Source organism: Sinohyriopsis cumingii, chromosome 7 (genome assembly GCF_028554795.1).
Source record: "Sinohyriopsis cumingii isolate HCF-2022 chromosome 7, ASM2855479v2, whole genome shotgun sequence".
In the NCBI taxonomy this organism is placed as follows: Eukaryota; Metazoa; Mollusca; class Bivalvia; order Unionida; family Unionidae; genus Sinohyriopsis; species Sinohyriopsis cumingii.
In genome coordinates, this window is record NC_142967.1 from 111,971,010 (window position 1) to 112,115,188 (window position 144,179).

Consider the following 144,179-nt stretch of genomic DNA (forward strand, 5'->3'; position numbering starts at 1 on the left):
TCCCCATCGTGTAAAGATGGAAATTAATAACTTAAAAAAGGTAAAGGACAAGATTAGTGGTGTCATGAAAGAGATAAAGGAGGAGAAGGAGGATGAAGAGGAAAGAATAAGAATAAGCAAATGGAACGAAAAGATTGAAAAAGAAGAAGAAAATGAGAAGAGGAAGAAAGAAGAGGAGGAAGAGAAGAAGAAAGAAGAGCAGGAGAAAAAAAAGAAAGAAAAGAAGAGAAAGAGTGTTGGAGATAAAATAAGAACTTGGTGGAGAAAAAGAAGAAACTAGAAGCAGAAGAAAACCCAAAGGCCCTTTTCAGGGCCAGCCATATTTCTCGAAAAGAGATAGCCTTTCCATTGCCTAAATTTAAATTTAAATTTAAAATTTAAAAAAAAAAAGAAAAAAAAAATCCCATATTCAATTCCCCTTTTCCCTAGACAAGCCCAGACTCTATTCCCATGTTAATTTCCCCTTGTCCCTAGACAGACCCAAACTCTGTGTTAAATTCCCATTGTCCCTAGAGTTGCCCACGATTTTTCTCCATGTTAAATTTCCATTGTCCCTAGAGTTGCCCAGGGGTCTTTTTAATGCTAAGTCCCATTGTCCCTAGGGTGCCCCACTTAACTACTGATATCACGGACCGGTATTATTGTTTGAACAACACAAACCAAGTTAATAATTGGATGCAATCCAGCAACATGTGTCATAACATTCGTCTGAATTATAAATCGCGGAAAATTCCAGATGATTTGGATTCATAAATGTTGACATTACATAGCCCACATCAGACTGAAATATAAACTAATTTGTTTCTTAATATGTTCATTACTACATAGTTCTCTATAAATTTTGTTAGAACGATACCTCAACTTGTAAAGATTGTCTAACTGTCGATTCTAAGAGTAAAATGCTTACATTTTGTGTGCTTGTTTTCTTAAACTTTCTCTCCCAAGTTGTTTTGTATTATTGCTGTACATGTTAACTGCTGTTGCTGTTGTTGTTTCTTTTTGTTTTGTTTTCTGCTAGTGTTCTCCTTTCGACCGATCTTCGATTATTGTAAGTATTCGTTATGTCACCAATTGTACCTCTACTCTCTCTCTCTCTCTCTCTCTCTCTCTCTCTCACACACACACACACACACACACACACACATACACATAGTATATAAATTCATATCTTATCATTTCGCGGCTAAAAACAGTTGTCATCATTGTAGGGGTGAATTTCGAGAGATTTCAGTCATGAGCAGTTTCACTGAATGTCCTTTGATTGCGCTCACAGCTACAACTATTTCATAAGTGAAAGAAGATATATTTAAGTATCTTTTGTTCGACCCAAGTAGAATAATCACGATCAGTCTTACCAGATAGGTATTTACTCCACACCACCCCACCTCTCTCTCTCTCTCTCTCTCTCTCTCTCTCTCTCATTTATCTGTGGTTGTCTCGGGGACTTCTAGCTATGTAAAGCTAAGAGGCCCTTGAGCCAACCCACTTTGTTCTAAAATTAAAGGATTTTATATCTTTAACTTTTCCCCCATCGCCTGTTGTTGTGAGTATTGCATAAAAATTCAAAAAGAATTTGAAGAAAATTTATTTCTTTTGTTTTTTATTGCAGTTGATTTTTTCTTTCTTCATAATTGCATACTTAAAGTTTTTTTTATTTTTTGGCTAGTACTCCCCCTCCCCCCCCCCCCTTTAGGCATTACACCTTTCGGCTGGTTTGCTTGTCATGTTTGAAAGTAATATTTCTAGTAATCCTTGCAATGGATCTATTGTATAATGTGTGCTATAGGTGTGTGTTGGTATACTGTTCTGTATTTGCTATAAACCTTTTGTGTTTTTGTTTGGATTGGCTGCATGTTTCTAGTCGTTATAGTTATACTCTGCTCTTCCCCAAACTAGATTTATATTGGTGTTTAATTGTCTTGGTTAATAATTTATATATTGCATATACAAGCCCGTACTGTATGTTTGCTATAGTAGCCACTTTAAATTAAAATTTCTTTCCCGCATCTCATCATTGCATCAGTAATATAGTTTATAATTTCATCATAGAGTTTCTTATCAATAATATTATTAATATATAAAATATTTCTCCATTTCATCTACACTGTCAACCATTGTATCATTGGGTTTGTGATTTCTACCCAGAATTGAGTTTTCTTATGAAACTCCTGTATTACGATTGTGTATATGATCCCATCTTTCTTTTCCGTCCCTATTTTGTTATTATATCTGCATCCCAGAATGATATATTTTTATGGTTCAAATTTCTTGGTGGCTCTATGTGTTTGGTCAGTTTGTTGTTTTTGTAGATTTCTGGTAGAGTACTTAACATATATCGGTAAAAATAAATGTTTAACGCTGTCCATGCATATTTTTCTCTTTATTCACATTTCTTATCCTATTTAAGACAATATTAGTTTTCCTATATTGGAGTAGAGGGTAACCCAAACCTCCCACCATTTTTGATCTCTCCCTCTCTCGCTCTCTCTCTCTCTTTCTCTCTCTCTCTCTCTCTCTCTGCGTTGACTTATCAGACCCGAGTGCTTTTTAATACCTCTTCTTTTAATTACCTTGGGAATAAACTGAATGACAATGATACAACAATATAATCTTGAGTATAAAATTGTTATTCCGTAGAGAAAAAAAGAAAGCATCTGTTGCTATTATCCAACTATCCAAATTATACATAAAAGGGTGGAATGTATATTACAATGTGTATGCGAAGTGTTCTCCAGCTATTAAACAAATTAACGCTTCCTCTTGTGCAGTGCGACGACAGGAGATTAAAGGAACTGTTTCCACCTTTTTTTTTTACCTAATTTTGGGCGACGGAAAAAAAAATAAAATTACCTGTATATGTCCAGGAGAAACTTTTCAGGCATTTTGTAATCATTCTTTATTACGACAAATAGTAATATAAATAGTTTGTAGTACTCCTAGTACTAATAACAATAATAATTTTGCATGCCTAACAATTTCCTAGACATTGCTGAAGCATCTGCAGACTGTGAAAAAGAACTCAAGTGGTTTCTTTATCACATCGAAGAGACGAGGCTGTCAGTCAAAAAGACAATTATTTATTGCAGGTACATATATAATACCACCACTACAAATGCGACAGGAAATATCTTTTATTTTTATTATTATTATTATTATTATTATTAGTAGTAGTAGTAGTAGTAGTAGTATTGTTGTTGATGATGTTGTTGTTGCTGTCGTAGTAGTAGCACATTTCTTTCTTTTCATAAGTAATAATTGTTTTTTCATAGACATAGTAGTCGCAGTAGTATGCTTTAGGAGAACGTATTACCCCACGTTTGTCAGTAACTCAGTCTGGTATATTCAGCAAGTTTGTGTATGTTTTTCCTAAAAAGTGTCTGCTTTCTTTGTGTATTTCATGGATATCTCTGTCACCATGTGTGTGTGTGTGTGTGTATGTGTGTGTGTGTGTGCCTTAACGGCACTTTAAAAACATCAATAACTATTTCATGCTGAGGGAGCGAAATGTCTTTCACAATGACACATTGAGGCAACCGGCCCGAGCTGGTCTGCTATCTTGAATTAGCTACCCTTGAATTACGAGTCTGACCCTCTAACAACTGAGATACCACGGCTCTGGTCAAATACACAACAATGACAACGTGTGTGTGTGTGTGTGTGTGTGTGTGTGCTCGGTTTGTTTCGCGAGGGATTAAAATATGAAGGAGAAAGTTTATATTTGCAGTCAAAACAGGAGATGGGGAAGTGAGTCGGATGTACATGGTCTGATACCAGCAGTGCGGGGGAAATATCATATGAAATGGATCATTATTATTATTATTATTATTATTTCAGAACATACAGTGCTGTATTTAATGTTTGGTCCTGGTTGGTTGAGGAAATGGGAGACCAAGTATACAGAGAAGAAACATCAGCAAAGACACGTTTGATTGAAATGTATCATTCCCCCACGGATAAAGAGACACGGGACAGAATTATCAAGGAATTTTGAAGACCCGAAAGCATAATTCGCTGTCCCTTTGCTACGGTAGCATTCGGAATGTGGATCAAATCAACGATGTAGATATCGTTATTCTTTGGGGATGCCCAAAGAACATTCTGAGTTATTGGCAAGAGATTGGGAGATGTCCCAGAGATGGGGGAAAAGGTTATGCTTGTTTCCTACCTTACAGGACAAGCATGATGAAGACAACAAGAGTCGAAAACATGATAGAAGTTGTGAAAAATCGTCAAGTCTGTTTAAGAAGAAAACTTCTTGAGGCATTGTGGATCCCCGAAATGGATAAACTTCCCGCTGGCCTAAAAGAATGTTCCGCGGGAAGTTTGCTATATATGCTCTTGCGGCAAATGTAATTGTTGTGTAAATTGTTGTAAAACTTGTCAATGCAGTGGTCAGAAGGGAAGAAGAAAACATTGTTTTTGATTAAAATATAACATTATCCATATGTTATAAGTTATGGTGTAAAATTATAACAGACGTATATATGTATGCATGCATGTATGTTTGTATTCATAAACACCATTGTAAATGTTATTAATAAAGTTCATCATACTAATCATGTTATAAGTAATGTTAAGTATTAACATTTATGTATGGATGGATGGATGGATGCATGGATGGATGGATGGATGGATGTATGTATGTATGTATGTATTCATAAATACCATTGCAAATGTTATTAATAATGTTCATCATAATAATCATGTTATAAGTAATGTTAAGTAATGTATGTATGTATGTATGTATGTATGTATGTATTCATTAATACCATTGCAAATGTTATTAATAATGTTCATCATAATAATCATGTTCTTCTTATAAGTAATGTAAAGTATTACTATGTAGATATGTATGTATGTCATAAAATCAATTTATACCATTGTAAATATTATTAATTACGATTGAAGATACTACCACTAGTAATAATAATACATTATTATTATTATTATTATATTGTGTAACTTATTTTCACATCTGAATACAGTTTGTGGTCTTTTACAATTTATTTATCATTCACTCTATCTCACATTTCTGACATGACGTCTCTCTCTCTCTCTCTCTCTCTCTCTCTCTCTCTCTCTCCTACATTTCTGCCGTAACGACACAGCTCCCACCCAAGCATCAGTAAGTTCCCTGTGATAAATGCCTCGCAAGACGGTTTTCGCGCGTTACTCTTGCCTTGTGGTGATGCTGCTTTACACGCATGCTAGGGTAATTCAAATCTGAGGTCAACAGCCGATGAATACACTTGTGTTCTGTTCTGACAGGGATTTATACGAAAAAAGTGCGTGTTCTAAAGGATTTAACGTTGTGGATCATTAGAAGACGGATTATACTTACCGTCTGGATACAAAGGTTAGTCTAAATAAATTTATTAATTAATAGCGCGAAGTCCGATCATCCGCAGGTACATCTGCAGAAGGCTTCAGCACAAATAGTGCATAATAACGTTGGTCTCCGCCGCCAGTCAAACAAAAAAAAAAAAAAGGTGGAGAACAACTTGCTGGTCTAGAGTTTGGACCTACCTGTCTAACATATTTTGTTTTCTGTCTCTCTAAACATCATAAGGCAAAGCTAATTCTTGTCTATTATTTTAGATTCTATTTTAAGGTGATTAGTAGTAGGAAGCAAACATGTTTAGTTGGATCTGAATCGAAGACATTAGTATTCCCCTTTGGGCAAACCGGATCTGCATGATGGTGTACACGTTCTTTACTAATTTGTAGTAAAAGCCCTCACCAAAAATGTTCCGGAAATCAATTTGATGGGATAATGACTCTCAGCCTCATTTCTGTTATTGCATGTTTATATAAAGTTAATGAAAACACAATTACTCAATCCATATCTTAATATCAATCAAGTGGAATCAGTCTTTTCGTTATGTCCAGATATAATCTAAGAAGACTTATTTATATAAATTATTCACTGAAATTACAGTGGTCATTAAATTAAGTTTAAATCAGTAGTTTGCAGTTTTTGTGAAGTTTCTCTTAGTCTTGCAAAGACAACTATTTCTTGACTTTGATAAAACGTGTTTCCTTTCTCTCTTTTCTAACACATATTTTGAGACCGTAGAGTTGTAACAGAACATTAAAGGCACTCATCCAGGGATAGGAATTCTGAAAAATATTTTACAGAAATAAGAATCGGATTTTGATATTTGAATTCATTTTCTTTTCATGTTTTTTTAGTTCCTCTTTCTTCGATTTCACATATTTGAGAAATCAATAGCGAAATAACAAGCTTTCACAATGTCATATAAAATTGGGTTCTTTGTGTTCAATCCTACTCAGGAAGGGTTAATGTCCTAGAAAATGGACGAGTTGCTTGAGCAGGCCTGAGATTATGACCTTTTTTATGCGAGCGTTCTCTAACAATCAAGAATTACAAATATTTCGCTCCAAATATTACATTTGAAAATATTATTTTGATCAAATAGCCTCAGGTTTGATTAGCAATATATTGTATCTGGGTCAGATAGGAAAGTAAACGAATTGCAGTTAACAAATCAAATAGAATTTAGAAAGATTCGGCTTCAGAAAGTATGACTGACTACCAGAACCAGAGAGAGAGAGAGAGAGAGAGAGAGAGAAAGAGAGGGACCGAGAAGAAAGAGACAGCGAGATAGATCAAAAATCAGAGAGAGAGAGAGAGAGAGAGAGAGAGAGAGAGAGAGAGAGGCAAATGAAAATTTAGAGACGGAAGAGGGAAGGATGCGAATAAAAAATTAAGGGAGTGAAATACAATTTCTGAGAGAAAAAAGGGAGGGGTAGAGGGACAAAGAAGAGAGTGGACGTGAAACTGATAGATAGTAGTAGTGAAGTGGGGTAGATTAGCCTCAATGGAATTAGCATTACAGACCCCCTTGGGTCAGATTAGCCTCAATGGAAATTTAACATGGAGAAAAATCGTGGGTCAGATTAGCCTCAATGGAAATTTAACATGCACCAGCGGGGGAGACCGCCCAAGGAAACCCGGACTTACTTTCAGAAGAGGTGAATTGGCATTTTGTGGATTTTCTCTCCTCGCAAGAATTTGTTCCGGAACCTTCGTTACCTTCTTCATTACCGCAAGTGGAGAATTTTAGACAGAGACAGAAAGAAGAATTGGAGAAATTTATACAACGACAAAAGGAAGCGGAACAAGCTTTTCTCCTACAGCAGCAAGAAGAAGAAGAGGTAAGAAAAAAGCAACAGCAAGAAGAAGTAGCAGCAAAGAAACAAGAGGGTGAAAATCAAACGGTCACGGTACTGTTGGACATTTTAGCGGAGTTAAGAAGTCTGAAACAAATGTATCAGACTTCTTTATTACGACCGAAGAGAATACGACCTTCCCCAGCTAAACACGTCAACCCTGTGACTAAGCCTACCGTACTACCCTTAGTGATTTCAACCCAATCATCATCAACATTACGCAGTTCAGAAGTAGGCCTTGGCCGTGGCAAAGGCATAAGGCAGTTAAAGTTGATTGGTTAAACTCACCCCTACACCATAAAGAAAAAAGGCCCTTTTCAGGGCCAGCCATATTTCTCGAAAAGAGATAGCCTTTCAATTTGCCAATAACTCAAAGAAAATATTAAACAGCCCATTTTACCCTTACAGTACGTGTCTGTGTATGAGTGCGTGAGTGTACGTTCTTATTTTAAAATCAAAACTCAAAGACACTTACCTTATATCATTAATTTATTCTTTTCTCCATTTTTACAATCCAATTCATAACACAACACTTTAATTAAAAGTTCATTGATTTCTTCTTTTCTCCTTGTTTAGTCTCTCTGTTTTTTTAATTTCTTCACCGTCACACTCTTTTCCTCTTCTTCTTCTTCTTCTTCCTCCTCGCTTTCTTCCCTTCTTCTTTTTTTCTCCTGTTTCTTTTTCTTCACCTGTCTTCTTTCTTCCTCAGAAGAATCCCTCTCTTCCTCTGAAGAATCCCTCTCTTCTTCTGAAGAATTCCTCTTTTCTTCTGACTCCTCTTGTTTCTTTTTTGGGCAATCTGGAGACCAATGTCCTTTTTCTTTACAATAATAACAGGTATCTTGACTTTTGTCTTTTTTATCCCCTGTTTTTTTTTTCTTTTTTGACGGTCTGGACATTCTGAAGACCAATGCCCTTTCTTCTGACAGATATAGCAAGTATCCTGACTTTTATCTCTAAAGGAAGGAGAGTAGTCCGTAGGCTGGTCTGAAGAGAATTTTCTAATGACCCCTCGCAAAGCTCTGACGAAACGTTCCATCTGGTTAGTCTCTTCCATCGTTGTGCTCGGCTTGAGAGTGAAATGAATAGTGAAAGGACAAGACACACACCCTTTTATATACGCTGGTCTGCTATGACTATACATTAGTCTATGGTGTTTGAACTTGAGTCATTTGACGTTTTTCACTCAAGATGAAACGATCCTATTCATTCGAGAAGAAAGAAGAAGAAACTAAGAGGCAGAAACGTGATCTATCGCCTCGTACCAGGGCTGAAATCTTGGCACAAATTCATGCCAGTGATTTTGAAGAGGACATGAGTGAACCAGAATTTGAAACCTCTAAACCAAGTTCACCACCCTTAGTCAACCCTGAAAAATACTATTCCATTCGAGAGACGGAAAAGCGCTCCTCTAGAAAATTTAGAACCACGGCTTACAAATACACGGTGAAGTTTAAATATTTCAAGGCTGAAGTGCCGTTAGAGAAAGCAGAAGTGTTCATCACTGGGGTGTGGGATTCTTTGCTCACAGCACTCAAGCAACAATGTCAACCCAAAGAAGACGACCGCTTGGGACTTTCCATACAACACGACGGTTTGAAATCCCCTGTTTGGATCGAGTTTAGCACCCCTGCAGAATTGACCGCTTCCAAAGTCATGGACAAGATTCAACACGTACAACAATCTAATGATCAGTTTGACATCACTGATGGTAAAGCCACACTGGACATGACCCACGTCTCTCCTCCTCAAGGAACTGGATTCAAAAAGATGTTATTGGTGAACGACCTTCGCAGCACCAAAAAGAGTCTCGTCCAAATTAACAACCCTCAAGACCAGATGTGCTTAGCCCGAGCCATCGTGGTGGGACGAACCTATGCCAACAAGAACGACACGGCAGAATGGAAAAGAGCCTGGAAAACTATTCGACAATCGGACCGAGCCAAACAATGAAACGAAGCAGAACTCCTGTTACAACAAGCCGGACTGTCCAAAGACACACCCTGTGGCATTCCTGAAATGCAAAAATTGCAAGATGTCCTAGCTCCACGATACACCTTGAAAGTGCACCCTCAAGAAGTGCGCGGACCTCTGTTGTTTCGAGGGCAAGACTTTAAGGACGGAAAATACATTCATGTCTATTATCACGATGAACATATCGATACCATTACCAGTATCACCGGATTCCTGGGATACAGTTATTACTGTGAGAAATGTGACCATGGTTATAACAATCGAGAGCAACACAAGCATTGTGGATCGAAATGCACAGGATGTTTGGCCTCTTCACCCTGTCTGAGCGAAGAACCAGTGCCTTGTTCAACTTGTCTGCGCACGTTTGTCAGCCCTACCTGTTACCAACAACATTTGAAGACGCAAGGTTCACAGAAGAAATGCGCTTGTCAACTGCTGAGATTGTGCTCTACGTGTGAACAAGTCATACGTACCAATAATACCAAGGCACACGTATGTTCAGGAAAGAAAAAATGTCACATTTGTCACCACATTGTGGACTTGGAACACCAATGTTACGTGCAAAAATACCAACCCCCACCAGAGAAAGAGGACGGTCACAAGAAGAAAGGCAATTTCATCTTTTTCGATTTCGAATGCATGCAAGAGACTGGCATTCACATTCCTAATTTCTGCGTGGCTCATCGAGCGTGCGAGAAGTGCATTCAAGAACCTATCTTCAGTCATTGCCCTCACTGCAGCAAGATTCCCGGAGGGCGTGAAAAAATCTTTCGGGGGCCGAACACGTTAGCCGATTTTGCCCAATGGGTCTTAGACCCCGTGGACAAGACGTGGAGCCAAGAGGACATCGAACGTTACGGAGATTGTCATCGTCATGCCACGGTGATGGCTCACAATTTCTCCGGATACGATGGACAGTTTCTTTTGAGGTACTATACGGAACAAGGCACCGAGCGTCCTAAAGTGACTTTGAACGGAGCCAAAATCATTTTCATGCAAGTGGGACAAGTACAGTTTAAAGATTCGATGAGCTATTTGGCCATGCCTTTGAGCCGAATGCCTAAAACGTTTGGAATGACAGAAATGGCTAAAGGGTACTTTCCACACTTTTTCAATACGGAAGCCAATCAACACGCCGTTCTACCCCATTTACCTGAGGCTCACTATTACGACCCCGACAACATGCGTACCGAACAACGAGAAGCTTTCTACGCTTGGTACCAGGCTCACGCCTCGGACCCTTTCGACTTTCAGGAAGAAATGCTAAAGTATTGTCGTTCCGACGTGGACATTTTACGGCGTTGCTGTGGACAATTTCGAGAACTGTTCATGGAACACGGAGGGGTGGATCCTTTGAAAGAAGCTTGCACCATTGCCAAAGCGTGTTCCTTAGTGTATCGACAACGATTCATGCCTGAAAACACCGTGGCTGTCATCAGTCCTCAAACGACCCACTATGTCAAACGTCAATACTCGGTCAAAGCCCTACGTTGGTTACATTACTTGTGCGACAAGGAAGACAAGTGGATTCAGCATGCCCGCAACGGAGGGGGCGAGAAGACCATCGGAACGTATTCGGTCGAAGGCTGGGACTTAGAAAACCCCAAGATCGTGTACGAGTTTAACGGTTGCTTATTTCACGGATGTCCCGTCTGTTACCCTGACCGTGGCACCAAAAATCAGTTTTTGCAACGAACCATGGAAGACTTGTACCAGGACACTTGTCAGCGGCGCCTAAAGTTAGAACAGCAAGGATACCAAGTGGTGGAAATGTGGGAACACGAGTACGATCACCGTATGAAAACCGATCCCGAGTTTAAACGCCTCGTGGAAAGTTACCAGTTCATGGACCCGCTGAACCCGAGGGATAGTTTGTACGGAGGAAGGACCAATGCCACCTGTTTGCTGTACCAAGCCGACGAAGAGAAAGGAGAAGAAATCAAATACTTGGACGTGTGTTCGCTGTATCCCTACGTGTGCAAATATTGTCGCTTTCCTGTAGGGCACCCGCAATTGCTGACGGAACACATCGACCTGAAAAACATTCGACAATACGAAGGCTTGATCAAGTGCAAAGTTTTGCCTCCCACGAACCTATACCATCCCGTCTTACCTCACCATTGTCAAGGCAAACTGATGTTTCCCTTGTGCCGTACTTGTGTTGAAACGTGCAACCAAGACCAACCTTGTCAGCACAGCCAGGAAGAACGGGCCTTGACGGGAACCTGGGTCAGCGTAGAATTGTTCAAAGCTCTGGACATGGGATACCAACTGTTAGAAGTGTACGAAATTTGCCACTTTCCCAAGACACTACAATACCGCAAGGGTGACCCTACTCAGAAAGGCATTTTCGCAGACTACGTGGATGCCTTTTTGAAACTGAAGCAAGAAGCCAGCGGCTATCCTTCCTGGTGTCACACTCCCGAAGACCAAATAAAATTCAAAGAGAAATACTACGAACAAGAAGGCATCACTTTAGACCACATCGAGAAAAACGAAGGCAGGCGATCGTTTGCCAAAGTGATGTTAAATTGCTTGTGGGGTAAAATGGCACAACGACCGTGTTTACCCAAGACGGAATATTTGACAGAACCTTCCCGCTACTTCCAGATGATTCACGACAAAACCAAATACATGAAACACGTGGACGTCGTTCGAGAGAATTTAATCTTGGTCAATTACGAAGAAGATCTGGACTTTGTACAAGACGACCCTTTTGGAAATGTCATCATTGCGTCTTACGTGACAGCCCATGCTCGATTAAAATTGTACGAAGCTTTAGAACTGTTAGGGGAACGCGTCCTGTACTTTGACACGGACAGTTGCATTTACATCCATCACCCGATTCAACATCACCCTAACATCGAAGGAGACCGTTTAGGAGCCTGGACAGACGAGCATCCCGACGACAAGATTCTAAGTTTCGTCAGTGGCGGTCCCAAAAATTACGGCTACGAATACTGGGACAAACAAGGAGAAGTGCACACGACGTGCAAAGTGAAAGGACTGACTCTGAATTATCGTACCAGTCGAGTGGTCAACTTTGGGGTATTGAAAGAAGCCTTGCAATCGGGAGAGGATGGAAACTTTAAAGTGACCACCTATCAACCGAACAAGATTGTACGTTTACCCACTTACCACATCGTCAGTCGACCCTTGGAAAAAGTCTATCAAATTGTATACCAGAAGCGAGTGCGACTTCCCAATCACTTTACGTTGCCGTACGGTCACGTCGGTTTTGGTCTGTATATAAAAAAGGAACCCTAGGCAAGATCGATAGTTCATTGTGACTACCAAGACAGAGCGAACAAGATGAATACTTTCAGAGAAACACAAAACAAGTTGTTTAGAAAGGCACAATTCAAGTGTGAGGCTTCTGAAGTGGAATGCGATTGTGAGCCTTGCGATGGATACGATGCTGTACCTTGTGACCTGAGCAATGCCGTAAAGCATCATGGGAACTTTAGTGTCCCTACCCCTATCATGGAAAGTGATGCTGTGCGTGTCAAACCTGTGGGATGCGAAAGTGATGCCGCTCGTCCTCTTGGACATTTTACTGGGTTTCGTTTTAAAAGGGAATGTTCACCTTCACGTCTACCCCCCTACGGATGTCATCCAGCCCTGAGCAAACTCCTACCCATGTCACTCAACCCTCATCGAAACGAACCTGTGAAAGACGAATATTCGTTCCCTGTGCGTTTGTCGGAATACTGCGACTTTGAAAATCGTCTTCAATCGTTCAAAGGAAAATGGCCTAAGTTTCTATGAGGACCGACCCCCGAAGAATTAGCCAGAGCCGGATTTTTCTACTTGGGCGAAGGAGATAAAGTCAAGTGCTTCAGTTGCGGTGTGTCACTTCACCACTGGGAACCGCAAGATTCGGCCTACGTAGAACATGCTCGATGGTCACCGAATTGTCATTACTTACCCTTAGTGGGACCGAGACATTGAAATAACTTCTTTCCATAATAATCTGTTCATGGATACTTTACAAGAGAACATACGTGCTTTGCCTGTGGAGTTGAGAGAACGCATTTACCGAGAGCTGGTCAAAATACAAGTGAAACGTAAAGAACAATTGCATCCGTTACGTCACCGGTGTTTGAACCACTGGTACCTGAAGGCTATACAAGGATTGATTCAATTGAAAGTGTTCCATCGGACAGACATTGATCAACGATCCTCTAGTTTTGAAAAGGATTGGTTTGGTATGGACGATTCTACCTACATCATTGTAAACGTACTGCATCGAATTCCAGAGGAAGAGTTAACGAATTACCAACAGCTTGAACACAATGTCAACTTAGTGAAAGAGGAAACTTCTGAACGAATTGTAATGTGTAGATTAGTGACTCAACGATTTAAATTCAACAATGAAGTAAAACCATGTTTGTGCAAAGAGTACATTTCTTGTGTCAGACCAAAGAGGATTTAGTATGACCTATTCATGGATACTTTGCTAGAGAACATTCGTGCTTTGCCTGTGGAGTTGAGAGAACGCATTTACCGAGAACTGATCAAAATACAAGTGAAACGCAAACTCAAAGTGATTCGTCCGTTTTTAAATTATGTTATGTTCCAAAGTACAAGAAGACTGATTATGAGTGGATATTACATTAGGCACAAAGTTAAACGAGGCTATTGGCCACCACCCAACGATTCCAAAAACAGTGTATATACTTATGGATACTTTACAAGAGAACATTTTGGGCTTGCCTGAGGAGTTGAGAGAAAGGATTTACCGAGAGCTGGTGAAAATACAAGTGAAACGTAAAGAACAATTGCATCCGTTACGTCACCAGATCTTTAACCACTGGTACCTGAATGGTATAAGAGGACTGATTCGTCAGAAATTTTTTCACTGGTCAGACCTTGTTGAACACTTTCAGTATATGAATGATGATGATGATGGGCCAGACGTTCGTAATTTTGGTTACTTGGAGATTCACTTACTGCAACGTATTGAGGAAGACGAGTTAAAGGATTACCAACATTTGTTACATGGAATCTGCTTAGAAAAAGACGAAACATCTAGACAAACTCTGACGTTTCAGTTACAGTATGTAACATTTAAATTCCCTACTGGAGAACGAACGTGTTTGGTTAAAAATTACCTTTATTGCTTCCGAAACAAAGACACTATAAAATCAAGTTGCCATGCCACGGATTATGTCACATATCATTCAACAGATTCCGTGGAAGGAACTCAATGACCATATTCAAACCGTGGATCATTACCATCGATTATTACAAGAACTGTATCCATTCAATTTGGGACGACAAGTGGTGTGTGTCTTAGTGACTTGTTTTCTGGGATTTCGTTTACCAGCCGATTCTTTGTGGACTCTTTACGATCAGTACTTACCATACCTCCATGGCCTTAAATGGTCACGAAAAACTCCTTTTGCTCAAAGCCTTGCGTTTTCATCTGGATACTTCTCGACCTCAACAGGAAAAAAAGATTCGTCAACTTTTAGCTACCCAAGACGTGTATGACGATGTGTGTGTAGCTTGTGACTTACATCCCCATTGGACAGATGTCCGTGCCTGGAAAGAATGGGGTTTTGAGGCTTGGACCCAAGAAGTGGCCCAGTATGCACGAGAGTTAAACAAGGAAAAAAGTTACTTTTCAACCCGTGTTAGTGACGGTGCCAGAAGAACCCGTCACCCAGGACAGGACTGTCGTGGACAGGCCTGAAAGACCCTTTCGGGAGGACACTTGTGTGACCTTACCCCCTACTATAGAACTGGTTAGAACATTACCCAAAACATGTGGTTGTTGTACAGACACTTGTGTTTATTCCACGTTCATAGTTATCATGTGCCTTTTATCCTTGTACTTAAGCCTTTGGCTTTTATGTATTTTTGTCTTTCGTATTCATGTTTGAAAAAAACATTCAATAAACGTGTTCTGAAAAAGTATATAAACTCTTGTCTTGTTTGTTTTTCGTGTCACAAGTGACATTTCTCACACCATGGTTACCTCTGCTGTCTCTGCTCCCTCTTCCTCTACTGTCAAAGTCATCGACGAACACTTAGATCGTGCCAGTTGGGTGGCTTTGTATCTTCGCCATCCCTTTAACATGCTCATTGCTGGACCTAGCGGTTCAGGCAAAACCGAATTCGTCAAACGTTTGATCGAACATAAACATCATTTGATAGATCGGCCACCTCAACGAATCGTGTGGTGTTACAAAGAGTGGCAATCGGCGTACAGCCTCTTGCGAAAAAGTCAAGGCGACTCCATCGTGTTTGTGGAAGGCATTCCTAAAGAAGACGATGGCATCGTCTCTGACTCCCGTCTAACCCATTTGGTCATTTTCGACGACATGTTAGGAGAAGACGAAGAAGAAATTAAATTGTGGTTCACGCGCAAAGGGCATCACCGTAATGCCAGTGTCGTTTACATCACCCAAAATTTGTTTCAACAAAGTAAAGCCCATAGCACCATCAGTCTCAATGCGCATTACGTGGTCTTGTTTAAAAGCCCTCGAGATAAATCGCAAGTGCAAGTCTTAGCCAAACAGTTAGGAACGCCTTGGCTGACTCAGACGTATGACGATGCCACTCAAACGCCACACGCCTATTTACTCGTCGATTTGAAACCTACGACCCCCGAGGATTTGCGATTTCGTACCCACTTGTTTCACCACTGGTGCCAAGACGGAGGGCCTGTCCTGTACACGTCTCCGTCCTCGACTTCATTTCACTCCCCATAAAAAAATCTATAAAAACCTCAGACCCTTTTTCGTCTGTCTCACACAGTGTGAACATGACGTCCCTTCAGTCGCATCTTCCCGTCAAATTGATTCGTGCCTTGTATGGCATCAGTCGAGAAAATAATCCACAAACACGAGCCCGTGTCTTAGAAGCTAGTCTCAAAGAAGTCTTACGATAGTTCACGGTGACGGCACGTCAAATACTCCAAGGAATCATTCAGATTCCTCATCAAACCCAACGCTTCTTCGATCGAAACAAAGTCGCTTTGGTCCAACTGGCCGATCCCCGCATCGACACTCAAACCAAAAAACAAATCATTTTGAAACCTGGAGGGAGCGGTACTCTAGGAGGGGTCATCATTCGCTCTCTCTTAAGATGGGATCCTAATGCCCCCAAAGTTATCCCCAAGAAAAAAGTCCAACGAAGCCCCAACAAGAAAAAGAAAAAGACCAGGTCCCCAAGGAGAACTTCTCCAGTGGCAGGACCCTCCTCTTACCAGACACCACCCCGGAAAAAGAAAAGAAGCCCCCAGAAAAAGAAACAGAAAAAAAGTCCCCAGAAAAAGAAAAGTCCACAGAAGAAAACTAGTCGCAAGAAAGGTACTTCGGCCAGACGCAACCTTACACTCGCAAACCACGACCTGCCACAGCGGTGACTGCGTCTCCGGCAGCCTCACGTTTGTCCACTTTTCCGTTAATGACACCCAGAACTGAAGAGTACTTGGAGACGTTGATCACACCAAGAACTTCTCCGTTGATGACCCCCAAAATAATTTCCCCAGTGGCAGGACCCTCCAATTTAGCGTCAGTGGCTGCTGCTCACAAAGTACCTTCTCCCAAAATCAAAGTCCATGAAAGATCGGGTATGTTACAAAGTTTACTGGATTTGTCCAAGCAAGAACTGGCTCGATTTAGTCCGTTGCGTACCCCTGCACGACGTGTCATGCCTGTCCTCAAACTGATACGTCGTAAAGACAATCATTGGCGACGCGTTCCAGTATAAAAAAGGCCTGTGACCAAGTAGGGTATCAGTGTTTTTTTGGTGCTCCTGAAGACTCAAAGATGTCACCCTCCAGAAAACCCCAAGGAAAGAAAAGGAAAGGACTGCCACCACGTTTAGCTAAACATGGGGACATGTTATCTGTCCTGTCCAAAGCTTCTCCACCCCTACGAAAAAAACTCATTCAAACGGCCTCCAAAGAGGTCATCGATACTGTGTGCGAATGTTGTTTGAACGTTTTGAAAGGCACGATCCCTTTGTCCAAACACCAGAAACAATGCTTAAGCAAACATCGTCACGTTCTTCGCCAAATGGTTCGAAAGAAAATTCCCATTCGTCAAAAAAAGAAGATGTTGGTCCAACGTGGAGGCATTTTGCCTCTCTTGTTAGGCCCCATACTGAAAGGAGTCTTGGGAACCATGTTGGGAGGACTGGTGGGAGCAAGATAAAAAGACCCTCGGAAGTCCCAAGATCTCAGAATCGACCCCTGACAACCCCATGGAAGGACGAAAACTAGCTTTAGTGCCTTACAAACGATGGATGGAATACCATCGTTGGCAAGAACAACGCATCCCGCATTTACCTCCCAATTCCAATTTGAGCGAAATATCTCAGTTACAACACGAATTGCAGTCCTTGATGGATCGCCAAGATTTGTCCGAAACAGAAAAATCGCAAAAGTACGGTCAACTCTTGCAACGACTGCAACTCTTTCACCAGAAAGCTTTACACGAAACAGCTCTACCCACTTTGAAAGATTTTAAGACCTTGATGAAAAGTCCAACACCAGTACCAGTACCACCAATACCACTACCACCACTACCAGTGACCAAGACAGAAAAAGGAGAAGAAGAAGGGTTTCAAACTCCATCAGAAAAAGTACGCAAGTTAACAACACCACCTACCTCCAGAATTGGATGGATTAAAAAGATGATGGCCACCCCTTCTTCATCACAAGAGAAAAAGAAAGTGAAGACAGAAGTGAAGACAGAAGTGAAACAAGAACCGATATCCCCCGCTCAGATATCCTCCTCTTCAACACCTATTGCCGGTCGCACACGCAAAGCATTGCAATCCAAGAAAATACCCCAAGAGAAAAAGAGTAGCCTCCTCCAAGAGTGGGTGTCTTATTAACACACAAACACAAAAAAATGGAAAAAGTCTTAGCCAGCATTTACTACGATCCCTCGCATCCTGCAGGTTACGCAGGAGTTCAAAAATTGTATCGTGCTGCCAAAACGCGACTGAAAAGTGCAACGATGGTTACAAGAACAAGCTACCTACACTTTACACAAACCCATTCGAAGCAAGTTTGCCAGAAGTCGCACCCGAGTGGAAGGCATCGATCACCAATGGCAAGCCGATTTAGCCGATGTCTCTCATTTGGCCAGCTACAATCGTGGCTACAAATATTTGTTTTGTGTCATCGACGTCTTTTCCAAATTTGCCTGGGTCGTGCCCTTGACTTCCAAATCCAGCAGCGAGTTAGTGCGAGCCCTGCAACGGGTGTTGAAACAAAGCGGTCGTCACCCTCTTCGATGGCAAACGGACAAAGGCACCGAATTTCTGAACCAAGCTTTCCAAAAAGAATTAAAGAAACGTGACATTCATTTTTTTACCACCGAGAATCCCGAAACCAAAGCCAGCATCGTGGAACGTTTTCAACGCACTTTGAAAGAACGCATGTGGAAATATTTTACGCATCACCACACTCTGAAGTACATCGACATCTTACCGCACCTGGTGCAAGCGTACAACCAATCTTACCATCGAAGCATCGGACGTGCCCCGCAAGACGTGACTCCCGAGAACGAAGTGCTTGTGTTTGAGCGCCTGTTTGGTACGTCCCCGACGAGGGCTGTCCCCAAGAAAAGTGGAGAGTTGGTCGTAGGAGATTGGGTGCGCATTGGCAAAACCAAACGCACTTTCGACAAAGGTTACTTACCTAACTGGACCACCGAATTGTTTCGCGTCACTGGACGAGTGCATGGCCGTCATCCTGCCGTCTATAAATTGGAAGACATGAACGTCGACCACTCCTCCTTCACCTAGTTCTTCTGTGCAAGATTTACAAAAACAACCCTTGTGGGTGTGGTGTGGAGAACGTGTGCCTAAAACGCAAATCGTCTTTTTCTGCCAAATCTTCGTGGTGTATTGTGTCATCGGGGCAGCCATCGCCAATTTGAGTTTGCAACAAGGAGACAAACAATTGTGGACCATTTTATTGAGCAGTTGCATCGGTTACCTACTTCCTAATCCCTCCCTGAAATTCTCTTCCAACGGGAACCTTGTGTCCAGTGCCAGTGTCAGTCACCACTCCAACCACAATCAGAACCCCATTTTGGGCGGAGACACGCCTCTGACGTCCAGTAATATCCCCTCGGACAGCCACAGAACTCTAGAATTATGAGTCACCAAAACCAATTTTGCTTAACCTTACCCAGTGACAGTTCCATGGAGGTGTTTCCCCTCAACACGTTGTGCTGTTACACGGCTAAATTACCTCAAGCCATCCCCTTAGATCACGAAGCCCATTGGGAAGTGGCTTTGGTAGAAATGATTCACCCGACCCAAGTCCTCAATGTCCTTCCCAATCAAAATTTTTTTCATGTGGAAATTCATGACGAGCAATTGCAACAGGAATTGAATAAGAGAACCACCATGTCTGACATTAAAACCTATGATGAGAAAACTCAAACGTGGACCTACCACTTGTCCATTCTCCCAGGCTATTATTTTAGTGGTCATCATTTGGTCAGCGCCATAGCCTCCAGGTTTAATGGCGTGTTTGGGAAAGCTTTTGAGAATGTCAAGAACAAAAGTGTCACCATGGAGTACCACAAAGTAGCTCGTCGCTTCTTGATGAAATTTGAGCGGAGTAAAATCGTGTCCATTTTATTTTGTCGTGAATTGTTTGACATGTTGGGCGGTGACATGGAGATGAGGAAGAAATTAGAACAAAAAGCACAACCCGAATTACCAGTCATTTACGACAACGAGACTTTTGGCCAGTATTTTCGTACCCCGGTAGAACTGAACCAAGGACTGAATTTGATCTTTGTGTATTCCGATGTGGTGGAGTACAACGTGGTGGGACACACCTCTGTGCCGTTACTGCGTGTCATTCCTTTCAAAGTGGATTCTGCCACGAACGCTGACGAGGAAGGTGGAAACACTTACCACGTCCACCGCGAATTTGTCCATCCTCACTATTTGCCGGTCAGCAAGTCGTATTTGGACACGGTCAACATTGCTATAAAAGGAGATCTGGGACAAAATATTCCATTCACCAAAGGAAAAGTTACGGTGAAACTCCATTTTCGAAAACGGTTCTCTCACGATTCGTAAGTCATGTATCCAGTGTACCGAGGGGTTGCTCGACAGCGAGGACACGGTTTAGGAGACATGTTAAAATCGGCCTTTCGTTCGGTGGCCCCGGTATTGAAACCGATGGTGACACGCGGATTGCACGCCTTGAAAGATGCGGCACTGACACAAGGCAAAGAATTTCTCCAAAATGTCATCATCGACAAACAAAACCCTAAAGAAGCCTTCATGAGGGCAGGCAAAAATGTCTTGCTACAAACGGGCAAAGACATTTTAGGCCGACGAGACACACCTATAAATGCCCTGCACGCTACCGAGTCAGGCATTCAGCAAGGACAAGGCAGAAAGAGACGACGACGAAGAAAACACCCTTTCACCAGACTTCAAGCGAGAAAGGCCAAGAAAAGAAGAACCGTTCGAGACTTAGACGTTTTCGATTATTGAAACACAGAAAAAAAATGATGCACCGAGAGTCTTGCGCTTGTTCCAAGACGGAACTGGATCTGTTTGCCATGCCCCCCACCATGATGACCATGCAAGAATCCCAATGGGTGGAATTTCACCCCGTCTCCTCATTGACCGATTCCGCTCCCATCGAGTTTGAAATCAAAGGACAGCCCGAAGATTACATCGATCTGAATAGCAGTTACTTGTACTTGAAAGTCCAAGTTCTAGATAAGGATACTAAAACAGTAGAAGACACTGAGAATATAGCTCCCGTCAACAATTTCATGCATTCCTTGTTCAGCTCAGTGGACTTGTACTTGAATAACAAACTGGTCAGCAGTAGCATGGATACTTACCCTTACCGTGCCTACCTGGAAAATCTCTTGACGTACGGAATAGATGCCAAGGATACTCATCTCAATGCTTGTGTGCTATGGGAACCTGACGAAGCGAAGGAGTTTGACGAGCTAGATAAAGACAATAACGGCTTCGGGGAAAGACAAAATAAAATCGTAGGTGGAAAGAGTTTAGAACTGATGGATCGTTTGCATTTGGACATGTGGTTGCAAGAGAAATATTTGCTGAACGGGGTCAATGTTCGCTTGAGACTGAATCGTAGCAGTACCGCTTTCAATTTGTTGGCTGATAGTGATGCTACTACTGGTGGCAATCCCAAAAGCAAACTCGAGGAGGCCAAACTCTACGTACGACGCGTGGAAGTGTTACCCAAAGTAGGTAACGAAATCAGTCAAACGTTGAGCAGAACGACCGCCAAGTATCCCATACGACGTGTGGAAGTGAAAACGTTCACCATTCCCGCTCAACATCATTCCATGATCGAAGATCATCTGTTTCAAGGACAGTTACCCAAACGTTTAATCCTTGGTATGGTCGAGAATGAAGCCTTCAACGGAGCCTTCAAAAAAAATCCTTTCAACTTTCAACACTTCAACGTGAAGAAAATCGAAGTCAGTCGCGATGGCAAGACCTTGTGTACCCGACCTTTCGAACCTGACTTTAGTGACAAGAAGATGAATTACTTGAGATCGTACTTGTCCCTGTACGAAGCCACCGGCCAGTTAGGAACCAACACCAGTCACGGCATTACGTACGACGAGTATGCAGGAGGCTATGCTTTGTGGGCTTTCGATTTCACTCCAGACCAAGGCAGCGACGAGGGACATTTCCACCCTATAAAATCCGGCCAGATTCGTGTGGAACTTCAGTTTGCAAAGCCACTGGACGAGACAGTGAACGTCATCCTGTATGCAGAATTTGATAATACCATAGAAATCAACAGTTTGAGAGAAGTCATTCTAGATTATTAGAAGCCATGGAAGACTGTTATCCCTCTTTACCTAGTGGAGAAACTTTAAAGATAGAATGTGAGGAGACCGTGGAAAAAGAAGAAGTGATCATGATGAAATCGAGATGGCCAGAACAAGAAGCCCATTTAGTCTCCTGTTTTGCCAAACACTTGGTGGAAAAAATGACGGAATTGATCAAGAAAAATTGTTATGGATGTCAAAACGATCATCCCAGTCAAATTCAACACGATAAATGCCTAATGTTAAGTCAAGAAGAAAAATTGGACGAGTATCTGGACGAAGCTTGGAGTCTCATCTCGAACAAAGACGTGTTGCACCAGTGGTATAAAGACTTGCGTGAACATTCTTGTCCACCATTAACCACTCAAGAGATCCATCGTATCGAAGCTCTCCTGAATCAGAGTGAGGAAACAGAACGAATAACCGTTTATTCGTCAGACATTTTCAAGCAAAAAGTCAGGATCGAATTGACGACTTATTATTACCTGTGAAGAAGAAAAAAACACACACAAATCAATGGATACCTGGGAACTTTATTACCTTTTGAACCACAGTTCGTATACAGCTTGTTGGAATCCTGTCGTCTGTGCTAAAGATGAACTCCCTCATCGCAAACCTAAAGACCATCAAGCTTACGTGATCAACACGGACGACAGTCATCTCCCAGGAACCCACTGGGTAGCCGTCTACTTTCCTCAAGAAGGATGTGTGGAATATTTCGATTCGTACGGATTGCCCCCTTTGGAAGACGATATCATCGACTTTATGAGAAGAAATGCTCAAACCACCCGATTCAATAATGTGAAATTACAAGGCACAGATTCCTTGGTGTGTGGACAGTACTGTGTGTATTTTCTGCATCATCGCAGCCTGGGCTATTCCTTAGAACATTTAGTGACTCATTTTGATCCTCGTTCTTCTGCTAGAAACGATGTGAAAGTAGATCGATGGTTTTGTGACCATTATGCTTATCTTTTGTCTCAAGCTAGGAAACGTAGTGTCCATCAATGGCCTAATGATTTCCAACAGTGGAAATCACAATCAATGGCCTAATGATTTCCAACAGTGGAAATCACAATTTCATTCACAACGTTGTCAGCCCTGTTTAAAGTAGATTGTCAATTGAGAAAAAAATGTTCGCGATTTGAAAAAATTGTTTGATGTTATAGTGTTGGATTATTGTTAAAAATGTTAGAGTTCTTGTTTAGTGTTAAGTGATTTTTTGAATAAAAAATGTTGTGTTTTGAAAACAATGCTTTTGTCTTTTGTTTAGCTATAAGAATGTTGGATTGATGCTCTTTCATTTCTTACTATCCCTCTCATGACACTCACTGAACGTTGCAGCTCGAAAACCGTGTGGGGGATGTTTTCCTTCACGTCCGCGCTTTGACTTTAAGAACCGGGGTTGTTTCCAGTCTAACTATCCATTGTCGACTCATCCTCCTAAGAAGATGTGCTCCAAACTAGCTAAGCTCAACGAAGCCTACGTGAATTTGCATAGGGTCAGACACAGTCTGATACCGAAGCCAGAAGAAATAGAGAATGTGAGGATGTTAAAAATCACTGAAGACCTGATATAAGAGCTCTTCAGAGAAGAAATGAACAGGGAGAAAGAAGAATGGACAGAGAAGTACAGACTTCAGAGACAGCAGCAACAGCAGCAACAACAACAGCAGCAGCAACCTGAAGCTGACAGAGGCTTTGTCGATTGTCGTATCGACACCAAAGAGTTCTTCTTCTCTTTCCGAAGAAGCAGACCTATCGCCAGAAAGTCTATCCTCAGAGGACATCGCATTCTTAGAAACTTAAAAAGAATGCCATAGCAAACAAAAAAACAGCCCTTTTCAGGGCTACCCCAATACTCTAGAAAAGAAATAACGATCGATTTGCCAATGTGTGTAGGTAGAGTAGTGTGAAAATAAACACTAACTCTTTATTGATAGTGAGAGTGTATGTGTTTGTGTTAGTAACAGTTCACGTAAGTTTGGGTGAATAGTAGATTAAAATAATGTCTTTTTGGTGTTTGAGGTGTATATTTGGAGTTAGATTGGATTGCTTTGCGTATGTGGATAGTCTATTGAAGTGATTTATAAAAAAATTTTAGAATAGTGATGGGTAGCATAAAAAAGTGAGTGAGTGTTTCTTTTAGGTCCGCGCGTTGTTGTTGTTGTTTTTCTTTTTGGTCATGATCTAGGTAAGATCAATTTTATGTTTTTTAGGGGGATGTTTTCCATCACGTCCGCGCTTTCAGTATAAATTGAAACTCGTTCGGCAGTCTAGCTACCCTTGTTGATTGATCAACACAAGAATGAATAGTAGCAGAATAAGCAAACTTCTTGAACTCCAGAAACATCTGGAATATGTAAGGCGCCTGGTAAATGAACTGGCTGCGGAGGCTATAATAGAAGAAGAAAGAATAAAGAAGGAAGAGGAGGAGAGAAGACAGAGGGAAGAGGAGGAAAAGAAAAGAGAAGAGAGGATGTCGTTCAATATTCCCGAGACAGAGGATTGGGGTGATGAAGCGAATCATCCTCCCTCTTCGCTCCCCAGAAGAAAGGTGAAAGGAGACTGGGGAAGGAGATGCGTGTGTGGCGCCAGGCCAGGAAGGTGCAATCATTAGATAGTTGCATCTGGAGTTCAAAAAAAAAACAGCCCTTTTCAGGGCTATCCAATACTCTAGAAAAGAAATAACTATCGATTTGCCAATGTGTGTGTGTGTGTGTGTGTGTGTGTGTGTGTAGGTAGAGTAGTGTGATTATAAACACTAACTCTTTTTAAGATAGTGTGAGGGTATGTGTTTGTGTGTTTGTGCTTGTAAGAGCTAAGGTATGTTTGTGTGAATAGTAGATTATGAATTTTGTTTATTGTTTCTTAGCGTATGTGGAGAGTATAGTTTGGGTTTTTATTATATGAAATGAGAAAGTAGGGGATGTTTTCCTTCACGTCTGCGCGTTGTTGGGTCATGATCTAGGTAAGATCAATTTTATGTTTTAGGGGGATGTTTTCCTTCACGTACGCGCTTTAAGTATAAGAACCCACAGTATTCGTCGTTCAAACCATTCTACAGAGAAGATGGCTTCGAACCACCTGGATAAATTTCAATCATTGCAAGACGTCCTTGACAATTTGGGCATGATAGAACAAATGCTAGTACGACTCGTTGAAGACCACTATTCTTATAGTCCGCATAGAGTAAAAATGGAGATTAACAACTTACGAAAAGCAAAGGACATGATAAGTGGTGTGATGAAGGAAATAAAGGAGGAGAAGGAGGATGAAGAGGAAAAGATAAGAATAAGAACATGGAACGAAAAAATTGAAAAAGAAGAAGAAAAGGAGAAGAGGAAGAAAGAAGAGGAGGAAGAGAAGAAAGAAGAAGAGGAGGAGAAAAAAAGAAAGAAAAGAGGAGAAAGAGTGTTGGAGATAAAATAAGAAGTTGGTGGAGGAAAAGAAGAAATTAGAAGCAGAAGAAGAAGAAGAAAACCCAAAGGCCCTTTTCAGGGCCCCCATATTTCTCGAAAAGAGATAGCCTTTCAATTGCCTATCCTTTTTTTTTTTTAAATTTAAAAAAAAAAAAAATCCCATGTTCAATTTCCCTTGTACGTATATTAACCCACAATTTATTCCCATGTTAAATTTCCATTGAGGCTAATCTGACCCACGATTTTTTCTCCATGTTAAATTTCCATTGAGGCTAATCTGACCCACGATTTTTCTCCATGTTAAATTTCCATTGAGGCTAATCTGACCCAAGGGGGTCTGTAATGCTAATTCCCATTGAGGCTAATCTACCCCCTTCACTACTGATAGTTACATGCAAGCTCAAATTTTGCTGTCACCGGAAATGATAGGTTAGTATTCAGTTTCCAAAAAAGTGAAATAGAGCAACATTTTCCTCAGTTTGTTTTTGTTGTTTTTGTTGTCATATGGCTTAACGCCATTTTTTAGCACAATATAGGTTATACATGGCGGCCGGTATAAATGGTGGAGGAAGAATCCGGGAACCACTCGGAAAGAACCACCGACCCACGAGAAGCTCCTGGCAAGATTTCTCACATAACCACATTAGCCGAATCCGAGACTCGAACTCATACAGACAGAGGTGAGATGGCTGTGATCCGTAACGGTGAGCGCTTTAGACTACTCGGCCACTCGGGCCCCCCTCCTCATTTTGAAACACAAACGCTAAATAAGCAATCGCCATGACAGCACGTGACTTTTTATTACAAAGTGTACTTGCAGGCAAAGCTAGCGAAATCCACACTTTACCCTCGGTAGAACAGGGTGCTGATTTTGATGTGGTTAACGTATATATTCTGAAGGGCCATGAGTTGGTACCTGAGTCATAGCGAGACATCTTTAAGAATTGTAGACAAGCAACTGTTAATACCATTGCCAATTTACATGGGAAAAAGAGTGACTGTTTGAAAGGTGGCGGTCAATTAAAATATTCATAAGGACTATGATAATCTTAGACAACTCACATTAGCTGAACAGCGCCCGAATTACATCCATAGTAATATCTACACATTTCTGCCTGAACAAAAGGTGGAAACTTTGGAAAACGTTGCTCGAATCGCTGATGACTGTTTATTAACTCAGAATGTTTTATTTGTCAATAGGTCTTCCTGTTAGCAGTTTTATTAGAAAAAATATCCAAGTCTCATATTCCAAATCTCAATCGTGCAATACGTTTTGGAATCAATCTGCTGATACGTCCACTTATTGTAGGAAGAAAGGGGAGATATTTTCTATTGCTACACAGTGAAAAATAAGCAGCATAATAAAGGCAAAGCTATCACAAATTCTCAAGTTTCTAATATGTCATGGTCACAGTCATGGATTGAAAGTAATTCGTTGGTTGTGTCATAACAAATTCCAGTTTGACTTTATTATGGAGAATTATGGAAAATGTATGTCAAACGGTTCTATATCACTTAATGGTGATTATGCCAAGCCTATTCATATTACAATATTAATAGACCCTTGACTTATGTTAGTCTTTTATGACCAAGAGCATATAATTGATCTTTATCAAAGAAGTCTTCTTCTAGTATGTTTGTTCTTATTCAGGAAGTAGAATTCGGATACATTAAGGTTCCTCTCCATTGTGCAAGCTTGTCATCACATTTAGTCTCAGGATCTGTACATTTGAAACAGTGAATACGTTACGCAATGAATATTTTTTTATCTATATCTAGGCAATGGCTTAGGTGGAGATAAGGTTGTGGTGATGTGCTTGTAACTGGAAAGCCTTGTTGGTCCTACTGCAAAAGAAATCTTTAATTCATATAATGGTTACCCTGCTTGTGTTGCTATAAATACTATAGCAAAACCAGCTTTGAGAATAATGTTATTCAGGAAATTATTACTTAAACTGGCACATTTATTGGTCAGTTTTTATCAGGTCACATTTGTCCCTAGTATTGATCAATTAAGGGAAAAGAGATTCCATCGTCCTACTCATTCTTTCAATCATTATCACTGTGACATACGAAGGCCACTCTTTATCAAACATGAACAAAATTATGAGATCCCCTGTTTGTTTCAGGGGGCTACTAGCAAATCTGAAGCTACACAAGTTCAAGTTGGTTATTTTGTGTACATTGGAGGTCCATATGACGCGTGGTCAGTGAGCTTTTAAATGTCTGTTCCAAAGTCATATCAACAAGAAATGTTTAATCTATCCCATGAAACTTCCTAGGTTGGTCATTTAGGAGTTAATAAGACTTATCGCTATAAGTAGGATAACTTTTATTGGCCAAAAATTAAAAGTGATGTTTCTCAAAACTGTAGATTTTGTCATATTTGTTAAATGATAGGAAACCCCAATCAGAAAATATGTAAGGATCGTCTGCAACATGTTCGTACATTTGACAAACCATGTAGGAAATTAATAATAACATAATGTATCCTTCCATGAGATTTCCAGAGGAAATTCCTTTTGAGAAAAAGTAAAAGTCTGGATTAAGTTTTTAACACAGCTTGGCCTTCCGAAATCTATCCTATCTGATGAAAGGTCACATTCTTTTGTCTGGAATATTTTTCGTTCCTGACATTGCTATTCCCCTTGACGCAAACCTTGATAATAGGTTGCCTTTTCTACTTTTAAAATGTTATGGAAAGGAATTTGATATGCCCATTACCCTAGTTATCTTATTGTTTCTTAGTTCTTATATATATATATATATATATATATATATATATATATATATATATATATATATATATATATATATATATATATATATATATATATATATATATATATATACTCAATTCGTATATTAACACCAGTTTATTGGAATCAATCATTTCTTAATATTCAGTTATAATTTAAGACAATTTATGTATTTCATTAGAATCGCAAATTTTTCATTCTTTTCTGACTAAAACATTATTTTGAAATTATTGCGAATGAATTCCTTCAAGGACATTGTAGACTGTATCATTGTGTTACATCGAGACCATTAGCACATCAACACTTTTCCAGGATATTGGTACATCAGCAAATTGCAGATTGGAATTCATTCGGAACAACATTGTAATTATATTCGAATATTATACCTCTGGAATTATGGTACAATGTTACGATCATTTTGGAATTTATTTCACAATAATATGAGTTCCTTTCTTGGAAGTGTCCCTTTCGTATTCCTGGAAAACGCAATCTTCGTTGAACGTTTCAAAACTTGTTGTATTTCGCTTTACTATGTGACTTAGTTGAATGAAATATATTTGCCCATCATTGTCATAGCATTCTTCAAGTTCGTTTTAAAGCCATATTAAACTTTGCTTGTGAAAAAACGGAGACACAATACCAGTTTCCGTTCTTTTCATCAATGATAAATCGATATTTCAGCAAGATAACCTTACAATTCATATCGTATTCCAAGGAATTCAATATGTTCCTGCTAATGGCAAGTAAAATAATCTCTTTGCGTACAAATAGGCTACGATATCTTAAGGAATTGGAATTGATCTCTTTTCTGAAACGAGCAAAAGGAAATTCGCAATCTGAATTATAAACAATATTAGTTTCGAGGAGACTGACATGTGTTTTTCATCACGTGACATTAAAATGGACATGTTTGTTTATTAAGAACATTTTGTAGGCTTATAGTGAGAATTTTCGCTATATTTATAGCATCGTCTTTGCTATCAAAAGGCGGAAAAGCTGATTAATAAATCTTCCGAAACATGTCTTCAGATGTTTTCATTCAAACTCAAAAAGTGATGATGGGAGGAGCAAATAAAAATCCAGTGAGTCAGTTACCATTATTATATTGTTTTGTTATAATCGCATTAAATGTAATAGAAAACTAGGATAAAGACCTATTTATTAGCATCGCTTCACTATTCATCAACCTAATTTTCCTTATGAGAGGAATGTGAAAACAAAACTCAGCCCCTTACCTTGAATATATATATATAAGTATAAGCTGTTTGGTTTAGATGTCCATTGAGACCAGTGACAGAATTGTTCACAGTGCATGTATATAGTCCCAGATCTTGGATGCTGATGTTTGACAAGGTGACGGTGGAGGAATTTCCCGTAAGGGTCCCATTCAGTCTCCTAATCTCTGTCTCTCCTACCATATGGATCCATTCGTGAAATGTGTAATGTGATGGTTCTCCCTGTGGTGTACATTCCAATGTTGCAGATGTATTAAGTATGGCTGACCCATGTAATTTAGTCATTACATCTGGGGCGCCTGTAAATTAAAACAATCATGTTGTGAAAGCTTCTGTCATTGTTTATCTATAAGAATATATAAAACTGCTTAATTTCAAATCATGATTGAATCATATATTAAACATTAAATGCAAACTGATTTTATTGTTTGTGCTCTTAGACGTCAAAGAACAAGTTATTTCTGCAATGCTTTATCTCGTGTAGGCGTCGTCAGGATAAGTTAGTCTGCAGAAAAGCAATGTTTTCGTACACGCTCATTGTCTCAAGTTCCGTGTCCATATTCCATTGAGACATGTCAATGTCTAATGACTTCTTACAAATATAAATCAATCATGTGGTAAAGTAACACGTTCTTGACTAGTAAAGTTCAAGCAATGATATTGAATATAAATATAACTGATGCATATACGAACAGCAAACAAATATGAAATTGAAAGATATTACTGGGAATGCAGACATGCAAATATTGTTTCTGATTTATCATTATGAGTACAATACTAGCTCCTTAATGTAAATGTCGGCATCATTTAAAATGGTACCCATCAAAAGCAAAATACTATTTCATTGTCAGAATCATTAAAAAAATGTCCGTAACACATTGCAACCTATTTGGCGTTGTTGTTCATATCCATCTACTAATTCCCTAAATATTACTTATATATTGGCACAACATAAGATTATTTACAACATGATTTATCCTTTCGATGTCAAGAAAAAATAAATTAATACTAGATAGATGTTTCAACATGATCTTTTACAATATATTTCCCAACACTGAAATTAGTTTTCTTTGATGACAATTAAATTTCAAAAAGTGTTTGGAACTTAACAGTGAAATATTTACATCTTGTCTTATGTAGAAATTTCCTATTCTAGTATTTGCAGTTTATGTGAACCAGCGATAACTTTTCGATGACATTCATTTGGCGAGTTTTCAATCATGCATGGTTTTTACTGGCTTCAGAAAAAAATCTCAGTTAAGCAGTAACAAACTTTACAAAATAATTTTTTTATCAGAAACATACATAGTAAGGTTTAAACGACTGAAACTGAGTCGAATATGTTAGCGTTTGTGCAATAAGGTTCCAAAAATGTATACCGATGTCCTGCTACAAAATATGTTTCAACTGCAATCGCAGATGCTTCTCTTAAAATTATATTTTACTGTAAAGTGTAGAAGTTAACTTTATCCATTTAATTTAATTCACTGTTCATCTTTCTCAAACTTAAGACAGTATCAGTTGTCAATTACATCTTATGATTTATTTTCAAATAACCATTCATCATTTAAGGAACAACTTGTACTATTTCTTATACTATAAATAACGGTAAATTCATGGAGATTCACAAAAACACATTATAATAAGAGGATCTGAAGATTGTTTTGAAACGTACATGTTATAATCACGTTCACTGATACAGTGGATTTCCTCGTCTGCCCTAGAAATGTGTTGTAAGCTGTACAAGTATAGAGTCCAGAATTATTTCTCGCGACATCACCCAGTACAAGACTGCTTGTATTCGTTATCGTCTTGTTGTGTCGTTGCCAATAATAAGAACAATGTGGATTACACGTGGCCTTGCAGAATATATCCAGTGCTTTGGAGCCCTCTTCCACAATATATAACGATGACTGAGTGCTAAGACTGGTGCTGTTACCTGGACCGTCTGTAAATATATCAAAAGTAATTATATTTAAGAACGAAAAGGCTATATGTAAATAACGGACTTTGACCGTTGGCATGCACACGGACCAGGGTTCGGGAAAACAAGCCTTATTGTTCCATAAATGTAATGTTGTTTTATTTCAATTTCTGAAAGAACATATCCCTGCATGTATTATATAATAAAGTATGTATCTTAAAATATATTTCGCTTAGAAGGTATGTATTGCTACAATGTTGTAGTTAAAAGGGTAGACATCGGATAGGTAATGAGTGTCAGGCGCTATGAGGCATACTCAGTCGATATTACCTTTCTGGATAATTAGACTGGCATTTTCTTGTTACTTTTCGATTATTGATGTCTGACTTTGGATGCTATAATGATTTCCCAAAGGGTTAGTGGGGCTGTGATGTTAGTTGAACATGTTGAAATATGACACGTGCATATCAATGATATATGACGTAGACGAAACACATATAGAACAAAACTTAATAGTGAAAATGAACACATGAATGAATCGACGATTGTCTATTTATTTTGTTTTCCTATATAAGGCTCAATAATAAAGGAATACGCCATAAGAAACAAAGTAATTGAATGTATTTCAATTACTTTGTTTCTTGTGGCGTATTCCTTTAGTATCGAGCCTTAGATAGGAAAACAAAAAATATCATAAAAAGTTACTGTGTTTCTTTTGGAAAATATAAACTCGTTCTTTTTACAAATCCTGCACTCCAAATGTCGTGCAATATTATTCAGTAAAAAAAACGCTCGGTCATATTTTCCACTCAAACGCAGTAACATATACTTACTGGAGCAACTTAAGGTATATACTGACAGTTATATTACGCCATCTTGCAACACAGCGTCAAATTGCGATTTAATTTTCTGTCACAGAATAAACGTCAGTCTAACAGAAAAGACTTGCCTAAGTACATTTTCTGTCTTGGTTAGATTTCGGTTGCAGTATCTTGACCTACTTTATGCTGACAACTCATCTAGCTCTAAATTTAAACTAAAATGATGATATTGCCACAGCTGAGTAGGGCTCTGCAACTGTAATTCTGTCCATAGATGTAATATGCGATGAGATAGATTAACTTCTCTATTTTGCCAGTTCGGTTTGGAACATATATGTTCCTTTTTGCTGCGTGAGAGAATGTACTGGCTTCTATTTTATATTAACAGATTTTATACTTTTTATACCCACTGGAATCAGATTTGCTAGGGTGTCTTGTCTTATGGTTGGCGTTAACGTCTTTCGTGCAAGGATGTCTTTGAGGCTTTTGATCTGATGTAGGATATTATTGGTTTGTTCAGGAGGATTAACATTAGTGTGTGCAAGTTTCCCCGATTGTCGAGTTTTTCTGGGCGATTTTATATACATATTGGTTATCAGGGTGGCAGTCAGGATACATGTCATATGTCCTAGAAACTGAAAAGCTATAAATCTTCACATATCTATTTGAATTATAAATAAGACGGAATGAAGTGCAGAATGAAGTCCAGAATAATTCTTCACATATCTGATTGAATGAGGAAATAAATCAAGAATAATCTTTTTCTTCTGACCATACTTTCAGTAATGTAACACTAATCGCAACTGCTCACAACCCCAACTGGAGTTTGGAAACCAGGAATTAAAAGGAGTCACACTGAAACCAAGCGGCTTCAACCAAGAAGCCTATATAAAAGTAAATAAAATCATTATATAGTGATAGGAGGCACATTTTCATTTAAATAAGTTCTTCGACTATATTGTCTTAAACAACGTAACAGATCAAAACCATGTTTTGCAAAATTCAACAAAAAATACGTCTGTTTTCTAGAGCAAAAAAGTAAATTGTCAAAAGAGAATACAGCATTGTGAATACAAACTACCTTGTGAACAAATTCTATCACAAGTACAAATAAATAGAATTTCAATTCAATTCCACAGGTATACCAAATAAGTTCCAATACTGAATGTGCTTATACAGTCTGTAACATGCTAATCTGCTAGTTATCAGGAGTGTGGTGATGTGCCTACAATCTTTTGATTGCCACAGTATTCTAATCCAAGATGTATTTGACTGAATGCACTATATTTCGAAAGTAATATTCCAGTCCAGGAAAACTATTGAGCACTTTATAATTTAAATGAATAGAATAGGGAATAAACAATTCCACTAAAATTTAACAATGAACACAATAGGACCGATTCTGCTGAAGATATTAATGCAAGCATTGGTAATTCTTAAATTAATATTTTCATATATCAAAACACAAAACATAATAACAGAACCAGGAAGAGGGTCATGAGTTGAATTTCAGAATATTCAAAATTGTCAGCAAGATAAAGTCAATGACTAATATTATAATAAAGCAGATAAAAAACATCCCAGTTCTTTTTTTAAAACCTGCACTCTGATATAGATGAACATTTATATTTATCTCTACTGATACTGATCTTTTTATAGAATCTATAGTAACAGAGATAAATTAGCTATGTATTAAGTTGTTTCGAAAATCAATGTCCTAGTCAGGTACACTGAGAAACTCAATTAGGACAAGGCCAAATATACAATGCAAATATAAATATAACATATAATCATAGAGGGAAATGTAGCAAGTAATACAAATTGGATGCACACTTCACTTCCATTTTGTTCAATAGTCACTCACACACCTGTTGCTACTGATCAAAAGACGAAATATCCTGGATATAATTTACGGTCACACATATATAAAATTGAAATCAGATGGTAATATTGTTCGTCATTTGTAGTTCAATATAGACTAGTGTACATTATCATCAGCCAAGTTGAAGAAACCTAGGCAAAATATTAAAATTTTAGGTTTTAATTCTAAAGAAACATTTACGTAACCTTTTGTTATTTCAATACCATTTTGCGTTTATCATTTCTCTTCTCTTGTTCGTCTTGATGTTACCGATAAGCAAATAATGACAGTATTGTATCAATATTTTGTAAAATGTTTCACCGTTGAGTTTAACGAAATACGAACGATAGGAATTGCTTTAAATCTATCTTAAACCTGGCAAGGGAAAAGGAAGGCATATTGTTTCGTTAATGCAATTTACATATTATATATATCGCAATTTGATAAATAACCACTTTGATGTACTGGATAAAATCAATTAGGATACGAAGACGCAAAATATAAAAATAATGGTCACCATTTTCTAATGCGGACAAAAACTAACTAAAGCCTAGACTGATATATCTTAGTTTACACGCATGACAAGACGACATAGCACAGTAATTTTACAAGCATTATAATGTCAGTACTTGAATGAAGAGATATCAAGAGGGAATAAATTTAATTATTGATGTAGCAAAATAATGGTTAATCTTCCTAGTTGATGCAATCAATTATAACAAAGCTTTGTATCGATATATAGGATGTTATTTTTCTAGCATCCTCACCAGTCATGTAAAGTATTGCAAGCACAACTATGTTTTCTGTTTTATTTCTGTTTAAAAAAGACTCATTGAAAGTTGAAAGCGCTCAGGCAAATTGTATAGTAGTTCTGAACTGTTCGTAGTCAGTGAATTGTATACATATATAAATATACAAATCTTAAAAGACGTCAGGTTAGTAGCAATGTGGGGCGATCTAGGGACAAGGGGAATTTCATGTTGAAATAGAGTCGAGACATTCTGGAGACTATGCTTATTTAACATGGGAAACTTTTATTTGGCCGTTGGGGACAAAGGGAATTTAACATGGGAAAATTTTATATGGCCGTTGGGGACAAGGGGAATTTAACATGGGAGATGGAAATAACACAGACAATATAAAATAGACATTGTTTAAAAAAGAAATTAGGCAAGCAAGACAATTTCTTTTCGAGGCATATGCATGGCCCTGAAAAGGGCTTTTGGATTTATGTTAACTTTATTCCATGTTAACAAAGAGGGCAATACTTAGGTCTTCTTCTTTTCCTTAAACTTTGTCTCACTTCTGTGCGGTAAATTGAAGACCTTAAACAACCTTGCCTTTCAACGTATGTTCTTCTCTTCCACGTGCTTGTATCTGTCATCCTGACAATGGTCCACGATGATCGAACATACATTGGTAAGTGAGACCGAAACAGCATTGAGGAGACGAGAGTAGAGGATTCCACGTTGGTCCACATCTTGGTGACGAGAACAGGTGAATGAATGCAGCGAACTGCGGTTATTTATAGGGAAAGGGAGGATCAAAATGGATTCAGTTTGTTGACCCGATCCAAACACGATTTACGAAATTCAGTCATCCTTCGTCCAATCCGAAGAGATCAGTCTGTGACGTCACATTCCCTATATTAAAGCGCTAGAGTATGTGCGCAGTCAATCCATGAGACGGTTGTCAAACATGAGAACCTGGACTTACTTCCAGAAGAGGTTAATTGGGATTTTGTGAATTTTCTTACCTCCCAAGAATTTGTTCTGGAATCAGTACCTTCGCCACCTTCTCCTTCTTTACCACACGTGGAGAATTTTAGACAGAGACAGAAAGAAGAATTGGAGAAATTGATATAGCAGCAAAAGGAAGCAGAACAAGCTTTTCTTTTACAGCAACAGCAGCAAGAAGAAGAGGTAAGAAAATAAAAGAAAGAAGAAGCAGCAAAAGAAAAAAGGGCGTGAAAGTCAAACGCGCACGGTACTGTTAGACATTTTAGCGGAGTTAAGAAGTCTGAAACAAATGTATCAGACTTCGTTGTTACGACCGAAGAGAAAAAGACCTTCCCGAGCAAAACAACCCAACCCTGTGACTACGCCTGCCGTACCACCCTTAATGATTTCTACCAAATCATCATCGACAGTACGCAGTCCAGAAGTAGGCCTTGGCAGTGGCAAAGGCTTAAGACAGTTAAAGTTGATTGTTTGAATCAACAAATACCCAAAGACCCTTTTCAGGGACACCCATTTCTTTCGAAAAGAGATAGTATTTCAATTGCCAACGTCAATTAAAACTTTATAAAAACAATCTTCTTTTACCCTTATGGTAAGTGTTAATGGTTGAGTGTGTGATTGTAGATTCTTATTCTAAAAATCAAAACCAAGAGACACTTACGTTTTAGGACTGGTATATTTTTGAACAAATTGTACAATCCAGTTCACAACACAACATAGCACTTTAAAAAGTTCATAGGCTTCTTCTTTCTCTGTTTTCATTTTCTCGGTTTTTTAAATGTTATCACTTTTAAAACTTTTTCATCCTCTTCATCCTCACTTTCTTCCCTGCTTCTGTTTCTTGACCTTTCTAGGTTCTTCCTCTTCTTTCTCACCATATTTTCTCTCTTCTTCAAGCTCCTTTTGTTTCTTATGGCATTCTGAAGACCAATGTCGGTCGGCTTGTCTGAAGAAAGTTTTCTGATGACCCCTCGCAATGTTCTGATGAAAAGTTCGATCTGTGTAGTCTCTTCCATTGTTTTGTTCAGTTTGAGAGTGAAACGAATAGTGGAAGGACAAGAAACACACCCTTTATATATATGCTGGTCTGCAATAGATATAAAGTGACCCATGGTGTTTCGCATGTAGCTGTTTGACTTTTTGCAGTCACGATGAAACGATCCAATCCAATCGAGAAGAAAGACGAAAGTAAGAGGAATAAACGTGATCTATCGCCTCGTACCATCGCTGAAGTCCTGGCCCAAATTCATGCCAGTGATTTTGAAGATGACATGATTGAATCAGAATCCAGGCCCAGAGAGTCTTTACCTAACCAAACGTCACCACCCTTAGTCAACCATGAAAAGTACTATCATATTCGAGAGACAGAAAAGTGGTCTTCTAGAAAATTTATATCCACGGCTTACACTTACAGGGTGAAGTTTAAAGATTTCAAGTCCGACATACCGTTGGAGAAAGCAGAGGGGTTCATCACCGAGATGTGGGATTCTTTGCTCACCACACTGAAACAAATATGTCAAGCCAAAGAAGACAATCGCTTGAGACTTTCCATACAACACAACGGTATGAAATCCCCTGTTTGGATCGAGTTTAACAATCCCGCAGAATTAACCCCTTCTAAAGTTATGGACAAAATTCAATACATGCAACAATCCAGCGACCAGTTTGACATCACCGATAAAAAAGCCACACTGTTCATGACCAACCGGACAACGCAAAAGGGTGTTATTGGTGAACGACCTTCGCAGCACAAACAAGAGTCTCTTCCAAATTAACAATCCTCAAGACCAGATGTGTTTAGCCCCTGCCATCGTGGTGGGACGAAAGTATGCCAAGAAGAAAGAAACGGCAGAATGGAAAGAGCCTGGGAGAGCATTCGAGAATCGGACCGAACCAAACAACATAATGAAGCAGAACTCCAGCTACAACAATCTGGCCTTTCCAAAGACACACCCTGTCGCATTTCTGAGATGCAAAGATTGCAAGATGTCCTAACTACACGCTACACCTTGAAAGTGCACCCTCAAAAAATCGCGGACCTCCGTTGTTTCGAGGCCAAGACTTTAAGGACGGAAATACATTCATGTCTATTCGATACCATTACCAGTATCAATGGATTCCTAGGATACAAGTACTGTGGATCGAAATGCTCAGGATGTTTGGCCTCTCAACTCTGCACCATTGTCAAAGTGTATTCCTTAGTGTACGGAAAACGATTTCTGCCTGAAAATACATTGGCTGTCATCAGCTCTCAAACGACCAACTTTGTCAAACGTCAATACTCGTTCAAAGCCATACGATGGTTACATTACATGTGCGACAAGAAAGACAAATGGATTTAGCATGCTGCAACGGAGGGGATGAAAAGACCATTAGAATGCATTCCGTAGGTGGCTGGGGCTTAGAAAACCCCAAGATCGTGTATGAATTTAACGGATGCTTATTTCACGTTTGTCCCGTCTTGGTACCCTGATCGTGACACTAAAAATCAGTTTTTACAACGAACCATGGAAGGCTTGTGCCAGGACACTTATCAGCGACGCGTTAAGTTAGAACAGCAAGGATACCAAGTGGTGGAAATGTGGGAACACGAGTATGATCACCGTTTGAAAATCGATCCCGAGTTTAAACGCATCGTAGACGGTTACCAGTGGGTGGACCCCCTGACCCCAAGGGATAGATGATACGGAGGATAGACTAATGCCACCTTGTACCAAGCCGACGAACATAAAGGAGAAAAAATCAAATGCTTGGACGTGTGTTCACTGTATCCTTACGTGTGCAAATATTGTAGCTTTCCTGCAGGACACCCGCGATTTCTGACGGAACACATCGACCTGAACCACATTCGACAATACGAAGGCTTGATCAACTATAAAGTCTTGCCTCCCACGGACTTGCACCATCCCGTGTTACCTTACCATTGTCAAGGCAAACTGATGTTTCCCTTGTGTCGTACTTGTGCCGAAACGTGCCACTGAGATCAGCCTTGTCAGCATACTCAGGAAGAACATGCGTTGACGGGAACGTGGGTTAGCGTGGAATTGTTCAAAGCTCTGGACATGGGATATCAACTGTTAGAAGTGTACGCAATTTGCCACTTTACCAAGATACAACAATACCACAAGTGTGACCCCACTCAGAAAGGCATTTTCGCAGACTACGTAGATGCCTTTTTGAAACTGAAGCAAGAAGCCAGTGGCTATCCGTCCTGGTGTCACACTCCCGAAGACCAAACACAATTCAAAGAGAAATACTGGGCACAAGAAGTCATCACTTTAGATCACATCGAGAAAAACGACGGCAGGCGATCGTTTGCCAAAGTGATGTTAAATTGCTTGTGGGGCAAAATGGCACAACGACCGTGTTTACCCAAGACGGAATATTTGACAGAACCATTCCGCTAGTTTCAGATGATTCACGACAAAACCAAATACATAAAACACGTCGACGTCGTTCGCGAGGATTTGAGTTTGGTCAATTACGAAGAAGATCTGGACTTTGTACAAGCCGACGCATTTGGAAATGTCATCATTGCTGCTTACGTGACAGCCCATGCTCGCTTAAAATTATACGAAGCTTTAGAACTGTTAAGGGAATGCGTCTTGTACTTTGACACTAACAGTTGCATTTACATCGAGTGTCATTGTCAGCATCTCCCTGACGTCGAAGGAGACCGTTGAGGAGCCTGGACAGACGAGCACCCCGAAGATAAGATTCTATGTTTCGCGAGTGGCGGTCCTAAACATTACGGCTACGAATACCGGGACAAAGAGAAGTGCACACGGAGTGTAAAGTGAAAGGATTGACTCTGAATTATCGTACCAGTCGAGTGGTGAACTTTGGGGTATTGAAAGAAGTTTTGCACTCTGGAGAGGGTGAAAAGTTTCAAGTGACCAACCGTGAACCGCATAAGATTGTACGTTTACCCACTCACCAAATCGTCAGTTGACCCTTGGAAAAAGTCTATCAAATCGTGTACCAGAAGCGAATCCGTCTTTCCAATCACTTTACTTTGCCGTATGGACATGTTGGTATAAAAAATGGTTGTAAGAGGATAGCCACTCACCATGAGACATAACTAGGCATAAAAAAGGAACGATGTACAAGCTTGAGACTTCATTGTGACTAGTATAAAAAGGGACACTATGCAAGATCAATAGTTCATTGTGACTACCACGACCAAGCGAACAAGATGGATACTTTCAGAGAAACACAAAACAAGTTCAGATAGGCACAATTCAGGTGTGGGGCCTCTGAAGTGGAATGCGATGCTGAGACTTGCGATGTGAGCGATGCTGCACTCTGTGACCTCAGTGATGCATCATGGGAACTTTGTTCTGACTAATCCTATCATGGAAAGTGATGCTGTTCATGTCAAACATGATGGATGCGAAAGTGATGCCACTGGTTATCGTGGACACTTTACTGGGTTTCATGGTAAATGTGGATGTCAACTTTCACGTCTACCACCCTACGGATGTCATCCAGCCCTGAGCAAACTCCTGTCGATGTCACCCTGCCCTCATCGAAACTAGCCTGTGAAATACGAATATTCGTTCCCTGTGCGCTTGTCTGAATACAGAAACTTTGAAAATCGTTTTCAATCGTTCAAAGGAAAATGCCCTAAGTATCTAGGAGGACCGCCCCCAAAGAATTAGCCAGAGCCGGATTTTTATACTTGGTCGATTGTGATAAAGTCAAGTGCTTCAGTTGCGATGTGTCACTTCACCACTGGGAACTACGAGATTCGGCCTACCTAGAACATCCTTGACGGTCTCCCACTTGTCACTATTTACCTTAAGTGGGACGACATCAGTAATCATTGAATGACTATTTTACAAGAGAACATTCGTGGTTGCCTCTGGAGTTTAGAGAATGCATTTACCGAGAACTGGTCATAAATACAAGTCAAACGTAAAGAACAATTACATCCGTTAGGTCACCGGTGTTTGAAGCATTGATACCTGAATGCTATAAGAGGACTAATTCAGTTGAAAGTGTTTCATTGGACAGACCTTCATCAACTATCCCGTCGTTCAAAGGACTGTTTTGTTATGATTCTATTTGCTACCATGTAGACTTACTGCAACAAATTTTAGAGGAAAAAGAGTTAAAGGAATACTAACATCTTTTACACAATGTCACCTTAGTGAAAGAGGAAATTTCTAAACGAACTGTGATGTGCAAGTTAGTGACTGAACGTCTTAGAATTAGTACAGGAGTAAAACCATCTCTGACAGACAGTATACTTATTGTCTCCGACACACAAGAAAAAGTTTTTTAGTATGACCTGATCATGGATACTTTACAAGAGAACATTCGTGGCTTGCTATAAGAGGACTGATTCATGAGAAAGTGTTCCAGTTGTCAGACCTTGTTCAACACTTACAGGTCGCAAATAATCCACACGTCCATAATTTTGGTTACTTCCAGATTCACCTACTGCAACAAATTAAGGAAGAAGAGTTGAAGGATTACAAAACTCTTTTACGTGGAATCTGCTTAGTGGAAGAGGAAACCTTCTGAACGAACTCTGAACTGCAGGTTACATTATGCAACATTTAGATTTACAACTGGGGAACGAAGATATCTGGGTAGAGAGTACATTTATTGTTTCCGAAAAAAAGATAGCATAAAAACAGGCTGCCATGCCACGACTTTTATCACAAGTGACTGAACAGATTCAATGGAAAGAACTCATTGACACTATTCAAACCGTGGATGATTACCATCACTTAGTACAAGGACTGTTTCCGTTGAATTTGGGTAGACAAGTGGTGTGTATCTTAGTGACTTGTTTTCTGGGATTTCGTTTACCAGCCAATTCCTTGTGGATCCTTTACGAACAGTACGTTACTACCCAATCCAACATGAAAGTGGGGCCTGTAAATGGTCACGAAAGACACATTTTGCTCAAAGCCTTGCGTTTTCATTTGGACACTTCTAGACCTGTACGGGAAAAAAAGAATCGTCACCTTTTAGCTACCGAAGACGTGTATGACGATGTGCGTGTAGGCTGTGACTTACACCCCCATTGGACAGATGAACGTGCCTGGGAAAAATGGGATTTTCCGGCTTGGAACCAAGACGTGGCCCATTATACTCGAGAGTTGTGATCCTTCCTTTCAACGGCCAAAGAAAAATATCACTTTTCAACCTGTGTTGGTGACAGTACCACAAGAACCCGTCACCGAATACAGGACTGTCATGGACATTCCTGTAAGACCATTTCTGGAGGACACTTGTGTGACTTTACCCCCTGTTGAACTTCTCAGAACATTATCCAAAACATGTTGTACTGAAACTTGTTCTGTTCCACTTTGATCGTTGTCTTGTGCATGTTATCGTTGTACTGAAGCCTTTGGCTTTTATGTCACCGAAAAGCGAAACACTTTCCAGGTGGAAATCCTTAATGCACAAGTGCAAAAAGAAATCAATAAAATCGGGGTTTCAGGGGACACAAGGCCAGCCAGCAATCCAGCCTTCAGCATCTAAACCTTACAAATTCCTTCAGGTTATTATTTTAGTGGTGAACATTGGTGGACACTATTGCAGACAGATTTGATCTAGCCTTAGGCAAAGTCCTGACCATAGCCATGAAAAGTGTAAAGATTGAGTACCATGATGTGGCTTATCGCCTCAAGATCAATATCCAAGATACGGACACATTGTCCGTCAGGTTTAATGGTAGTTTGTTTGAAATTTTGGGTGGACATGCACAAATGGTAACAAACAATTTGAGTCCCAAGATCAACAGTAATATGTATTTTAACAGAGCTTTTGGAAACCCTGTAGAACTGGACGAAGGCAAGAATTTGATCTTTGTGTACTCCGATGTATTTGAATAAAACGTGGTGGGACACACCTCTGTACCGTTACTGTGTGTCATTCCTTTCAAAGTGGATAGTACCACAATCAATGACCAGGAAGGTGAAAACACCTATCACGTACACCGCGAATTTGTAAATCCTTTTATTTGCACGTCAGAAAGTCGTATTTGGACACTGTCAACATTGATATAAAAGGAGATCTGGGACAAAACATTCCAATCCATTCTCCAAAGGGAAAGTCACAGTGAAACTCCATTTTCGAAAACGGTTCTCTAACGAATTGTAAGTCATGTATCCAGTGTACCGAGGCGTTGCTCGACAGCGAGGACACGGTTTAGGAGATATGTTAAAATCAGCCTTTCGTTTCGTGGCCCCTGTGTTGAAACCGATGGTGACACGCGGATTGCACGCCTTGAAAGATGCGGCATTGACACACGCTAAAGAATTTCTCCAAAATGTCATCATCTACAAATAAAACCCTAATGAAGCTTTCTTGAGAGCAGATAACAATGTCTTGCTGCAAACGGGCAAGGACCTTTTGGGCCGACGAGAAACACTTATAAATGACCTGCACGCATCCGAGTCAGGCATTCCTACTTCCCTGACGCCACAGCAAGGGCAAGGCAGAAAGAAGAAAACACACCTTCACAAGACGTCACATTTCTAAAGCTAGAAAGACAAAGAAAAGAAGAAAATTTTTGACACTTAGTCTCTTTTTGATTATTAAATTATTGAGAAACAGAAAAATGATGCACCGAGAGTCTTGCACTTATTCCAAGTCGGAACTGGAGCTGTTTGCCATGCCACCCATTATGATGATCATGCAACAGTCTCAGTGGGTTTAATTTCACCCTGTCTCCTCTTTGACGGATTCAGCACCTATCGAGTTTGAAATCAAAGTACAGACGAAGATTACATCGATCTGAATAGCAGTTATTTGTACTTGAATGTGAAAGTGATCGAACCATCCAACATTGCCATAGACAATACTGATGTAATAGCTGCCGTCAATAATTTCATGTCTTCCTTCTTTAGCGAAGTGGATTTGTACTTGAATAACAAACTGATTAGTAGCAGCATGGATACTTACCTTTATTGTGCTTACCTGGAACATATCTTGCCGTACGGAAAAGAAGCCAAGAACACTCATCTGGATGCTTGAGTAGTATGGAAACCGACGAAGCGACAAAGTTCAACAGTATTTCAGTTGCTGCGGATGATCAAAATGTATCGGGATTTGTCGTACGATGTACGAAAATTGCTAGAAGCCTTAGTTTAGAACTGATGGATTATTTGCATTTAGACATGTGGTTGAAAGAAAAATATTTGCTGAACGGTGTGGATATCCGTCCGAGACTGAATCATAGCATTGTCGCTTTACATTTGATGCCTGCTGTTGATGCCACTTACAAAACCAAAATCGAAGAAGCCAGACTATACGTGCGTCGTGTGGAAGTGTTAGCTAAAGTCGGAAACGACATCAGTCACACGTTGAGCAGAACGCTCGTCAATTATCCAATACGGCGTGTGGAATTTAAACCCTTCACCCTTCCTGCTGAACAGGGATCCATGATCGAAGCTCATCTGTTCCAAGGTCAGTTACCCAAGCGTTTAATTATTGGCATCGTCAAGAATTCAGCCTTCAACGGAGCATACAATGACAATCCTTCCCAGTTTCAACATTACAATGTGTCCAAGATTGAAGTTGGTGGCGGTGGCAAGACTTTGTGTATCCGACCTTTCGAACCTAAGTTTGGTGACGAGAAGAATTACTTGAGGTCGTACTTGTCCCTGTACGAATCCACGGAACAGTAAGGAACCAGCACCAGTCACGGTATTACGTTCAAGGGTTATGCAGGAGGATATGTTTTGTGCTCTACTGATTTCACTCAAGACCAAGGCAGCGACGAGGGACATTTTCACCCGATAAAATCGGGCCAGATTCGTCTGGAAACTTAGTTTGCAGAAAATCTACGCGCAGATAATACGGTGAACGTCATCCTGTATGCTGAATTTGACAATACGATAGAAATCAGCAGTTTGAGTGAAGTCATTCTAGATTATTAGAAGTCATGGAAGACAGTTATCCCTCTTTACCTAGTGGAGAAACTTTGGACATGGAATATGAGGAGACCATGAAAGAAGAATTCCAAGACAAAGAGAAAGAAGCCGCCATTATGAAGTCCCGATGGCCAGAACAAGAAGCACATTTAGGCTCCTGGTTTGCTACAGTACTGGGAGATAAAATGTAAGAATTGATCATGAAAGATTGCTATGGATGTCAAAACGATCATCCCAGTCAAATTCAACACGATAAATGCCTGATGCTGAATCAAGAAGAAAAATTGGACGAGTATCTGGAAAAAGTCTGGAGTCTCATCGAGATAGAATTCGTGTTTGATCAGTGGTATAAAGGCTTAGGTACATATTATTGTCCTCTATTAACGCCTCTGGAGATCCGTCGCATCGAAACTCTCGTGAACCGGGGTCCGAAATCGGAGCTCGTACCCCTTTACTTGTCAGATATTTTCCAAGAGAAAATCAGGATCGAATTGATCACTTAGTATCACATGGGAACTTTATTATCTTTTGAACCACAGTTCATACACTGCTTCTTGGAATCCTGTCGTATGTGCTAAAGATGAACTCCCTCGTCGCAAACCTCAAGACCATCAAGCTTATGTGATCAACACGGACGACAGTCATCTCTCAGGAACCCAGTGGGTAGCCGTCTTCTTTCCTCAGGAAGGACGTGTGCAATCTCTCGATTCGTATGGATTGCCCCCTTTGGAAGACGATATCATTGACTTTATGAGAAAAAATGCTCAGACCACACGATTCAATAATATGAAATTACAAGGCACATGTTTATTGGTGTGTGGATACTATTGGTTGTATTTCCTGCATTATCGCAATCTGGGATATTCTTTAGAACATAAATGACTTATTTTGATCGTCATTCTTCAAAAAACGATGAGAAAGTAGACCAATGGTTCTGTGATCATTATGCTTATCTTTTGTCTCTAGCTAGGGAACGTAGTGTCCATCAATGGCCCAATGACTTCCAAAAGTGGAAATCACTATTTCATTCACAACGTCGTCAGCCCTGTCCAAAACGCTTTTAGCAAGTTGAAGGAAAAAATGTTTAATTTTATACTGAATGGTTATTGTTGAAAAAATGTGTTACTTGTTAGTGATGAGTTATTTGAATATAAATGATGTTTTGTGAAATAAATGCCTTTGTTTTGCTATAGGTATCATAATTCATGCTCTTTGACTTCACTCTATCCCTCACAGCACACTAATTTAGCGTTCCGACTCGAAAACCATGTATGTTCGCGCTTTGACCATAATTGCGGGGTAGTCTCCAGTTTAACGATCCATTGTCGACTCATCCTCCTACGAAGTTGTGCTCAAGATTAGCCAAGTTGAACGAAGCCTAAGTGAATTTGCATCGTGTCAGAAAAAGTCAGATATCGAAGCATGAAGAGATAGAGAATGTTAGAATGTTAAAAGTCACTGAAGACCTGATAGAAGAGTTCTTCAGAGAAGAAATTAACAGGGAGAAATAAGAATGGATGGAGAAGTACAGACTTCAGAAACAGCAGAGAGAACAGAGAGATCAGCAACAACAACAACAACAGCAGCAGCAACCTGACAGAGGCTTTGTCGACTTTCCGAAGAATCAGACCTTGTCCTGTGAGAAAGACAGTCGTCAAAGAAGATTGCAATCTTGAACCTAAAAGATTGCCATAGCTTCAAGTTCACACAAAAACAGCCCGTTTCAGAGCTAACCCATACTCTAGAAAAAAATAACATTCCATTGTCTGTATAAGGTTAGAAAAATAAGAACTGCGTCTATAAGCACATGAATTCTTTATCTTGGCTAAAAAGTTTGTGTAGAAGCATTTTTTTTAAATGATTAGTACACAAATTTAAATTGTAATGGTTAGTATAAAATAGTGAGTGAGTGATTCTTTTAGGTCCGCGCGGTTTTTGGGTAATGATCTAGTAATATGTTTTCAGTTTTAAAGCATGTTTTCCTTCAAGTCCGAGCTTTACATGTAAATACTACAGCAGTCGGCAGTCTGGCTACCCATTGTCAACGAGACAAGGTTGAAGAATGAGCAGCAGGCTTGAAAAACTCATGGAACTCCAGATGCACCTGGAATACGCCAGGCGCATACTGAATGAGCTGGCAGCGGTGGCCATTGTCGAAGAAGGCAGAATGAAAGAGGAGGAGGAACAGAGAAGGAAGAAAGAAGAGGAAGAAAAAAGAGTGGGATCAGGCCTCACATAATGATGAGACCTGTGTGCAATGTGACACCTGAGGCAAGGACGCCTCCACAAGCAATAGCAGCACCACAGCCTGTAGCTGCACCAGAGCCACAACCACAACAGGAGGCAAGGATGCCAATCCATCCTAGAGTTAGAAATAGGAGAAGAGAAACGGAAGTCTTCACTATTCCAGAGACAGAAGATTGGAATAAGTGAAGCCACTCAACCCGCCTATGCGCTCCCAGTGACAAGGGTGAACTGACAAGGAGACTGGAGTAGGAGATGCGTGTGCGGTGCCAAACCAGGAAGGTTGCAGCATTAGAATGGTGCATGTGGAGTTACATAAAAACAGCCCTTTTGAGGGCTAACCAAAACTCTAGAAAAGAGATATTATTAATTTTGTCATTATTAGAATGTGGAGTAGTGTGAATATAAACACTCATTTCTTTCCTGTATGATTGTGTGTGTTTGTGTTTGTGTGTTTGTGTTTGTGTTTGTAAGAGCTCAAGTAAGTTTGTGTGGATGCTAGATTATTGGGGTTTGTAAGTTGTAATGTATGTATGTGTGAATAGTAGAATGTGTGGTTATTAAACATTCCCTTCTGTGTGAATGGCATGTTTGGAATTTGTTTTTGTTTATTTGCTGCTTAGCATGTGTGAATAGTAGATTATGGTTATGTTTTTGCTGCTTTGCGTGTGTGGATGGTAGATTATGGCCTTGTTTTTGCTGCTTCGGGGTATTTGGACAGTATGTTTGGGTTAGATTTTGGTGCTTAGCGTGTGTGAATAGTAGATTATGGTTATGGTTTCGCAGTTTTGCGTGTGTGGATAGAAGATTATGTCTTTGTTTTTGCTGCTTCGGGGTATTTGGATAGCATATTTTGGGTTTGATTTTGCTTCTTTCCGTGTGTAGATAGTATGTTTTGGTTATGTTTAAGCGGCTTCCGTGTGGGGATGGTGTAATTGGTTTTGTTTGTAGCTGGTTCCAATGTGTGTATAGTATATAATGAAGTTAGGTTTTATGGCTCATCATCTCTGTGTTAATAGCATATAATATGAGATGACAAAAGTAGGGCATGTTTTCCTTTACGTCCGTGCTTTACATATAAAGTCCATAGCGCTCGCCATTCGCGCCATTCTACGAAATAACGACAAAGGAAAATGGTGGCTGTGACATAATTGTTTAACAACTTGAGACATAGCTATTTCTGGATCGTGTATGGAATATACGTAGTGGAGAGACTAGAGAAGTAATGGAATTATCCAGTTTTAAAGGATTTTGTGACCCGACAAGTGACATGTGTGAAATTAGCTATGGATCTGATTGAGGGTATGTTAGAAGAAGAAGTAAAATATAAGGGGATTCATTGACCTTCCCTATGTGAGAGTAGGTAGTTAAATTAAACTTTGGACAATGTAACGATAGTGATATGTATCCTACAAGATATCTTAATGTGGAGTGAGTGGTCATATGTGACCAACTTATAAAAGACTAAGAACAGATGAAACGATGCTAACCCAAGAGGTAAAGAACATAAAAGAAAAGTAGTCAAAGGAAAGGAAAGACGAAGAGAATAGAAAGGCAAAAGAAAGCTTTGACAAACTCTACAAGAACTGTTTCAAGATCCAAAGAAATTCAGAGCGATGGGCCTGACTGGATGCCACAGTCTGAAAAGAAGGAGAAGATGAAAGGAGTATTAGGAAAAGTCAAAAACAGGTGGAGAATTGGAGAAAGTAGAAGAAGAAGAAGCAGAAGAAGAAACCAAAGGCCCCTTTCAGGACCATTCATATGCCTCGAAAAGAAATTGACTTTCTTGTCTAATTTCTTTTTTTAATGTAAAATGTATGTTGCCTATTGTCTGCGTTATATCCATCTCCCATGCTAAATTCCCCTTGTCCCCAACGGCCTTATACATTTTTCGAATGTTAAATTCCCCTTGTCCCCAACGGCCATATAAAATTTTCCAATGTTAAATTCCCCTAGTACTAAACGGCCATAACAAAGTTCCCCATGTTAAATTTACATAGTCCCCAGAATGTCTCAACCCTATTTTAGCATGAAAGTCCTCTTTCCCCTAGATCGCCCCACATTACTACTCACGTTTCGAGCGAAGCAGTATAAACCACACACACAGAGCAAACCATAGTTCGCTGAACAGGAAAATTAACGACCAGGATGTTTAAAAATAAATATGGAATATATCTTTCGTTAATCATAATAGAGGCGCTACAAGGCTTTTTCAAGAAGAACTGTAATCTTGTTAGTACGACCTTGAAAGAATGCAGATAGTAACTAAAAATCTATCTTCTCTTAGTTTTTCGCTCCTATTCGTCTCTCTGTCTATCTTCAACTACGACTCAGTCTACGACTCTAACTACAATCAAGTTGAAGGTCCAGAACACTACTCAGTCCGCGATGCAGACTGCCACCTAGTAGGTGATCCAGAACCCCAAACCCGTCGACAGTAGATACAATTACTCTTAAGACGACGATGATTCTTCAGACTCGGGCGGTGATCCCAAAGATGTTCCAGTTGAAGGTCAAGATGGCGATCGTGAGGCGATTAAAAGTCAAGAATACGACTGTAACCCGCTGGGGCAGGAATCTGTCACATTCTGGATCGCCATTTCTACAGCGGGGTATCAGCCCGATATAAAGACCTATCCTAAGAAACACGAGAAAGGTATACTTGTGGCAGCGGTGGGAATGGTTGTGGAGTGCACAACAAATCAAAATGACTAACCGAGGGTTAAGATTCGGCGACTGGATGGTGACTCACGAAACGGAAGTTAAGACAACGCATGCTTTCGACGATGGTTTCACCGTTGTATAAATGAGTGTGACGGCTTGGAAAAAATACTGACTCCAGTGAAATGGGTGTAGGGGGCTATGGATATGAACACGGTAATGTCAAACAAGACAATGAGTTCCAGGACGAGAGCTTCACTTTAGTGGAGAGGCTATGTAGACATTATCCACATTGCCGAAGATCAAGAAGATAGCTGATACCACATCAACAAAAGGTGTAATACAGGCAGCATTCACAGACAGACCTTGGGCTGGGAGCAAGGGAGGAATTGCACAAGGAAGCTGTGCGGTGACTGATCTTCCGAGGAGAACCTTGAAAAGGCAGTTATTTACTTCGATATCGTACGACGGACTATATCCTTGGACGATTTTACCGTTTACTTGGAGATGTGAGCAGGCTATACTGAGGCCTGGCACTTTAGCTTAAAAATGGCGAGTTATATTTTCGTTCACACTCTCTCAAAAGCACCGCTCATTGATGCCCTGGAATTATTGTTACATGAGATTAAAAATTCAACAGGCGAGACTCTTAACGACGAGATATAGCTAGCTATCGAGATAAACCATTCTGTAGAGCCTAGCTACAATGACAAGGAGATAAATGGCATGTCCGCGGTCTGTCCACCCAGTAATAAAAACATGATTGGAACAGAAGTAGCACAAATGTTGGAGCTGACGAAATAGGTCACGGAACTTAGAAATTAAGTAAAAAGTACCAAGCAGCCGAAACTGGTTCCAAAGCGAAGCAGAAACAGAACCATGACAAGCTTGTTCGATACGGATGCAGCAGATTGGGACATTTAAAGAAACATTGCCCTGCTAAGAAGTCAGGTAATAATAGTTCGCAACAAAAAACACAGACTATGGGTCGAAAGAGATATGACGAAAGAAAGGCAAACACGCAAACTGAGCAAACTGAGCAAAGCAACGTATAGGCTTGGAATCCGATCGTCGGATGCGGACGTCAGTTTATATGTAGCAGGCAGTGGTTAAGACACTGGTGTCAATCTCCTGGTTGATATCGGTGCTACCGTGAAAATTGTAACTAGAGCAGTCTATCGAAGGACATTTCGACATAATCCGACATCAGTATTTTTTAGATAGAAAATGCTGTTTATTGACATTTCAGCAGAGAGAATGATTGGATTATCTTGTATCTAGATTTCCTCGAGTCGAATCGATGATAATAAGACTTGTCTTTCCGTAGCCAATATATTTACCTTGAAGGTTTAAATGACAAATATGATGCGCACCAATAATTTACACTGAAACAGTTAACGTTATAGAGGTGCACGAAATGATTATTTAAGGGTCACTTGAAAAGATGTCTTCAGTACATCCGGAAGTAGTGAAGGGGGGCACCCTACGTACAATGGGAATTAGCATTAAAATACACCTTGGGCAAATCTACGTACAATGGAAATTTAACATGGAGAAAAATCGTGGGCAAATCTACGTACAAGGGGAATTAACATGGGAATAAATTGTGGGTCACTTTACGTACAAGGGGAATTTAACATGGGGAATAGAGTTTGGGGTTGTTTAGAGACAAGGGGAATGGAACATGGGATTTTTTTTTTTTTTTTTAAAAAGGGGTAGGCAATGGAAAGGCTATCTCTTTTCGAGAAATATGGCTGGCCCTGAAAAGGGCCTTTGGGTTTATGTTAATGTATTCATTAACATAAAGGACACCGCATTGGTCTTCTTCTTGTCCTTAGGCTGCGTCTCACTGTTGGCCCGTAAATCAGGACTCTTTTGAGGCATCCTTGCCTCTCCACGTAAATCCTACGTATCCACAGGCTGCTGTTTGTCCTGTGGACAACGGTCCACTTGGATCGGATATACATGAGCAAGTCTGTCCGAAACATCATGGAAGACACAAGGGTGGATGACTCAACTGTAGTCCACATCTTGAAGCGACGAGAACAGGTGAATCAATGCATTGAACGGCGCTTATTTATAGGTACAGGAAGGATTGAAACGGATTGAGTTCATTCACCAATCCGAACACGCGTTACAGAATTCAGTCAGCCCGCATCCAATCCGAAGAGAGCAGTCTGTGACGTCACGTAGTCTATATAGATTCGCTAGCGCTTGTGTGCAGTCAATCTATGCGACAGTGATTCAACATGACGGAAACTCAGAAAACGATCCATTGGAGTGCACCAACAGGGGAGACTGCCCAAGGGAACTCGGACTTACTTTCAGAAGAGGTGAATTGGGATTTTGTGGATTTTCTCTCCTCGCAAGAATTTGTTCCGGAACCTTCGTTACCTTCTTCATTACCGCAAGTGGAGAATTTTAGACAGAGACAGAAAGAAGAATTGGAGAAATTTATACAACGACAAAAGGAAGCGGAACAGGCTTTTCTCCTACAGCAACAGCAGCAAGAAGAAGAGGTAAGAAAAAAACAACAGCAACAACAGCAAGAAGAAGTAGCAGCAAAGAAACAAGAGGGTGAAAATGAAACGGTCACGGTACTGTTGGACATTTTAGCGGAGTTAAGAAGTCTGAAACAAATGTATCAGACTTCTTTATTACGACCGAAGAGAATACGACCTTCCCGAGCCAAACACGTCAACCCTGTGACTAAGCCTACCGTACCACCCTTAGTGATTTCAACCCAATCATCAACATTACGCAGTCCAGAAGTAGGCCTTGGCCGTGGCAAAGGCTTAAGGCAGTTAAAATTGATTGCTTAAACTCACCCCTACACCATAAAGAAAAAAGGCCCTTTTCAGGACCACCCACATTTCTCGAAAAGAAATACAATTTCAATTTGCCAATAACTCAAAAAAAACCCCACCCATTTTACCCCTATAGTACGTGTCTTTGTATGAGTGCGTGAGTGTAGCTTCTTATTTTAAAATCATAACTCAAAGACACTTACCTTATATGATTCATTTATTCTTTTCTCCATTTTTTACAATCCAATTCACAATTCACAACATAACACTTTTATTAAAAGTTCATTGACTTCTTCTGTCTCCTTGTTTAGTCTCTCGGTTTTTTTAATTTTTTCACCGTCACACTCTTTTCCTCTTCTTCCTCCTCACTTTCTTCCCTTCTTCTTTTCTTCTCCTGTTTCTTTTTCTTCACCTGTCTGCTTTCTTCCTCAGAATAATCCCTCTCTTCTTCTGAAGAATCCCTCTCTTCTTCTGAAGAATCCCTCTTTTATTCTGACTCCTCTTGTTTCTTTTTTGGGCAATCTGGAGACCAATGTCCTTTTTCCTTTACAATAATAACAGGTATCTTGACTTTTGTCTTTTTTAGTCCCTGTTTTTGTTCTTTTTTGACGGTCTGGACACTCTGAAGACCAATGCCCTTTCTTCTGACAGATATAGCAAGTATCTTGACTTTTATCTCTAAAGGAAGGAGAGTAGTCCGTAGGCTGGTCTGAAGAGAATTTTCTAATGACCCCTCGCAAAGCTCTGACGAAACGTTCGATTTGGTTAGTCTCTTCCATCGTTGTGCTCGGCTTGAGAGTGAAATCAATAGTGAAAGGACGAGACACCCTTTTATATACGCTGGTCTGCTATGACTATAAATTAGTCTATGGTGTTTAAACTTGAGTCATTTGACGTTTTTCACTCAAGATGAAACGATCCCATTCATTCGAGAAGAAAGAAGAAAGTAAGAGGCAGAAACGTGATCTATCGCCTCGAACCAGGGCTGAAATCTTGGCACAAATTCATGCCAGTGATTTTGAAGAGGACATGAGCGAACCAGAATCCGAACCCTCTAAACCAAGTTCACCACCCTTAGTCAACCCTGAAAAGTACTATTCCATTCGAGAGACGGAAAAGCGCTCCTCTAGAAAATTTAGATCCACGCCTTACAAATACACGGTGAAGTTTAAAGATTTCAAGGCTGAAGTGCCGTTAGAGAAAGCAGAAGTGTTCATCACTGGGGTGTGGGATTCTCTGCTCACTTCACTCAAGCAACAATGTCAACCCAAAGAAGACGATCGCTTGAGACTTTCCATACAACACGACGGTTTGAAATCCCCTGTTTGGATCGAGTTTAGCACCCCTGCAGAATTGACTGCTTCCAAAGTCATGGACAAGATTCAGCACGTACAACAATCTAATGATCAGTTTGACATCACCGATGGTAAAGCCACACTGGACATGACCCACGTCTCTCCTCCTCAAGGGACTGGACGCAAAAAGATGTTATTGGTGGACGACCTTCGCAACACCAAAACAAGTCTCGTCCGAATTAACAACCCTCATGACCAGATGTGTTTAGCCCGTGCCATCGTGGTGGGGCGAACCTATGCCAACAAGAACGACACGGCAGAATGGAAAAGAACCTGGAACACTATTCAACGATTCGATCGAGCCAAACAACGAAGCGAAGCAGAACTCCTGTTGCAACAAGCTGGCCTGTCCAAAGACACACCCTGTGGCATTCCTGAGATGCAAAAATTGCAAGATGCCCTAGCTCCACGCTACACCTTGAAAGTGCACCCTCAAGAAATGCGCGGGTTTCTGTTGTTTAGAGGCCAACATTTTAAGGACGGAAAATACATTCACGTTTATTATCACGATGAACATTTCGATACCATTACCAGTATCACTGGATTTCTGGGATACAGTTATTACTGTGAGAAATGTGACCATGGTTATAACAATCGAGAGCAACACAAGCATTGTGGATCTAAATGCACAGGATGTTTGGCCTCTTCACCCTGTCTGAGCGAAGAACCAGTGCCTTGTTCAACTTGTCTGCGCACGTTTGTCAGCCCTACCTGTTACCAACAACATTTGAAGACGCAAGGTTCACAGAAGAAATGCGCTTGTCTACTGCTGAGATTGTGCTCTACGTGTGAACAAGTCATACGTACCAATAATATCAAGGCACACGTATGTTCAGGAAAGAAAAAATGTCACATTTGTCACCACATCGTGGACTTGGAACACCAATGTTACGTGCAAAAATACCAACCCCCATCAGAGAAAGAGGACAGTCACAAGAAGAAAGGCAATTTCATCTTTTTCGATTTCGAATGCATGCAAGAGACCGGCATTCACATTCCTAATTTCTGCGTGGCTCATCGAGCGTGCGAGAAGTGCATTCAAGAACCTATCTTCAGTCATTTCCCTCACTGCAGCAAGATTCCTAGACGATTTCGCTCGATAAGTCTTAGACCCCGTCGACAAGACGTGGAGCCAAGAGGACATCGAACGTTATGGAGATTGTCATCGTCATGCCACGGTGATGGCTCACAATTTCTCGGGATACGATGGACAGTTTCTTTTGAGGTACTATACGGAACAAGGCACCGAACGTCCTAAAGTGACTTTGAACGGAGCCAAAATCATTTTCATGCAAGTGGGACAAGTACAGTTTAAAGATTCGATGAGCTATTTGGCCATGCCTTTGAGCCGAATGCCTAAAACGTTTGGAATGACAGAAATGGCTAAAGGGTACTTTCCACACTTTTTCAACACGGAAGCCAATCAACACGCCGTTCTACCCCATTTACCTGAGGCTCACTATTACGACCCCGACAACATGCGTACCGAACAACGAGAAGCTTTCTACGCTTGGTACCAGGCTCACGCCTCGGACCCTTTCGACTTTCAGGAAGAAATGCTAAAGTATTGTCGTTCCGACGTGGACATTTTACGGCGTTGCTGTGGAAAATTTCGAGAACTGTTCATGGAACACGGAGGGGTCGATCCTTTGAAAGAAGCTTGCACCATTGCCAAAGCGTGTTCCTTAGTGTACCGGCAACGATTCATGCCTGAAAACACCGTAGCTGTCATCAGCCCTCAAACGACCCACTATGTCAAACGTCAATACTCGGTCAAAGCCCTACGTTGGTTACATTACTTGTGCGACAAGGAAGACAAATGGATTCAGCATGCCCGCAACGGAGGAGGCGAAAAGACCATCGGAACGTATTCGGTCGATGGCTGGGACTTAGAAAACCCCAAGATCGTGTACGAGTTTAACGGTTGCTTATTTCACGGATGTCCCGTCTGTTACCCTGACCGTGACACTAAAAATCAGTTTTTGCAACGGACCATGGATGACCTGTACCAGGACACTTGTCAGCGGCGCCTAAAGTTAGAACAGCAAGGATACCAAGTGGTGGAAATGTGGGAACACGAATACGATCATCGTATGAAAACCGATCCCGAGTTTGAACGCCTCGTGGAAAGTTACCAGTTCATGGACCCGCTGAACCCGAGGGATAGTTTGTACGGAGGAAGGACCAATGCCACCTGTTTGCTGTACCAAGCCGACGAAGAGAAAGGAGAAGAAATCAAATACTTGGACGTGTGTTCGCTGTATCCCTACGTGTGCAAATATTGTCGCTTTCCTGTAGGGCACCCGCAATTGTTCACGGAACACATCGACCTGGTCAACATTCGACAATACGAAGGCTTGATCAAGTGTAAAGTTTTGCCTCCCACGAACCTATACCATCCCGTCTTACCTCACCATTGTCAAGGCAAACTGATGTTTCCCTTGTGCCGTACTTGTGCCGAAACGTGCAACCAAGACCATCCTTGTCATCACAGCCAGGAAGAACGAGCCTTGACGGGAACCTGGGTCAGCGTAGAATTGTTCAAAGCTCTGGACATGGGATACCAACTGTTAGAAGTGTACGAAATTTGCCACTTTCCCAAGACACAACAATACCGCAAGGGTGACCCTACTCAGAAAGGCATTTTCGCAGACTACGTGGATGCCTTTTTGAAACTGAAGCAAGAAGCCAGCGGCTATCCTTCCTGGTGTCACACTCCCGAAGACCAAATACAATTCAAAGAGAAATACTACGAACAAGAAGGCATCACTTTAGACCACATCGAGAAAAACGAAGGCAGGCGATCGTTTGCCAAAGTGATGTTAAATTGCTTGTGGGGTAAAATGGCACAACGACCGTGTTTACCCAAGACGGAATATTTGACAGAACCTTCCCGCTACTTCCAGATGATTCACGACAAAACCAAATACATGAAACACGTGGACGTCGTTCGAGAGAATTTGATCTTGGTCAATTACGAAGAAGATCTGGACTTTGTACAAGACGACCCTTTTGGAAATGTCATCATTGCGGCTTACGTGACAGCCCATGCTCGCTTAAAATTGTACGAAGCTTTAGAACTGTTAGAAGAACGCGTCCTGTACTTTGACACGGACAGTTGCATTTACATCCATCACCCGATTCAACATCACCCTAACATCGAAGGAGACCGTTTAGGAGCCTGGACAGACTAGCATCCCGACGACAAGATTCTAAGTTTCGTCAGTGGCGGTCCCAAAAATTACGGCTACGAATACCGGGACAAACAAGGAGAAGTACACACGACGTGCAAAGTGAAAGGACTGACTCTGAATTATCGTACCAGTCGAGTGGTCAATTTTGGGGTATTGAAAGAAGCCTTGCAATCGGGAGAGGATGGAAACTTTAAAGTGACCACCTATCAACCGAACAAGATTGTACGTTTACCCACTCACCACATCGTCAGTCGACCCTTGGAAAAAGTCTATCAAATTGTATACCAGAAGCGAGTGCGACTTCCCAATCACTTCACCTTACCGTTCGGTCACGTCGGTATTGGTCTGTATATAAAAAACGAACCCTAGACAAGATCGATAGTTCATTGGGACTACCAAGACCGAGCGAACAAGATGAATACTTTGAAAGAGACATCGTTCCAGTTTGGGGATTGTAAAAAAGTTGTATCTTTCTCTAGTGTGACTAATATTGGATGGATAAGACCCAGACATTGCGACGGAAAATGTCCGGAAGGAAACTGCGATTGTCCATGTGGTTACCATTGTAATTGCGTAACGGAGTTTGCAGACGAGTGCGATTGTGAGCCTTGCGATGGGTACGATGCTGTACCTTGTGACCTGAGCGATGCCGTAAAGCATCATGGGAACTTTGTTCTCACTGCCCCTGTCATGGAAAGTGATGCTGTGCGTGTCAAACCTGAGGGATGCGAAAGCGATGCCGCTCGTCCTCTTAGACATTTTACCGGGTTTAAAGGGGAATGTTCACCTTCACGTCTACCCCCCTACGGATGTCATCCAGCCCTGAGCAAACTCCTGTTCCTGTCACCCAACCCTCATCGAAACGAACCTGTGAAAAACGAATATTCGTTTCCTGTGCGTTTGTCGGAATACTGCGACTTTGAAAATCGTCTTCAATCGTTCAAAGGAAAATGGCCAAAGTATCTGGGAGGACCGACCCCCGAAGAATTAGCCAGAGCCGGATTTTTCTACTTGGGCGAAGGAGATAAAGTCAAGTGCTTCAGTTGCGGTGTGTCACTTCACCACTGGGAGCCGCAAGATTCGGCCTACGTAGAACATGCTCGATGGTCACCGAATTGTCATTACTTACCCTTAGTGGGACCGAGACATTGAAGTAACTTACCATGTCGTTGACGAAGAAGAAACCAGATTGGCTAGGAGTCAAATGTTGGACATCACCGAGACCAGTATTTAAACTTCATTTCAAAAACGATATTGAATCATTACCTAAAGAACTACAAGAGAAGATTTACAAGGAAGTTTGGCAGGGGTTTGCCAGAGTGAAATCTCAATGGGTCACTGTAGAACTTTTGTGTCGAGAAATTCGTAAGAGGAAAGTGAAAAAAGTCAACCAGTGTGTTAGATTTCTTTGGGTCAAGGGTGCATTCCTCCTATTGTATCGCTTTAGACCGTTTACATCAAAAGAGTTCAGTGACATTCTTGGACGTTACCCTGAATGGCAGTGGTCAGAAATTACTCACTATGTGGATTACTTTTGTGAATTGTACGGACTGACCTATTCATGAATACTTTACAAGAGAACATTCGTGCTTTGCCTGTGGAGTTGAGAGAAAGGATTTACCGAGAGCTGGTCAAAATACAAGTGAAACGTAAAGAACAATTGCATCCGTTACGTCACCGGTGTTTGAACCACTGGTACCTTCAGGCTATACAAGGACTGATTGAGTTGAAACTGTTCCATTGGACAGACATTGATCAACGACCTCCTGGTTATAAAAAGGAATGGTTTGGTAGTGACGATTCTATCTACTACATTGTAAACGTACTGCATCGAATTCCAGAGGAAGAGTTAACGAATTACCAACATCTTTCACGCAATGTCAACTTGGTGAAAGAGGAAACTTCTGAACGAATTGTAATGTGTAGATTAGTGGTGAAACGATTTAGATTCGACAATGAATTAAAACCATGTTTGTGCAAACAGTACATTTCTTGTGTCAGACCAAAGAGGATTTAGTATGACCTATTCATGGATACTTTGCTAGAGAACATTCGTGCCTTGCCTGTGGAATTGAGAGAATGCATTTACCGAGAGCTGGTCAAAATACAAGTCAAACGTAAAGAACAATTGCATCCGATACGTCACCAGATCTTTAACCACTGGTACCTGAATGGTATAAGAGAACTGATTCGTCAGAAATTCTTTCAATGGTCAGACATTGTTCAAAACTTTGAGGTCGCTAATGATCGACATGTTCATGATTATGGTTACTTCGAGATTCACCTAGTGCAACGCATTGAGGAAGACAGGTTAAAGGATTACAAACATATTTTACGTGGAATCTACTTAGAGGAAGAGGAAACACCTAAACGAACTCTGACGTTTCGGTTACAGTATGCACGATTTAGATTCCCTACTGGAGAACGAAGATCTCTGGCTAGAAAGTACGTGTATTGCATCCGAAAAAAAGAGAATATAAAAACAGGCTGCCATGCCACGGTTTAGGTCACATGTCATCCAACAGATTCCGTGGAAGGAACTCAATGACCATATTCAAACCGTGGATCATTACCATCGATTATTACAAGAACTATATCCATTCAATTTGGGACGACAAGTGGTGTGTGTCTTAGTGACTTGTTTTCTGGGATTTCGTTTACCAGCCGATTCTTTGTGGACTCTTTACGATCAGTACTTACCACCTCCATGGCCTTAAATGGTCACGAAAAACTCCTTTTGCTCAAAGCCTTGCGTTTTCATCTGGATACTTCTCGACCTCAACAGGAAAAAAAGATTCGTCAACTTTTAGCTACCCAAGACGTGTATGACGATGTGTGTGTAGCTTGTGACTTACATCCCCATTGGACAGATGTCCGTGCCTGGAAAGAATGGGGTTTTGAGGCTTGGACCCAAGAAGTGGCCCAGTATGCACGAGAGTTGTTCAAGGAAAAAAGTTACTTTTCAACCTGTGTTAGTGACGGTGCCAGAAGAACCCGTTACCCAGGACAGGACTGTCGTGGACAGGCCTGAAAGACCCTTTCGGGAGGACACTTGTGTGACCTTACCCCCTGTTGAACTGGTTAGAACATTACCCAAAACACATGGTTGTTGTACAGACACTTGTGTTTATTCCACGTTCATAGTTTTCATGTGCCTTTTATCCTTGTACTTAAGCCTTTGGCTTTTATGTATTTTTGTATTTCGTATTCATGTTTAAAAAAAAACATTCAATAAACGTGTTCTGAAAAAGTATATAAACTCTTGTCTTGTTTGTTTTCGTGTCACAAGTGACATTTCTCACACCATGGCTACCTCTGCTGTCTCTGCTCCCTCTTCCTCTACTGTCAAAGTCATCGACGAACACTTAGATCGTGCCAGTTGGGAGGCTTTGTATCTTCGCCATCCCTTTAACATGCTCATTGCTGGACCTAGCGGTTCTGGCAAAACCGAATTCGTCAAACGTTCGATCGAACATAAACATCATTTGATCGATCGGCCCTCTCAACGGATCGTGTGGTGTTACAAAGAGTGGCAATCGGCGTACAGCCTCTTGCGAGAAAGTCAAGGCGATTCCATCGTGTTTGTGGAAGGCATTCCTAAAGAAGACGACGGCATCGTCTCTGACTCCCGTCAAACCCATTTGGTCATTTTCGACGACATGTTAGGAGAAGACGAAGAAGAAATTAAATTGTGGTTTACGCGCAAAGGGCATCACCGTAATGCCAGTGTCGTTTACATCACCCAAAATTTGTTTCAACAAAGTAAAGCCCATCGCACCATCAGTCTCAATGCGCATTACGTGGTCTTGTTTAAAAGCCCTCGAGATAAATCGCAAGTGCAAGTCTTAGCCAAACAGTTAGGAACGCCTTGGCTGACTCAGGCGTACGACGATGCCACTCGAACGCCACACGCCTATTTACTCGTCGATTTGAAACCTACGACTCCCGAGGATTTGCGATTTCGTACCCACTTGTTTCACCACTGGTGCCAAGACGGAGGGCCTGTCCTGTACACGTCTCCGTCCTCGACTTCATTTCACTCCCCATGAAAAAAATCTATAAAAACCTCAGACCCTTTTTCGTCTGTCTCACTCACAGTGTGAACATGACGTCCCTTCAGTCGCATCTTCCCGTCAAATTGATTCGTTCCTTGTATGGCATCAGTCGAGAAAAAGATCCACAAACACGAGCTCGTGTCTTAGAAGCTAGTCTCAAAGAAGTCTTACGATGGTTCACGGTGACGGCACGTCAAATACTCCAAGGAATCATTCAGATTCCTCATCAAACCCAACGCTTTTTCGATCGAAACAAAGTCGCTTTGGTCCAACTGGCCGATCCCCGCATCGACACTCAAACCAAAAAACAAATCATTTTGAAACCTGGAGGGAGCGGTACTCTAGGTCATCATTCGCTCACTCTTAAGATGGGATCCTAATGCCCCCAAAGTTATCCCCAAGACAAAAGTTCAACGAAGCCCCAAGAAGAAAAAGAAAAAGACCAGGTCCCCAAGAAGAATAACTTCTCCAGTGGCAGGACCCTCCTCTTACCAGACACCACCACCCCGGAAAAAGAAAAGAAGCCCTCAGAAAAAGAAACAGAGAAAAAGTCCCCAGGAAAAGAAAAGTCCACAGAAGAAAACTAGTCGCAAGAGAGGCACTTCGGCCAGGACGCAACCTTACACTCGCAAACCACGACCTGCCACGGCGGTGACTGCGTCTCCGGCAGCCTCACGTTTGTCCACTTCTCCGTTGATGTCATCAGGAACTGAAGAGTACTTGGAGACGTTGATCACACCAAGAACTTCTCCGTTGATGACCCCCAAAAGAACTTCCCCAGTGGCAGGACCCTCCAATTTAGCGGCAGTGGCTGCTGCTCACAAAGTACCTTCTCCCAAAATCAAAGTCCATGAAAGATCGGGCATGTTACAAAGTTTACTGGATTTGTCCAAGCAAGAACTGGCTCGATTTAGTCCGTTGCGTACCCCTGCACGACGTGTCATGCCTGTCCTCAAACTGATACGACGTAAAGACAATCAGTGGCGACGCGTTCCAGTATAAAAAGACCTGTGACCAAGTCGGGGTATCAGTGAACTTGTAAAAGATGTCACCTCCAAGAAGCCACAAAAGAAAGAGACAAAGGCAGACGCATCATCCGACAAAGCGCTTAGCCAAGCATCGACGTTACCCTAAGAAAAGACACAATCGTTCCAAGAAAAAGAGGCGTCAACAAAGGGGAGGATTCCTTGGCGATTTTGGGAAAAACATTGTCACCTTTATGACAAAGAAATAGTCCCAAAAAAAAGATAAAAGGGTGTGTGTTAAGTCATCGACGTTAGTGTCTGTTTGGTGAATGTCCCGGAACCCACAAGCAAAGATGTCACCCTCCAGAAAACCCCAAGGAAAGAAAAGAAAAGGACTACCACCACGTTTAGCCAAACATGGGGACCTGTTATCTGTCCTGTCCAAAGCTTCTCCACCCCTACGACAAAAACTCATTCAAACGGCCTCCAAAGAGGTCATCGATACCGTGTGCGAATGTTGTTTGAACGTTTTGAAAGGCACGATCCCTTTGTCCAAACACCAGAAACAATGCTTAGGCAAACATCGTCACGTTCTTCGGAAAATGGTTCAAAAGAAAATTCCCATTCGTCAAAAAAAGAAGATGTTGGTCCAACGTGGAAGCATTTTACCTCTCTTGTTAGGCCCCATACTGAAAGGAGTCTTGGGAACCATGTTGGGAGGACTGGTGGGAGCAAGATAAAAAGGCCTTCGGAAGTCCCAAGATCTCAGAATTCACCCCTGACAACCCCATGGAAGGACGAAAACTAGCTTTAGTGCCTTACAAACGATGGATGGAATACCATCGGTGGCAAGAACAACGCACCCCGCGTTTACCTCCCAATCCCAATTTGAGCGAGATGTCCCAGTTACAACACGAATTGCAATCCTTGATGGATCGCCAAGATTTGTCCGAAACAGAAAAATCGCAAAAGTACGGTCAACTCTTGCAAAGACTGCAACTCTTTCACCAGAAAGCTTTAGACGAAACAGCTTTACCCACTCTGAAAGATTTTAAGACCTTGATGAAAAGTCCAGCACCATCATCATCATTACCACCACCACCACCACCACCACTACTGTCATCCCCAACCGTCACCAGAGATGCTACCCCACAAAGACCTGAGGAAGAAGAGACGCGCGAAGTGTTTCAAACACCGTCAGCAGCTCCCATTTCGAGTAAGATTGCAGCATCCTTATTGACCCCGTGCCCCACACCCCAACGAGAAGAAATGAAAGCTTGGGTTAAAAAGATGATGTCCACGCCTCCTTCGACAGAAGTGAAAAAGAAAGAAGGGAAACCAGAAGCGAAAAAAGAAAAGAAAACCAAAGCCATTCCATTGCCACCTCCACCTCCACCACTACCTTCGACTTCTACTCCCGTAGCCCATCGGACACGTAAATCCGTTTCAAAACCACCCTTTCGACCCACCCAAAGTAGCATCACCGAAGAGTGGGTGACTTATTAACACACAAACACAAAAAATGGAAAAAGTCTTAGCCAGCATTTACTACGATCCCTCGCATCCTGCAGGTTACGCAGGAGTTCAAAAATTGTATCGTGCTGCCAAAACGCGACTGAAAAGTCTCCGTTTACCTCAAGTGCAACGATGGTTACAAGAACAAGCTACCTACACTTTACACAAACCCATTCGACGCAAGATTGCCAGAAGTCGCACCCGAGTGGAAGGCATCGATCATCAATGGCAAGCCGATTTAGCCGATGTCTCTCATTTGGCCAGCTACAATCGTGGCTACAAATATTTGTTTTGTGTCATCGACGTCTTTTCCAAATTTGCCTGGGTCGTGCCCTTGACTTCCAAATCAAGCAGCGAGTTAGTGCGAGCCCTGCAACGAGTGCTGAAACAAAGCGGTCGTCACCCTCTTCGATGGCAAACGGACAAAGGCACCGAATTTCTGAACCAAGCTTTCCAAAAAGAATTAAAGAAACGTGACATTCATTTTTTTACCACCGAGAATCCAGAAACCAAAGCCAGCATCGTGGAACGTTTTCAACGTACTTTGAAAGAACGCATGTGGAAATATTTTACGCATCACCACACTCTGAAGTACATCGACATCTTACCGCACCTGGTGTAAGCGTACAACCAATCTTACCATCGAAGCATCGGACGTGCCCCGCAAGACGTGACACCCGACAACGAAGTGCTGGTGTTTGAGCGTCTGTTCGGTACGTCCCCGACGAGGGCTGTCCCCAAGAAAAGTGGAGAGTTGACCGTAGGAGATTGGGTGCGCATTGGCAAAACCAAACGCACTTTCGACAAAGGTTACTTACCTAACTGGACGACCGAACTGTTTCGCGTCACTGGACGAGTACATGGCCGTCATCCTGCCGTCTATAAATTGGAAGACATGAACGGAGAAGTACTCAAAGGAACGTTTTATTTGCCCGAGTTACAACGTGTCACCAAAAAAGAAGACGACGTGTACGACATCGAAAGCATTCTCGAACGCAGAACCCGTAAAGTGGGCAAACGACGTGTCAAAGAAGTCAAAGTACGTTGGAAAGGATATCCACCCAGTTTCGATTCTTGGATCGACGCTTCGCAAGTCATCGACTATAAAAAGAAGAAGTGACCATCATGCCCTTTCACACAGCAGCAGACGCAGCTACGTCGACTAGTCCTTCTTCCCCTAGTTCTTCTGTGCAAGATTTACAAAAACAACCCTTGTGGGTGTGGTGTGGAGAACGTGTGCCTAAAACGCAAATCGTCTTTTTCTGCCAAATCTTCGTGGTGTATTGTGTCATCGGGGCAGCCATTGCCAATCTGAGTTTGCAACAAGGAGACAAACAATTGTGGACCATTTTATTGAGCAGTTGCATCGGTTACCTACTTCCTAATCCCTCCCTGAAATTCTCCTCGAACGGGAACGTTGTGTCCAGTGCCAGTGCCAGTCACCACTCCAACAACAACAACCACAACCAGAACCCCATTTTGGGCGGAGACACGCCTCTGACGTCCACTAACCCCTCGGACAGCCACAAAACTCTGGAATTATGAGTCACCGAAACCAATTTTACTTAACCTTACCCAGTGACAGTTCCATGGAGGTGTTTCCCAACAACACGTTGTGCTGTTACACGGCCAAATTACCTCAAGCCATCCCCTTAGATCACGAAGCCCATTGGGAAGTGGCTTTAGTAGAAATAATTCACCCGACCCAAGTCCACAATGTCATTCCCCAGCAAAATTATTTTACGGTGGAAGTTCATGACTTACATTTGCAACAAGAGTTGGATAAGACTAGTAGCACACGTACCAATAAAACCTATGATCAAAACACTAAAACGTTTACCTACAACTTTGTGATTCCCCCAGGCTATTATTTCAGTGGTCATCATTTGGTCAACACCATAGCTACCAAGTTTAATAGTGTGTTTGGGGAAGCTTTTAAGAGTACCAATGTCAATGTCAAGAACAAAAGTGTCACCATGGAGTACCACAAAGTAGCTCGTCGCTTCTTGATGAAATTTGAACGGCCTAAAATCGTAACCATTGTATTTTGTCCTGGATTGTTTGACATGTTGGGCGGTGACATGGAGATGAGGAAGCAAGAAGAACAAAAAGGTGAATCACCAGGCATTTTCGACAACGATTCTTTTGTCAAGTATTTTCGTACCCCGGTAGAACTGAACCAAGGACTGAATTTGATCTTTGTGTATTCCGATGTGGTGGAGTACAAAGTGGTGGGACACACCTCCGTACCGTTACTGCGTGTCATTCCTTTCAAAGTAGATTCTGCCACGAACGCTGACGAGGAAGGTGGAAACACTTACCACGTCCACCGCGAATTTGTCCATCCTCACTATTTACCGGTCAGCAAGTCGTATTTGGACACGGTCAACATTACTATAATAGGAGATTTGGGACAAGATATTCCATTCACCAAAGGAAAAGTCACGGTGAAACTCCATTTTCGAAAACGGTTCTCTCACGACTCTTAAGTCATGTATCCAGTGTACCGAGGGGTTGCACGACAGCGAGGACACGGTTTAGGAGACATGTTAAAATCGGCCTTTCGTTCGGTGGCCCCGGTGTTGAAACCGATGGTGACACGCGGATTGCACGCCTTGAAAGATGCGGCACTGACGCAAGGCAAAGAATTTCTCCAAAATGTCATCATCGACAAACAAAACCCTAAAGAAGCCTTCATGAGGGCTGGCAAAAATGTCTTGTTACAAACGGGCAAAGACATTTTAGGCCGACGAGACACACCTATAAATGCCCTGCACGCTACCGAGTCAAGCATTCAGCAAGGACAAGGCAGAAAGAGACGACGAAGAAGAAAACACCCTTTCACCAGACTTCAAGCGAGAAAGGCCAAGAAAAGAAGAACCGTTCGAGACTTAGACGTTTTCGATTATTGAAACACAGAAAAAAAATGATGCACCGAGAGTCTTGCGGAATTTCACCCCGTCTCCTCATTGACCGATTCCGCTCCCATCGAGTTTGAAATCAAGGGACAGCCCGAAGATTACATCGATCTGAATAGCAGTTACTTGTACTTGAAAGTCCAAGTTCTAAAAAAAGATGATAAAGGAGTAGAAGACGATGATAATATAGCTCCCGTCAACAATTTCATGCATTCCTTGTTCAGCTCAGTGGATTTGTACTTGAATAGCAAACTGGTCAGCAGCAGCATGGATACATACCCTTACCGTGCATACCTGGAAAATCTCTTGACGTACGGAACAGATGCCAAGACAAGTCATCTCAATGCCTGTGTGCTGTGGGTAGATGACGAAGCGGACAAGTTCGACAAAACAGATGGAACCAATTCCGGCTTTGAGGCAAGAGAAGAGAAAATCTTAAACAAGAAAAGTTTAGAACTGATGGATCGTTTGCATTTGGACATGTGGTTGCAAGAGAAATATTTGCTGAACGGAGTCAATGTCCGCTTGAGACTGAATCGCAGCAGTGCCGCTTTCCATTTGCTGACTGTTGATTCTGCTAAGGCTCCTAAAAGCATAATCCAAGAAGCCAAACTCTACGTACGACGCGTAGAAGTGTTACCCAAAGTGGGTAACGACATCAGTCAAACGTTGAGCAGAACGACTGCCAAGTATCCCATACGACGTGTGGAAGTGAAAACGTTCACCATTCCCGCTCAACATCATTCCATGATCGAAGATCATCTGTTTCAAGGACAGCTACCCAAGCGTTTAATCCTCGGTATGACCCTGAATTCAGCCTTCAACGGAGCCTTCGATAAAAATCCTTTCAACTTTCAACACTTCGACGTGAAGAAAATCGAAGTCAGTCGCGATGGCAAGACCTTGTGTACCCGACCATTCGAACCTGACTTTGCCAACAAAAATTACTTGAGGTCGTACTTGTCCCTGTACGAAGCCACCGGCCAGTTAGGAACCAACACCAGTCACGGCATTGAGTACAACGAATATGACGGAGGCTATCCTTTGTGGGCTTTCGATTTCACTCCAGACCAAGGCAGCGACGAGGGACATTTCCACCCTATAAAATCTGGCCAGATTCGTGTGGAACTTCAGTTTGCAAATCCTCTGCCAGCGACAGTGAACGTCATCCTGTATGCAGAATTCGATAATACCATAGAAATCAACAGTTTGAGAGAAGTCATTCTAGATTATTAGAAAGCCATGGAAGACTGTTATCCCTCTTTACCAAGTGGAGAAACTTTGGAGATGGAATGTAAGGAGACCGTGGAAAAAGAAGAAGAAGTGATCATGATGAAATCGAGATGGCCAGAACAAGAAGCCCATTTAGTCTCCTGTTTTGCCAAACACTTGGTCGACAAAATGACGGAATTGATCAAGAAAAATTGCTATGGATGTCAAAACGATCATCCCAGTCAAATTCAACACGATAAATGCCTGATGTTAAGTCAAGAAGAAAAATTGGACGAGTTTCTGGACGAAGCTTGGAGCCTCATCTCGAACAAAGACGTGTTGCACCAGTGGTATAAAGACTTGCGTGAACATTCTTGTCCACCATTAACCACTCAAGAGATCCATCGTATCGAAGCTCTCCTGAATCAGAGTGAGGAAACAGAACGAATAACCGTTTATTCGTCAGACATTTTCAAGCAAAAAGTCAGGATCGAATTGACGACGTATTATTACCTGTGAAGAAGAAAACAAATCAATGGATACCTGGGAACTTTATTACCTTTTGAACCACAGTTCGTATACGGCTTCTTGGAATCCTGTCGTCTGTGCTAAAGATGAACTCCCTCATCGCAAACCTAAAGAACATCAAGCTTACGTGATCAACACGGACGACAGTCATCTCCCAGGAACCCACTGGGTAGCCGTCTACTTTCCTCTAGAAGGATGTGTGGAATATTTCGATTCGTACGGATTGCCCCCTTTGGAAGACGATATCATCGACTTTATGAGAAGAAATGCTCAAACCACCCGATTCAATAATGTGAAATTACAAGGCACAGATTCCTTGGTGTGCGGACAGTACTGTGTGTATTTTCTGCATCATCGCAGCCTGGGCTATTCCTTAGAACATTTAGTGACTCATTTCGATCCTCGTTCTTCTGCTAGAAACGATGTGAAAGTAGATCGATGGTTTTGTGACCATTATGCTTATCTTTTGTCTCAAGCTAGGAAACGTAGTGTCCATCAATGGCCTAATGATTTCCAACAGTGGAAATCACAATTTCATTCACAACGTTGTCAGCCCTGTTTAAAGTAGGTTGTAAAATGAGAAAAAAATGTTTGTGATTTGAAAAAAAATTGTTTGATGTTATAGTGTTGGATTATTGTTAAAAATGTTAGAGTTGTTGTTGGTTAGTGTTAAGTGATTTTTGAATAAAAAATGTTGTGTTTTGAAAAAATGCTTTTGTGGTTTGTTTAGCTATAAGAATGTTGGATTGATGCTCTTTCATTTCTTACTATCCCTCTCATGAACGTTGCGGCTCGAAAAACCGTGTGGGGATGTTTTCCTTCACGTCCGCGCTTTGACTTTAAGAACCGGGTTGTTCCCAGTCTAGCCATCCATTGTCGACTCATCCTCCTAAGAAGATGTGCTCCAAACTAGCTAAGCTCAACGAAGCCTACGTGAATCTGCATAGGGTCAGACACAGTCTGATACCGAAGCCAGAAGAAATAGAGAATGTGAGAATGTTAAAAATCACTGAAGACCTGATAGAAGAGCTCTTCAGAGAAGAAATGAACAGGGAAAAAGAAGAATGGACAGAGAAGTACAGACTTCAGAGACAGCAGCAACAGGAGCAACAACAGCAACAGCAGCAGCAGCAACCTGAAGCTGACAGAGGCTTTGTCGATTGTCGTATCGACACCAAAGAGTTCTTCTTCTCTTTCCGAAGAAGCAGACCTATCGCCAGATAGTCTATCCTCAGAGGACATCGCATTCTTAGAAACTAAAAAAGAATGCCATAGCAAAACAAAAAAACAGCCCTTTTCAGGGCTACCCAATACTCTAGAAAAGAAATAACGATCGATTTGCCAGTGTAGGTAGAGTAGTGTGAAAATAAACACTAACTTTTTTTTTAAAAAAAATGTGAGGGTATGTGTTTGTGTGTTTGTGTTTGTAAGTGATAAAGTAGGTTGGTGTGGATAGTAGATCAAAATGAGGTCTGGGTTTTTTTTGGGCTGTTTGAGGTGTAGATTTGGGGTTAGATTGGATTGCTTTGCGTATGTGGATAGTCTATTGAAATGATTTATAAAAAATTTTACAATAGTGATGGGTAGCATAAAAAAGTGTGTGAGTGTTTCTTTTAGGTCCGCGCGTTGTTGTTTTATTTTTTTTGTTCATGATCTAGGTAAGATCAATTTTATGTTATTAGGGGGATGTTTTCCATCACGTCCGCGCTTTCACTATAAATTGAAACTCGCTGGGCAGTCTAGCTACCCTTGTTGATTGATCAACACAGCCAGAAGAATGAATAGCAGAATAGTGAAACTGTTAGAACTCCAGATGCACCTGGAATATGTCAGGCGCATAGTAAACGAACTATCAGCAGAGGCTATAGTAGAAGAAGCAAGAGTAAAGAAGGAAGAGGAGGAGAGAAGAGAGAGGGAAGAAGAGGAAAAGAAAAGAGAAGAGAGGATGTCGTTCAATATTCCCGAGACAGAAGATTGGGGTGTTGAAGCGAATCATCCTCCCTCTGCGCTCCCCAGAAGAAAGGTGAAAGAAGACTGGGGAAGAAGATGCGTGTGTGGCGCCAGGCCAGGAAGGTGCAACCATTAGATAGGTGCATCAGGAGTTCAAAAAAACAGCCCTTTTCAGGGCTACCCAATACTCTAGAAAAGAAATAACTATTAATTTGCCAATGTGTGTAGGTAGAGTAGTGTGAAAATAAACACTAACTCTTTCTTAAAAAAATGTGAGGGTATGTGTTTGTGTGTTTGTGTTTGTAAGAGTAAAGGTATGGTTGTGTGAATAGTAGATTATGGGTTTCTTAGCGTATGTGAAGAGTATAGTTAGGGTTTTATTATATGAAATGAGAAAGTGGGGATGTTTTCCTTCACGTCCGCGCGTTATTCGGTCATGATCTAGGTAAGATCAATTTTATGTTTTTTAGGGGGATGTTTTCCTTCACGTTCGCGCTTTCACTATAAGAACCCACAGTGTTAGTTGTTCAAACCATTCTGCAAAGAATAAAAAGAAGATGGCGTCAAACCAAATGGACAAAATACAAACCTTACAAGACGTTTTAGACAACTTAGGAATAATGGAACAGATGCTAATAAGATTCGTTGAAGACCATTATTCCTATAGTCCCCATCGTGTAAAGATGGAAATTAACAACTTAAGAAAAGCAAAGGACAAGATGTTGTGATGAAGGAAATAAAGGAGGAGAAGGAGGATGAAGAGGAAAAGATAAGAATAAGAATATGGAACGAAAAAATTGAAAAAGAAGAAGAAAATGAGAAGAGGAAGAAAGAAGAAGAGGAGGAAGAGAAGAAAGAAGAGGAGGAGAAAAAAAGAAGGGAAAGAGTGTTGGAGATAAAATAAGAAGTTGGTGGAGGAAAAGAAGAAATTAGAAGCAGAAGAAAACCCAAAGGCCCTTTTCAGGGCCAGCCATATTTCTCGAAAAGAGATAGCCTTTCCATTGCCTACCCCTTTTTAAAAAAAAAAAAAAAAAATCCCATGTTCCATTCCCCTTGTCCCTAAACAACCCCAAACTCTATTCCCCATGTTAAATTCCCCTTGTACGTAAAGTGGCCCACAATTTATTCCCATGTTAATTCCCCTTGTACGTAGATTTGCCCACGATTTTTCTCCATGTTAAATTTCCATTGTACGTAGATTTGCCCAAGGTGTATTTTAATGCTAATTCCCATTGTACGTAGGGTGCCCCCCTTCACTACTTCCGGAACTTCTAATGGTAGATCAGTGTCAGATGATTTAAGAATGACACATGATCCTATTCTCGAGTCCGCTGGTCAGGGTCGCAAAAGGGACCCTGACACTTGCAACTGCAGATAACCAAATATCCTATGTTAGGACAATTATTTCACTCTTACAAGTAGTCGGAGAAGCCGTTGACGTGAAGGGGAGTGCGCGTTTTGTTGTCTCCAATATTGGAAGTCGCAACTTCTAGTACCTACTCATTTAAAAGAACTGACTCAGGTATCAAAAGAATCACTCTCCTAAGAACAGGCAAGAAAGGTCAAAACACTTCTCTGCGACTATCAGTAGCCCTTTGCTGTATTTGATTCTGATCTTGGAAATAATCGTACTAGCGACATATAATGGAAACGGTGAGCTCGCTGACAATAAAGCTACCACCAAAACTCATGTAATTTACGCCAGGCAAGACGTTCACAAATATGAGAATAATATGTTGAAGAAAGGGATACTTTCACCATCGTCCTGTCTATAATTGTTGCCAGTAGCTTTAGTAAACAAAACTGAAACAATGCAGTGTTGTGTTGACTGCCGTGCCTTGAACGAAATAACTGCGTAAGATCCTGTATCGTAAATCGACGACTCGCATGCTTTGTCCACCATAATAACTTGCTTCTCGACCTTAGACACAATTGGCTATTCAGACGAGGTAAATACCCTGTTGTAATAATAATTAACACTTTCATTTTTGCAAAGAACGAAATGCAATTATTCAGCTAATGATATCGTACTGTGTATTTTATGAGAACAAGAAACAATGCCTTGAATTCAATATACTCAGTGAACAGTATCCTAATACGTTGTCATGAAGAGGAATTGATTATATAATTACTTACATAAAATATCAACACGCAGAATATCCGACACATTACCGATGACAGGAGAGAGATTTGTTGGATGAAGAACGTTTCGAGCCATACAGGTGTAGTTTCCGCTCTGGTTTCTTAATATAGAGTGAAATTGCAGGGCAGCCGAGGCTGATATTTCCTCCCCTGACCTGGTCCAACTTACAGCAGGTGATGGGTTTGCTGAAACGTTACATGTTGCCTCAAGTGTTTGACCCTCCTCTACGTTTGTTTCTGGGAGATGATAAATTTCCGGTTTGTCTAGAAGAAAATATATTTTAATCAGTATCATACGATAGCAAAGAATATATTCTTCTTGTAGCAAATTTATAATTTATTTACAGCGACTGTGTATTTTATGAGCAAAAGAATTAATGCGTTGAATTCAATATACTCAGTGAACAGTATCCTAACCAAAGTTTGTATTTTCAATTATGTGTTTCCAGATAATCCTTTAAATGTAGCATTGAGTATCTATACAATTTATTGCAAAATGTATTTTACTCTATCATTGCTTCACAAACATATTTCTCAACAGAATACTTTTTAATGCATAGTGTAATATATTATTGTGTTGTTAAACTGAATGCTTAATGCAGACACCCAAGGAAGTGAATTTTTACATGATTCCTTTCCAGGTCAGAAATACATGAAGGGTGAACTTATTTATCAAGCTAGGGAACCTCTTGAACGGTCGATAAAATCATATTTGCAAATATTACAAATGGGCTCTAGTATGACATTCTTGAGTGTCGAGGGTATGAATTATAATCTGCCCAATAATTTTTTTAAAAAAAATCCTATAATGGAATCAATCAGGATTCGTGCCTTTAAAGACAAGTTAATTTCGTTTATTTTCTTATGTTGTGATCGGAATGGGTTTCTCTTTTCGACAACATTACCATCATATATAGAATTTGGCAAGAATATGGCCTCATCCTATTTTAGTTAAAACCACACTTTTAATCTGTTTTCAAAATCTTAATTTGACTGTTATAAATTTGAAACTTAACTGTGTATGGTTGCCATTAAGAAAGATGTCTTGCCAAGATCTATTTCGTTATGACATTAATGTAACCCATTAGTGACAGTACATATTTGTTATAGAACACTAATATATCTTCTAGAAACAAAAGAAAATGACCGGTTGCAAAGACTTTGTGACTCGAATGGTACATGAATTATATCTATACGCGGACCATATTTTCGTTTGAGGGAGATCTTGTTAAGTTTCCTCCAGATTTGAATTACACGTTTTAACTGTAATGCGTTTTGAGAGGGTTTCACGAACACATACATTGACCACAGCAGAACATCTACATGTTCCTTTAGTGTTTCTGCAAGGCATACGGATGGAGTCTCCTGGGTGGACAAAATTCGAAACCTTAGATTAAATTTAAAACATCAAACAGTATTTACAATACCTTTTAATTCAAAGCAGCTGCTTCCTATATTATTCACTTATCGTTTGAAAATAGTTCTGTATATATTTTGGTACACAGTTTACCAGGTAAGATAGAATTAAGGGAAGCCCAAGGACCACACAAATATTTTCCCACTGTAAAAAGGTTTTCTCAGCACAGATGTAACTTATATTGTCCATTATGCGCCTCTTATGTGCACCTTTAGCGGATCTATGTTTCAAAATTTTTGATCTGATAGTTTATTATGGGGGGAGCTAGTGCCATTTTTCAGAAAAACATAAGATATATATGGTAGCCAGTATATTTGTAATTCCAGAAAAGAACCACCGACAGGCAAGCGTATCCAAATAACTATTTTGGGCGAACTGAGATTCAAAGAAAATGTATGAGAGAACAGAACATATGTTTAAGCATGGAATTTTCCTGAATATTTTAAAATAGTTTGATGGAATAGTTAAATGCATAAACTGTAAAGAATGTTAAATTTTTAGAGTAAATGCATATTTGGAAGAATTTGATGTCTTTACACTGCAAAAACAAATCAAACGAAACATAAAAGACAAACATCTCTTTTATAACAACCGCAGATTCACTATACACGTTTTATACACGTTTTAATAAATGTATCATGATCTAGACGAAAAAAGTGCAATGATGACTCTTCACTTGTATGAATCCTATATATATATTCAGAGTGAATATTACAGTGAGTAATAGTAGAAGGTTTAAGATAGGATGTAGTTTATGACCAGATTATGACCTAGTATTCACGTTACATTTGCAAGAGATCTGTATATGATAGCATGATAAAGCCCTAATGATTGACCTGCACTGATAGAATCGATTGTTTATTTTGGACAAAAATTGCAAGACGACTCATCATTATTTTACCGATGGTTCAGAACGACTTGGATATATGCGAAACTGTTGACGCCATACAACGTGGCCCTAGCAGGCTACGTAATTGTATGTTGTTTAAAGTTTAGTTCTTCAAAGTAGTATTTATGTTTCTGGCATGAACAACCCAATGCATCTAAATATTCAAATGATACTATTCAAATGCTTACATTGCACTTGAATGGTTAAGGGATTTGATATTCCATCTCCAATGGTATTCTTGGCCTTGCAGAGATACTTCCCATTATCTGACCTATTTACAGACTGAATGGTATAGGATGATGAGGTCTGTCCTGATATATTAGTCCCATCTTTCAGCCAAAGAAAGTCATTTAACTGTGGAATAGGATTGGCGTCGATCACATCGCAGTTTAGCGTCAAATTAGCTGTGCCTTCCGTAACATTGTATATGGTATTGTTGGGGTAAAGGTGAACAGTTGGAGGATCTGAAAATGAAAATAAATAATCTTATTTATCTTTACAGCTAGCAATTATTTATTTGACGTAAAGTGTGGATTAGTTATGCACCAGTACAATACTGAAATGTTGCAAGTTACAATGTATTAAATCAAAATTGTTCAAAGTTTGCTATTTTAGTATCCATGCCTTCATGGTGAGAACGAAACTTTGTCAATAACCTACTGATTATAATAAATATTGTCACGATGTTTTTAATACATATTTTGAACACCTTATATTCAGTTTGCTCCAAGGTTTGGTATGATTTTATCCATAACAATCCATACGAGATATGTCAGGTTATCGTCCGAAAATCCGTGATTATATTATACGAAACGGAAAATATGGCTACATCAATTGGTATTGATGTGTTTATAATGGCAAGCATTTTCCACAAATTGTGGTATATCTAACACCACCATTTTTGACAAGTTTTGTACCTTCACTATCCACACAAAATTTGCAAATGTCATTTGCAATGGAAATCATCAAATATAAATTGTAGTTCATGGAGTCGCGTTAGCTCTGTTTGCAACTTCAGACTCGTAAAAGGAGCGTTGCTGGTTCAATTCCTGACCAGTCTGGGTCGACTGCCGGAGCATTATCAATGTGAAATAAAGGTTGCACTCGCGTGATTAAATAACCGATAAATCAGTGACATTCACAATGATTAAATGTTCTGATTGTGAAAGTTGATGTAACACACTTTAGGTACATAGTTGCTTGAGGAATGTAAGAAGTTTACTGGGTCCGAAAGTTCAGTAATAATTTGCCGACATAAGGCAGTAAAGTGAGTTTTATCCAAGCGACCTGAAGCCTAATTTCGATAAAATATATAAAGGCAATGGCTGCTAAGTAAAACTGCTTGGAGAGCGGTGAGGTGGAAAGATTGAAACGACGTTTCTTATTTTTATTTAGATAATTACATATCCGAAATTTAGTATCAGGTCATTGATTTGCAGATATTATGTAGAGTTGGATCATTACAAGTTGGAATGCCATGACCTAAAAGCGAGATTTAAATAATGGAAGAAAACAACGACAATAATGTAGAAAAAAGCATTTAAATTGATATAAAACGTAAATTTCACTATTTGAAATACAGCCAAATAAAACATAAATCATCAAAATGAAACAAACCTTTATTTTGTCTCTAAATATAAGAACATAGATACCGATCTCAAACGTAAGTGCGACTTTCAAATTTGTCATTATGTCTACCTAATTGTTTATCATCTATCGGAATAGTTAGTCAAGCTAGAGTAATGTATTTGTGTCTTGAAGTAAGCATGATGAATAAACTTATTTTACGTCGATATCAAACTTTAAAGGTTATAAAACTTGTGATGAATATAAACGTTGATTTACCAAAAAAGATAAAAGTTTAGTGGCGGTCCCAGAAAGGTACGTTTAGTATAGATTGTACATTTTTCTTATTCAATGTCTTTACATTTTCAATCATCTAAAGTCTAACTGGCTTATGTTAAATTGTCGACTTTCAAAAAGAAAGAGTTGATATAATGCAAAAGTTTTATTAAAAGAAAAGTTGAACCTAACTTATCCCAATTAAATGAGAAAATTGACGTATTGGGAGAATTATAAGTTGAAATTTTCACACACTCAATTTTTGTGGAAGGAATAGTTTTACTTTAGATTGAGTCTCTATCCTAGGTTTAATGAAGCATGTGCTGTGCTTACTACAAATATTGAAATAATATGGAATCTGCATTTCATATCCCATTTTAAATGAGCTATTTCTTCATACATAGCAGATTATTAATTAGCAAAATGACGTAAAAGGTGCTGTGTTATCTAGTAATATACATACACTGGACAAAAATCTGAACCTCTCGTGACTCTACAAGAGTTGCACTGTACGTGTTGTCCTTCGCAGCACACCCTAAGTACATATTATTGTGTGACCTCTGTGGCAGGAACATCATCGTACTGTAGGATACAAGCAGGTCAGATTTTGGCTGTCCCGGTACCTGTTTTGGGTTTGGTTTGGGGATTATACTTCGACCATCTATTGATTTAAATGATTGGTGTTCATGTCGCATGTACCATATGAACAAGGCTGCTGGTCTACTTCCATTTGGAGACATATTACATCTAATGATCTTTTCTAATCCGTCAATAACAGACACTGATGTAACTAAAGGCTGGTCAGCATCATCTGTAAGCTGAACTGTAGTCACTGGAACTGCATGAACAATAAAACATAAGAGCGAAATCAAGTCCCCATTGATTGTATGTTTCACTTAAGAGTCCAGAACAGTATGAACGAAAATGGTTTAATAGCAATCGCCAGCCACTTCGCACATGTTAATACTAATAATGATGAGTTTTCTTACGACATTTTGAAAACGTGTGGGTATTAGAAAAATCTAAATTTAAAATAAGTGTTAGTTTCCAACAACAATAATAAAACGTGTTTACGGTGTATCTTTTGTGTGCTGCCAAATACCTACTTTATTCTATAAATCTCAAGTTACCGTAGTTAAAGGACTCCGAGAAGCATATGGATGCATTTGAAATGAGGCTGTTGTTTAATATGAAGCCATCTTGATACAACTTCAGACTGTTTTACGTAATTTTATATCGAACATATTATATGGGTTTATAAACCTAATCAATATAGTAGTTATGTAATCAACCGCTGCATTAATCATTTTGATTTACAATAGACTACCGCGTTAACTACTAAACCAGTTTTGCAAATTTAGAACCTATCAAGTCACCTTTATGGAATGCATTGGGAGACATTAAGCATATTAACATCAACTAATTAGAGTTGTCTGTTTCTGGTCGCAGTTTGTAAGACATGATAATTAATGTTAAGAACTACCGTCAGATCTAAATTGTTGACGAAATTGTTTGCGCTTAAATCACAGGACATGTTTCGGTTTATTCCACGTTTCATTGATTAACGTAGCATCAAGACGCTTTCAGTTTTATTTTAGGAATAAACATACTACCCCATTCACAAACCCTGTTTAAGTTAAGATCATGGTTCAAGACAATATGGAATATTAAAGCGTCACTACTTACTCCTTACATGTACAATAACATTGTTGCTCATGCATTCTGTAAGGTAACGCGTGTAAGTGTATTTGCGAGTATCTGACACATCCAACTCTTCCCGTGTTCACTGGTGTTGATATTATATTTTACCATTGTAAATGATCGATTATCAGAACATGTTACGTTGTATGCATCGTTCTTGTTATCGCTGGAATGCAAACTACAAGGTGGAAATATATATACTTGTACATGTGAATCCCTCGTGAAGATTACACTTGCAATATTTACATCCGTTTCTACTTCGCAAGTAACTGTCAGAGATCCTCCATCAGTAGCATTGGCAATAGTTCTTAGTTTTACAGAAACCACTGGTACAACAGCTGTAATTAAAAGTAAAAAAATATGAATATAAAAAACCTACGTTATTGTTGTCCTTGATTAACGAGATGAACTAATGTCCCACTTTCCGGACCTAGTATCTAGCGAAGCCACATACAATGGAACCGGAATGATACAATCTGTGTACAAATAAAAATTCTTGAACGTAAATTTATAATATCTGTTCATTATTACTTAATTAATTAACGGTTTTTGTTTCTTTTTATAATTTATTTCTAACATTGCTCTAGAGTTACAATTGTAATTAAAGTGAAGATGAAACCAAATCCAAATTAAATGGATTAAATAATGAAGGTTCAGTCAAAATGATGAACAATTAACATTACTTATAACGATGTATCATGTGTCCAGTTAACGACTTTAATGTACAAAATAAAGCATGTTACTGTTATTACTCATTTTGTTCCTTTTGCTTTACATTGTTTTAATGGTTCATTAATTTTCATACTACACTTTATTATACTGCACGTACGTGTGTCTAAAATATTATAAACAATGTACTTATGTAGCAGACACGGCAAAGTTTGGTTTATTAGGTTTATCTATGGATGAGATCTGCAAGTTCTTTGAGGTTTTTGAAAGTAGAGATGATACAGTTGACGATGTTGGTGAGCTGAGTCCCCCAAAATTTGAACAACTAATCGACTGAAAGTAGTATTGTCAATGTCCTCCAACTGCTTTATGACAACAAGCATGCGATACTGGCCTCCATGCATAACCTATCGTGTGCTGAATAGTGGCGTTAAACCCCACAACAAACAATCTATCAGTTAACGACTTTAATGAACAAAATAATGCACCAATACATGCTACTATTATTACTCATTTTGTTCCTTTAGCTTTACATTTTTTTGTAATAGTGCATTACTTTTTCATGCTACACACTATTATACTGCACGTAACGTGTGTCAAAAATAGTATCGTGGTCTAGGATCTGCATTGTATTGTAAAGAAATAATGTACTTATTTAGCAGCAACGGGAAATTTTGGTTTATTAGGTTTGTCTATGTATGAGATGAGCAGGTTCTTTTAGACTTTTAAAAGTAGATATGATACAGCTGAAGACGATGGTGAGCTGACAGAACTTTGAACCAAGCAATGACTGAAAACAATATTAGCAATGGACACCAATGGGTTTATGACACCAAACATGCGATAGGCAGTACTGAAAACATAATTTTGTTTTTAAATACTTATATTTAGCAGAAATGTTCATCGCGATTCGGAATGGACTATGAAAAAGGGCTATTTGGAATCTATCAGATAAAACACAGAAAAGCATAATAAAACCATGAGCTATCCTATGTCTTTTAAGGACGTGCTATTGTACAAGTCAGTCCAAACACGAATGTCTAACACAAATGCAACTGAAAAGGGAGGAAAGCATAGGTTTCTGAGCCAGTAAGCTAAGATGACGAATAAGTCTTATTATTATTCGCTGGCAAACTTGGCCCTCACATCCCAGCTGCATTGCAATTTTCCCTGATTTACTATTTTTGAAAAAGAGTTTTTATCTACAGTACACGTCATACAGGTCATGTAGTTTGTATCCATCCAACAAAGATCGCGCAAGAGACAGGACATACACATATGCAGGTGGTAACAACAAAGGTAATAGATGTACTTACCTTTCTGCATCTTGAATTTCATCTAAATATAATTTCTTAGCTCTTTCGTCTAACTAATATCACATGGACTTAAACTTAAACGAATTGCTCAAAATTGTACTACAATCTACAGATAACATTCCAAATTTGAATTTACTGCACCACAAAAGGATACAACTTTGATATCCTCTTATTAACCGTACTTCATACAAAAGTCGTCCTGATAATTTTATTCAACTAATTTCATGTTTTGTTCCCACCTCTGATCTGTCAATGACAAAACAGAAACACATGTACCGCTTGCCACAATGCCAGTCCAGTTAGCCACGCATACATAAGTCAGAAATGACCCAGCTGAAAACTCAGTTCATCACAACATGATAAGCAGAAGGAAATTCACCTATTCGGGACAAATGAAAAAGTTGATTCAAGACTCAGTGATTCACAATACGTATTGAAATTTCCATTTGAGGCAGAACAGAATGAGAAGGACTGAGTAGAACATATACATCAAAGCCTGATATGATATCAGATTCAGAGGACGGTGCGTGGTGATAACTTCGAATGAGCACTTTATAGTTTATTAGTTTAACCTTTTACGTGTTTAAGCTCTTTTAAACAGTAACAAGAAAAAAGTGAAGAAAACAAGCTTTGTAAAATTTAACAATTAAATTTTCCCTAGAAAAAAAGGTGGAAATGAGAACAAGAACGCATGGTTTTAAAAATAATCCAGGTATAATCCAAGAACTAAAAAATTAGAAGTCCTAATAATAAAAGCCCGAGGAAATCCAAAATCACAAGAAAGAAAAACACTTTGACGTCTCAAGTGTTAAGGCAAGAATAAAATTATTTCTCAATACATTAATATTAAATCTGGCTACTGGCGAAACAGATACCCGGATGAGGGTTAAACTTCCGGTTAAACCAGAATTTGAAATAATTGATCCATGATATTTGTCATGTACTTCAAGTACTACATCGATTTCACTTATTGAAAGTACCCTAAAAAACAATTTTTAAAAAAAAGTTGTTCACTTCAACTCATGAATCGATATCAGGAACCAGGTCAACATTAGATAAAATGCTTCATGTATTAGTGTTTACGAAGAGCTGAACTAAATTTCTGGAAAATGGATTCCTGGAAAATATCAAATCCAGTAATTAAAATTACTTTACAATAACATGTAAAGGAATAAAAAATCTCAGAACTAAAAGACAAACAATTAAATTAAATCTAATATAAATTAAATCAAATATACATAACATTTCCCCCATAAAGTAAGGGAAACATTTATACAATAAAGCTATATTACCATAGATTAATTATATACGAGGTTTATAAACAAAACATAAGAAGAAGTCTTATTAAATATACAAAGTACATATAAAATAGTACATTTATATACACTGGAATATGCATCTTCTATTAAATTATATTTTCCCTTGATGTGCCTGATGTCAGTATTATATTTCTGTCAGAGCAAACTCGACCTTAATAGTCTTTGATATATGTTTTTCATTTTGCCGATGAAAGTAAGGGGGCTGTGGTCACTAAACACAATAACTGAAGAAGGAGCTGAACTAATGCAAACTTCAAAGTATTGTAATGCCAATATCAAAGCGAAACATTTCATCTCGATTGTTGAATAATTTATTTTTTGCTTATTGAATTTCTTTGAAAATTAGCACATTAGATGATCAACATCGTTTTCGTCTTTGTGAATCAATACTGCTCCAACTCCAACATCACATGCATCAACAGACAGTTTAAAAGATTGGCTCAGATTTGGAGCTGTAAGAACTGACGCGCTTTTAAGTATGACTTTTAACTTATCAAAAGCCTCCTGACATTTTTCAGTCCAAAGAAACTAGTTTTTCTTGCTCAGTAAATTTTTCAGGGGTTCAGCAGTTATGGACAAATTGGAACAAAGTTTCCGATAGTATCCAGCCATACCTATAAATCGCATCAGTTGCTTTTTTCTTACAGGCACAGGGAATTCAGAGATAGCCTTGAACTTAGTATCTATAGGTTTAACTTGTATATGTCCCACGATATATCCTATAAATGTTACACAAGCACAGCATAACTCACTTTTGGATAAATTAATTGTCAAACTTGCATCAGTGGGTCTATCAAAGAATTTCCGAATTTTTGCTAAATGTTCTTTGCAGGTGTCGTTGTAGATGATGACAGCATCGACATAAGCATCACGATTATCAAGATCAGAAGTAATCATGTACATTACATGTTGAAAAGTACTTAGAGGATCTTTCATCCCAAACGGCTTCACTTTATATTCATAAAGTCCATCTGGAGTCACAAATGCCAAAATTTCCTTTCCTCTTTCCGTCATTGGAATTTGGCAAAATCCTTTCCAAAAGTCAAGTTTGCTGACATACTTGGAATTTCCGACCATATCAATGCAGTCATCAATTATTGGTAATGGAAATGAATCTTTTTTGTTCACACTATTCACCATCCTATAATCTTTTCACATACGGAAACATGTATCTGGATTCGAAACAAGTATACCTATTGAAATCTAATCACTTTTACTGAGCTCAATGAAATCATTCTCCAGCAAATAATGAATTTATTTTTTCAAGCATTTTTTTTTTGGAGAAGTTCATCCTGTATCGGTGATGTTTCACAGGTTTGTAGTTTACAATTTTGACGTGAAGGAATTTTTTATTTGCTCTTGTAGCAGCATCTGGAAATAAGTGCTCATTTTCAAATAATAACTGTTTCAGTTCATTCCTTTCTTGTTGTTACAAATGTGAACGTTTCTGGTCCAGGTTATCCATAATTTCTAAATTCCGAAGATTTGTCACTCCAAGACCAGTAGAGTCCAATGATATTAACTTAAATCTTCGCAAAATGGGACAGGTAGAATTAAATAAATTGCATGTTTTGCCTGGCTATCTCTCTCAATATATTCCTTAACTTATTTATGTGGCAAGGCTGATTTTGTTTTCGCCTCCTATGAGTATTTATGATGTAATTTAAATCATTTACTTTCTTTTCGACTGAGTAGGGACCTTCATACGTGGCCTGAAGAGGATTTTGTGGTATGGGCAAGAGAGCTAGAAATGTATTACATGGCTGAAAAATTCCTTCCTATGAGATTTCGCATATCTTAATTTCATTTTTGAATCAGTAGAGTGCAGATTCGCTCTTGCAACCTCACAAACCTTTGACAACTTATACTTAAATTTAGAAACATAATCGAGAAGATTAATTTCAGTATCAACATTAGAAAGAATTTTATCTTTCAGCAACTTGAACGATTACACAGTCTTTCCTTACACCAGTTCAACGAGACTGAATCCTAAAGATTCTTGAACTGATTCCTTAACATCAAACAATAGTAAATGAATGTATTCATCTCAATATTTACCCGTATCAAAAGAATATGATTGAATCATAATTTCCAAAGTCTGGTAAAATCTTTCTAAAGCCCCTTAGCTCTCAGGGTGATAGGCAGAATATCTGAATTGTTTGATGCCAAATTTGTAGCTAACTTGCTGAAAATTCCAGATATGAAACTTGACCCGCGATCAGATTGAACAGATTTGGGAAGGCCAAATTGAGCTAAAGAAAACCTTTATTAAACCTTTTACTCTTGTTTTAGATTTAATATTCCTCAAAGAAATTGCCTTTGGAAACCTTGTTGACGCACATTTTATGGTCAACATGTATTAATAACCTGACTTGTCTTAGGTAAGGGATCAGCACTATTTACCAAAATTCTACTAAATGGTTCGACAAATGCAGGAATAAGTTAGCAGTTGAACATTAGGTATCTTCTGCTTTGGTTTTCCTACTATTTTACAAACATGACAAGATCTACAATGTTTACAAACATCAGGGTTGATTTTTGGCCAGTATAAGTGAGTCAAGATCTTGCAATAATTCTTGTTAATCCCTAAATGACCAGCCAAAGGAGTTTCATGGGTCAGACTAAGTATTTTTCGTCTGTAAGGTTTTGGAACTACAACTTGATAGTTCACTGGCCTCCCGTCACCAGCAGGTACATCGGGTTTGAAGGGTTGTCATCGCCGGGGGTGGTTGTGGGAGATAAGCACCCACTTCCCTTGGAAATTTCCCAATGGCTTGCGTCTCATAGAGCCTCTGAGAACCAAATCCAGCTCCAGGCCTTCACGAGTGGCGGAACCTGTTTATACTGACTGGAGAAGGAATGACAGGCGAGCGTCTGGCGCCCCAAAACCAGATGCTTCGGGCAGATGGGGCTCGTTAACCTTGGATGGTCGCCAATCTAGGAGAAGGTAAACTCCGATTTCAAACCTTCGCTGCCTTGCGACTATACCCTCTCAGGGGAAAGGCTAAGGGAGTAAACCCCAACAGAAAATCCGGAGTCGGATTCCCTAAGGCGACTTGGCATTGATTTCAGTGTCATCTCGGCAACTTCTGCGACGCAGCTGGTGCCATGACGTATCGGCTTGTCATTTCCCTTGGATCCATCAGCTGCGTGGAGAGGGGGATCAGCTGCATGGGCAACAGTTGATTCTCCATATCACCCTGCCCAGGCTCACGCCCTGGAGAGGACGCTTCAGCTTCGCTCCATAGCGTCGACACAACACGGGAAGCAGCAGTTTACCGGTTATAAGTCACCGCTCGATTGGCGTAGCGCCAGAAGCCAAGGGTTGCTTCCGATGGTGGGAGTGACCAACATGTTTCACTGGACAGCTACCGCTCGCCTCAGACTGGGCAGCCCCCAGCCAATAAGGTGCCGTCCCGCCACAGTTCGCCTGCCTTGCTGGGTGAGTAAGGCTTAAAGTACGAGAGTACCTGACAAGTAGACTGCAACTACTGCACCAAGAAATGACAAAATAAAAATAAAAAAGAAGACTTCAATCCTCAAGCTAGGTACCTGGAATGTCCGGACCATGCTGGCTGGGCTTTCAGATGATCTCCAGACAATCAGTGACGTTCGTAAGACTTCAGTCATCAAGGACGAACTTGCAAGACACCAGGTCGACATCTCCTCACTACAGGAGACACGACTACCAGATTATGGGTCCCGCAGAGAAAAGAACTACACATTCTTCTGGCAAGGAAAGAGTGCAGATGAAGTCAGAGAGTTCGGTGTTGGATTCGCTGTCAGGAACACTCTCCTGGGAATGATAGAACCCTGCCAACAAGGAAATGAAAGGCTGCTATCCCTCCGCCTCCACACCACAAACGGGCCTGTCAACCTGATCAGTGTTTACGCTCCCACACTAAGATCCGCCACAGATACCAAGGATGAGTTTTATGACGAGTTAAACTCGCTCATCGACTAAATTCCCAAGGAAGAGAACTTGATTTTGCTGGGCGACTTCAATGCTAGGGTGGGTGCCGATCATGACTCTTGACCCTCTTTTCTTGGCAAGTTTGGCGTTGGGAAGATGAATGAGAATGGGCAGCGCCTACTAGAGATGTGCTTGTACCACGAACTCAGCATCATCAATTCATTCTTTCAGACAAAACCACAGCACAAAGTGTCTTGGAGGCATCCCCGGTCTAAACACTGGCACCAGATGGACTTGATCATTACAAGACGGTCAGCTATGAAGGGTGTGCTTCTTACCCGTACCTTCCACAGTGCTGACTGCGACACCGACCACTCGCTGGTGTGCTGCAAAATGAAGCTTCAGTCAAAGAAGATCCAGCGCTCTAGGCAAGAGGGTCAATCACGCATTGATGTGAGCAAGACATCATATCCAGACAAGGGTGAGGAATTCACCTATGCTTTTTCCAAGACGTTTGACTCAGATCCCCCCAACGGCAGTGCCAAAGAAAGATGGGATTACATCAGAACGACTGTATACAGCACAGCCACACGGATCTTTGGTAAGAAGCAATCAAAGAACAATGACTGGTTTGAGGCTAACTCTGCCACACTCATGACAGCCATAGAAGAGCTTCGCAGTGCTTACCTGCAATACAAGCGATCCCCTTGTCAAAAGACACTACAGGCATACAGGTCTACCAGAAGCAAAGTGCAGAGATTAGCACGGCAGTGTGCCAATGAATACTGGCTTCAGCTCTGTCAGAGTATCCAGTCAGCAGCAGATATTGGAAACATCAGAGGCATGTACGATGGAATAAAGAAAGCAATGGGTCCCACGAAGAAACTGACAGTACCACTGAAGTCTGCAACAGGCGATACCATCCACAACAAGGGCAAGCAGATGGAGCGTTGGGTGGAATACTACTCCGAACTGTACTCCAAAGAGAACCACGTGAACAATGATGCCCTCAACGCCATTAAAAACCTCCCTCTCATGGCCGAACTGGACGAGAAACTTACTGTAGACGAACTAAAGAAGGCCTTAGAGAAACTGTCCCTAGGTAAAGCCCCAGGGAAGGATGGCATCACAGCAGAACTCATCAAGTGTGGATGTAGCGTGCTTCTCACATACCTGCACGACCTCCTCTGCCAGTGCTGGGACGAGGGGCAGTGCCTCAGGACATGAGAGATGCTAACATCATAACCCTGTACAAGAACAAGGGCGACAGAATCGACTGCAACAGCTACAGGGGCATATCACTTCTCAGCATCGTGGGTACAGTTTTCGCACGCGTCATCCTGAACAGACTGCAGACGCTTGCTGACAGAGTTTACCCAGAGTCGCAGTGCGGGTTCCGCGCAGAAAGGTCCACAATCGACATGATCTTCTCTGTCAGGCAACTGCAGGAAAAATGCAGAGAACTACACAGATCCCTCTTCATGGCCTTTATAGACCTCACCAAGACATTCGATCTGGTCAACAGAGACGGACTCTTCACAATCCTGGCGAAAATTGGTTGCCCTCCAAAGCTGCTAAGCATGATCCAGTCCTTCCACATAACATGAAAGGCACAGTGCAGTACGATTTCCCAACATCCGACCCCTTTGACATCCGCAGTGGAGTTAAACAGGGCTGTGTCCTTGCCCCCACACTATTCGGTTTCTTATTTGCAGTCCTGCTCAAGCACGCCTTTGGGATGTACACATAAGGGATTTACCTGCACACGATCAGACGGCAGACTGTTCAACCTGGCACGACTGAAGGCAACCATCAGGGACATGCTCTTCGCAGACGATGCTGCTCTAGCCACCCACACAGAAGCTGAGCTTCAGCGCCTGATGGCCCACTTTGCTAAAGCATGTGATGAGTTTGGGTTAACCATAAGCCTAAAGAAAACAAACGTGATGGTTCAGGATGCGGACCCCCGAACATCATCATCAACAGCCACGAACTTGAGATGGTGAGTCAGTTCATGTATCTTGGCTCTACCATCACCAACAACCTCTAGCTCGATGCTGAGCTCAACAAGCGGATCGGAAAGGCATCAACAACTCTCTACAGGTTGTCACAGAGAGTGTGGAACAACAGCATGCTGAGCATGAACACTAAGATCACCGTATACCGTGCATGCGTGCTAAGCACTCTCATGTATGCCAGTGAAACATGGCCTCTGTACGCATCACAAGAGAAAAGACTGAGCGCCTTTCACATGCGATGCCTCCGACGCATACTCGGAATCACCTGGAGCGATCGACTAACAAATAACAAGGTGCTCGAGCGTGCCAAGATTCCCAGCATGATCACACTCCTCCGCCAACGCCGCATCAGATGGCTGGGCCATGTACGTCGGATGGCTGACGGACGGATCCCTAAAGACATTCTTTTTTCGGAACTCGCCTCTGGCAAAAAGTCGATCGGACGGCCACATCTCCGCTTCAAGGATGTCTGTAAGCATGACATGAAAGCCCTTGATATTGATGTCAACACCTGGGAAGAGCTCGCTCTAGACAGATCAGGCTGGCGACATGCTCTGATCACTGGTCTTAAAGCCGGAGAGGACAAGCAACGCTTGCTAGCGGATGAAAGACGATCGCAGAGGAAGAAGAAGCAGCTTCAACCAACACCTGACGCAACCTTCTAGTGCAGCAAGTGCAGCAGGGACTGCCACTCCCGCATTGGACTACTTAGCCACAGCAGACGCTGCACAACCTCCAACCGGGACATCTCTCATGCGTGCAGTTCCATCGTCTCTTGAGACTAACGGATGCCAACGGTCAGAAGAGTGCCACCTATCAATGCAAATTCGACATAAATCTGATGAGTTGCTTTTCTAGAATTCCTAGAATCTTATCAATGATCCTCAGGGACTAATCTATAATCCATCAAGATAGAGTCCTTGACCACATCATTATCAGCACTTTGCTCTAGTGACAGTGAAATTTAAATATCACGAGGTTTACCATTGAGTACACATTGCAATAAGTCCAACGCTCCAATGGCCAATTCAAATTTCCGCAATTTTATCAAAACGAAGAAAATATTGATTTACTTCTTTTTCGAGAAAAGGAGGTTATATCTTGATATTGCTTAAAACATTAAATGTATTGAAGTGTTTTCCCTTTGCCAGCTCTAATTCTTTCTAGTATATTTGCATATTCCATTGTTTTTCTCGCTCTTCAATCTGCTTGCCTCTTCGCCATTTCTTTTCCAAACTGCATTTGTCTTACTTTACTCTCTCTTTCCATCTGTATATTTTCTATCTGAAACTGAACCTTTCTTATCTCTAATTCCAACCTTATTAACTGTACTTCTATTTTCAAAAATTTCCATCCACTCCTTGGTAAAATTTAAAAACGTATCTACCGTTGCTGATATTGTAAGAAGAGCATGCTGATTTCGTTAAATATTTCGAAATTGTACACTACTATTTAGGGTTTACAAAATTTCAATAATTGTGGTAATTCAAATTCAAAAAAGGTTTTTGAAACAATTGTGCCATATTAATATATCCCTAGCGCCAATTGTTACGTGTTTAGGCTCGGTTAAACTGTAACAAGAAAAAAGTGATAACAACAAGCTTTGTAAAATTAAACGATTGATTTATTACCCTAGTAAAACAAGGTAAAATGAGAAATAAAATTACGCTTTTACGGAATAAAATCCAAAACTAATCCAAGAATTAAGAAATAGAATTCCTAATAAGAAAATGTTCTAATGAAACTGAGTTCGATGAAAACAAAAATGGAAGGCGATGTCGTATGCAGTGGTCAGTGTAGTACTGATGTGTCAACAGTTCTTTGTTGAATCACAGAAAATAATATTCCAGTGTTTGAATTCTGTAAATTTAGATAACTGTCTTTGTCTAAGAATTAAATTAAAGCACAAGTATTTCCAGGAAATATAATATCTTAGAGAATCCAAATAATTTAAAGAAAAATTAAAAATTAGACACAAACTGGTCACAACAAAACCAAAATACACTCTGACGTCTCAAGTGTTAAGGCAACATTCAAATTTTTTCTCAAAACATGAATTTAAATATGGTTATTGCACAAAACAGATAATCGGACAAAGGTCAATCTTCCTGTAAAACCAGAGTCTGAGAAAACTGATGCATGTTATTTGTCACATACTTAAGAACTGCCTCGATTTCACTTTATGAAACCACTACAAGAAAGAATAAAGAAAATAAAACAAAGTTGTTTACTTCAACTCATGAATCAAGGTCACGAAGTTGGTCAGCATTAGATACAAAGTTTCATTTATTAGTGTTTACGAAACACTGAATTTAATTTCTGGAAAATAAATTCCTTGAAAATGTCAAATTCAATAAATAAATTCCACTACAATATCATGTAATGGAATAAAAAACAAAAAACAAATAAACAATTAAATTAAATCAAATATAAATTAAATCAAACATACATAACATTCCACACTTATGTATTTGCATTGTTGCTTGCAGTGTATTACTTTTATGATTCGGAGTTAGCTAGAAACGCATTAGAAGTATATAATAAAATCTTTACTACATTTGTTTCACTAAATATCAAATTGATTTTTTTGGCGCTCAAAGAATTCGTTAATTGTTACCCGAACAAATGCGTTAAGATATAACAACAGTGTGCCCGCAATTTCAAAACTTGCTTTTCATAGAATATTAATATCTACTATTAATTAAGGCTATTAAAAATCTACATTGTTCTTTTGTTATGTGCTACCCTCCATTAATATTTATATTTATAATTGTATTTAATTTTCTCATATCGATTACTATTTTAGGACATTTGTAAAATGTTGGATGAATCATTGTACAGTCTATAATATGACAAATTGTGTTGGTCACGCAAAACCTTAACATTTGTAAAATTTTACTGTGAATTAATGATGCAACTTTCTAACTTCATATAAAGATATTTTTCAATCTGTATAACTGAACGTTATTGTTTTATTGATAAGGTAGTGAAAGATTAGTGAGGTAGATCATGTTCAAGCTACAAAATTAAGCATTTACGGTAATACAGAAGGGGACAATAAATTTGAAATCAATTATATTGTCATAGGTCACTGACTTTTATATTTTAACGTTATGGCTTTTTATGTAGGTCCGGTTGTGCTCAGCATCAGAACGTTCAAAGCTCAAGAGGTTATAATAAATCTAACAGTATACGTTCACAGTAACAAAAAGAATGAATTATGTATGCAAAATGCAAATCATGACTCTTCCGTCTTTGTTAGGTGCAAATTAATAACCATTATAATCGTTTGCAGTTTTATATACATACTATTATAACGATATAAACGGTCTTTTGTTCAAGACATAACTTTTACGTCAATACGTAAACAGATAGACAGCACCTGACCCTACTCAGTTGTGAGGGTTGAAGGAGTAAGAAGACACACAATCAAAGAAATATACATAGACACCTAGAGACACACACAAATATATATATATATATTCTCTGACAAGTAAACATTATAAACATTAAGATTGACGTAATTTGGCAACTTGCGATAGTTAATCTATCTTGCCTGGAAGCAAAAGTAGCTCTTAATTAAGACCCGCAAAGATAACGGTCCGCCAAATATGTCAGGATAGGTATTAGTGAAGGAAATGACGAGGTTGAGACCAGCCAAAGACCAAATGTGCGAAAACTTGGACCACTTGAAATAGGTTTCATAAAATGATATTTTCTATAATAGCTATTAAAAAAGGTTGATTTGAGAGAATTGTTCTGGCTTGGATGAGAGTGTGAGGAAGTTAATAAGTAATTTATCTCATTTAATAAATCGTCAAGGGACATAAGCCTGAAAGAATTTAAAAGACCCGAAACCAGAGAGAGATTTGGCTACATAGAAAATGGAGAGAGTCTATGGAAAGAACAAGTATCGTGTCTGTCACATTCAATATCCATTGATGTAAGTTTATAATTATTTGTTGAATTTATTCATTTTAAATTAATACATATGTTTCCCGCGAGTTTAGAAGCCATGGTGTTGGAGGTGTATGTATAATGTTATACCAATCATGTACTATATGAATTTGTTCGCACGGACATAAATTTGTTTAAATTATATCGTTTATATGTAATATAAATCATATGTTGTATGAATCTGATACATTACTCTGATACGAATTGTGTAAATTAATGTATCTGTTTTAAATGATATGCAGCATGTATATTCAATTTGGTTTAACTATGCCCATGTTAATGAATCGTACGTTAACAAGTTATGTAGTTAAGACGACACATGAAATCCATTAATTCATTTGTGTAGTTAACTTGTGAATATTCTTAATAGAGACAATTGGTATGCGTCGACCGACATTGTTCAGCCGGTAATTTATAGCACACATTGGGGCTTAATGGTTATGATATAGGTCGTGCTAGATCATGGTCCAAGTTAGGAATGCAAGGATCCGCTAGAGAGATATTCCATTTATATCAATAGGATTGTGTGTCAGTATCAGTTGGTGAATTGAACATAGGCTAGTTCTGGTGATTAATGATAAGACTATATCTGATGTAAAATAATGGAAATAGTCTTTGATCCCAGGAGAAGAAAAATCTGACAAATATTAAGGTTGCGTATTATATTTATTAGAAGGAAAATTTCCCCATATCTGGGAAACACACAGCAGACAGCCAATTTATGGATGATGACGCAAAGAGGTTGGAAAGAGAGAGAGGAGGTATAGAGATGCAACAATACTGACCCGTCACTAACAGATTTGGAAAGGAACGGAATAACCAGATTATGCAGACGTGCCGGCAATTTGAGTTCTCTCATTCACTCCATTATCAGATGATATTTGTTTTGTCGATATAAAAGAATCACTAATTGCATTCGCAAAAAGAGTGTAGCTCTAATTAGAAGAGAGTTTGTCATTCATAAGGCAGATTAAATTGTATTTTGTGTACTTAATTGATTACATTGTTATATTCTTCATATGGGAGTTCGTACTGTTTTATTATATATCTTTGATCAGATATCTTTGCTATTCTATGGATGGGTTGGTATGGTTATACTATATGTATGTAACATCGTTAATGTGGAGATGGTGACGTAATTACGGCTCTAGTAGTAACTCACTAGTTTCAGGCTCTACAAGCTTTCCGCTCCTGCATATTTCTACTACACTTATTTTGATTACCTTCTTGGTTTTTTTATATTATAAACTTCTCTGTAGCTTTTTTGATATTTGTACGTAATGACCGTTTCACGTTTATTCCTGGGACGTAATAAACTTTGGAATTCTATTGTTTGTTGTAACCTCATTCATATTTCATTATCTATTAATATATTGACCCGTTTTAACCACTATTGTTTCTCTTATTCTAATTTTCCTTTCCCACCTTCTACATTTTCCCTTTACATTATTTTTTGTCTGTTCAGTCCATTCATTATCCTGTAATGTCTTCTAGCTTTTCTAAATATATATGGATCATTCCCTTCTTCATTTATCCACGTCAATCTATTCTGAAATTCACACAGTTCCTATTCTTCGTTTATTTTGTCTATACCTCTCTTTCTATATATTTTGTTCTTTCATTTTCCTGAACCTTTATTTGCGAACTTCCAACCGGCTTTCAACTCATATTCAGATTGTAGATAGTTAACAGTGAACCAGCATTAAAACTACTGAAAATGAAACGATGTTACACGTGTACTTTCGTCTTTACTTTATTACTATGCACTAGACTACGATGAAGTTTTTGTAAACTATTTTGAGTTATCTATGTGTAGGTAAACCATATGTAATATTAAAAAATGCAACAAAAGTTGAAGAATTGATTTTAAGTAAAGAATGCTGCAGTTTGGATTAAAACGACATACAAATAGTTCAGACTATAGTTAGATCAATTACGAGGTTATTGTCAATACAAATGGTATCATATTAAGTTAAGATAACTATTTTAGAAACATCAGATTCACCTAAACTAGAAACAAATCTTAATATAAATAATGATGTGGTAATGAAACAAATATTAGCAGCTGATGAACAGACTTCAACAATTCGTCAATATAATAGGCCAGTAATAGACTAAACTTAAAATGAAATATATACAACATTACAGTACCTACAACTAATATGCCGCATGAAATAAAGGAAGATATGATGAAAGAAATACACAAGCGTTCGTATTTTGCGCATTCTTGCATAATCGAAGGCAATGCTTTTTTAAACAGGTTAAATTGTTATTTAATCTGCAATCTTTAAACTTTTCTGTTACTGCAAGAGAAAGTTTATTACATGTGTAGAGAATACGTTAATGAGAATAAGTTAATTAATGCAAGCAAATAGCATAATGGGTTTATCTGCTATTAAACAAATGTTTGATTCCGGTACTACTTCAGCTCATGTACACCAATATTCAACACTAATGCTCACACTTTGTTCCAATTTGTCAATGAAAGACTTATGTATGACTATGACTTACGAATGGCATACCCAAAAAAAATAGAAATATGATATACTAAAACTCTAATACATACATAATACGTCTTCAGTATTAGTTATAATAATAACAACAAGATGACCTACCAACAGGAGTATTGCATATATGTTCAAATCTCTGTTAATAATCCGAATCGCACCATCTCTCGCTACCAAATTACATAAGCCATACACTCTTGATGAATTAAACTACAAGTACGATAAAACAAAGCAAACGTATAATACAACAGTGAACTTGTTTTGCGAAACTGAACATTAACTAAAAAGATTAAAACTATAACTCACCCAACTCGTTGGCTCAAACTAAGCGATCCTGCCCCGACAGCTAAATACATAAAGAGCTTCCCTATAATGGCTGTGTCAGTCAAAATTCCTAAGTAATATATATATATATATATATATATATATATATATATATATATATATATATATATATATATATATATATATATATAGTCGCGCGCGTTAACATATATGTCGCGCAAGCAATGAAGGCGTCACGCGATGAAAAGGAAAAGTATATTTATAAGAAACTATGGCGCGCGAAACACATCAAATGCTAGAATTTATGGTGGTCTAAACAAGTCATATAAAGTATTTCGTAACACCGCCCTTTTGCCCCACATGTTTGATTTATGTTTATCATTGTGTCCATTTTTTGAAAACCTATTCACGAAGATGCTACTTAACATTTTGTAGTCTATATTAAGGAGGGAGATGGGCTTCCAGTTTTTTTAAAAATCTTCTCTATTTCCCTTCCATTTGTAAATTAATGTAAGTATCCCCTCCTTCATTGAGCTTGACATGGTTTCGTTACTCAGTAAAATATTTTTGTAGAGTGATTAAAAAATCAGCGATAATTCACCTGGGGATTTTCCTTTCACTAATTGGTTATTGGTGTTTTTAATTTCTTCCCTGGATATGAATTGGTGGCAAAAGTCCTTAAGATCTGACGATATTATCTAGCGTGTTATTCCTTCTAGATACTCGTTTATAGTGTTTTGATCAATATCTTGCGTTGTGTATAACTCAGTGTAATATTTTTTAATTTGTTTCATGATTTCCGTTTTCCCTATTATATCCTAAGTATTATCTCTTAGTAGTTTTATGCTTTTATCCCACTCTCTTTAACACTTATCTCTTGTACAATCCCTCTGCTTTTTGTATATTTGTGTAAATATCCCAGGTCTTGTTTCCTTTTGTTTACTTTCTTCTATTTAATTTTTCTTTTACATTTTTTTTTTACATTTCACGTGTAATTATTTTCCCTAATGTGTTTTATTGGCTTCTCCTTCACCAGTTTTGTAGCTCTCTTCTTCTTATTGAAAATGTGCTAGCCTTGTTCTTGAATTTATTCTTTAGCATGTCAAACTCTTTAATAATATTCGTATTCCCTTTTTGAATAAATTCCCATTTAACTTCATGTATTGTCTCTATAAATTCCTTTTGCTCTAGAAGTTTCTTATTAAGTTTCCATACCCCTATTTCCCATTTAGTCCTACTTTGTATACAAATTTAAATAGTAATTAGTTTATGGTCAGATATTTTGACTTCTGTGATTCCAGCATTCTTATATAGTTTATTACCATAATTCGTACCATGGACTATATCCAGTCTGCTTAGTTGTATATTTTTATCTTCATATTTATATTCTTTCCTTAAAATATTAATCATTCTATATATTTCAACCAGTTTGTGTTTGTTTAATAGGTTTCCATTTCCCGTCTAAAGTTTTTGTCATCTGGTGTAAGTTCTACTATTCTATCTACATTTTCCCCACCCAATTAAAATCCCCTCCTTTAATTAGATTTTCCATTGAGCAGTCATTTAGATATTTGTGCATACTTTCATTAAATTGTTGTTTCTTATATATTTTGCCAGGAAATGAACATTTACTATGTGAAGTTTTCCTACTATTACATGTATCATCTTGCCAACAAAAAAACTTCATTAATCCTTTCCCAATTTAGATCCCTTCTATTTTGGATGAGTGTTGCCACACTTCCTCTCGTATAATCCTGTTTATGGTTATTTAAGACTGCAATTGCATTACATTTATCCTCTATCATTGTTACTAATTCTTTGGAAAACATATTGTTTGTTTTGGATTAAGATATCATAATCCGTTTCGTTAAATAATTTTAGAGTGTTATCACTGCCTTGTGAGGAGCTTGACAGTGATTGTGCCATTTTATTTCTCTTAAGTCTTATTTTGGGCACCAGTGTAGACGTCAATGGCTTCAGGCCAATGAGGTCTATTGGGCTATGTTCTACTGAGGAGGACAAGCCCTCTAAGGAACTTTCCTCCTCTGTCAGCACATTAAACCTGTTTGTAAACAGTATGTGCTCTTCCTTGCTGGGTGTTGGCAATCTACCCGTTTTGTTCGGGCTTAAAATGTTTCTTACTCTGGACTTTTCTGAGAGTTATCATCCCCCAGTAAGGCTGTAAAGTCAATGCTGGGGATTTGTGTGTCGTATATGATTTCAAATTCCTCTTTTCCTGTTTCCTCGCCATTAGTTGTCACTACAGAATTTCATGTTTCTTTAGTGTCTTCTAGCTCTTTTGTACTGTGTGCATATTTGCTTTGTGGTGTACTTTCCTAACTTGCTCAGTCAATTTCCATATTTCTGTTGGTATTTCATCTTTCTTTTGCACGTTTAGATTCACTTTTTAATTGAAGCCTTACTCGATTATGTTTGCACCGTCGGCTGGTTTTTACAGTATTTGTCCAGTTTGTCTACAGCGTAGGCAAGTCCTGAGTAGTGAATGGGGTCACTTTAGCCTCAGTGGGAATTAGCATTAAAAACACCCCTGGGTCACTTTAGCCTCAATGGGAAATTTAACATTACGAAAACACCTGGGTCACTTTAGCCTCAAGGGATATTTAACATGGGAATTTTTTTTGGTCTGTTGAGCCTCAAGGGGAATTTAACATGGGAAAAGCTTTGGGTCTGTTGAGCCTCAAGGGGAATTGAACATGGAAAATAATCTTGGGTCTGTTGAGCCTCAAGGGGAATTGAACATAAGGAATAAATCGTTAGTTAGTTAGTTGGATTATAGTGGTTTTCGTTCTTTTGAACATGTACCACTTGTAAATCGTGGGACTGTCTAGGGACAAGGGGAATTGAACAGGGGATTTTTTTAAAACTAAAAAAAAAATAAAAAATGGGGTAGGCAATTGAAAGTCTATCTCTTTTCGAGAGATGTGGGTGGCCCTGAAAAGGGTCTTTGGGTATCTTCTTCTTCTTCTTCTAACTCCTCCACTTCTTCCACCATCCCCTTATCTTTCCTAAAAGCGCGGATGTGAAGGAAAACATCCCTATACGGTTTTCGAGCCGGAACGTTCAATGAGTGTCATGAGAGGGATAGTAAGAAGTCAAAGAGCATGAATCAAAATTCTTATAGCCAAACAAAAGACAAAGGCATTTTTTTTCAAAACACAACATTTTTTAAAATTCAAAATCACTTGACAAACAACTCTAACATTTTTAACAATAATCCAATAATATAAAATCAAATTTTTTTTTCAAAACACAACATTTGTTTTATTCAAAATCACTTAACACTAACAAACAACTCTAACATTTTTAACAATAATCCAACAATATAACATCAAATATTTTTTTCAACTCACACATTATTTTGGACAGGGTTGACAACGTTGTGAATGAAATTGTGATTTCCACTGTTGGAAGTCATTAGGCCATTGATGGACACTACGTTTCCTAGCTTGAGACAAAAGATAAGCATAATGGTCACAAAATCATTGATCTGCTTTCACATCGTTTCTAGAAGAAGAACGAGGATCAATATGAGTTACTAAATGTTCTAAGGAATAGCCCAGGCTGCGATGATGCAGAAAATACACACAATATTGTCCACACACCAAGGAATCTATGCCTTGTAATTTCACATTATTGAATCGGGTGGTCTGAGCATTTCTTCTCATAAAGTGAATGATATCGTCTTCCAAAGGAGGCAATCCGTAGGAATCCAAATATTCCACACATCCTTCTTGAGGAAAGTAGACGGCTACCCAGTGGGTTCCTGGGAGATGACTGTCGTCCGCGTTGATCACATAAACTTGATGGTATTGAGGTTTGCGATGAGGGAGTTCATCTTTAGCACAGACGACAGGATTCCAAGAAGCAGTGTACGAACTGTGGTTCAAAAGGTAATAATGTTCCCAGGTATTCATGTTTTGTGTGGTTTTTTCTTCTTCTTCTTCTTCACAGGTAATGATAAGTGATCAATTCGATCCTGACCTTTTGCTTGAAAATGTCTGACTAGTAAAAGCCGTTTAGCTCCGACTTCTTATTCTGGTCAAAGAGAGATTTGATGCGACGGCGCTCCAGAGACGTTAATGGAGGAGAAGAATGTTTATCCAAGCCTTTATACCACTCGTTCAACACGAATTCTATCTCAATGACACCCCAAGCTTTGTCCAGATATTCGTCCAAGTTTTCTTCTTGGCTCAACATCAGTCATTTGTCGTATTGAATTTGACTGGGATGATCGTTGTGACATCCATAGCACTCTTCCTTGATCAATTATTTCATTACATTTGTCAGGAATGTAGCAAAACAGGAGACTAAATGGGCTTCTTGTTCTGGCCATCTTGACTTCATCATGATAACTTCTTCGTCTTGGGATTCTTCTTCTTCTTCTTCTTCCATGGTCTACTCACATTCCATCTTCAAAGTTTCTCCACTAGGTAAAGAGGGATAACAGTCTTCCATGGCTTCTAATAATCTTGAATGACTTCTCTTAAACTGTTGATTTCTATCGTATTGTCAAATTCTGCATACAGGAGGACGTTCACTGTGTCAGGTAGAGGATTAGTAAACTGAAGTTCCATACGAATCTGGCCGGATTTTATAGGGTGGAAATGTCCCTCGTCGCTGCCTTGGTCTGGAGTGAAATCAAACGCCCACAAACCGTAGCCTCCTGTATAATCCTCGTACGATATGCCGTGACTGGTGTTGGTTCCTAACTGTCCGGTGGCTTCGTACAGGGACAAGTGCGACCTCAAGTAATTCCTGTCACCAAACTTAGGCTCAAACAGTCGGGTACACAGTGTCTTGCCATCGCGACTGACTTCGATCTTGGCTACGTTGTAATGATGAAACAGGAAAGGATTTTCGTTGTGGACTCCGTTGAAGGCTGAATTCTTGACGATACCAAGGATCAAACGCTTGGGTAACTGACCTTGGAACAGATGATCTTCGATCATGGATCGCTGTCCAGCAGGAATGGTGAACGTTTTTACTTCCACGCGTCGTATGGGATACTTGGCGGTCGTTCTGCTCAACGTTTGACTGATGTCGTTTTCCACTTTGGGTAACACTTCCACGCGTCGCACATAGAGCCTGGCTTCTTGGATGATGGTTTTGTACTCGTTAGCATGGGCCAACAAATGGAAAGCGGTACTGCTACGATTCAGTCTCAGGCGAATATCCACTCCGTTCAGTAAATACTTTTCTTGTAACCACATGTCCAAATGCAAACGATCCATCAGTTCTAAACTACGTCCTTGCAGAATTTTATTTCTACGTGTGTTAAACCCCACATTGTGAGGATCGTCATCTGCTGTGAGGGCTGTATCGTTAAACGTGTTATCACCCGGTGTGGGGGACGGGGTCAACAAGGCTGCTGCAATCTTACTTGAAATGGAAGCTGCTGACGGTGTTAGAAACACTTCTCGCATCTCTTCTTCCTCAGGTCCTCGTGGGGTAGCATCTCTGGTGACCCCTGGGGATGGTAGTAGTGGTGTTGGTGGTAGTGACGATGGTGCTGCACTTTTCATCAAGGTCTTAAAATCTTTCAGAGTAGGTAGAGCTGTTTCGTCTAAAGCTTTCTGGTGAAAGAGTTGCATCGTTGCAAGAGTTGACCGTACTTTTGCGATTTTTCTGTTTCGGACAAATCTTGGCGATCCATCAAGGACTGCAATTCGTGTTGTAACTGGGACATCTCGCTCAAATTGGGATTGGGAGGTAAATGCGGGGTGCGTTGTTCTTGCCAACGATGGTATTCCATCCATCGTTTGCAAGGCACTAAAGCTAGTTTTCGTCATTCCATGGGGTTGTCAGGGGTCGATTCTGAGATCTTGGGACCTTTGAGGGCCTTTTTATCTTGATCCCACCAGTCCTTCCAACATAGTTCCCAAGACTCCTTTCAGTAAGGGACCTAACAAGAGGGGTAAAATACCTCCACGTTGGACCAACATCTTCTTTTGACGAATGGGAATCTTCTTTTGAACCATTTGGCGAAGAACGTGACGATGTTTGCCTAAGCATTGTTTCTGGTGTTTGGACAAAGGGATCGTGCCTTTCAAGACATTTAAACAACGTTCGCACACGGTATCGATGACCTCTTTGGAGGATGATTGAATGGTTTTTTTTCGTAGGGGTGGAGAAGCTTTGGACAGGACAGATAACATGTCCCCATGTTTGACTAAACGAGGAGGCAGTCCTTTCCTTTTCTTTCCTACGGGTTGTTTAGAAGAGGGATGTTTTCTGGAGGGTGACATCTTTGAGTCTTCAGCACCAAACACTGATACCCTACTTAGTCACAGGCCTTTTTTATACTGGAACGCGTCGCCACTGGTTGTCTTCAACTTCAGGACAGGCATGACAAGTCGTGCAGGGGTATGTAACGGACTAAATCGAGCCAGTTCTTGCTTGGACAAAGCCAGTAAACTTTGTAACATGCCCGATCACTCTTGAACTTTGATATTGGGAGAAGGTACTTTGTGAGCAGCTGCCACTGCCGCTAAATTGGAGGGACCTGCCACTGGGGAAGTTCTTGGGGTAATCAACGGAGATGTTCTTGGTGTGATCAACGTCTCCAAGTACTCTTCAGTTCTTGGTGACATCAACGGGGAAGTGAATGAACCTGAGGCTACCGGAGACACGGTCACCGCCTTTGCAGGTCGTGGTTTGCGAGTGTAAGGTTGCGTCCTGGCCGAAGTGCCTCTCTTGCGACTAGTTTTCTTCTGTGGGCTTTTCTTTTTCTGGGGACTTTTTCTCTGTTTCTTTTTCTGGGGGCTTCTTTTCTTTTTCCGGGGTGGTGACTGGTAAGAGGAGTGTCCCGCCAATGGAGAAGTTCTTGGAGACACGGGTCTCCTTGGGGACTTGGTCTTGACACCGTGGCTCTTTTTCTTCTTGGAGCTTTGTTTGACTTTTTTCTTGGGGAGAAGTTTGGGAGCATTAGGATCCCATATTAAGAGGGAGCGAATGATGACCACTTCTAGAGTACCGCTCCCTCCAGGTTTCAAAATGATCTGTTTTTTGATTTGAGTGTCGATGCGAGGATCGGCCAGTTGGGTCAAAGCGACTTTGTTTCGATCAAAAAAGCGTTTGGTTTGATGAGGAATCTGAATGATCCCTTGGAGTAATTGACGTGCTGTCACCGTGAACCATCGTAAGACTTCTTTGAGACTAGCTTCTAAGACACGATCTCGTGTTTGTGGATTTTTTTCTCGACTGATGCCATGCAACGCACGAATCAATTTGATAGGGAGATGTGATTGAAGGGACGTCATGTTGACGCTGTGTAAGACAGACGAAAAGTGACTGAGGTTTTTATAGATTTTTTTTGTGGAGTGAAGTTAAGTCGAGGACGGAGACGTGTACAGGACAGGCCCTCCGTCTTGGCCCCAGTGGTGAAACAAGTGGGTACGAAATCGCAAATCATCCGGGGTTGTAGGTTTCAAATCGACGAGTAAATAGGCGTGTGGCGCTTGAGTGGCATCGTCGTACGCCTGAGTCAGCCAAGGAGTTCCTAACTGTTTGGCTAAGACTTGCACTTGCGATTTATCTCGAGGGCTTTTAAACAAGACCACGTAATGCGCATTGAGACTGATGGTGCGATGGGCTTTACTTTGTTGAAACAAATTTTGAGTGATGTAAACGACACTGGCATTACGGTGATGCCCTTTGCGTGTGAACCACAGTTTAATTTCTTCTTCGTCTTCTCCGAACATGTCGTCGAAAATGACCAAATGGGTTTGACGGGAGTCAGAGACGATGCCGTCGTCTTCTTTAGGAATGCCTTCCACAATCACGATGGAATCGCATTGACTTTCTCGCAAGAGGCTGTACGCCGATCGCCACTCTTTGTAACACCAGACGATGCGTTGAGGTGGACGATCGATCAAATGATGTTTATGTTCGATCAAACGTTTGACGAATACGGTTTTGCCTGAACCGCTGGGTCCAGCAATGAGCACGTTAAAGGGATGGCGAAGATACAAAGCCTCCCAGCTGGCACGATCTAAATGTTCGTCGATGACTTTGACAGTGGAGGAGGAGGGAGCAGAGACAGCAGAAGTAGCCATAGTGTCAGGAATGTCACTTGTGACACGAAAACAAACAAGACGAGAGTTAATTACTTTTTTCAGAACACGTTTATTGAATGTTTCAAATATGAACAATACGAAAGACAAAAATACATAAAAGCCAAAGGCTTAAGTACAACGATAAAAGGCACATGAAAATCATTAACGTGGAATAAAAACAAGTGTCTGTACAACATGTTTTGGGTAAAGTTCTGACCAGTTCTATAAGGGGTAAGGTCACACAAGTGTCCTCCCGAAAGGGTCTTTCAGGCATGTCCACGACAGTCCTGTCCTGGGTGACGGCTTCTTCTGGCACCGTCATTAACACAGGTTGAAAAGTGACTTTTTTCCTTGAACAACTCTCGTGCATACTGGGCCACTTCACATTCTTTCCAGGCACGGACATCTGTCCAATGAGGGTGTAAGTCACAAGCTACACACACATCGTCATACACGTCTTGGGTAGCTAAAAGTTGACGAATCTTTTTTTCCCGTAGAGGTCGAGAAGTATCCAGATGAAAACGCAAAGCTTTGAGCAAAAGGAGTCTTTCGTGACCATTTAAGGCCATTGGGTGGTAAGTACTGATCGTAAAGAGCCAACAAAGAATTGGCTGGTAAACGAAATCCCAGAAAACAAGTCACTAAGACACATACCACTTGTCGACCCAAATGGAATGGATACAGTTCTTGTAATAATCGATGGTAATGATCCACGGTTTGAATACGGTCATTGAGTTCCTTCCACGGAATCTGTTCAATTACATGTGACATAAGTCGTGGCATGGCAGCCTGTTTTTATAGTCTCTTTGTTTCGGAAACAATACACGTACTTTCTACCCAGAGATCTTCGTTCTCCAATGGGGAATCTAAATCTTGCATACTGTAACCTAAACTTCAAAGTTTGTTTAGAAGTTTCCTCTTCCTCTAAGTAGATTCCACGTAAAATATGTTGTTAATCCTTTAACTTGTCTTCCTCAATGCGTTGCACTAGGTGAATCTCGAAGTAACCAAAATGATGAACACGTGGATCATCAGGGCCCTGGAAGTATTGAACAAGGTCTGACCACTGATACAATTTCTGAGGAATCAGTTCTCTTATACCATTCAGGTACCAGTGGTTAAAGATCTGGTGACGTAACGGATGCAACTGTTCTTTACGTTTGACTTGTATTTTGACCAGCTCTCGGTAAATGCGTTCTCTCAACTCCACAGGCAAAGCACGAATGTTCTCTTGTAAAGTATCCATAAACAGATTATGGTAAGTTTCTTCAATGTCTCGGTCCCACTAAGGGTAAGTAATGACAATTCGGTGACTATCGAGCATGTTCTAGGTAGGCCGAATCTTGCGGTTCCCTGTGGTGAAGTGACACACCTCAACTGAAGCACTTGACTTTATCCCCTTCACCCAAGTAGTAAAATCCGGCTCTGGCTAATTCTTCTGGGGTCGGTCCTCCCAGATACTTAGGCCATTTTCCTTTGAACGATTGAAGACTATTTTCAAAGTCGCAGTATTCCGACAAACGCACAGGGAACGAATATTCGTCTTTCACAGGTTTGTTTCGATGAGGGTTGGGTGACATGGACAGGAGTTTGCTCAGAGCTGGATGACATCCGTAGGGAGGTAGACGTGAAAGTAGACATTCACCTTTAAAATGAAACCCAGTAAAGCGTCCAAGAGGACGAGTAGCATCGCTTTCGCATCCCTCAGGTTTGACACGCACAGTATCACTTTCCGTTATAGGGGAAGTGAGAACAAAGTTCCCATGATGCTTTACCGCATCGCTAAGGTCACAGCGTACAGCATCGTTCCCATCATAAGGCTCACAATCGCATGCCACTTCAGAGCCCCCAAACTTGAACTGTCTCCTTCTGAACTTCTTGTGTGTTTCTCTGAAAGTATTCATCTTGTTCGCTTGGTCTTGGTCTTCGGGAGTGTGACACCAGGAAGGATAGCCACTGGCTTCTTTTTTCAGTTTCAAAAAGGCACCCACGTAGTTGGCGAAAATACCTTTCTGACTGGGGTCACCCATTTGGTATTGTTGTGTCTTGGGAAAGTGACAAATTTCGTACACTTCTAACAGTTGATATCCCATGTCCAGAGCTTTGAACAATTCTACGCTGACCCAGGTTTCCGTCAAAGCCCGTTCTTCCTGGGTGTACTGACAAGGCTGATCTTGGTTGCACGTTTTGGCACAAGTACGGTACAAAGGAAACATCAGTTTGCCTTGGCAATGGTGAGGTAAGACGGGACGGTACAAGTCCTTGGGAGGCAAAACTTTGTACTTGATCAAGCCTTCGTACTGTCGAATGTTTTTCAGGTCGATGTGTTCCGTTAACAATTGTGGGTGCCCTGCAGGAAAGCGACAATATTTGCATACGAAGGGATACAGCGAACACACGTCCAAGTATTTGATTTCTTCTCCTTTCTCTTCGTCGGCTTGGTACAGCAAACAGGTGGCATTGTTCCTTCCTCCGTACAAACTATCCCTCGGGTTCAGCGGGTCCATGAACTGGTAACTTTCCACGAGGCATTTAAATTCGGGATCGGTTTTCAAACGGTGATCGTACTCGTGTTCCCACATTTCCACCACTTAATATCCTTGCTGTTCTAACTTTAGGCGTCGCTGACAAGTTGCCTGGTACAGGTCTTCCATGGTTCGTTGTAAAAACTGATTTTTAGTGCCACGATCAGGGTAACAGACGGGACATCCGTGAAATAAGCAACCGTTAAACTCGTACACGATCTTGGGGTTTTCTAAGTCCCAGCCATCGACCGAATGCGTTCCGATGGTCTTTTCGCCCCCTCCGTTGCGGGCATGCTGAATCCATTTGTCTTCCTTGTTGCACAAGTAATGTAACCAGCGTAGGGCTTTGACCAAGTATTGACGTTTGACATAGTTGGTCGTTTGAGGACTGATGACAGCCACGGTGTTTTCAGGCATGAATCGTTGTCTGTACACTAAGGAACACGCTTTGGCAATGGTGCAAGCTTCTTTCAAAGGATCGACCCCTCCGTGTTCCATGAACAGTTCTCGAAATGTTCCACAGCATCGTCGTAAAATGTCCACGTCGGAACGAAAAAATTTAACATTTCTTCCTGAAAGTCAAAAGGGTCCGAGGCGTGAGCCTGGTACCAAGCGAAGAAAGCTTCTCGTTGTTCGGTACCCAAGTTGTCGGGTCGTAATAGTGAGCCTCAGGTAGATGGGGTAGAATGGCGTGTTGATTCACTTCGGCATTGAAAAAGTGAGGAAAATACCCTTTAGTCATTTCTGTCATTCCAAACGTTTTAGGCATTCGGCTCAAAGGCATGGCCAAGTAGCTCATCGAATCTTTAAACTGTACTTGTCCCACTTGCATGAAAATGATTTTGGCTCCGTTCAAAATGACTTTAGGATGCTCAGTACCTTGTTCCGTATAGTATCTGAGAAGAAACTGTCCATCGTATCCAGAGAAATTGTGAGCCATCACCGTGGCATGACGATGACAATCTCCGTAACGTTCGATGTCCTCTTGGCTCCACGTCTTGTCGATGGGGTCTAAGACCCATCGAGCGAAATCGGCTAGCGTGTTCGGTCCTCGAAAGATTTTTTCACGCCCTCCAGGAATCTTACTGCAGTGAGGGCAATGACTGAAGATAGGTTCTTGAATGCACTTTTCGCACGCTCGATGAGCCACGCAGAAATTAGGAATGTGAATGCCGGACTCTTGCATGCATTCGAAATCGAAAAAGATGAAATTGCCCTTCTTCTTGTGACCATCGTCTTTCTCTGGTTGGGGTTGGTATTTTTGCACGTAGCATTCGTGTTCCAAGTCCACGATGTGGTGACAAATGTGACAGTTTTTCTTTCCTGAACATAAGTGTGCCTTGACACTGTTGGTACGTACGCCTTGTCCACACGAAGGGCACAATCTCAGGAGTTGACAAGCACACTTCTGCTGTGAACCTTGCGTCTTCAGATGTTGTTGGTAACAGGCAGGGCTGACAAACGTGAGCAGACAAGCACGACAATGCAGTGGTTCTTGCCCTTCGCTCAGACAGGGTGGAGAGGCCAAACATCCTGAGCATTTCGATTCACAATGTTTGTGTTGTTCTCGACTGTTATAGTCATAGTCACATTTCTCACAGTAATAAACATATCCCAGGAATCCGGTGATACTGGTAATGGTATCGAAATGGTGATCGTGATAATAGACATGAATGTATTTTCCATCCTTAAAGTCTTTCCCTCGAAACAACAGAGGCCCACGCATGTCTTGAGGGCACACTTTCAAGGTGTAGTGTGGAGCTAGGACATCTTGCAATGTTTGCATTTCAGGAATGCCACAGGGTGTGTCTTTGGACAGGCCGGCTTGTTGCAACAAGAGTTCTGCTTCACTTTGTTGTTTGGCTCGGTCCGATTGTCAAATAGTTTTCCAGGCTCTTTTCCATTCTGCCGTGTCATTCTTGTTAGCATTGGTTCGTCCCACCACGATAGCCCTGGCTAAACACATGTGGTCTTGAGGGTTGTTAATTCGGACGAGACTCTTTTTGGTGCTGCGAAGGTCGTTCACCAATAAGATCTTTCTGCGGCCAGTCCCTTGAGGAGGAGAGACATGGGTCATGTCCAGTGTGGCTTTTCCATCGGTGCTGTCAAACTGATCATTGGATTGTTGCACGTGTTGAATCTTGTCCATGACTTTTGGAAGCGGTCAATTCTGCAGGGCTGCTAAACTCGATCCAAACAGGGGATTTCAAGCCGTTGTGTTGTATGGAAAGTCTCAAGCGATCGTCTTCTTTGGGTTGACATTGTCGCTTAAGTGTGGTGAGCAAAGAATCCCAAACCCCGGTAATGAACCCTTCTGCTTTCTCTAACGGTACTTCGGTCTTGAAATCTTTAAACTTCACCATGTATTTGTAAGCCGTGGTTCTAAATTTTCTAGAGGAGCGCTTTTCTGTCTCTCGAATGGAATAGTACTTTTCAGGGTTAACTAAGGGTGGTGAACTTTGTTTAGAGGGTTTGGATTCTGGTTCACTCATACCCTCTTCAAAATCACTGGCATGAATTTGTGCCAAGACTTCAGCTCTGGTACGAGGCGATAGATCACGTTTCTGCCTCTTACTTTCTTCTTTCTTCTCAAATGAATTGGATCATTTCATCTTGAGTGAAAAACATCAAATGACTAAAATTTAAACAGCATGGACTAATTTATAGTCATGGCAGACCTGCGTATATAAAAGGGTGTGTGTCTTATCCTTTCACTATTCATTTCACTCTCTAACCGAGCACAACGATGGAAGAGATTAGCCAAATCGAACGTTTCATCAGAGTTTTGCGAGGGGTCATTAGAAAATTTTCTTCAGACCAGCATTCGGACTACTCTCCTTCTTTTCGAGATAAAAGTCAAGATACTTGCTATATCGGTCAGAAGAAAGGGCATTGGTCTTCAGAGTGTCCAGACCATCAAAAAGAAAAACAGGGGTTAAAAGAGACAAAAGTCAAGACACCTGTTATTATTGTCAAGAAAAAGGACATTGGTCTCCAGATTGCCCAAAAGAGAAACAAGAGGAGTCAGAAGAAGAGGGGGATTCTTCAGAGGAAGAAGAAGAGGAGGAAGATAGCAGACAGGTGAAAAAAAAAGAAACAGAGAGACTAAACAGTGAAACAGAAGAAGTGAATGTACTTTTTAAAGTGCTCTGTTGTGAATTGTGAATTGGATTGTAACTATTTATAAAAGAATAAATTAGGTATATAAAGGTAAGTGTCTTTGAGTTTTGATTTTAAATAAGAAGCTACACTCATGCACTCATATACACGTACTATAGGGGTAAAATGTTTTTTTTGTGTGTTTTTTTTTTAGTTATTGGCAATTGAAAGTCTATCTCTTTTCGAGAGAAGTGGGTGGCCCTGAAAAGGACCTTTGGTTTTTGGTGTAGGGGTGAGTTTAAGTAATCAACTTTAACTGCCTTAAGCCTTTGCCACGGCCGAGGCCTACTTCTGACGATGATGATTTGGTTAAAATCACTAAGGGTGGTACGGTAGGCTTAGTCACAGGGTTGGCGTGTTTAGCTTGGGAAGGTCGTATTCTCTTCGGTCGTGATAAAGAAGTCTGATATATTTGTTTCAGACTTCTTAACTATGCTAAAATGTCTAACAGTACCGTGACCGTTTGATTTTCAACCTCTTGTTTCTTTGCTGCTTCTTCTTGTTTTTTTCTTACCTCTTCTTGCTGTTGTTGCTGTAAAAGGAAAGCTTGTTCCGCTTCCTTTTGTCGTTGTATAAATTTCCCCAATTCTTCTTTCTGTCTCTGTCTAAAATTCTCCACGTGCGGTAATGAAGAAGGTGACGAAGGTTCCGGAACAAATTCTTGCGAGGTAAGAAAATCCACAAAATCCCAATTTACCTCTTCTGAAAGTAAGTCCGGGTTCCTTTGGGTGGTCTCCACTACTGGTGCACCCAATTGATCGTTTTCTGAGTTTCCGTCATGTTGAATAACTGTCACATCGATTGACTGCACACAGGCGCTAGCGAATCTATATAGACCACGTGACGTCACAGACTGTTCTCTTCGGATTGGATGCAAGCTGACTGAATTTTGTAATGCGTGTTTGGATTGGTCAATGAACTCAATCCGTTTCAATCCTTCCTCTACCTATAAATAAGCGCAGTTCACTGCATTGATTTACCTGTTCTCGTCGCCTCAGCATGTGGACTGACGTTGAATCTTCCACCCTTGTGTCAACAATGATGTTCAGGACGGACATACCGATGTATGTCCGATCCGAATGGACAGTTGTCCATAGGACCGCCAGCAACCTATGGATACGTAGGATTTACGTGGAGAGGCAAGGATGCCTCAAAAGAGTCCTGATTTACGGTCCTACAGTGAGACGAAGCCTAAGGACAAGAAGAAGTCACAGATGCCCTTTATGTTAAGGGCATATATAAACCCAAAGACCCTTTTCAGGGCCACCCACATCTCTCGAAAAGAGATAGACTTTCAATTGCCTACACCATTTTTTTTTTTTTTTTTTTTTAAATTCCCTGTTCAATTCCCCTTGTCCCTAGACAGTCCCTATGTTCAATTCCCCTTGAGGCTCAACAGACCCAAGATTATTTTCCATGTTCAATTCCCCTTGAGGCTCAACAGACCCCCAAAAATTTCTCATGTTAAATTCCCCTTCAGGCTCAACAGACCCAAAAAATTTTCCCATGTTAAATTTCCCTTGAGAATAAAGTGACCTAGGTGTTTTCGTAATGTTAAATTTCCCATTGAGGCTAAAGTGACCCAGGGGTGTTTTTAATGCTAATTCCCATTGAGACTAAAGTGACCCCATTCACTACTGTCCTGCCTAACTCGCATGACCTATACCAGGTCTTCAATAGGAACCTCATTACGTAAACGTATGTGGGTATTTTTCTTTGCCTTTTCTCTAAGGGCTGTCACGACCCTTACACCTGATTTCACCTCTTTAAAACCTCATACTGTTGCCATTGTACTCTTCTTTACTGTAGTGTTTCAGTTTTGTCTCATATTGGTTTACTATTTCTTTATAAAGTATCTTCCAGCATGTATAATTATTGTTGATGTAAACCGTTCGATTGCAACTCATTAGTCGAAATGAAGTTTCTAATATATGAATATTTTTTATCAAGTTTTAATGATTTTTCAGAGATGCATGATTTAAAGTAGCACATCGCTATATTTTCGAATTTCAGCCATTCGTCTGTGCATCATTACTACTAGTAGAATAAATTGAATGACAAACCTAAATGCAAAACTACGTATTGTACAAAATTTTGCTATGTAACAAGGGTTATCTTCAGATCATGCACTCACGAAAAGGTCACATCTTTTCAAATCCTGTAAATTACATTGCAATTAAGAGAAATATCATACTCGTTTGTTCCTTTGTTTGATTATGGTGACTTCTTAATTTATGTAACATTCTTCAGGATAGATTTTTAGTTTTGTCAGAGTAGCTTTTATTACAAATACAAATTATGTCGTTACTCTATTATTTGAACATTGTGATCGGTATGAAAGCCATAAATGATACAGTGAGTTTAATGTTGCATATATTTTAACAATACTATCAATGCTTCAATGTTTATTATGCAAAGAAAATTGATATCAAGAATCACATTTGCCAATGTAAAGATGCGCAATCTCAGGAAATTAATATTTGAGAGTGATCCGGAGTACGATGAAAATTCTGTCATGTTTCATCGTTATGTTCTCCCCTCATGTATTGTATCTGTAATTTTGAGATATGATTGTTTTGTGCCAATTTAGAAATCCATTGACAAAATGCGTACTCGCTTTTTCTTTGCCTAACTTCTGCTTGTGTACTCAACTTTATTATAGGAGGTTTACATCATTCAGAGCAAATGTTTACTTTATTTTGTTGTTCATTTTTCTTACCGCGTGTATCTCATATAAAAAAGCTATTGGTTAGATCATACGAATATCTTCCAATCTAGAACAGTGATGTAACTATTATCTTTCCTAAGGCAATGGTTGGCAAAGAGACGATATATTATTAGCACTAATCGATATGTATCCCATGATTGTGCATGTTTAGCAGAGTAATGTGCATAGTTTGACCATGTTTTGATATAGAGGGCGTCACAGTGTCACAGTCAAAAAGTATTTAATGAAACAGTTGTCAAAATCGTCATCATCATAAAGCAACGTTTCAAACTTTACTTACGGTTTTCATTTTGATTTTCAGATGGAACCATCTATTACGAGAATACACGTATACATACATGAGAAAAGTACGGATACCAGAATATACACATAAATACATGAGAAAAGTACGGGCACCAGAATACACACATATATACATAAATACATGAGAAATGTACGGATACCAGAATACACGCATAAATACATGTGAAATGTATGGGTACCAGACTACACGCATAAATACATGTGAAAAGTATGGGTACCAGACTACACGCATAAAAACGTGTGAAAAATACGGTCTCTGTAATATATTAGAATTCAATTGAAGCATTTGTAATGTTACAATGCATGAAAAGTATTATCTAACGTAAATGCAAACTTCAGTTCAACTACTTTTTCTTGAAGAATTCGAATGCACGATGCTGTCAGTTGTTTCCTTTGCATTTGTTGCCATATGTGGAAGTAGGAGTTTGTCGTTATTTCATGATATACAAATATCTCCGTTAGGATTCAATATTCAGCGTAGTAAAGGAAAGTTATCAAATAAATTAAAATTAAATATGTATCTTATGACATCCAAAATGTGCACATGCAATTGCAACCCGTAGCTCAGGCCTGTAGATTTAATGATTTTGCCTATTTTTATTTTTTAATTTTTTTGTCAATTTGTACATACAATTGAGAATATTGATCCGTTAGAATTTAATAATCTAAATAACTACGTTTTGACGGAATTTCACTACTTTTTGTATGATACTCGAAATTTTAAAATTATGTGGTGGACTCTAATTGGGAAAGAGATTTTTGAACTACGTATAAATTATGATTTTTGCTAAGCCGTTATGTACATACTAACACTTGTTATTCGCATGCTCTTAGGTGAATATTGATAAATTATTTGCACGATATGTAATATTTTTCTTTATAAAAATACTGTATGTTGAGACATCTTTTGTAGTATATGATATTAAGAGTTATTGAATAAAACTATTTTGACTTGAAAGACTTGTATATAAGATTCTGACTTTGGCGCATGATTTAAGGATTGAATATCAAAAGATTAGATAAACTTATCCTTTTGATTTAGTTGAAAACATATATAATTTTAGTCAAATATGGGAAATGTGTATAGAACTTAGCGAAGAATAAATAATCCCACTTTTGTAAAGCAATCTAGGAAGGTTTATATTATATTGTTCCACTAAGAATATGAATATACGTAGCTATCATAATCACATTGCTATATTGTGCTATTCCTACATGTTTTATATTCACGTATGCAACTACTATTTCTAAATTATACCTCTGATATAAAAATGTAGTTGCTAAATGTGCTTTTCTATTTCTTTCTCATTTTATATTTACGCAATATTCTACACAGATTAAGACACAAATTCTGCTTCTACTTGTATGATGTAAAATAATAAGCAATAATTGGTTGAAACAGTATAAATACCGAATTATGATGACAGAAAGGCGGATACAATTTCTGAATTTAAAATTGTAGCAAGATACATAAAATACATTGTAAATGGTGTGCTTCATTACATGTTTAGTTAACAGAGGTCTGACAATTAATTAATTTCCTACTGAAGTTAATACTAATATATTAACAATAAAGAATATGTCTTTTCCGCTGGCGTAGCACACAGACCTCCTGCTTCAATTAATTAGTCTTCATATGCCAGTAAAGCAGTAGGAAATTAAATAGGTTATCAAAATAAAGACAAATATTTTCTAATCAGTTATAGTACATAGTGTGGCGTTTGCAAAATTGTGAATGGAAACATATTAAATTCATTTACTAGCGAAATGGTACATTTAAAATGTTGAGCATTCTATTGCTATTTCCCACGAACAGACCGGTTATCTAGCTGTTTAGTATTTTGTGTATTACCTCATCAATATATTGGTTATCTGGCTTTAAACTAATTAGTGGTCCGATACTGATACCAAACATATTATTATTTTACATTTGCATATGTAGACAACCACATACATCAAGCATGCACAACACTAATATGGACAATATTCTAAGCACGCTAAATCATAATGATCAACGCTTGTCTAATTCCGAAAGATTATAACAACCCATGTCGCATTTCAAGAAATGTTTATCATATCCGTACGTTATAGATGTAAATAAGTGAATTAATACATTTATACCAATAGTCCGTCTCGTGCTGTTTCTCTGACTTTACTATGTGTCTGCTATTCACATATACATGCATGAAAATTCCACCGATGGCATTACGTATTTGCAGAACATTACATTTGAAACAATTGTGTGACGGTGATATTTTGGATGCCTTCAATTTGAGTGCGAAATAGCAGGGTTTGTACTTGACTTAAAAGTGTGAATCTTGTAAAACAAAATCACATTTTATGGAATTAAGTTCGTGTCATTTAGTTATGATCACGTTTTATAGATTGCAGTACTATAATGAATATATTAGTTTACAGTATGAGCCACATTAACGTGTGCACCATTCCTGATGTCGACCAAATGCATAATCATCATATTAGTATGTCATGATATCACTTTATAAAGACATTTTTCAGCAAAATATTAATTCATGTATAAACAGTAATAAAAGAAAGAGTTAAAACAACAAACATTGAACAATTTAGCAAATAATTTATTTCCCTGAAAAAAAAAACACTGTAACCTGAAACATTTAGAACTTACGGTTGAAAAATCGAATAAAAAAAATAACCCAAGAATAATCCACGAGTTAAATTTTAGAAGTCCAAGTAATGAAATGTTTTAATGAATTCAAGTCCGAGTCCCGACGAAAACTCCAAAATGGAAAGCGATGACGTATACTGTTGTCAGTATAGAGCTGATGTGTTTACAATTCTTTGTGAACCACATACATTACTATTCTGGTGTTTGAATTTCCGAATTAAATTTAAAAAAGTGCTTTTTTGTCTCAGAATTATGTATGAGCACTCAACTATTTCCAGGGGAAAAAAATAATCTTTTGGAATCGAAACAATTTGAATAGAAATAAAAATATAACTCAAATTGTCACAATAGACACTTTCCAGTGTAACAAAAAAGCACAATTGCCGAATATCTGCTATAAACAAAGGTTATACAATAACTTAAGACGCAAAACAGATTCCCGGATGAGGGTCAACTGTCCAGAATTTTCAAGAAGTATTTACGTATAAAAGCACGTAGTCTCAGTATGACCTTGACAAAAGCCAATCATTTAACTCTACGAATAAAATACAAATGAAACGATGTTCTCTTGTCTCGGTGATTTCTGAATCTAGGTCAGCATCAGCATCAGTTCGGCGTTGATGAAAAGTGTCAGGTCAACCTGAATTTTCTGGTAAATATCAAATTCCTAGCAAAAAAAATTACATTATTTCGACACATAATGGAATTAAAAATAAAAAGATTTTAAAACTTACAAACAATTAAATTAAATCAAATATACATTACACTTGTCCCCATAAGGAAATATAAAGATTTATATGACAAAGCTTTATTTTTCCATAGATTAATTAATTATACATGTGGTTAAAAAATCTTTTATAAATTGCACACATTGTACATGAAATAATACATTGTTATTCACGCGAAAGTGCATCTGCTATTAAATTATCTTTCCCCTTGATGTGCTTGATTTCAATATCATAGTCCTGTAACAACACATTCCATCTTGGTAGACTTTTATTTTTATTTTTCATCTTGCCGAAGAAAGTAAGGGGTTGTAGTTACTAAACACAATAATCGAAGAAGGAGCTGAACTTATGTAATCTTCAAAATGTTTTAATGCCAATATCAAAGCCAAACATTTATTCTCGATTGTTGAATAATTTCTTTGGTGCCTATTTAATTTCTTAGAACAAAAACCAGTGAATTACAACTGCTACAACGTGACTTGCATCAACATAGTTTTTAAATGATTGGCTGAAATTTTGGAGCTCTAAGCACTGGCTTGCTTTTAAGTATGGCTTTTAACTTATCAAAAGCCTCTTTACATTTTTTCAGTCCAAAGGATCTTGTTTTTCTGACTCATTAAATTTGTCGGGGTTCAGCAATTATATACAAATTGGAACAAAATTTCCGATAGTATCCAGTCATACCTAAAACTCGCTTCACTTTCTTTGTACTTGCAGGCACAGGGAATTCAGAGATAGCCTTGACCTTAGCATCTATATGTTTAACTTGTCCATGTCCCATGATATGTCCTAGAAAAGTTAAACTAGCACGGCAGAACTCACGTTTAGATAAATTAATTGTCAAACCTGCATCTGAGTCTGTCAAAGAATTTCCAAATTGTTGCTTAAAGTTTTCCATGTGTCGTTGTAGATGATGTTATCATCGGTGTAAGCATCACAATTGTTTACACCAGAGGTAATTATATTCATGAGACGTTAAAAAGTATTGGGGGACCGTTTCATCCCAAACGGCAATACTTTTCTTTGACAAAGTAGATATGGAATTTCTTTGCTCTTTCCGTTAGTAGAATTTTCCAAAATCCTTTCAGAAGGTCAAATTTGGCGACACACCTGGAATTTCAGATCATATCAAAACAGTCATTGATTCCTGGTAATGGAAATTAATCTGTTTTTGTCACACTACTCAACTTCCTATAATCAGTGCACATACGGAAAGTTTTATTTGGTTTTGGAAAAAGTATGCATGGTGCAGTGAATTTATATTGGGCTCTATAAAATCATTCTCCAGCAAATGCTGAATTTCATTTTTCAAATATTCCAGTTTGAGAGGGTTCGCCGTGTACGGCTGTTGTTTCACAGGATTGGAATTTACAATATCAAGGTCATGAAAAATTGTGTTCGTTCTTGTAGGAACATCTAGCAATAAGTGCTCACATTCAAATAATAACTGCTTAAGTTCATTTATTTCTTGCTCTTGCAACTGTACAAGTTTATGGTCCAGATCTTTCATATTTTATGAATTCCGAAGATGTTACACTCAATTATCAGTAAAATCCGATGATATTCCTTCACTTAAATCTTCACTCAGTGCGACAAGTACAACTAAATTAAATGCATGTTTAACCTAGCTATCTTTTTCAATATACTCCTTTAGCATGTTTATGTGGCAGAGTTGTGTCTGTTGTTGCCTCCAAAGAGTATTTATGATGTAATTTAAATCATTTATTTTCCTGTCAACTGTGTAGGGACCATAATACTTGGCCTGAAGAGGATTTTGTGGTATGGGCATTAGAACCAGGACTATATCACCAGGCTGAAAGTTCCTTCTCTTCGAGATTTTACCATATCATGGCTTCATTTTTGATTGAGTAGAGTCAGATTTGCTCCTGTGACGTCACAAGCCTTCGACAATTTTTATTTAAAATTGGGAACATAATCAACATGATTGATTCTAGTATCTTCATTAGAAAGAATTTTCTCTTTCAACAACTTCAATGGCCCACGCACAGTTTGTCCCAAAACCAGTTCAAAGGGACTGACGCCTAAAGATTCTTGAACTGATTCCCTAACATCAAGCAATAGTAAATAAATGCTTTCATCCTAATCTTCACCCGTATCAAAACAATATGACCGAATCATGTTTTTCAAAGTCTGGTGAAACCTTTCTAAAGCCCCTTGGCTCTCAGTGTGATAGGCAGAAGATTTGAATTGTTAGACGCCTAATTCGTACATAACTTGCTGGAAATGTTCAGACATGAAATGTGAGCCTTGTTAAGACTGGAAAGATTTGGAAAGGCCATATTGAGTCTTAAAAAAACTTATCAAAGCTTTTCCTATTGTTTTAGTTTTAATATTCCTCAAAGGAATTGCCTCTGGAAATCTGTTGACGCACACATGATGATCAATAGGTGTATGTTACCTGACTTGGTCTTAGGTAAGGGACAAACACTTTACCATAATTCTACTAAATGGTTCGTCAAAGGCAGGAATAGGTTGTAGAATTGCCTTAGGTATCTTCTGATTTGGTTTTCCTACCATTTGACAAGTACGACAAGATCTACAGTATTTCCAAACATCATGTTTAACGTTTGGCCAATAAATGTTAGTCAAGTTCTTGTGAAAAAATTTAGCAACCCTAAATGACTAGCTAAAGGAGTATCATGGACCAGACTAAGTATTTCCTGTCTGTAAGGTTTTGAAACTACACTTTGATAGTTCACTGACCACTCGACAGCAGCAGGTACCTCTGGAGGTCTCCATTCGCTCATAAGAATTCCATTTCTAATGAAATAACAGAAAGGAACTTCATTGGCTCTAGTTTCACTAATGGCCCTTTGAAACAAACCGGAGATCTGATGATCTTTTAACTGTTCAACGATACGTTATTGTGGCATATTACCCTGATTAGAATAAAGAGACTGAGTCGTTAAAAGAGGATCAATTTGATCAATACCCTTTGATTTATCCAAACAAGAACTGAAAGTGACCTCATCAAACGCCTGACCAATACATGTGTCAGCTAGAACAATATTTTCCTTATTACCATCATTTTCAAGAGCTTTCAGTTACAAATGGATTTACCACAACCTTGTCTCCAGCTAGTTCGTTACCCACTAATAAATGATTGCCATCAACGGGCAAAGTATACACTGTGCCGACTGTCACGGGTCTTGAAAATAAGTCTGATAACAAATTTAAACAATGGAGATTAACTATCTTGGCAAAGCACCACTTATCAAATAACTGATCTTTTTTCTCTAGAAAATTCCACATAAGTTTGTCCAACTATTTTTTATAGTCTCTGAATTTGTGCCGATAAGCTTCAGGGACAATCTCATAGCGCCTTAAGATGTATTCTTTAACCGTATCATAGTCACCAATTTGGTGAACTGACAGTGAACAGTAAATATCATTAGCTTTACCAATAAGTGCACATCATAATTAATTGAGTCCAATGCTCCCTTCGCCATTTCAAATTTTCAGGAACTTTTTCAAAAGAAGGAACATATTGGTCTTCATCTTTTTCTCTGAAAGGGGACACTAATCTGATATTCTTTGCAACATCGAAACTTAAATTTCATTTTGAAGTGTCAATTTGCTTTTTACTTGACAGCTCCATTTCTTTTATTTCTAAAATGATATTCACTCTCTTCCTTCTCTCTTTGTATCTACATGTATCTCTCTTCCTCTCTTCCGTTCTTTTGTAACTGCATTTGCTTTTCTTGTAACTGCATTTGTCTTTCTCTCTCTCTCTCTCTCTCTCTCTCTCTCACTCCTCTTTCTCAAATTATAACAACACTTGTTTTTATTGTAACTGTATTTGTCTTTAAGTCACTCTCTTCTAATTGCATTTGTTGTTCTTCTTTATAATTCTAAGTTCCGGCATTCTCAACTCCAATTTCATCTTGTTTTTAATTGCAATTCCTGTACTTTTATGTCAGAGTCTGATACAGACTTACTGTTCAAAATCAAAGCAATTGAATCACTTTTTCTACAAAATACTGGACCTGAGAAAAATCGTATTTTATGGCAAGTTGAATAATTCATATTTTTTCGAAAGGTCTAATTGGTCCTGGGTATGACTTAAAATAAATGTTTCTACTTTACAATTTAGTAAAAGCTTGCCGATATCACTAAAGATTTTTAAAAAGCAAAAAGGCCTCAATTAGTATGTTACGTGTTTAGGCTCTAATAAACAGTAACACAAGAAAGAGCGAAAACAACAAACTCGGAAAAATTTAACAAATAAGTTATTTCCCTGGAAAAAAAAAACTGTAAAAATGAAAAAAATAAAAACTTACGGTCGTAAGAATCAAATCCAAAAATTATCCAAGAATAATACACGAATTAAATTGTAAAAGTCCAAGTAATGAAATGTCCTAATGAATTCAAGTCGGAGTCACGACGAAAAGTCCAAAATGGAAGGCGGTGACGTATACTGTAGTAAGGTTAGAGCTGATGTGTTTACAGTTCTTTGCGAACCACAAACAGTAATATTTTGGTGTTTGAATTTCCGAATAAAATTTAAATAAATGTCCTTGTCCCAGAATTCTGTATGAGCATGCAAATATTGCCAGGGATAAAAATTAATCTTTTAGAATCAAAATAATTTGAATAAAAATACAAATGTAACTACAACTGTCACAACAGACTCTTTCCATCGTAAAGACAAAGCCCATTGCCGAATCTCTCTATAAACAAAAGTTATAAAGTAACTTGAGACACAAAACAGATTCCCGGATGAGGGTTAATTATGCATAATTTTCGAGAAGAAATTACGTCTAAAAGCTCGTAATCCCAATATGACCTTGAAAAAACCAATAACTTTACTCTAAGAATAAAATACAAATAAAACGTTGTTTACTAGTCTTAATGATTTCTGAATCGAGGTCGGGAACTATATCAGCATAAGATACAAAGTTAGGTGTTTATCAAAAGAGTCAGATCAAACTGAATTTTCTGGCAAATATCACATTCCTAGTAAATAAAATTACATTATTTTGACATAATAAAATTTAAACAAAAAAGATTTTAAAACTTACAAACAAATAAATTAAATCAGATGTTAATGAATTCAAATATACATAACAATCTATCTATCTATTTATCTATCTATATATATATATATATATATATATATATATATATATATATATATATAATTTTATATATATATATATATATATATATATATATATATATATATATATATATATATGTGTGTGTGTGTGTGTGTGTGTGTGTGTGTGTGTAATTTTAGGTCTTCTGATTAGAAAGGGGTAATAACTTATTTAAACAAATGTAATGCACGGGAATGCAGTGGAATAAAGCCCAGGAAGAAGAGACTGAGATCAAATATAGGGCCTTTTTGTTTGAGGTATTAAGATTACACAAGGGCCTGGAGTGAAGATTTGTCAAGCATGGTGGATCACGCCTTCATAAAACAAGAAGACGAACGCGAACGAAACCAAATTTAGCTCTGTGTATTTATTCAGTATGCTGCCAAAATATCCACGATATTGCGTCATTCCTTAACAAACACGAAAAGGAGCAACTAGCAGATGCATGATTCAGATACAAAAGGAATAGGGGAGATATTCGGAAGAATTAAAAAAAAAAATTCACTGGAGTCTATTTCAAGATTTCCGTCCTTTTTACTTGAAAATGATTAATTTCTTCAGTGTTATCTTATAATTATAATTAATCGATGGCATGCGACATTCGTAATTACGTCTCCAGTTTATAGATTTCTTGGACCTCATCGATTATTTGTTTGATAATGGGAAGTAGGTGTGCGGAAATATTTTGCAGCCCAAATAGTAGCCAACCTCTAGTGGCAAACGTCACAGACTCCATTGTTGATGAGATTTCATGACAGCTTGGTCTAGTTTCTTGGTGAGTTCGAGTAAGAACCGCAGAAATGGGCAGGGTGAGCATGGAGCCAAGTAGTTCCTATGGAAATATAAAGGTGTAAGTTGATTATGCATCTCGATGCGAAATATTTGTGATAGTGACTGATTCGTGATAGTGACTGATTCTTTCTACTATGGAACAAATGAGAAGAGATTATTAAATTATCTGGAAACAACTTTGCTGTGACGGTAGATATGGTGATGTAATGCAGGTGAAGTCAGGTTTATAATCATGATTCGACTAACCTAGCGATATGGTAGGATAGTGGTTCCCCGTATTTGGTGTTTGAGTTATGTTTGGTATTCTATGGTATTTAAGTACCAGCGGTATGTTCAACAAATCTAACATGGCGAAAAGTGTAGTTGTGAGTTTCCCATGCAATTCTACGTTGTGTTGCAAATGTGAAGCTGAAATAGTTTGTTGTCATTGATTAATTAAATGAAAAGTATATATAGTTTTGGCGCGTTGCTAGAACTTTCAGTTGACAACAAACAGCTAACAAATTTTTACCGAATTCACGTTTCTGAATGAAGCACCCGAATTTGCTGAGAACCATAAACACTTTTCCCCTACACTTAGCGATGCATCATCATTGAATCTACATATTGAGAATATACTAAAATCAAGCAACTAAAATGCCTAATAATTTAAGGATCCTTAAATACAAACTGACTAGAATGTCCTTAGATATACTTTATATATCATATATAAGGTCTATTTTAAAATATCCAGATATCGTTTGGGATAGATGTTCAAGTGCAGACTCTACATAACGCATTCTATCTACTATTTCGATCCTTTCTTGTAGATTGCATGTATATTCGTAAGGCCTATTTTTCAAAATGCACTGATTCAACAGGTGCTTTGTGGTTTAAAGTCCTAATTTTAATAGCAAGTCATTTTGGGAAGCGTTACTAGTAATATGTATATCTATATTTTTAGTTTTGTTCATGACTAAATTGTATTGATTATCTCTAGCTAATTATTTTCAAACAGGTATAGATTCTATTTTAGGATACTGAAAGTGTCTGTAGATAGCATACAATCTGTAAGTAACCATTGTCAACTTTACAATAATATAGCCTTTATGGTAGGTTCCGATTATTTTTCATTTAATTGGTCGGTCAGGTGAATTCGCTTGCAATGTGGGATATTTGCAAAATGTCACGCAGCGAGTAGAAACAAACTCTGTTTTCGCTTCTTATCCTTATATACAAGTCGATAATGCTGTATAATTATTCCATTCTTATTTCCCATGTTCTTGTTATAACATCAGCTGTATTTAATGCAGATGTACTCAATTTCCTGTTTTGAGAGGAAATATTTGTTTTGCACTATTTCTTGCAATTGCAAAGTGATCATTGAACTAAAATAATATTCTGGGACTATTGTGAAATTATTCAAAAGAGTTCTGGACAGTGCCGTTGTGATATATCAGGACTGTTGGCATACTAGTAGATGCAATGGTTTGAGAGTAATTCGGAGCTGTTGATTTTGTCTAATATTTGCCGAACGTTTGAACCGTAAGTTTCGATTAAAAGTTTATTGTATAGCTTAAAAACATGATCACTTTGCTTCTTTCTGTTACTTAGTTATGAATACAGAGCTATAACAGATATTACAGGCTAGTCCGGGATATGAATTTCAAAAATATTTCAGAGAAAGTAAAATTAGTTTTTAAATTTAACATTGCTGTTTCGGAATTTTTTTGTCCATACTCTTTTGGTTTCATGTAGTAACACCCACAAGGTTTCACAATGTCATCTAGGCTGAAGAGATTTTTTATCCAAATAGCACGAGTTGGAGTACTTGACGAAAGATGAGTTGCTGAAGCTTGCCAGCCATTATTCTTTTTCGAATATAACACCATCCATGCTAAAGAAGAAATTAAGAATATGTTCTCTCAGTGTCTGGTGGAAAAGGAAAGTTTTTTTTATAAAAAAGTTGCTTTGAGTTTAATCAGAAAATCTTTAAAATGAAAGTAGTTGAAATCGGATTTTAAAAAACGAATGGAGATATAGCTGAGAAAACTTAAGCTTCAAAGAGAAGACAAAAATGCAACTGAAACTGCTAGTACAAATCCAGAAAGAAGAAACAGAAAGGGTAGAGCGGCAAATGCAAATACAAATGCAAACAATGAAAACGAGACGCAAATGATATTGCAAATGCCAAAAGAAGTAACATGGATGGAATAAACTATTACAATTAAAATAATTAGAGCTGACAAGCTGAAATTACTCCCCTCATGAAAGTTCTGGTTTTCATTTTACAAACAAATATTAGGTGAGTACCCCTGTTAAATATAGTAATTTACTTGTTTGTTTTAACTTTTTTAAAATTCCATTACATGATTTTTAATGTAACATTGTTTACCTGATTTGACATTGCCCAGAATTGATATTTTGTATTCTGTTTATTTTTTATTTTCGATATAAACAACTAATAGAAGAAAGATTGTATAGTAGTTGCAGATCTCGTTCCAAAGTCAGTGACAGTTTGATAAACAACCTTTTTAATATTTTTGATTATATTTGTCAGAGTAAGATCATACGTGGACAACGTGACATCATGCATGTGTCAATTGCTAAACAAACTTCTATTATTTTCCAGAAGGATGAACTTTTGACCATCATCGTAGACTCTTTTTTGCGTCTTAGTTAGTCGTATAAATGATGTTATGATAAAGGATTGTCATTGCTTTAGCATCTGAATTCCAGTGATTATTTTCTCTGGAAATACAAAAGTGTTCTGATAATTTTTGGACAAAGACAGCTATTGGAATCTATACAGAATTCAAAACTGGAATAATGTTCATTGATAAGACTTGTGTTTTGTATTTCTTGGATTATTTTTTTATTTAATTCGTAAAACCGTATGCGGTGAGAAATAATTTGAGCAAGAATACTCCTATATATCATAACTCTAGTCGAATTACAGCAATAGTTTGACGATATACATACATTTGTGGTTACCTGTTTTGGTTAAAGACAAATTGGTTTAATCAATGCATAACTATTGAAGGTAGAATAAAATCCAAAATATAAAGTTGCCGTAGGCATGAGATTATTACCTGCAAATCAATTGCTCAATCGGTTAATGATAATTGCAGAAGCGGAATCGCTTATTTCCACGACTACATCAACATTGGTGAAATCAATGACATCGTAGCCTTTTAAACTTGAACGTACATTGCACAGCATTCTCCCCGAATGAATTTAATGGGTTTTTCAATGCTGTTAAAAAAAAGAGTAAGCAAAGGAATCCAGAAATGTTTTCAACACAGAAATTGACACAATGTCAGTGACTATAGAAGGTCTGCTAAACATGACTCATTCCCATGGTTTTCACTAGACACAGCGGGTTACAGAAGCCAATACAATCGGTTGGTAACCAACAAGGGCATGCGAAAATTATTAATTACTAATGTAAGTGTTAACACAATTGTTACAGTGGCAGCAAGGGCGACTGATATGGAGAAATGGTATATCCTTTGAAGCGTAACAAAAGTAACAAACTGCTAACGAGTTCCCTTCTGCTAGGGAGTCATGATATTAGATAAGTGCTACACAGGCACAGTACTAATGTATCCTTAAGGCTTATACAGAGATGTGGTCTTAACATAAGTAATTGAAAAATAGCTCAAACCAACAAGCTTCATGCAAATCAAAAAATAATTTATTTCCATAGAATACAAAGTGAAAATAAAAACGAACTTACGGTATTGCGAATTAAATCCCAAAATAATCCTAAAATTACAGACAACAGTCCTAACGTTAAAAGTTCTCAATAAACTTTATTGGAAATCCAAACCAAAATCTAAAGCTGCTCGTGTGGATGTGCCTGTGATGACTTGCAAAGTGTTGTTCTGACAACAGTCTTTTGTTAGTTCGCAAAAATGAAATCAAATAATATATCCTTTTGTTTGTATTTCACTATAAATCCAAGTGACCATTTCCAAACATATTACCAGAACACCTTTATTTTTACAGGAAAGAAATGTAAATAATTCCAAAATCAAATACTGAGCATAAAATAGATAACTTGATTCCGCTCAGATTTGAAAGCACTGATGAACAATTTTTCCAGCAACAAGATTATGTAGCCTTCCACTTGACTTCTCGTCACCATTAGCATTTCTAATAAATGAAATAGCATAAGATAAATTGTTATGAATAAAACAAAGTACATAAAACAAAAAGTATTTCAACACACGTCTACTATTGAAAAAAAAATTTTTGTGAGGTGCCTAATGTCAATATTGTATTTCTGCGACATAAAGCTCAATCTTAATAATCTTTTATTTTTGTTTTGGATTTTGCCAATGCAATTAAGGAGGTTATGATAACTCAACACACTAAGCAGTGAAGGAGCTGAATTAATATATATTTCAAAGTGTTTCAATACCAATATCAAAGTAAACATTTGTTCTTGATTGCGAAATGATTTATTTTGGTGTTTATTTGTTAAGTTATAAAATTAGCACACTGAATGATCTACACTATTGTTGTCTTCTTGAATCAATATCGCACCAATTCCAACATCACTTGCATCAACCGACATTGTAAAATATTAACTGAAATTTGGAGAATAAAGAACTGGTGCGCTCTTAAGTACGGCCTTTCACTTATCAAAAGCCTACTGACATGTTTAAGACCAATGAAAAATGGTATTCTTGCTCAACAAATTTGTCCGGGGCTCAGCGAAACTGGAACAAAATTTCCGAAAAGATCCAACCATATCACCAAATCACATCAGTTGTACAGAGAATTCAGAGACAGCTTTGACTTTAGCATCTAGAGGTTTAAGTTGTCCATATCCCACAATATGTCCTGAAAATCTAACAGAAGCACGACAATTTGGGATAAATTAATTGTCAAATTTGCATCAGTGATTCTGTAAAAGAATGTCCGAAATGTCTATAAGTGAACTTTCCAGGTATCTTTATAAATAATGGCATCATCAGTGAAAGTATCACAACTCTGCCGAACAGATGAAATAATGTTCATTATAAGTTGATAAGTACAAAGCTGGCCTTTCATTGCAAATTGCAACACTTTCTCTAAGCTAAGCACAGATTTCAAGGACAGCTTTATTTTTAAAAACAGATATGTTTCATACTGCTTTTGTTTAACGGCTATACATATATTTATTCAGATTTAATCAAATGCAAAAATTAAACTTTATTAAGCCTTTGTCCTTCCGCTTGCTGTTTTTTAGTATTTCATCTAACGTGCAAACAATACGCATATTGTTCATATAATAGTCACACGAAGTATCGTCAGCTATTAAATAAATTATCTTTCCAGCTGCAATGAAGAGTTAAATCATTAAACATATTGTCACGTTGTGAAGACAGCCCTCATGTATATAACTTACCTGGAATGAAGAATGTAGCCACGACCTTGGCGACTAACCGTTGTTGTGCAACATTGCGGCTTGAATCGGCACTGGAGTGAACAAAGAGCACAATAATATTATGGACAACATACCAAAATAAATCATGTACAAAGGGGCAAAATAGAAGACTATTTTTTACAGAAAGGGTAGCAAAAGGGAATGGAAGATAATATTTAGTTAAGGACACCTTAAAAGGTGTCAACTTCTGGACTTCAAGACAGTGAGTGACTGCTCCCGACAGAGACATTCAAACTACCCTAAAACTGAAGGAATAGCAAGAGACAAGATTGAAGGGATACAAAATGGTGGGAAAAACAAGTTGGGGATCTACCCAAAAGAATTCGACTCTCCTGTGATAGGCGTTGACGAGCTAGATATCAAAGAACTAAAATATACGGTATCAAACGCACCCTCCATAATACATGAGGGTGAGCCAAAAACCAGAAAAATATTCACATCATGACTCCCTCTAGAAGTTGACAATGAAATCTTATTTACGAAAACGCAACACAAATTAAAAATACCCCGTTAAGTCCGAACAAATGACAAACAGTCAAAACAGGAGTGAGAATATTTACAACAGCCACAAAAGATACGGTGAAGGTACCCACATTCTTCTACGTGTTAGGTTTCTTATTGAAGTCCTTGTACAGATGATGTGAGCTAGAAAGGGCATGCCATAGATGTAAACAATCAGGCTATACACCAAGGGACTGTAAGGAACCTTACGTACCTGGCACATATGCTTCAGCAGCAGCACTAGCAGTAGGACCCACACAAATGGGAATCGCCTCGGCACTTATTGAACAGGATACCCCAAGTGAGGCTACGAATTTTCAGGAAGCACAAATTGAGGCAAAGAATGATCAGGGGACCAATGAGTAAAACTATGTCCATGATGGGGCATATAAAATAACCATAACCACACATTTTGACACAACAGAGGCAAACAGCGTCCAAGCCCAAAGTGACAAAACAAAAGTTCTTGTCTTGGGATGAAAGACCTCGAATGGGAGGACTTTACCACCCCCAGAAAAACTGTCAAATATGTGTCCTTTGAAAACGAAGGGGACATTTTAAAAAAATAAACCCCTACTACCTCCTCCATGTGGAGGAGGAAGAGGAAACTCAAGGACCACAAGCAGAAGATGAGCCGATCGATCTGATAGGGCTGAAACCTCTCACACAGACATCGGCTCAAAAGAAAAGAAAACGTACAAATTCATCCCAGAGCCTTCCATTGAAGAGGAAATGAATGGTGATCAGATTGTCATCAACAAAACCCAACAAACCATCATTCCGCCGGTTAGAAAATGATCATGACTATATGACAAGAGCAATGATTTGGTTTTTTAAAAAAAAAACTATTTGGAACTGGAAGCGGACAACGACACGGACCTGGAAAAAGACAGCACTGACGACATAGACACTGAAAATGAAAATGATTTGACCTAAGTAATCGATGAAATAAAATAAGAAGAAATTCAAATATCTAAAGAAGCTCTGGAAACAGACCAGAGCTTTCCAAATATATAAGAATAAATTGACTCTAGACAACCTATTTATATTCTAACACAATTTTAAATAGGAAATTTTTATTAAGCGATGCGGCACCTGGAAAAGTGTAGCGAAAGTGGAGGGAACAAGCTTCCAAAATGCTCCATTCAATATCAGTGGGATAGACAAAGTAAAATTAGACAAATTAACCAGAGAAACGAACTTTGTAGTGATTTTGCTACAGGAAACTAATAATGGGACTACACCGGGATTAAAATACCTTTTGGAAGACAAACTTAATTCAGTAGTTATTTGTAGTGGTTACATTAATAAAGACATCAGAGGAGGGTGGCCGTAATAAAAAAAAATAAACAGGGGCGTTTATTAAATATTAAGATATATCACTGGCATATAATCAACGTATACTTTCCAGCTAACAGAAGTAAAAAAAAATCAAGCTTTTTGCTTTTATTGAAAACTTATTAAACTATTTGTTAAAATTTTCAATGGAAAATTTGATGGGGGGGGAGACGGGATTTTAATTGGGTAGGTGAAGAAATTGATAGGACAACCGACTTATCTGTGAATAATAAACGTTTTAGATCTGAAATGTTAAACCTTTTTAACAAACATAATTTACTTGATATCTACATGGGAAATTAAATATAGTTCGACGCGAACACATATGAATACAAACAGCGACAGACAAGCAAGATATATGGATTTCACGGAATAACTTTTAATCCATTGATATATAAATACGCTATAGTATCTGATTTTAAATTATCTGATCACAAAATAGTTTATATTGAATTAAAAATTAGGAATAGGTATAATTGGGACCCTGACAGTGGAAATTAAATAAGAGAATTGTAAACGATGCAAAATTGGTGGATATAATAAGAAATTTAATATAAGATTTTTACAACGATGGAACTGTGGACACAAAAAACGGGGATATTTTAAAAGACACAATTTTAAGAAATGGCAATTCAGTATTCTAATACAAGGGCAGAAGCACCTATAAAAAAAATCTAAGGAAACCGCAAAATCCGATGTCCTAGATGTCCTTAACGAACCGAGTAATCAGCTAGGATTCCGGTCCTAGATGTCCTTAACGAACCGTGTAATCGGCTAGGACTCCGGTCTCTTGCTATATAAAGTATAAATAACATTCAATCTCTAAAAACGTTAATTAATAAATAATTTAAAGAGGTAATATCTAAAAACTTATAAATAGCATAACGTAGGAAACACACCCTAAACACGTCGACTAGTAATACCATAATAACCTTGAAAATCTCTCTTCATACATGATTTCTACTAAGAACCTCTTTAAACAGCATAGAACATCCCCCTCCTTTTAGAACATTTGGAAAAAAAATTGCAAGAAACACCAGGCAAATGCAATAAGAAACCAGCGATGTAAAGCAAGCAGGACCGTTCCCGAGCTCTCCTTTCCACTAATGACAACCAACCATTCAACTGTAGAGACCTTTATGGACCCACAGATTGAGGCCAAACTATCAGGGTTCCTTGAATCCATAAAAGCCTGGGGGAGGTGGCACCATCCCCTTCCCCAGGAACAACTTCCAGGATGCGTTGCAGTCATGTTATGTGATTTTTATTTTTAACGTAGCTTTAACAATTTTGCAGTCATATCGCTACAATGTCTGCAATGTGGCAGTTTATAGTGATGTCTAGCACTGGGGCATCATGCTGCAGACATGTAGCATGATGTCCCACCCAGTCACATTATCCTGACACCAGGCCGACCAGTCCTAACACTAACCTCTTAATGCTGAACGCCAAGCGAGGCAGCTGTTAGTACTATTTTTTAAGTCTCTGGTATGACTCGGCCGGGGATCGAACCCACGACCTCCCGCATCCGAGGCGGACGCTCTAACCACTAGGCCACCGGAGCGGTGCGGTGCAGTCAGAAAAAAGTGGCACATGCACAATTGTGCGCACGCCACTATAATTAAACTCAACAACAAAAGTGCAGAAGAAGAAAAAAAGATAGATAAGAACCAACTAAAAATAACCTTAGGTATGACAACAAATGAGGAAGATAGGACAATAATTGCACAACAAATAAAAGAAATCGAAGAAGAAGAAACACAAAGGAAAATAATCAGGGCAGGGAAATTTAATGAAATATATATTTAAAAAAAGCCCATAGCTTATACAAACGGGAAGAATTAAGGAAAGGAGTGAACATTAGAAAAAGTAGAGTTGTAATTGCAACATATACAGGGAAATCCGATATCCTAAATAGTATTTACTTCTTTTATAAAAATCTATATACATCACACAATATCGATGCTGACATAATCGACAGCTTTCTAAATGACGTCGAATGTGAGATGATATCAACAGAACATACGAACATGAAGAAATATAATAAAATATTGCTGCACTTACAAAAAGAAATCACCAGGGACGGACTGTCTCACCGCGGAATTCTATCAAAAATTCAACGGTGAGCTAATTACGATCCTAAATGCTTTGTACAATAATATTTTCTTAAGCTAAAGAAAATATATGTCAAAACCAATACGGGACGGAATCATAACACTTATCTATAAGTGGAAGGGTGATAGAGAGGATATTAAAAACTGCAAGCTAATTTCGCTTTTAAGCACAGATTACACAATTTTAACCAGAATATTAACCAATAGAGTAAATACTGGATATGGAAAAATTATAAATGTAAATCAAACTTGCGGGGATACACAAAATAACATTTTAAATATAAAAGCAATAACGGATTATATAAACGAAACAGGATCGAAAGGTGCCATGGTACTTTTCTATCAAACAAAAAAAGCTTTTGACCGATTACAACACAACTATATACAAAAAGCACTTGAAAAATTTGGTTTCGTTACAAATTTCCGTAAGTGAAATGAAATCCTCTACACGGGAATAACCTCACGTGTACAGGTAAATGGAAAATGTACGAAAGGATTTGATATACAAAGATCAGTTAGGCAAGGATGCCCACTGTCAATGCTGTTATACGTAATAGCAATTGAAATTCTAAGCCACAAAATCCGAAATTACCCACAAATACAAGGTATTCAAATTCCTAACCTCAAAGAAGAATTTAAAAAGTTCCACCATGCTGATGATTGAACAAGCTTTATAAGAGATGCTAAGTCCTACATTTATTTACAGAAATAATTTGAACATTTCGGTAAAGCATCTGGTTCCAAAATAAATCATGTCAAATAGGAAATACTAAAAAAAGGTAACTGGCGCGGAAGCCACACCTGTTTACTTCAGCACCTCCTGAGAGATACAGTGAAAGGTCTATGAGTTTGCTTTGGTAAGAATAATGAACTAGAGAACTATAAACACTTAGTAAAAAAAGATTTAAGACAATGCAAATGTATGGGCTCTAACGCCACTATACTTAAAGGAGAGTGCACAAGTAGAAAATAATATATTTACTCAAATATAAACTACACCATTAAATCAATTGACATCCAAAAAAAAAATCTGAATAAAATCGATATAGAGATAATATGAATTTCCAGCCCTCATTTAAAAAAGTACAACCTGAACCCAAAACAGCTTGGGAGGCATTATATATCTACTGGTTTGGTTTTACGATGTGAAACAGACCGGAGATACATAGGAATAACAAACAACAAAAAACTAGAAGTTCCAAGACGATTTAGATATATAAAGGAAATATTATTAAAGTATAGGGATAAAATATAACTATGGCAACTAGACACAAAGAACACTTACCAATAGATAAGAGAAGACATAACTAAAACAATAACATGTACAGAAGAGCAGGATTACTGGGAGATAAACTGGACTCAAACTTGGACAAAGTAGGCAAAATTAAGGTTTTTAAAACGCATAGTCTAATTTGTAAAAGTTTGCACAACGCCTGGCTTACGGGCGAAGAAGCTGTTAGACGTCGCATGATTAGAACAATACCTAAATGACCGCTATGCAAAATAGCAAACTTTACCAAACTACATGCGATGGACCAATGTGAAAAAACAAAAAACAATAGATTAATGCTAATCATGGAAATATGCAAAAAAATACAAATATCATAGAAACAATATTTTATATTTAGATGTCAAATATGAAAATAAGGTAATTTAAAAAATAATATATTACATTATTAAAACTTTGATGTCTTGTGGTCAGGTAATAAGAAGAACAAAGTAGTTGAAGGAATCATATACTATTCGGGGAGGATGGGAAGGGGGCCTCGCTTTTCCGCCCATGTAGGGGTGCGTTCCGTAAAGCACGGGCTGGAACCCCAGTTTCATCTCTCTCCTCACGGTTTAAAAATGTAAAATTTGTAAAATTAAAAGCCATAGCTACACTTCTTGTATTTGATTTTAAAAATAAATTAAAATCTTCAGTTTTAATATCTATATAAATAATGGGCCCTCGGACTTGTGTTATCGAAGTTTACTTACTTTATTTTAAAACTTTCTAGAACTCTGAGTAAATGACATAAGTTTTCAAGACTGACAGGATGATTCTAATTGAAGCAATGTTGGGTTTTGTAAAAACGTGATCGCAAACTATTAAATCACAATTACCTCCGGATTTTGCAAACCGTTACACAAACTAAAAGTCTGTCAATTCTTTATTATTTACAATTCTCATAAATGACAACATTAAATGTAAAGTGTTACGGGGGGGGGGGGTGAACGGGAACGATGGAGAGGATTGGAGGAGAGGCTCTGGTTTGCTACCCATTATGGGTGGGCCACCGCCAGAGCGCGGGCTGAAGCCCTAGCCTCATCCCTCAACTCGGACATACGGCTCCAACTCCCCATGAGCATAACTAAACTTCTTAAAATTTGTAATAATCTTAGTATTCCCACTTTTGTTTTTTCTTTCTCTTACCAGCACTCTTAAAATATAAAGAGTAATTCAAAAGTATAGGACTAACAAAATACAAAATAGAAATTTTTATATTCGGAGGGCAACAGGGGACCTCCATGTGGATAAAGTACGATGCACACACGTCACATGGATATGTCACACGCCGCTACGCAAATGGACAGGCCTGCGAAAGAGTATCATAAAAGCCCACATGAAGTAAATAATACATTACAACAACAACAAAAAATCGGGGACTAAAAAAGTTACCCTCTATTAACCAACTAACAAGTCTATAAATCATTTTTTACTTCTTTCATATTATATATTAAATAATAGACAGGAGGCCTAACTCGAATCGGGAGAAAAACAAATAAATAAAGAAAGTGCAGACCCCGACTCGACTACATCCTGCTTCATTTTGGAAATAGACTTTAATGAGAGAAACGACACACCTTGGTCACTCACATAAAACACTAGGTTTTATTTTAATTTCAATTCGTTCATCTCGCCGAAATTCTAAATTGCAAATAATTTCAAAAATGTCAATTTATACCCAGACAAACAAATGAATTTGAAAAGTCCATATAAAAATATATAGTAAGACAACTGGGAAAAATTTGACAATTATTTTTGCCGTCCCTACATACAGACTATATAGCATACACACACTATAGCATTGATACACATAGCATACACGGAATATAGGAAATCCTTGGCAAAGATCACTAAAAATCAAAAATAGGAAATCTGAAAGTGGGGATGAGACCCATGTTTCAGACTACTACCCTTTAGAAAACAGTAGCGACTCAATAAATGCCCCGTTAAAATTTAGTTAAAAACTAACATTTTGAACATATTTCTTTTTAAACAAAAAGTAAACAAGCACAGACATCTTGGGGGATACAATAATACATGACGACACTTAAGATTGTTAGCTTCTGATCGCAATTAATTATGTAATTCGCTGATGTGTGCATCATATTGAATTATTGCATTTATTAATGAGTTGTGTTAGAACTTGTACTTATTTTAATACTGAATTTGAATACATATTTCTGAACTATACAGAGTTAGGCATGTTGGCCTTGTGAACATATCGTGAAGTACCTGTATATTTGTATTTGAACATTGTGTGTACCTCTTACAAATTGTAAGGTAAGAAATTCATCTAATTGTTTGATATTGTTAGTTACTATATCAAGAATTAAAAATGTGTATTCATGTCACGGATGTTGTTTATATATATATATATATATATATATATATATATATATATATATATATATATATATATATATATATAAATCAGGAGTCGTTAATACTCTTGTCTTATTATTGCCCTTATTTTCTCGTACAAGCGTGTCAAGCGTGTATGGAATATTTCGATGTGAGTGTATGCGTGGCCTAATGATTTTAATCGCCTTTAGGCTGATGAAAGGTTGTGTGAGGGTGAAAGATTGTCTTGGTCGAAAAGGAGACTTGACACTATGTCCTTATTATTTAGAGAGAAGCTTTCGGTGATGTTATGGAGCCCAAAGGTGACATAATAGTGATAAGTGGTTATAGAGATCACGGGACCGGATAGAATAATGGAGGCAGAAGTTGAAGGCAGACCGGAGAACGGAAGTAGAGGAAGTGTAGGGGCGAAGGACGTAGTCGAGGGACGGAAAGGGTACTGGAAAACTAATCAAGGAAAAAAGAAATGATACAGATCATAAGGAAGCGGGAATAGGTGGAAACATTCTTACGTTGCACATCAGATAATGAAACAGGCAGATTAAATAGGTCGACCGAGTGGAGAAATTGTGAAAATTTACTTGTGTTGTTTGAACATTTATATCCGTTGTTTATTTGTTATTCCTCACAGTGTACTCTTTTTATATTATACACATAGACCGTCGGCATTGCTGACTGGAGGCTCGGATATATATATATATATATATATATATATATATATATATATATATATATATATATATATACACATGGCAGCACGGAATGCGAACTCACCTTTTTGTAGGAGCTTCCAAAACCGAAAATAAACCCTTTTATCTTTTATATTATATCTTAAGCAAATATATTTGAAACAAAAATATTAACCAACTCGATGAAGCTTCGAATTGGTTAAATATAATTTTATCCGTGTTGATAGCGATCATATTATAAAAAATCGACTCAACTTGAGGTCGCACCCTCCCTGCTGCTATGATTAAATCATTATGTTGTAATAAAATGGAACATCCGGAATCTCATACTGCAAGGATAGCTCGAGAACGATTAGAAGCAATTAAGAAATTTCTTCCTGTTAGAGACTCATTTAGAGAAAACCTACAAGCGCAGCAGGAAGCACAAACTGAGTATGAAGAAGACACTAAAAAGTTATTTAAACCTGTTACTAGATTGTTAGCGCGTACTGCTCAACAACAAAATTAGCAACAAGGTGGTTAGCAGCCGCAGCTGAAAGATCCGCTGAAGCAGCCGCTAGGGCGGCCACTGCTATCAGAAAAGTTACAAGAAGACCGCCTGGAGAAGTTTTCATAGATGCACCAGAAACGTCACTCGAAGCCGAAGCTCTGCCGAAATACCAACGTAGTAAAGCAAAAATCAGGGAAGATATGGCAAAAAATATCAAGTTGAAAAATATCGATAACGCGGTTGATCTTGTAGGTGAATTTGCTAATCGTGGCCGTTACCTGGAACCGGGTTCACCACCGTTGACTTATGATAAGTGGGAATGGTTGGTGTTTACTACACATAAAGATAATCAGCGGGTCACGACAAAGTACGACGATGAATTTACACAATTTAAGGAAGATGTTAAAGCAAGAACCGTTGCAAGCTTCTGTTGTAACCGCAGATCTGTCAACACCGTTAAAAACAACACAATCTTCCTCACCGCAGCAGAAAAAAACAATCTCCTCTATCACAGCAAAAACTACAAACTCCACTACCGCAGCAACAAACGAAACAACAAACTCCTCCACAACAGAAAAAAACAACCTCCTCAACAAAATCAACCTCCTCGATCACAATCTCCAGAAGAATTTCACGATGCACCAGGTGCTACTGGTAGTGGTTTCGGAGGTAATATTATTTGTCCCGATAATATTCTCAATGACGTGTCACGGTTAGAAGTTCTTATAGGAGGAAAACGTGCCGGAAATAATTCACCAGAAATAATTAATGAAGCAGCTGATATTTGTCATTCGCGGCCGTATTATGGATATCGGCGTTTACCGAGAACTTATTGATGAGCTCGTTGATGATCATTCACCGCGATTAGATAAATGATAAATAAGATAAGATGATCATACATAATAATTATCGTAGACCTGTACCGGTCAGAGTAGTAAACTCACGATTGCCAGTCTACAGAGAAGCTTACGGAGATGGGCTTGGCGATGTTATTCGGGGATTATTTACAAGGATGGCCCCAAAAGTAGCGCCTGCTGCAAAACAATTATCAATGATGGCTATTGATATTGTTCGTGAAAAAGCTCCTGGTGTAATTGTTAATGTTGCTGGTAATGCTTTCTCGGCGATCAAAGATAGACTATCACGATTAATACGACGAAAACGACAACCAGTAAAATTACCAAGTACTGAAAGTAAACTCGCAGATGTCAGTAAAATAATAAATCAAGCTGCAAATGAAAAACTAGCAGCGTTGATGGATCAAGGATCTGATGCATCAAAAAGAAATATTGCTGCAAATTTGATAGCACGAAGTGGACTTCGTACTCGCTTGACAAAGTCAGCGCGACGATGATTTAAATCAAAGTTATATAATAAATGTTTAAACGTATATCCGACGTAGCATTCGACATGGAAGCACCTGTCGAAAAGGACGAATCAAAACATGATTATCAATTATATTCCTATGACGCAAGACAATGAAATCAACGTGGACGTATCGAACTTCAAGTTCAGGATACGAGTAGATATTTCTCACCCGCTGAGGCATTTATTGAGGATAAACGGACAACAAGAACCATCCGAAAATATGTCGTTAAATTATGAACATAACCATGTAGCACGCGCATGTCATCATTTGATGACATTTATGGGATGTGATCTAAACATAGACACAGGGCTGCAAATATCACAGTTAGATTTTACAAAACTGTCTCCGATTTATTACTTTTCGCTGGAGCATCTTGATTTATTCAAACAATCTGTCGTTGATATATACTTCCGAGCTCATGTTAATTCTCCGCCAGAACTCGCGGCTGGTCCACCAGTTGTTTATGGTCCTTACAGAGTAATCGCGGTCATACTAAGTGATAAAGCCATGTTAATTGAATGTGGTAGCGGTCGAATGAGAGTCATTGATGCACCAGTGGAAAATCTTTAATCGTGTTATTTAGAAAAAGATATTTATATAAAAATGTCATACAATCACGTTAATGTCACTCTGACTCCCAGTGAGGAGAAGAAATTTCAATCAAAAAACGCCAACAAATGCGGAACAAAAATATCACTAAAGCGAGATCAGATTTCTAGTGGCGGTCCAAACAAATTGTTGAAAAATAATCAAATTAAACATCTCAATAAAGCGTTAAATCAAAAACCGGAGTTCAATTTCATCTTTCTCCAAGCGCCATCAAGGACATGGTTAAAACGGGTGGTATTTTTCCACTTCTCGAGGCCATTCCGGCATTCATAGCTGCTGCTGCTCTAGCCGTAGCAAAAGCAGCTTCGTTATCTGCTGTTGGAACCGCTGCTGGAATAGCTGTAAAGAAAGCAACAGGAAAGGGATACAAGAAAATGGACGCGGCCTAAGATTACCAGGATCTCGATGGGGAAGAGGTCTGGGGCTTCAATGCTCACTTCGTTAGACGTTGCAGCATCAAATTTTGATTTACTTAATGCTGCTAAACAAATAAAAATATCTGCTTTTAGAGGTGTTTTTAAGCGAGATCAATTACCGAAACAACCGAATGAACTCGAAACGGGTATTATTAATCTTCACTCGAATTCAGGACCCGGAAGTCATCGGGTATCATACGCAATAGATCCACGTGGAATTGTTTATTTTGATTTGTACGGGTTAGCTCCACCCGTTGAATTTATCAAGTATGTAGAAACTCTTCATAAAAACGTTTGGCGTTCAACGCTACCAACACAAACAATGACAGATCCGCTAATATGAGGCCGTGAAGCAATTAATGTACTTAACGCCATGTCAAAATCATCCAAATCGCCACATACAGTTGTGCATGATTACACAAGTAACCAGTTCGTTGCGCGCAAGGTGTTTCAAACAGATCAAGGATCTTACATAATGGTTGATATTTACGGAAGATCTTCCTCTACAAGTAAGAAAAGTAAGAAAAAATCCGATGACATCGATTTTTCAAAGTACGCGAATAAAGATGAACTTATATTGTGAATCTTGCTAGACTTGACCCAGATGAGGTTGTTATTTTCAGGATCGATATGGAAAACTAAAAACCAGCAATATCAAATGGAATGACATAATTCTACGAGTACTCGGTGCGGTCACGGATAACATCCCTATGTTTACTGACAGCGGAAAAATCAGGGATTCAAGTATGTCATTTGCAACCATCAGAAATGAAATTGCAAGAAGCGTTGCTAATCGCGTGCAAAATACCGGTGACACAATGACGGGAGAACTCAGCATGAACGGGAATAAGATAGTGGTGTTGAGGGATCCAAGATCCGACGAAGACGCAGCAACGAAAAGATACGTCGACACCAACTATAACACCGTAGATGGTAAATTATCCACGTTGCGGGCCGAGTATGATGTTCACGTAAACGCGTTCACAAATCTCCGTAGAAATTTTTGAAAAATTAACGAAACCGCAGAGGAATTTTTTGGCACTCCGCACACCACTGATATGAAACTCTCTGATATCAAAACTAACATCGACACGATCAAACGAACACTCGAAGACATCGTGGCGGGTATTCCTGAGATCGTTACCAAAATTAGTTTTATTAAAATTCCACCTGGAATAACTCCCAGGCAAATTACCAACATTGTATAAACGGTATCATCTAGATTTGCAACATGGTCAACGCAGAATAAAACTATCCACAATAGTCACTGACGTGTACAGGCTATCTGTGTTCAGTGCTGCAAAATTTGAGATATTTACAAAGGATCCATGGCGTCATTCAACTGATACGTTTTCTGGAGTTGTGTCTTTTATATTAAATAAAGGAACCGAAGAAGAATTTATTCTGGAAGCAGTTGATAAGACATTAAACGCAATTTCTTACTGGTGTTATTTGGAACTTGTAGCTGCAACACCTCAATTATTTACTGCATAAAATATAATGAGTACCTCAATCGACGATGCATCTAAATACAGGTATAATCAAGCGCGTGAAAGGCAAGCAAAATTAAAAGATATTATCGAACAATATACAGTAAAAGATTGCCTATTCAGTATCCGCTGTTGTTGCTTGAACAGGTGTTATATTGTCAAAAAGGACAATGATGGTACCAGTAGCCGTAAGAATCTGTATTTCAGCCACAATAACAGTATGCACCTGTATGAATGAAAAATTATCTCATTATATAATAAAATTACACACGGCGACGGTCGCATATTCCAAATTATGTTCGCTGTTATCATCAAGCCTCAGTGATGGAATACTTTCTGATTTTGAGTTTTCAGAAATGATTAAAATATATAACAGTGCTGTTAAAGGTACGAGTATTCATAATAACATCACAGGAGCTACTTCAGCAGATCATGCGGGGCCCCGAGTGGCCGAGTGGTCTAAAGCGCTCTCCGCTACGGATCACTGCCATCTCACCTCTGTCTGCGTAGGTTCGAGTCACGGATTCGGCCAATGTGGGTATGTGAGAAAGCTTGCCAGTAGCTTCTCGAGGGTCGGTGGTTCTTTCCAGGGTTTTCCCAGATTCTTCCTCCACCATTAATACTGGCCGCCATGTATAGCCTATCGAGTGCTGAAAAATGGCGTTAAACCCAACAACAACAACAACAACAGCAGATCATGATAAACACAGCTCCACCAAAAACAACGATGATCTCGGTAAGCTCGAACAGTCCTGAATTTAGTAATAATATTCCAACTGCGATTCGCGCAAATGAAATCGCCTTAGCACATTTACGAGTATATTACAGTTGGCCAAACATCAGATCGAAATCATTTAATGGAACACCAGCAAATAATTCGCTTGTATTTGCTAATAAGAACAAACCAGATGGAACACCTGACTGTGTTGTTGTTGTGATATCCACTGGTAGTTATGAGATCGAACAAATCAATGAAGAATTTCAACGTAGAATAAAATCAATAACAGGAAAAGAAGGAAAAATATCAATTAACGTTCATGAGCCAACTTTATCAGCAACGATTGAAATACATTCACCTGATTACGTTGTTGATATAAACAATCATCGATAAGAAATGTGCTAGGTTGGCCAGAAATCCCTATAGAGCATCGTGGACCACCAGAACCGAACAAGTCTGATTATGCCAAGGATAGGCAATCATATCATGAATTTAAACCATCATCATCGTATTTGAGAGGTTTAAATGTGTTGACCAAACTAAAATTTTTGAAAATGTAATCGATAATAATACTGAAGTTTGGAGATTTAAATCAGAAGGATAAGATTTATCTATTGATCGATTTAATATTTATGATTATTTTCGAGAAATTAAATCAACTAAATAGATATTTTAACGAAATATTTTTGACATATCAGCGTCATCACGTGAAAAAAGTTGTCACGCGTGTGGAAATATTAAATCAGCTTATATCAGACGTGGAGTATTTTAACAACCGAATGGTTCAAGCGATGGTTAATACAAAAGAATCTCATCTACCGAATAAAAAGCTCCACGGATATAACGTGGATGAACTAAAAAAAATCACTCAACGAAATCATTGATGAATTCTTTTCTAAAATACTCGATGTGTGGAAAAAAATACCTCCACCAGATCATATCCATAGATATAACAACAGCCAACAAAGTGACGGACGCCACGTCTCACCGGGAAACGTTAATATAACATCAACGATCGTTGTCAATCTTGTTTGTGACGTAATCGATGGTAGCTATCAAATAGATCTTGGAAAGTCAAATCAGGTTCAGCAAGGATATATTTTATACACGTTCACTACACAAGTATCTCCTGGGAGTTTGATCGTGTAAGAGCCAACCAATCATGTTTATCTACGTACACATAATCAGTATTTGTCACGAATCAATTTCAAACTCACCGACATCATAGGACGATTAATTGACCTGCTTGGGGAGAAAATGATTGTGAACCTACTTGTAAAATCTTAAAGACTTTTATCGTAATGATTTCTGTCTTAAAGACTTTTATCGTAATGATTTTTGATCATAGATCTTTGATAAGAAATATTTTTATTTTATCAGAAATATTTCATTTTTTCTGAAATATTTTATTTATTTGAAATATTTTATTTTTTTTGAAATATTTTTTCTTCTGAAATTGATGGGGTAGTTGGTACTCAGAATCGTGCAAACCAATCAATTTCGTCATTTCGATTGGGGTAGTTGGTGATCAGAATTATGTAAAAAGATCAATTTTTCAGAAAAACTAAAAATATTTCAGAAAAAAATATCAAAAAATTTCTGATAAAATGAAATAAAATATTTAAAAAATAGAATATTTCAGAAAAAATAGAATATTTCAACAAAAATAATATTTCAAAAAAATAAAATATTTTAAAAAATGAAATATTTCTGATAAAATAAAATGTTTTTAATAAAATATTACACGTGCTCGGTCGTTTCATCAGTAACGAAGTTACTCGCTGACATAATTTTTCTTAATTGTCTTATACGAGTACTGATTGTTTTCTTTGCCTCGTATTCTACTGCAGCAGAGAGGGGAATGAATCCCTTCACTTGATCAGCTTCTACAGTAGCTAGCGACTGGGACATCGCCGCATGAATTCATTTCATGAACCTGTATCCGGATGATAGTTTTTGTATTCCTTGGTTCTTACGTTCTTGTAAAATTTCAAAATCAGAAATTATTTTTTCAGGATTTAGTTCATCAGATATATTAATTCCATCTTTTTCCAATTTTTAATATCAACAATTACATCATTAATATTTTCGTAGTTCATTATTATACGGTATAAATTTAAAAAATATATCTCCCACGTGAACCCCTAATCGAGTGTTTTAGCGAGTTCAGGAGGATGTTTCAAGGACAGGACAACATGTATGATGAATGAATGAATGACGACACAACATATAATCCCCTTATTAACCCCTAGTCGAGTGTTCTAGCGAGTTCAGGAGGATGCACGAAACACAGTCCCCTATGAGAGCCCATAACCCGTCAAACAACGGTCTAGAGGCTCAAGAGGATGTGATTGGTGACATCACAACATGTATAATGAATGAATAAATGAAGGACCATACAAACATAAATTTTAATTAAGGACGTAACAAACATATATGGAATATATACAATGAATGACAATCCCCACATGAACCCTTAATTGAGTGTTCTAGTGAGTTCAGGGTGTACATGAAATAGATACAATGAATGAATGACAGTACAAACATAAATATTAATTAAAGACGGCACAAACATATATGGGGGCATTCTCTACGCTCAACACCCACACACACATAATCAGCCCGTGGGTGATACAAAACATGTATCCACCACCGGTGACGTGGTGGGGGGGGTATTTTATTTTCTGTTGAGTTTTGAGGGCTGGCGGGACCCCAGTCAATTATAAAAATCGCTAATAAGCGTAACCACCGACATTTGTCAGCCATGGGACTTGATCGCCAGGCCTCGAGTTCAGTAATTATACGCGCTAGCAATAGACCACGGAATCATCTGACAAAATATGTGTTTCAGAAATTATTATATCGGTTTCTGAATGGATTGTATATATTTCTGTATGGATATAATACAACAGCCGTTTCTGAATGGATGGTATATATTTCTGTATGGGTATAATAAAACAGCGGTTTCTGCCTTGAAAAAATATTCTTTGATCATAATAGTTTGTTATTATAGGATGTGAGACAAATTCTTGGCTCATATATAATAATATTATTTGTTTCAATCATAATTTGTATGAAAACTTGTTTAGATAATCCTCTACGGATTTTATAGCTCCGTCACTGACATTATTTTTTTAATCATAATATCTTTTACGCTCACGATATTTTTGTTCACCACATTTCACACATAACCCTGTTTTTCTTCGCACCCCAACACCACATCGCACACATGGTATCGGTCCTAAACAACCTTTACGAACGCTCTGTAAGTGTTGTCCACAAAATTCCTTCCTGCAGGATTTATTACAGTGAGTTAATGATCCGATCATCGACCATTTGCACTTGTTCTGTTGAGACATTGTATATACAATATTTTTTATTTAAATACATGTCTGAAATATAATATGGATGAGTTTGAGAGATTATCCAATATCAAGCCTTGGAAAACAAGTAAATTCAACCTAGAGAGGATATCTTCTGATTTACCAATAAAACATCTAGTTGATAATAAAAATAAAAATTTGATCAATAAAATTCACGACGCCGAGAAAGAATTTCACGCAGATGGTGCATCTCATGTCTGTTCAACATTCAAGATTATACGCGACAAAGATATCATTGATATCAGTGTTTCCATGAGATCGAACTGTTAAATCTTAGTCCCCAGATAATTCTGGGGGAAGTATGTTTGATTTTATTAACGAGATAAATAAAAACGATCTTGTGTCAATATGGCTGTTTCAGAGTTCTAACGACGAACCAGATATGGAAGAAAAAAAATAAATTTGATCAATTTATAAGCCCCAATGGTGTTATTTATCGAACAGATCTTCTCCACGAAAAAATGAAAAATCTTAAGCTGCAATATACTGATGATACTGACGAACTATAGAGCAACTGTTTTACTGTTCCGTAAGTTGCGGCTCATTTTGCTAGAAAGCAAAATTTGTGTAAACCAACTAGATTTGATTTTCTTGATGATATAATACTGAGTTGTGTCGAATACGGACACGAGGGACAATGGAATAATAAATACGCTCATAAAGACGTTATTTCAATGATATGGTTGCATATTATCCTGGAAGGTTTCTTGGATACGGAGATTGTTCTGTGTGCTTTGAGCGATTCGGTCATCCGACGCACGAGATGACACGTGTATCGATAAATGCACCATTACCGGATTTTGACTTAACTGGATTTGCTTGTATCGAGTGATTCGAAATGTCTAAAGATCTCCATGCGATTTGTTATACCTGGCTTGGAAAACTCTTTTCAGAAAAAATGTGGGCACCAATAGTACTATTACGGTATATGCTCGATTGTGCAATATTAACACTGTTGATTGAAAGTAAAGCAATTAAATCATATCGGAAACAAACCGAAGTTTGGTTACCACAACAAAAGAAATATTCCGATGATGAAAACCCCGATATAACTGATCACGAGAATATAATTACAAAAGATCTTGCTAGAAAAAATATCGGCAAATTCACCCAAGCAGGAGAATATGATCACAGACGACATTGTACAAGATTGATTATGGATGATGCTGAGTTAGATTTTATAATCATTGATGCAACGAACAGAAATACGTTTATAAGTCGAGAAATAGCTTTCTAGTCAAATGAAACTAACTTAGGTACAATTGTAAGTTATATGGACGGTGAGTCACCTCAGTATACTCATTTAAGATCATCAATGCTCGCATACGTTTCAAAAATATATTATTCGATGATAAATAAGGTTTCTACTCTCGCTGTCAGAGTCGCTACGGATTCGTTTTATATCCACAAAAAAAATATTCAGGATTACCAGAACAACTACATATCGGTACTTGTACATCATGAGCTTCGTAGAGAATAAAAAAGGAAAATAAACTTGATTATTCCGAATCAGCTGATGTTGCGTTTAAAGATATTTATTGTAAAACCATCAAACATTAAAGCTATCGTCTGCACCATCGGTGTACGATCCAATAACTAAAACTAAAACAGTTTATCTAAACGGACCTGGGGTTCTGGTAAAACCACTCGAGCGATCGAACTATTTCAGAAATCAGATATGATCGTGCTAACACCTACACACAGACTCGCGCGAGAGATGAACCAACGAGGAGTACAGTCATGTACTTATCATAGCTTCTTCCGATGGAAGGGTGATGCATGGACTTCTTCGATGATGGGAGAAAAATATATTCCGAGGATTATAATATGGGAAGAAATATGCACGGTGCCGTTAGAAACATTAAAAACATTTCTTGATTGGTTATTAACAAAAAATACTGCTGTAACAATGTGTGGC

General features: G+C 38.8%; 1 protein-coding gene across 1 annotated transcript; it reads right to left on the reverse strand.

The window, feature by feature from the left end:
• Positions 1 to 27,081: 27,081 nt before the first annotated feature.
• Positions 27,082 to 80,034, reverse strand: LOC149795941 (B-cell receptor CD22-like). The gene is made up of 8 exons (XM_089963896.1): positions 80,025 to 80,034; positions 78,273 to 78,377; positions 76,802 to 77,176; positions 74,685 to 74,960; positions 72,185 to 72,454; positions 31,081 to 31,353; positions 29,406 to 29,704; positions 27,082 to 27,132 (listed from the first exon to the last, which is right to left on the reverse strand). Exons 1-8 carry the CDS (start codon positions 80,032 to 80,034, stop codon positions 27,082 to 27,084), a joined length of 1,659 nt encoding a protein of 552 aa, XP_089820022.1.
• Between the last annotated feature and the right edge of the window lie 64,145 nt (positions 80,035 to 144,179).

What these genes read in the sequence shown, in the direction of transcription:
- LOC149795941 (XM_089963896.1), bottom strand. An exon ending in AACGGATGTAAATATTGCAA is followed by an intron (nt 77,177 to 78,272) that starts GTGTAATCTTCA and finishes TTGTTCATGCAG; the next exon opens with TTCCAGTGACTACAGTTCAG. An exon ending in CTTAACCATTCAAGTGCAAT is followed by an intron (nt 72,455 to 74,684) that starts GTAAGCATTTGA and finishes ATTTTCTTCTAG; the next exon opens with ACAAACCGGAAATTTATCAT.